At 46.7% G+C, this 144,179-nt stretch overlaps 6 protein-coding genes across 6 annotated transcripts in view; all 6 read left to right on the forward strand.

Moving 5' to 3' along the window:
• Positions 1 to 10,712, forward strand: part of LOC119179220 (uncharacterized) — a 13,662-nt gene extending 2,950 nt beyond the window's left edge. The window contains exon 2 of the mRNA XM_037430289.1: positions 10,118 to 10,712. Coding sequence (XP_037286186.1) covers positions 10,118 to 10,712 — 595 coding nt within the window. The remainder of the gene's footprint in view (positions 1 to 10,117) is intronic.
• A 17,693-nt stretch (positions 10,713 to 28,405) lies between these two features.
• LOC119179865 (BTB/POZ domain-containing protein 6) lies at positions 28,406 to 42,517 on the forward strand. Its single transcript, XM_037430988.2, has 4 exons — positions 28,406 to 28,594; positions 33,706 to 33,809; positions 40,381 to 40,604; positions 41,351 to 42,517. Exons 1-4 carry the CDS (start codon positions 28,588 to 28,590, stop codon positions 42,090 to 42,092), a joined length of 1,077 nt encoding a protein of 358 aa, XP_037286885.2. The 5' UTR covers positions 28,406 to 28,587; the 3' UTR covers positions 42,093 to 42,517.
• A 13,880-nt stretch (positions 42,518 to 56,397) lies between these two features.
• LOC119179219 (BTB/POZ domain-containing protein 6) lies at positions 56,398 to 60,355 on the forward strand. Its single transcript, XM_075869995.1, has 4 exons — positions 56,398 to 56,434; positions 57,128 to 57,234; positions 57,651 to 57,874; positions 59,725 to 60,355. The coding sequence occupies exons 1-4, from the start codon at positions 56,398 to 56,400 to the stop codon at positions 60,353 to 60,355; spliced, it is 999 nt and encodes a 332-aa protein (XP_075726110.1).
• Positions 60,356 to 60,818: 463 nt separating this feature from the next.
• LOC142767764 (BTB/POZ domain-containing protein 6-like) lies at positions 60,819 to 84,219 on the forward strand. Its single transcript, XM_075869996.1, has 4 exons — positions 60,819 to 60,936; positions 80,991 to 81,097; positions 81,516 to 81,739; positions 83,589 to 84,219. The coding sequence occupies exons 1-4, from the start codon at positions 60,819 to 60,821 to the stop codon at positions 84,217 to 84,219; spliced, it is 1,080 nt and encodes a 359-aa protein (XP_075726111.1).
• Positions 84,220 to 84,682: 463 nt separating this feature from the next.
• LOC142767765 (BTB/POZ domain-containing protein 6-like) lies at positions 84,683 to 108,089 on the forward strand. The gene is made up of 4 exons (XM_075869997.1): positions 84,683 to 84,800; positions 104,861 to 104,967; positions 105,386 to 105,609; positions 107,459 to 108,089. The coding sequence occupies exons 1-4, from the start codon at positions 84,683 to 84,685 to the stop codon at positions 108,087 to 108,089; spliced, it is 1,080 nt and encodes a 359-aa protein (XP_075726112.1).
• Positions 108,090 to 131,743: 23,654 nt separating this feature from the next.
• Positions 131,744 to 134,862, forward strand: LOC142767465 (uncharacterized). The gene is made up of 4 exons (XM_075869184.1): positions 131,744 to 132,059; positions 133,836 to 134,009; positions 134,065 to 134,157; positions 134,229 to 134,862. The coding sequence occupies exons 1-4, from the start codon at positions 131,776 to 131,778 to the stop codon at positions 134,521 to 134,523; spliced, it is 846 nt and encodes a 281-aa protein (XP_075725299.1). The 5' UTR covers positions 131,744 to 131,775; the 3' UTR covers positions 134,524 to 134,862.
• Positions 134,863 to 144,179: the final 9,317 nt, after the last annotated feature.

Consider the following 144,179-nt stretch of genomic DNA (forward strand, 5'->3'; position numbering starts at 1 on the left):
TTGCTTTAGAAGATTTTTAAAAATTTAATATTGTTCCTGTGTGTATTTTACAAGTGTAGGTTAAACTTGATGTATGAATCCTTTCTGAATATTCTTTTTCTGTTTCACTGACCCAAATACAAGAGAATGCCGGATTTGAAAAACAAGCAAAATAGTATGGTGCCACTCGCCATGCATACTATAGCAATAAACCCTTGACTAAGTGGCAACTCTGCTTAATTCAATTGTGAATGGTGACTTTGGTCCTTGGCGTACCATCAACAGTGTGATTAATATGATCTACGAGAACATCTGTAGATCTCTATAAAAATGCATGTTATTTGAATGGAAATGTGTCTATTATTTGTCATTTTCAGTATTTCTTCTGATTCAGTGTCTTTACTTATTGTGTGAACAATATGTGTTGAGTGTTCATGTGTTTTTGTGAACTTTTTTATGCCAAGTGTGCTATTGAAAATATTTAGCATCTCTTTGTGATTATTTGTAGTTGTGAATATTTTTCTAGCATCTATTTGGCTGTTTTAGCAGTCATGCTCTTTGTCGCACACGCTGATAAGTACATAATGGGGCAAGGCCCTCTCCAAGCTATTTCAGCTTTTTCCATCTGCTTTCACTTTGAGAAAAAAAATGAAAGTGATTGATATGCATGGCTTTTGTGGAGTACGAACGTTGTGCTGCCCCACCAAATAAACTAACTTATTCCCGAGAACGATTGTTGTCTATATTTTTTTCCACACCTTCATTACAAATTCACTTTTATTTCTTGGGCGTGATTAGAATAGGTCTTTCCTTCTGTGCACTACCACACATTTTCTTGCACTTTTTCAGGAGAATATCAGCTGAGAGCGCGTAAGGTGCTTAAGTTTGTAGTAATATTGTTTTATTTAGTGAGAGTACGACTTCACTAAAGTTACTATTGAGTACAAACGCTAGCATATTGGTGTAGAAATGTGAGCCGCTTATATGCCACTCTGCGACTTATTAAATTAGTGATCATGAAAACATTAGTCTCTTTCATCTAAAGGCAATCGATGTCAGTGCACGTTAAACTTTCCGGAGTCCTCCACTACGGCGTTCTTCATAAGCAGAAAGTGGTTTCATAAATCAATTATCTAAAGGCAATAAAATTGCGAGAGCGCAATACAAAACTGGCTGTTTACAGCGTATATTGCATCCCGCTGAAGACGCGCTCATGTTTAGCGATACTTCATGCGCCAGAACGACGGCCAGAGCAAGAATATGCTCAGGCAAAAGAAGAAAAGCAACGAAAATGGCTATGAACAGGGGTTGCACAAGAGTAGTTTGTGCTTGAAGCGCTGGCAAACTAACCTTCGCGCTGCGTTGGCCGAGAGCAGCAACGCGTCGCTTCCATTGCATATGGTGGTGGTGCCATCTACCAGGTGAGACATAAAGTGCGTCAGTGCACGGCCTCCAGTCAGCCCACTACCCCTTTTTAGAACACTTTAGCAGTATGCAACGTTTGTGGCGATCTGAAGTCGGTGTTGCCAGACTCAAAAAGAGGCGGCAGATCCGGAAAAAGCTGCAGGTTCGGAAAACGATGGAAATTCTGAAAAATCTGCTGATTCGGACGTCGCCGGAGATCCTGGAAAAGCTGCAGATTCGGGAAATGCAGGAGATTCGGAAAACACTGCAGATTCGGAAAAAGCTGCCACTTTGGAAAACGTTGCAGGTGTCCCTTCTTCTGTGAATGCGGGTAAGTCCACATTCTTTTCATGCGAAGAAATTTGAAGCCAGCGGAACTGTGCCTGGTAGCGTGTCAAACTTGCCACGCTCGTTAAATGACAAGGGATTAAATGAATGCCACAAAAATACCAATGCGCGCGTGCGTCACACCCATTTCGTACAAAAGACTGTGTTGCGCTAAAACCACGTACAACAATAGACCTCTACCGGGGAACGTCACAGCGTGACGTCACCGGTGCACGTGCAAGGCTGTGGTTGGCAAAACACTCCCGCCGGTGGTTCAAGAGGGGTACAGTCACTCGGGGCTTTGGCCAAGTTTTTTTTTTCTTTTTGAAAGCCTAATCTTCATCTCACAGTGGCAACATTAGATGTGGTATGTGTCGGAGAACATCTAGGTATGTGGTAAAGTGCGTGATGAAATATTTACCACGCTGGCTGGCTGTTTATCACGGACAAGTGAACACACGTGGCAGCCTGTGCGATGAACAGTGGCATCATCCACGAAAATGTGCAGTGTTGACTGTGCGTTGTAGTGTGTGTTGAAAGGCATCGAAAATATTGGTTCACCATTACTGACAGTAAAACTGTGAATATTGTGCATGGTGTGTGCAGTGTGAATAATGCGATGCGTCCTGTTTGCGAAAACGCTGGTATTCGTTGTGAGCCAGTTGCAGTAACCTGTTATCGGTGGAACTTGACGATCTGTCATTTTAGTCAAGGTAAAAATGCATCTGACGCGATTATCTGCGAGTGGGTACAGTTCAACGTGTGCGCGGCGTGCAGAAAAATAGAAGTGCATGATCTGCGGGGACTACGCATGTTGCAGCATTGCCGAATCTGCATATACGCTTCACCACGGCTATAATTGGTATTATTGGATACCTGATACATGCTAATGGAAACAGCGGATATTTTTGTTTCTTCTCTACTGTGTTCTTTTACAGCTCGATCCTTAGTGAGTGACAATTAGCATTAGAAGTTCGTGTATAAGGCCTAAAGAAGCAAATGCAGCAAGGTAACTGTGCCAGATAATATTGTTGCAAATGTTGTATATTATTAAGTTGTCGGGTTTTACAATACATAAATAATTTTCACTGGGTTATTGAGCAACGCAGCGGCAGCATTTCACTTTAATTTTCACGAGGATATGTTAACTTGAGACTTACACACGGCAAGAAGTGTTTCTCTTTTTTTTTTTTTCATTCATATTCAATCAGAGTGTTGCGCAATGAGCGAGAATCTTATCCATGACGTCGCGCACAGCAGCTCAAAACCATGGTGCCACCAATGTTGTACCTCATTTAAAACTGCAGTGCACATGCCACGATGCAAATTGAATGAGTTTACATTCATGCCATGCAAATACTTCTAGAAGTGCTAGTCACTGTGTACATTCAAAACGTTCGCTTTCGAAAAAGAACAACTTTTTTTATGGCTGCCATCAACGTGGGTGAAGCCCACTTCGTGTTATAGTCGTGTCTTTCAGTACTCTAAACAAAGTTTCTCCATCCATCCAACTACGACGAGCGAATTTCCACACTATGAGCAGTGACCCTTTCGTGACCCCCTTCTTTCAAAAGAACCATGTAGAAGATTATGTCGAAGGAATGCAGACACGCAGCTCTGCTATGCAGAAAGATGCCGCCAGCGGAAGTTTCGTGCCAACCAGCACCTGCTCCGAGAAAGGGTATGGTGGGCGGGGTGCCAGTGGTGACGTCACACTGTTTACAAACAGGGGGAGGTCTATGTATCTGACCGTCGATTATCTGTGCTATGCACATCGTGGCCCGCCAAGGTTCGCACCTATTCTCTTTTAGATGCGGAGCATCTAATACTCGAGGCTTGTAGTGCGGCGCCGTCCGCAAGCTTCCTCCTCCTTCTTCCACCATCTGTGCATTCCTTCCTCCTCTGCACACCACGCGCGCTTCACTCCTCCACCATCTGTGCACCCTTCCTCCTCTACACACCGCGTGCGCTTCTCCTCTTCACGAACATTCGCTAGCTGTACAATGTAGCGCGCATGCGCCGTCACGCTTCTAGAACATCGGCAGCTGACGCGCGCGCATGCGCCGTCGCGCTTCGAGAACATCGGCAGCTGACGCGCTCGCATGCGCCGTTGCGCTTCTCCCCCTTCTCGAACATTCGACAGCTGACAGTGCATGCGCCGTCGTGCTGTATATATACTCAAGGTCGGTGCTCGCTCGCTCAGTTGCCGCTCGTCGGTTGGTTTGTACGGCGCGTCGACGTCCGAGGTCGCAATGATCGACGTCCCTTCGACCAGCGCCGGCCAAAGTGGCATCTAAAAGCCATCGTGCTCAAAGTTCGTCGCAATAAATAAACACCGCCCTTTCGCATACGTGTCGTACGTGTTCACTCATTTAACACCCCTCCTACAACCACGTTAACCAATTTAGCCAGCGACCCAAGTAAGTCGCAAGTTAACACCCCATTTCACAACCACGTTAACCAATTTAGCCATCGACCCAAGTAAGTCGCACTTTAACACCCCGTTAACCAATAATATGCTCCGCATCCTCCTCAGTGTTCCCTCGAGGGAAGCTGCGGGCAATTTTTTTAGTCAGTAAGAACGTCGGCTAATCCTTTTTTTTTCTTACAGTGAAAGCTGTTATGACACCGGGTCACACGCAGTTGCATCCCACGTACCTGGGAATCGACGTTTTGCGAAGCATACGGAGGAAAGGTGACCATGTTGCAATTTTTATATTGAGCAACACGTCATAAAATGACGCTAAATATAAGTACAAATCTTGCACGCGCAGTCATATCTTGAAGAGTTGCAGATGTTTATATAACCACTTGTTTGCACTTGCGCAACGATGTCAACTGGAACATGCGTATTGGACACACCAGAAGCTGACATGAAGCGCTGATGCTCGCGAAGATGCTGGCCCTTGACACTGCTACATAAATCAACATCCCTATTGACGTTTAACGAAGATTAGCGTCTATTTGAAAAGTGGCCCCGCCGCGGTGGTCTAGTGGTTAAGGTACTCGGCTGCTGACCCGCAGGGCGCGGGTTCGAATCCCGGCTGCGGCGGCTGCATTTCCGATGGAGGCGGAAATGTTGTAGGCCCGTGTGCTCAGATTTGGGTGCACGTTAAAGAACCCCAGGTGGTCTAAATTTCCGGAGCCCTCCACTACGGCGTCTCTCATAACCACAGAGTGGTTTTCGGACGTTAAACCCCGCATATCAATCAATATTTGAAAAGTGGTTCCGAGACCTGGCGTAGCTCTGTGGTAGAATGCTTGGCTGTCATGCAGAATGCTTGGGCTCGATTCCTGCTGGGACCCTGAATTAAATTTATTATTTGCATTCGTCGAGGAGCCAATGCTGCCTATGTGAGGTTTTTTCTTAACACTTACATTTATTCTGCGGCTTCATTGGGTCGATGCTGCCGATATCGGGTACTGCTTAACACTCACGCGTTAAAATATCCCGTGTGTCTTCTCGTCGTTCCTAGGTAGATGCTATAGGTGTCAATTGCCTATGGTGCCTGACAACGGCACTATAATCACCTGTAGTGCCTGACAACGGCACTACAGGTGTCCATCACCTATGGCACATACCCGCATACCAGCGGCACATACCCGGCCGTGGTATTAGTGACTGTCTGGCGGGAAGTGTTTGACGACGTACGCGACGAGATTGTGATAACAGCACGCAAGTACGGTAAGCTATTACGTTACCGCTCCTCCTTTCTGGCTTGTCGTGGTATTACCGCTCCTAATCGTTCCAGTGAAGGCACCGTAAGAACATCAAAAAGGAAAAGGTCACTGTGGGGTTGTCACACTTCATAGTTATTATTCCATTGAAGACGCCCTAATACCACAAAATGTTTTTTTTATTTATATCGCCGTGTGGTTGTCCAGCTTCATTATTGCTTGTAAGCCTGTTAAATTCCGGTACTTAGTACAAGAGTTGCGACGAAAAAATGCATTAAATTACCGTTTACCGGCATACCGGCACTACGGTTATGGCTCGCAGTGGTACTAACAGGAGTGAGTGTACTGCTCAGATAGCCGACACTTGCGACACGCTGTATGAGCACTCTGGCCCATCTTACTATCAGACGTGTTGAGGTTGATCGCGATTGTTGTTGCTCTGATACGAAGTGAACATCACAGACTATTTGACTTTGCCTCTTCCCGCTCTGTCTATCAGATTTCGCTGTCCAAGCACCTGCCTACCTCCCCGATATACAGATATTGGTAGACTGCGCGAACTCCCTGGCACGAAGACCACCTTCAATGCGCACAAGATAATCTTGGCTCTAAATAGTGTAGGGTTCAAGGCCATGTCCTACGAAGATACGATAGTCATCACTGACTTGCACCTGGATGGCGTCGAAAGTCTCTTGAGGTAAACTCTGTCGGCATGTTCCACTATTTGAGTGTTTCACTCACCCTGCATGGTCTGTGACCAGTGATTAGGGCACTCTGTGATCCCGACTTGACATATGTTAATTTTTTTACTTTGTACAGTCAAATCTCGATATAACGAGCCCAGATATAATGAGGTACATGAAGAAGAGCTCTGTCATAAATACAGTGCTGCAAGTATATGTTTATAACAAACTTTCGGATATGATGAAGCATTTTCACAGCAGGTATGAATTTGTTATAATGAGGTTTGAGTGTACTTATGGGTAAACTGGCTCAACTTTTAATAAACACTTATGAACCTTTATAGTAACACGGGTAATTGGTATAGTAGGTATTGAATCATGTTTAGACTGAATACGGCGTGCACACAGACACGGACACAAAAGGGAAAAAAAAAGAAAAAAAAACGCATACACCGTGGGCCTACTCGCAACTACAGTTTATTGGAAGGAAAGGCAAGTAGTGCATACATGTCGCTTCTGTTACATGACGTGGCTAGGGAAACAATATAAAAGAAAAGATACTCTTGCGGCCAAAAAAGAAGGCTTTCCTGGCGTTAGCATTTTGCACGACTACGTTTATGTGTTGGTGTCTGTGGGCGCGTATTACCCAGTCTAAATCTGACCCTTCAGTCTAGTATATGGCGAATCGATTTTTTTTAATATATGAAAGAGCGGGACAAACCGTCAAGATCATGCAACACGCACAAGAATCTCCATCAGGGAACGAGGGGGGTGTCAAAATTTATCGGGGCGTCCTTTCATTGGTCGAGTCGGAAGAAAACAAGCTTCACCGCCAATGCAGCAATGGAAATGAAGCGATTACGTGTTTCTCACAATGGCCTATACGTCTGGTCTCCGTATTTCCGGTGGTCAAATTACAAATTTCATGGAGAGCAACATATGTCATCCTCGGCCCACTGTCCTCGGAAACTTCCATGGCCATAAACCTGCACACATAAAGACGAACATGTGCCACTGAGTATATATATGTACGTGGAAGTGGGGCAGGTCTTGCGCCGCCATATTGCTACGTACCAGTGGCGTAGCGATCAACACGACGAAGAGGACGACACCATTTTCTCTGAATTAACAAGCGGGAACTCTGGCGCTGCGATCGTTGAGCCTCCAAGTCAACAATAACTAGGGCGCCGATACTCTGGCCGCTAGTGCACGCCAATGGCCTTGCGCTCGGTGAACATTGAACATGCGTTCGATTACAAAGTAATATAATTAGATTATCTGCTCACTAAAGCGAGTGCATCGTAATGTTAGTTCTCCACAGTGTTACTAAACATGTTTTCAGATCGAACGTTGCTAAGTTTGTCCACCTTGGCAGAACAGTGGCCAGGGTGCTGGGCTGCTGACCAGAAAGTTGTGGGTTCGACGCAGGCCGAGGCGGTCGGATTTCGATGGCGGCAAAACGGTCGAGGTCGGTGCACGTAACAAAACACCAGATGCCTAGTATTCTTGCTTGCGGGCTTCGAAGGCATTATTTCATTTACATCTATTGTGGTCTGGGAGGGGATGTTTTGACATAAAGTTTTCAATACAAATAACCTTTATGAAACGTCCTGCAACTTTCTGGAACGGGAAAAGGGTGTCCCGCCTAGATGACGGCCAGATGTTTTCGAGTACTGGTGGCTTCCTCGGCCCGCTCAAGAGTGAAGATGCTCAAACCTCGATATAACAAAACCGGATATAACAAAATACCTGTTATAACGACGTAAATGAAAAAAGTCTTTCAATTACTATACTGTTTGTATTAAACCTTTAAAATGAATTTTTGGATGTAACGAGATTATTTTTGTGTAAGGTGCAACTTTGTTATAATGCGGTTCGAGTGTAGTTTGTATATTTGGGCACAGCTAGAAGAACAAGCAGGGGCGTATGAAGGTGCCGGAAGCAACCTTGAACGCTGTGCTGGGCAGCCGCATTAAAAGAGTTGACTTCGAAAAAAAAAACAAGTCATTCAACTTCGCTGTTGAAGTAAGCAATCCCTCAGCGCAGGTACTTCTACACTGTAAGCAAAAACTATCCGAGTTTGGGGTTTTTGCGGCTCATGACCTCTGAAAACTCTCTTGCGTTTAAAATTACTACCTCGTGTAGGAGTAAAAGATGGTACATGACATAGTTTTACCACCACCTCTCAGGCAAGTAGTAAAAGGATGTCAAAATCTAGTTTTACCACTTAGGGAGTTTTCAGTCACGTGATTTTTAACCTGCGTTTCAGAGTTTATTACGACGTGACTGCAAGGTGCAGCTGCTTCGGTGGCTTTTGCCCCATTGTGACGCTCTCCTGATGGTACGCGAGGACCACAGTTTTTTTTTTTTGGCATCGCCGTGCCTCGGGATTGACATCGAGTCAACACACTTTCACTGGAACTGGGGGCAGCATAAGCACAACAAGCGTGAACAGCATTCTGTGAACGAAAAAGAAAAAAAGACGGGGGGGGGGGGGTCTCAAAAGAAGAAAAAAAAGAAAGAAAACCTGCTCAGGAAACTTGTCCTGCATATTTTCGCAAATTGTTGGCTTTTGCTCGGCGTTGGCCTTGGAGACAGACGGTGCAACAAGAAGCTGGGTATCTGTGTGTCTGGTTGGGCTGATGGATCTCACGTGTTTCCTACATCGTCAAACGACCGTGCGCTTCCGAACGCCTCCGAACCTGCACGTCGCGGATATCTCACTTCCGAGCCGAATCGCGAAGATCTGCCAGTGGTAAAAAAATCAATCTGGTGTCATCGTCCGTGCTTGCCTACTGGAGAAGCAATAACCAAAATGCTTCACTCTGTCGTCGGCACCGAGCCGCAGCCGCCAGTGACCAGTGGGAGTGTGTCGCCGGGGCAGGTGAAAGAAGCATCGCATATGTTTTGTTCCACAGTAGGCGATGTCTGCATGAGTAAAGTGCTGCCCGAATTGCCCTCCTCATGCACCAACTGCTCTCAAACATGTAGCGCAAAGCCTATACGAGGCAGACGGGACCAACAAGCGGCTGCCGGTGAGCACGAAGAAAACCCGGACGGTGGTATTTACACCGCCCCGTCCCCGTAAGATAGTGGCCACGTGTTCATTTGTGTCTGAAACGACGACGAAATTCGCACAGGATATGTGTTCTGTGATCGCCAGCTGTGTTTCATCGGATAGCCGTGCTCCTCAAAAAGGCCTAGTGCGCCGTCGGTAAGAAGCTTGTGTGCAGGCGTGCACCGCTCCTCTACGCCCGTTGTGATGAATACGTGCTGCTACTGTGTTTGTGCACCGTCGCTCAATGAAAATCATTGAGCTACCATGGTTTGTGCGTACTTAGGTATATTTTATGGACTTGTGCATCAGCAGTGCTAACACGCGTGGGGCCATGAGCCCGGTGTGCCAAGTAATTATTGGATACTCAAAAAGGTGAGATTGGGTAGATTTACAATAAAAGGTCGGTGTGACATTTAGTGTCCTGCAGCCCACCTTAAGTTTACGCTTGCACCTTCAACTGTTCTTGTTTATCGATGCAAAAAAAGAGCTCTCCTACTGGTCCTACAGGGCCGGTCAAAAAGTCGTGCCTATATATATACCGGACTGTCAAAGTGTAGTTGAGCAACGCGTGCAGTCTGTTCTAGTGGTGTATTATTCTGCATTTGTTGTGTGTGCGTGTTTGTCTGTATGTGAATCTATGTGTCACCAATTCTGCCGTTCAATAAATTCAATCAGTTCTGCTATTCAATAAATTTGTCGTCTCTGGGCGAATGCACCCGTCAATTTTTATTTTTTTACCACCAGAAATAACTCCCAGTAATAACCTCAAAAACCTTGTGAAGGTAGTAAAAATTTACTCCCTCTATACTCGCTGAGAACCTCACTGGGGTAAATATTTACTACTCTCCCTACGTTCAAAAACTCAGTTAGCACGAGAGTAAATTTTTACCTCGGTAGTAGGTGGTAAAAAAAACCCAGGAAAGGTAGCGCGCTAGAGGACAAATGGTTTACCCAGTTTTTGAGGTTATTTTAGGTCATTTTCGTTTAGTGTGTACGGCACAGGTCTGAAAGTGTCCAACGTGCTTCAGGCCACCCGCACCCGCGTCGCCGCCGCCAAGTACGTCGTTCCCGAGCTGGTGGAGAAATGCCTGGCCTACGTGAACAGTTTCACGCAGATGGACAAAGTCTCTCCTGTCCTGGACCACGCTCTCACCAAGGGCGAAGAAGGCCTGCTGGACGGCGTGAGCACCCTCATCCGTCGGGAGACTCTCGGCGTGATTAGCTCGTCGAAGTTTCCCTTTTCCACCGAGCTCACCGTGAGATTCATCCTGGCCCACGCGATTAATGTGCCCGGGGTATCGGTGGTGAACACCGTATACGATTGGGCGCAGCCCGAGTCGCGGTCGGGCGTCACTGCGAACGGTCAAGGGACGGACGTTCGCGCCATTATGCTGCCACTATTTCCCGAGCTGCGCTTCCTTGCACTTACGTCGGATGAGTTTATCCGAGGTCCCATACAGTGGCAAATCCTCACCGATTCCGAAGCTCTGGCCATATTAGGCAACATCGTTTTTGAAGGCTCGATATTGATGCCAAAGGGCATCTGCCAGATCCTGGAGGCTCGTGAGAACGCTTCGAAATAAAAGCTAAAAACTGGCTATTAAAAAAAAAGGGCTACTTGTCAAGACGTGGTAGTAAAATTATTGACCTTTCAACTTTTTATTGAAAGGCAGAAAATTTAGGCGGCGTAGACAAATAGCTGACTTGTTGATCTTCGAGGGGAAATGCAGTGTGGAGAAAATGGGAAGAGATGTGCGAAAAAAAAAATAAAGCCAGATAGTTGAAATAGTCATTAAAACCAATGCCATTCTGCGTTTTGTGACTCTTGGTCGGATACTTGCGCTGATAGAATCGTTCATAGTGTGTATGCATTGAAGGTGCAACTGATGTTATCCAAACAACTAAACAGAAATTTCATCGCTCAACCCTGTAGCGCGAGGCAGGCTAGAGGTCATGACACATTCGAACGATCAAGTTACCTGTCCTTACTGCGACAACTGTATAGCTCAACCAAAACTGTCGCACATATTTTGAGTGTCGAGCGTACCCGCCAATGATCGTGCGCTCTATGCACATGCTTTCACTCACATAGCAAAGGCATAGGAGCATTATCTGCTCACCAGAGCTAGTGAATTGTACTTTTTGAGACTCGAACTGTCACCAAAAATGTTTGTCACAAGCGCTGATTCATCGTTACTAAGTGTTCACCGCAAGATTCGCTACCTTGTTACGATGGTTACTAATGCTAGTTAACTGCAGTTAACCAACCAATATGTCGACATTTGGTTATGTTTGGGGTATGGTGTAGCGAGATAAAGTACCGGCACAATACCGCATGTGAAATAGCACAGAGGCCACCGGCTTATGCAGGCTTGCGTCATGCTATGCGCGATTTTTTAAAGCCTGTCCGCGCTTAGTTGAAAGGACAAATGAAAGGACATTAGATACTATTAGCAAAGAGGAAACCGGGCGGGGCAGTCGCTGCGAATTATCCAAGGCTAGATCCGCCGGCTACCTATACAGCATCCTAATCCTAATTCGTTTTGCTTACTGTGCCGTTAGCGCTGGATTGTCAGGTTGAGTCTGTTACCTAAGCCTGATCTGTTATCAAGTCTGTTACCAAAGTCTGTTACCAAAGCAAAACATCGAAACACAGTGACATTCTGTTCTTCACTGATGACTAATTGTAAACCGCTCCCTGTATTTATACTGGTATACACATACAAAATTGCACGTTCAAGTATCAAAATGAACGCACCTGATCCTTCATTTAACAAGGGATGTCTTACGAGTGCTTACGCGACGAGATGTTTGCGCTTTTAACGTGACAGCCACTGCAACCAGGATAAGATAAAGAAACTTTATTTGCTCCTAACGCGGAGCATTTCAAATGGTCGAGCCCCTATTCCAGGGCTCCGCTATGTCCTAGCCACCATCTCTACCCGTTGGCCAGCCAACGCCGATCATCACTGGCCGAGCTGGACAGCAGTGCCTCCCATTGTTCCTCTGTGTTCATACTGCAACAAGGCTTGAAGACAATTTGTCACCATTGCAGCACTGAGTTTATGGTTCTCGCCTTCTTATCTGAAAGAGACTGGTCCGATCCTGGCAGCGGAAGTTGCGTCCTGATTTGGGCGAAATGCCAGAGGTCCATGCATTATGCGATGTCCAATGCGCGTCACAGAACCCAACGCCGCCGAAATTTCCGGCGGAGCCTTGCACACGACGTACCTCAGCGGTATCCTGTATACGGCTCGTAATGCCCCATAGATGATTTAGACAGCTATTCACGGTCCTTCGTTTATTTAGCACATGAGCAGTGAGCACATTGACAGAAAAAGATGAGTGACGTTAATTCTTACAGAATTTGATAAGATTATTTTAATTGCATCCAGCGCCCCCCCCCTTTTTTTCGCAGTCAATTATTTATTTATTTATTTATTTATTTATTTATTTATTTATTTATTTATTTATTTATTTATTTATGACATACTGCAGGCCCCACAAGGGGCCCAAGCAGGAGGGGCATAATCACTCAAGTATAAACAAACCGACAATACAAGGTAAAATACTGCAAAAAAGAAAAAGAAACATACTGTCTCAATTTTCTATAAGTTCAATCCCATCAATACTACAGACAACAGATATGGGCAGATCATTCCAGTCAGATATGGTGCGTGGATAGAAGGAAAATTTGAAGACGTTTGTTCTGGCGCTGTAGGGGGTCAGGGATGCAGCGTGTCGATGTCGTGTACGCCGAGAAGTCAATGGCTGAATAAACTGATCAGGGCTAATGCCGAGTTTGTTGCTCTTAAGCTGGTAAAGAAATTTAAGCCTTTCTATTTTACGTCGTGCCTGCAACGTTTGGATCCCGTGCTCTTTCATGAGAGTAGTAGGCGAGTCTGATAAACGATATTTTGAGTAGATAAAGCGAACCGCTTTGCGCTGTATCATTTCAAGAGCCTGAATATTTTTTTTGCTTGTGCGGGTCCCTAACTGAGCATGCGTATTCGAGTTTCGGTCTAATAATCGATGTGTATGCAAGAAGTTTAACACTTGGAGGAGCTAATTTAAGTTTGTGTCTGAGAAGGCAGAGCTTGCGAAAAGAGGACGCACAGACGTTGGAAACGTGCTGATTCCAACTTAGGTTGTCTATAATGGTGACACCAAGGTACTTGTAACAACTGACTTCACAAAGCGGTCGTTCAGGAAGCTCATAGGAAAACGACTAGCTGCTCTTCTTTTTAGTAATTTTCATGAAGACCGATTTTTCGGCATTTAACTTCATATTCCACTTTGTGCACCATGCCTGTATGCTAAGAAGGTTAGAATTTAATTGAATTTGATCCTCGTGGCAAGTTATTTCGTTAAAAAGAATACAATCATCCGCAAATAGTCTAATTTGTACTGGGCTGGTAATCGCATCAACAATATCATTAATATATATAAGAAACAAAAGAGGGCCTAGTACAACACCTTGCGGAACGCCAGATGTGACGGGTAAAGATTTGGAACATTGATCATCAATACTAACATATTGCGTGCGGTCAGATAGATAAGAAGAAATCCAGTTTGTTATAAAGGCCGGAAGTCCAATTGCCTGTAGTTTGAGCATGAGTTGCGAATGTGGAACAAGGTCAAAGGCATTTCGAAAATCCAGGAAAATTACGTCGACCTGGCCAGTCTTATCAAGGACGCCGGCAAAACTGTGAACAATAGAGGTTAATTGAGTGACAGTAGAAAATCCTTTTCTAAAACCATGTTGGAAGCAGGATAATAAACCGTTATCATTGAGAAACTTGGAAATGTAGTTAGCTATAATATGTTCTAAAATTTTACAGCAAGATGATGTTAATGAAATGGGACGATAATTACCAGGAACCATGACATCGCCTTTTTTAAACACGGGAACAATGCGTCCGACTTTCCAATCAAAGGGTAGGATACCAGAAGATAATGATAAGTTGAAAATTGCCACAAGAAAGGGTGATAATGCTTCAGCGTAACGGGAAAGAAAAACGTTCGGTATCCCGTCAGGACCAGGTGAAGACTTAGTTTTTAGGTTAAGCATCATAAAAATCACACCAGATATAGACACAATATCAGCACTGATTCTGCAATTGGAAACAATTTGAGGCATAGGCTCATGTACTGTCGAAAATACACCGTGGAAATAAGCGTTGAAATGCTCAGCAATGTCTGTCTTATCAACGAGGAGCGCATTATCGTGACGTAATTTTTCAATAGGTTTTCTTTTGTTCGACAAGAAGTTCCAAAATTTCTGCGGAGCAGATCGAATGAAATTCGGCAACTCGTGCTCAAAATAACTTCGTTTAGCGCTTGCTACGGCTTGATTAAGGGCTAATTGAGTGGTTTGAATGATGTCACGAGAGGACACTCCTCGCTTCAGGTGTTTTAATTTTCTTTTCAAGTGTAAAATATCCCGTGAAATCCAAGGGGTTAGCTTACGCGTCTTTTTTACCTTGTCTGGAACAAAATGTTCGATACAGTGAAGACACATGTTCTTGAAAGTATCCCACATTTGGGCAGTGTTAGAACCGTGGAAGTTGCTTAGGCGGAGTTCTAAATAATCTAACACAGATTCATCATGGGCACGGGAAAAATTTGACGCGAATACATTTAGCTCGAGGCACAGTGCACACTTTTTCCACAGAGCATGAAAAAGACACCATATGGTGGCCAGAAAGACCATTTTCAATGCAGACATAATAATTTTGTATTGATTGACTTACGAAAACAAGGTCAAGTACAGAAGCACAGGTCATGCCGACACGTGTTGGTTGCTTCACCACCTGGCGCAAATCATGGCACATCATTATATCTAGTAGATACGAGGTTTGCGGGGATTGTCCAACACTGGCAAAAGCGGAGTCCCAATTTACGTTAGGCATGTTAAAATCGCCCACAAGAAATATTCTGTCATGCTTGTATGACGCCATGTGTTCGTGTAAGTCATGCAGAAACCGAGGAGGCGAGTCAGGTGCACGATACACAGCAAAGATAAGAAATGAACGCCCACAGAAGGATACCCTCAAAGAAAGGCTTTCGTGGTCGTCGACCTGATTAAGAAGCGTCGCATCAAGAGCACATTTTACGAGCACAGCGACACCGCCTCCGCTACGATTTCTATCTCGACGGTACACCCGATAGGAGGAGGGGAAAACGACATCATCGGTGATATCGTCACACAACCAGGTTTCCGTGATAACAACTATGTGCGGACTATTGCCAAGAAGAATGGACTCCAGTTGCTCGGATTTATTAACGATGCTGCGTGCGTTAATATTTAGGAGGCGCAGTTGTTTCGAATCGGGGCGTTCAGGTCATGTTTTTTGTTTACTGGACTGGGAACTGGCAATTTTAATCCTCGAGTTTTTGCAGTCATCCCATACATACCTATTCCGATCCACCATAAGTTTGTCATGTACAAGATTAACCTTCTTGCCTTGTCTCTTTTCTTCTTTGGCGCTGTTCCAGAGCAGTTTACGTTTACGAAGTGTTTCCTTAGAATAGTCATTTTGAACAGAAATATCTGTACCCTTTAGCTTACGGGCATTCGATATAGTTTGCTGCTTTTCGTTGTAATCCTGAAAATATACGATAACTGGGCGACTGCCACCGGGCTTGCCTAATCTGTGAATTGTACCTACTGATTTGCATTTGACCTCAAGTTTATGTTCAAAAACCTCAGTGAGTACAGCTTCTTTCAGCATGTCCTCGGTTTCTTCGGGTGGCTCAGCTATGCCGAAAACAACTAGGTTGGACCGCCTGCTCCTGTCTTCAAGATCAGTAAATTTAGCTTCAAGCGTGGCCACTGTCACCTTCAGAGCATCAATACAGGCAGTACGTTGTTCCAGTACAGCGAAACGCGAGTTCCAATCGGAAATAATTTTTTCCATGTTTTCTTGTTGCGCCTTTATCGCAGCAATGTCCGAAGAAATTTTGTTCTGACCATCCAGTAGCTCCTTCAGCATTTTCTCGACAGGCCCAGGGTTTACCTCAACATCCCCACACAGAAGTAATGAGCATACGCAGTAAACGTCATACGCAATACAAAGGCACTGATGGGGGCACGGCAAGACCAGAAGACCAGGGCAATCGCTCCTTATTGTACAGTAGTGAGTACCCACCTGCACAATGCGGAAGAATGGCGTTTTAGGCCACATTTTCGCTCCGGGTCCGCCGTGCCCACTGAAGCTGAAGTTCTGGATGCCAACTTTTATAGGGGACGCAGACGAGGTCACATGATGCGAAGGGGGCGGAGCAAGCTCGATGACAGGGTAGCAATTACTGGCGATGCAAGGGCCCATCTTGGGTGAATCCATACGGCACGTGTAGGCTGTTGATACGTCGGTTGCGCAGTGCGTTCCGGCCAGACCGAACAGGAAAACCTGCACAATGCGGAAGAATGGCGTTTTAGGCCACATGTTCGCTCCGGGTCCGCCGTGCCCACTGAAGCTGAAGTTCTGGATGCCAACTTTTATAGGGGACGCAGACGAGGTCACATGATGCGAAGGGGGCGGAGCAAGCTCGATGACAGGGTAGCAATTACTGGCGATGCAAGGGCCCATCTTGGGTGAATCCATACGGCACGTGTAGGCTGTTGATACGTCGGTTGCGCAGTGCGTTCCGGCCAGACCAAACAGGAAAACCTGCACAATGCGGAAGAATGGCGTTTTAGGCCACATGTTCGCTCCGGGTCCGCCGTGCCCAATTGACCTCCCGTTTGCGCTTGCTACCGCAGTTTCGGGAACACTGCATGAGAAATGTGCGAATACCGAATTTAGAACTTCGAAGTGGATTCAAACAATAAAAACTATGTGGGAATCAATGGTGTTGTTTCTCCAACACCAAATACAAATAGCACATGTATTGAGTTTAGCGTAAGTTTTTTATACGAACAAGTTAGTTGTGCAGCAAATTATCACAAACAAATATATTCAGCCCAAAATGAACGAACACAGGAAATGGTAAATAAGACAGGAAAATGGCTATAGCTAGCGGCAGCTTTTCTTGACAGCACTATGTAAGCTACAGAACAGGAGCGCATGCCTGCTATTGTGTAAAAAAAAAGTGATGTTCAATAATAAACGCCCTTAGGCTTTGCTGCTTTAATAAATATGACTCGTAGAAGTCGGATTTATTGGCACTAAAACCGGGTTTAAGCCGCCAAAAATAGGCAAGTGAAACAATGTTTTAGGCCCCCGAAATCGTAAATACAGGCACAATAAACTATGGCAGAATTCAAATTTTCCAAGAAGCACGAGTGGGATCTGTGTTTTCGACAAGAAAGCAAAGTGAAGTGTTTAAGTTTATCATGGTACAAATGCGCCAATCGTTTATCATAGTCACGCATTTTTGTTTTTGTTTTTTTTACCGCCAAGTTGGCAGAATACGGTCTCTCCTTTTCTAGTCCACCATAGTGAGCTAAGTGCCCACCGTCGAATAAACACGGCATGGCTGAGAAGAGAGACAGGAGAAAATAGCCAGAGAGCTATAATAGTACACAATAGTCTTTTTGCCTCGTATAAACTTGGTCTAACCACACAGTGTCCATTTCTCTTCTGTCTGTGAACACCTCAAAGGGCCCTTCACCAGGTTTGTGAATTTCGAGCAGGCAGCAAGAATTCATGCGCTGGGTGCTCATGATCTCATCTGCCAAGATTTGCAACACTACGCGCTCCGGAAAGAGGAGAAACGTCCAATTGAACGCCGCTTGACCTTGATCTCACGGGCACGCACACCAACAAGGTGGAGGTATACAACAAGGAATGGTACTACGTACGTCAAAGTAGTACGTGACACGTCGAGAATCATTCGAGGCGATGTGTGTAATTTGTGCAATATGTTGCCTGAATAGAAGTATGGAGGTTGACATAATATTAAAACGCACCAACAGAATCTGCGGGCGTTGTTTAAAGACGATTTCTTGGAGACCTTCGACAAAAAAAATTTGGTCTGTCTGTCTGTACATTTGTCTGTTTGTCCGCCCTTACCGATACCTCAAACGGCGTCAAACGGCCAACCCCATCCGCAGCGCCCACCAATATTGCTCAAGGTTCAGCGTTCATACTTCTGCGATTGTCAAATTAAAAGTAATTATTGCGCATATCTGAGGCTCCATACCAACACGTCGATGTTTTGTATGTGTGCCTTTATCTTAGAGAAGGCACACACAAGTAATTCTGAGGACAGTAGTGTATATCACGCTGCGCTGACAGTGCAACGCGATGCTCAAAAAGGTAAGTGCTTCCAACGCTTTGCTAAGGTGGTGGCACCTGCCCGTTGCTTTGCGTTCTACACCTTATCGCCTCCGAGACAAGCGTGCATCCTTCTCCACGGGCGCGCATGCCTTCCTTCGTTTTCGAACTGCCAGATGGCGCTCGTGTCTAACGTGCTTCGATGCACTCGTTCGTCTCCGCTACACGCTCGAGGCACTAGCGCAGCGCCTCCAGTATACGTTTCACCAACTCTCTTGCGCAGAACATCAAATAAACGTTTTGTTCACTCTCTCCAGCCGCAAGACCACCATATTTTGACGGCACATGCAGTGTAACATGCTGATTCGGGGCCATTTTTTTTTTCTTCGTATCGATCTAGATGTGAGACTAAGCCGCCTCCGTTTCGTTTGCGTTGGTGTACTCTCCGTTCTCGCATCGTGCTGATGCCAGCATTCACCAACGCTTGGCATGTTTTCGGTGCATTTCCCCATAGAGCAGTTACAGCGGTGCGAAGCTCTGTATCGTGGTAGGAATGCGTGATCTATGGCAGCCTCTCCAAACTTGTGCGGCGCGCATAGAGGAATCTGTCTCACAGAAACAGGCAGTACGATACAGAGAACGTCTAAACGACTCAGCACCGCTTGCATGCGTGAAGACTTGGGCATGCCATGCGAACGTAACCTAGCGTGCACATGACGTGTTGATGCATCTGCGTCATGTGGTCTCCTGGCTCCGAGTTGCTCCGACGTCGAAAAGGCCAGGGCCGGCTTGCGAAGTCTACATCGGGCGAGTAGAAAAGGTTTCAAGCTCTCCTCCTGGCATCATGATATCACGGCTTGTATTGAACCAATTAAAATATGCAAGGGATACAAAGCTTTTCATTGGGCATTCAACAACTTCCAGTGTCCAAGCGGAATTTCTCATGTGACCTATAGTGAAGCGCCGTTGAAGAAGTACATAACTAACAAAATAAAGACCATGCGGACATCTTTCTTTCTTTTTTTATGTATACACTCTACTTTCTCCTGATGACACTACATAGTATCTCATTCGTTCTTAATCGTCCTGCGGTTGCACAGAAGCACCTCCTGTTCACTACGCATGCGAGCAGACGCCGTGTAGATGCGGAGCAGATGACGTGACGTGGACAAATACATGTGTAGAGGCTAAACAGACTTCCTATCGGCTAAGAGGCCTTGTAGCCTTGACAACGCTGAAAGGAACTCATGAGATGCAGTATAGACTGCACCCCGCATATTTCGAAAGCTAAACTTCGCCCGGTAACATAAATACCAGCCTCCAACTATACACGAAAGGAAAATTTATAGTTAAATAACGTGCATATAGGCACCAATCTTGAAAATAGGCATTTATAGGCTCTATAAAAGCTCTTCTTAACCTCTAACTCATTCTCATATATCAAAGTGGTGGCTCAATAGGAAAACAAGAAACTAAACAGGCATTTGCCTATATAATCCGGTCTCAGACTCACAGCTGCGAGAATTCATACGTAAGATATGGTTATTGCTGCTTTTGCAAGAATATCTTCGTATTTTTAATCGTTTTTAGAAAGAACCACTCTCCAACACGCCCGTTTTTAGACATGACCTATAGTGGGTCAGTAAGCGGCTGCAAACGCACCTAGCTTTCTAGGCACATTCGCCATCCATATTAAAATACTAAAATTTACGCTGGGCCAATCAAATGTTTCTTTTTATCAGAATTCACGCGGGTCTTCAAACAATTGTAAAGCATTGAATTCAAAAAGTTTGTTTTCAAGGCCTTAAACGTGGTAAGATTTTTAATAACCCTTAAAAACCCTTCAATTTCTCGTTTTCTTTTTAAGTAAAATTTTTTGCACATTTCTGAGCACGTTGCTTGGGATGCGTAATTGTGGCAGGTTGGATCAGTTTAATGTGCCCGTCACAAAAGAAACCAATACCGCGCATTTTTTTTTTTGAAACTCGCAAAAGGCTGGAACAGGAGAATAAGAAACAAAAAAAAAAGATTGTTACATTTAGAAGGAGGTCAAAATGTTAACAACAAGAATAAGAAGCTAAAAGCGGCTCTGAAGGAATAAACATGTTCAGCAGCATGATGTGCAGAAAAGGCAGAGACGACTAGCGACATAACATGCATCATCAGGTCAAACACGCTTGGGAATACTGTCTAGACCAAGCTGCGTGAGGCAGTGGACATTCATGTAAAAATTTGGTAAAAGTGATTGATAGATAGATAGATATTTATTTATTCATTTTATTTTATTTATTTATTCCGATTACCCTCAGGGAAAATAAAGGCGTTATCGAGGGGGTGGGTAATGCAACAAAAATGCAGTAAAAGTAAAACATAAAAATACAAGTCAGTGAGAATACGTGTTTAACAACAAAAAGTTATTTAGGGCGCATAACAATCTGTCAGTGCAGTTTTGAATGATGATGCGTCTTCAATGCAGGCGATGCAGGAGGGAAGGCGGTTCCACTCGGCACTGGTTTTTGGCAGAAAGGAGTCGGAAAAAACATTAGTGCGACAGAGAGGAGTGAAAACTTTACGCTCATGATCAAGACGTGACGATATGTATGACAGTGGTGATATGAGCTCCTGTCTAATTGAATTGTTCGAGTGAAGAATTTTTCGGAAAAGGCATAGAGGAGAAATTTTTCTTCTAAGCTGTAAATCAAGTAGTCCGAGATCAGACTTAATTAATGAAACGCTAGCTGAGCGGGAGCAGTTTGACATAATGAAACGTGCAGATCGATTTTGAATAGACTCAATAATGATTGTTAATGTTTTTAGAACGGGGTCCCAAACAGAAGACGTATACTCGAGTTTTGGTCTAATGAGTGTTTTGTAAAGTAGCAATTCTAAATGGCGTGGGGAATCGGAAAAATTTCTGCGTATGAAAACGAGTAATTTATTGGCATTGTTAATGATGTAATGAATGTGTGTATGCCAAGGAAGGTTATTCGTTATGTGAATGCCGAGATACTTATACGAGGTTATGTATTCAAGGTTGATGTTATTGATAGCATAGCTGAGAGGAATGGATGCATCAGAGCAATGTGAAACAGTCATAATCTTGCATTTCATCGGATTTATAACATTAGCCATTGTGAGCACTACTTTGTAATCTAGATCGGACTGAAGAACGAGGTTATCATGCAGACTATATAGTTATTTCGCGGTATACAACACAGTGATCAGCGAAAAGTTTCTTTGAACTATTAATAACGGTAGGTAAGTCATTAATATATATTATAAAAAGCAAGGAACCCAAAACAGAGTCTTGAGGAACGCCACACTTTACGTCACAGTCGGACGATACCGCATCATTAGCGATTACAAATTGAGTACGGTTTGTTGGAAAACATTCTATCCACTTCAAGATGTTAGGGTCAATATTAAGAGTACTGAGTTTAAGAAGTAGTAAGCGGTGTGACACCTTGTTAAAAGCCTTAGCAAAATCTAAAAAAAATACAGTCAATAATCTCTCCTTTATCTAAGGAGGATGAAATGTTATGCATAAACGATACAAGTTGTGTGTGCAGGAATAGTTCTTGTGAAACCCATGCTGAAATGAAGTGAAAAATGCCTTGGATTCAAGAAATGAAATGAGGTTAGTAAATAAGACATGTTCGAGGATTTTGAAAGGAATGCTAGTGAGCGAGATGTGTCTGTAAGTGAGAGGGGAATGCGGGTCACCTGATTTAAACCGAGGCACCACCTTCGCCATCTTCCAATCTGCAGGCACAGACGAACACTCAATAGACTGGGTGAAAAGGTACATAAGAAATACAAAGGAGTACACAGCAGTATTTTTCAAGAACTTGGAATTAATTTCATCAGCGCCACAGGAAGATGATAGTTTCAAGCCATGAATTAATTTCAAAATACCCGCAAAATCAACTACTAGTGGATCCATGTGGAAAAAATCGTTTTTGTACAAGTGCGGCTCCATGTCAATATAGCTATCAGAAAACGATTTTGCAAAGGTGTTATTTAGTACCACGCAACATTCTTCATTGCTCATAACGCAGCCATCAGAAGCTGTAAAAGATATGCTAGTTTTCTTTTTTATTTGAATAGTGCTCCGAAATTTTGATGGATAAGTAGAAAGAAGTGATGGTAGATAATTATCAAAAAGTACGGCTTTTGCCTCTTTTAACACGATGCGATATGCACGCAGTGCGTGAAAATAAGCGTTCCAACGGATAGATGTTTGAATGCGTTTCGCAAGGCGAAAGAGGCGTTTTTTCATGTTTGATAATCTTTTTAGTGTCGTCGAGAACCACGGGGAACGTTTCTTTTCGGGAAGCCTGCGCAGTGGAATATATTTAGCAAGAAGTGACGTGGCTTAATTTTTAAACAAATTCCAATTATCTTCTATGGTACGGCTGAAAAATTCTGGCATGTACTGTTCAATTAACAGTGCAAGCTCATTATTAATTGCTGTGTAATCGCCTCGCGCATAATTTCTGATCAATTTTGGAGTGCTTTTCTGGCATGTGACGTGGCCCTTTACAAAAAAGAGTAAAAGGCAGTGATCGCTTATTCCGGGTAAACAAGTTATTGAGTGTTCTAAGTTTGGGTTGTTGACGAGTACGAGGTCGAGAGTATTTGACGAAGTAGCAGTAGTTCTAGTAGGTCCAGAAACAAGTTGCGTAAGATTAAAATTTAAGCACAAGTTAATAAAAGAGTCGCTTTCAGTAGACGAACCAACAACACGGGGATATTGCGAAGCCCAATTTATTTTAGGGGAATCAAAATCACACAGGTGCCCCGCCGCGGTGGTCTAGTGGCTAAGGTACTCGGCTGCTGACCCGCAGGGCGCGGGTTCGAATCCCGGCTGCGGCGGCTGCATTTCCGATGGAGGCGGAAATGTTGTAGGCCCGTGTGCTCAGATTTGGGTGCACGTTAAAGAACCCCAGGTGGTCTAAATTTCCGGAGCCCTCCACTACGGCGTCTCTCATAATCATATAGTGGTTTTGGGACGTTAAACCCCACATATCAATCAAAATCACACAGGAGAAGTAAAGGAGAGTGGGGAAATTCTGAGACAAGAAAATTAAGAACGTCATGAAGTTCATCGCACAAAGCAGTTGGTGCATTTGGCGGACGATAACAGGCACAGAGCAATATGTTTAGTTGATTTAAGACAGCACGTACGCATACTAATTCTAAGGATGTGGTAAATGCGATCCTAGTAGACACTATATTATCGGCGACGGCAATCAGTACGCCACCATTGATAACTGGAATACTGAAAGTATACTTACTCCTGAACTCCAAGGATTCAAAAGTTTTCTAGATAGAAAATGTAATTGCAACCATGTTTTCGGTGTCTGATCAAGAGACGTTATTCTTTTCGATTGATTCTTATTAATTAAAGCATCCATGATTTCGTGAAATTTGTTGTAGAATACAGCGCAAGACGGCTGGGAAGAAATAGAGGAGACGGGTCATAGCGCTGGTACATTGTATATACTATACTGGACACTCTCCCTGATATATATTGCACAGTATATATTACATATACTATGTAACAATGCTATTTGAGCTATGTACACATACATATTACTATGTTCACACAATTCACAATAGTTTACATACATAACATTCACATACATGATATCCTGTATGTGAATCAATTCGCCGAAGCCTTAACACTATCTGAAATACGTTAATTAGGTTTCTGACGCACAATGCGTGGTCATTGAAAATTCGCAGAAATAGCCTTGAAAGGGCTTGAAAACCCTTGAAATTTTGTCATGGCAACAAGCGTGAAACCTGTGCCACGCGTTTTGTTTTACGAAATTGCGCTTATTTCGAAAGCTCTCTCAAGCTGAATATACCGGAACCGTAGAATTGACTCGTAAACAGTTTCAAATGACATTGCTTCCTAATGCATCCGTGAACTTATGAACAGTGCTTCCACCTTTTAGGCTACCACCTTGTACTACTTTTTTATTTATACCGAAGGCGGACTGACGCTAACGGATAGTAATAACAAACTAACACTTCTGAGCCACTCAGCTGGTTGAACAGGAGGACCAGTGCAAATCGTAGACAGGCCATCGCACCCATACAAGTAAGTTTGTGTGTTAAACACGTAGTAGTATAACACACCTTGCCGAGTTCACTAGGTCTGAGAAGAGCCGGCACGGTGGCCCCGCCGCGTTGGTCTAGTGACTAAGGTACTCGGCTGCTGACTCACAGGTCTCGGGGTTCGAATACCGGCTGCGGCAGCTGCATTACCGGTGGATGCGGAAATGTTGTAGGCCCGTGTGCTCAGATTTGGGTGCACGTTAAAGAACCCCAGGTGGTCGAAATTTCCGGAGCCCTCCACTAAGGCGTCTCTCATAACCATATGGTGGTTTTGGGACGTTAAACCCCACATATCAATCAATCAATTAATCAATCAATCAATCAATCAGCACCGGCACGGTAAAAACGGAATGGTGAAGCGTAAAGCCCGCGCACTCGTCGCGACGGCTGCTGCTGCGAACCAACTTTTCCCATAAGCGCGTGTGCGCCCGTTGGCGGCGCTGTGCTTGAAAATTTTCTCTTGCCTTTCTTTCAAACGGCAGCTTCGCGTATCAGCCACTTAGGACAAGTTGATGCATGCTGCTCCAATTTGGGCAAGGTACTTCTTGCTTGAGAGCATGTACGCTGCCTCAGCGCATGCAGCTGTGAAGCTGCCGTGAGCCTTTACGTTCGGGAAGTCCGGAACAATAATCTGGTGCGCGGCGCGTGGCCAAGACTGATTTCAAATCCAAATTTTTTTTCCAAATTTCTTGAAGCTGTGCCGAGAACAGCTTTTTTTTTTTTGTCCGATTAGCATGCTTCCCCATACTGACGCAATCTGTGTGTTCAAGCGTACCGTATTTAGGTACTAGTCGATCTGAGAGGCATGTCTGCTTGAAGGAGAAATCTATCTATCTATCTATCTATCTATATATATATATATATATATATATATATATATATATATATATATATATATATATATATATATATATATATATATATATATATATATATATATATATATATATATATATATATATATATACATATATATATATAGATAGATAGATAGATAGATAGATAGATAGATAGATAGATAATGTGGGGTTTGACGTCCCGAAACCACCACATGAGCGACGCCGTATAGTGAAGGGCTCCGCAATTTCGACCACCTGGGCTTCTTTAACGTGCACCCAAATCTAAGCACACGTGCCTACAACATTTCCGCCTCCATCGGAAACGCAGCTGCCGCAGCCGGGATTCAATTCCGCGACCTACGGGTCAGCGGCAGAGTAGACAGTGTACTAGTACACTGTACCTTATAGCCACCAGACCACCACGGCGGCCAAATGTTTAAAAACGCATGAAGAAGACACGGAAATACAGACAGACACACATGCATGGATAAGCACTGTGTATGTTACATACGGCGCGTGAAACATGAGATATGATAATCGCGTTCTTATCGACTGCAAAGAGCGCACATCATATAGCTTATACAAATCTTATGCATCGAAGTTGCGAAAACAACGAAATTTTCGCCCCATAGAGAAGCGACAGCCAGTGTTAACGTGATGGCGTTAAAGAGCTCATTTCGCAGAAATTCTAGCATCGGCGTGACAATCGCTGGTTGTGACAACAAAATCATCTTGTCCGTGACCTGGAAAATCGAGGAAGATGCAAATAGAATAAATGATAAAAACTTTCACTCTGAGTGGAAATCTAAGACAGTCTTAGTGGCAATCATATGTTCAACCACAGAGCCGCGCTATTGCTTGGAACTGGTTTTGAAAAAAAAAAAACACTGTATACGACTGTCATGTAGTGAAATCAGTCTCCTTAACGCATTTAGCATTACGTGACAGAAACATGGAATAGGGCCAGGCGTCAGAATGTGAAACTTGAGCAACGAGAGGGTGCACTAAAGGCCCGCCTAGTCCAAAAAGTGCTCAGACGTAGTCAATGATCATTAGATGTAAAGGCATCAACAGACTTCTAAGTAGGTTGCCTTACGCGTAGGGGTCCCTTCTCTGGTTCGCAATATATTTTCGTTGTGTGCTCCACTGGCAAGTGAGAGAAAAATATTGAGTTTCAGAGAAGGCAACGTCATTGTGCGAAGTTCGGAGAAGTGGGAGGCACAACTTGCCAGCTCGGACCCACGGTTGCAGTCAGCGCTTGTGAGTCACAAGTCGGTGGGACCCTTGATTAGGGGCCCCGACCAACATACTACCGAGTACCCTTCTACCTTCCCTCAAAATAATGTTTTGCTCCTCTACTTCTTCTGGTTCGCAAAAAGAAATATGGCGCAGTGGACCTGTCACCGTTCGGAAAACGATGGAAACCAGAAGGATGCACACGGACACAATTCGCTTCAACTATTTACTTCCGATCAAACATGGAAATGAAAAACACACAAAAAAGGTACTGACAACAATGTAACATCTCTAGCAGCTGCTTACAATTCGGCATCACTAATAAAGAATTCAAGTCATAACCCAATTTCGCTGCACGTTAAAAAAAACAATAAAGTCCTACTATACTTTCGTTGGTGGCAGTTGAGGTCCGGGATAGCCCTCGGGGCGTAGCCTGGCAAGCCACTTTTCAAGTCAAGTCAAGTCAAATTTATTTCCAACAACATCAAGTCGGAGGTCCTTAGGCGAAAACATGTCGGAGACATCTTGAGAGAGCCCAAGAACCCTTCAAGAGCTGTAGGCATTTTACAAAAATATCGCGTAATTCACTGTACATGCATAAGCAAAATAAAAGCTTAGTTCTTTTTCCTTTTAGTGAACAAAATAAACACACAATTTCACATGGGTCACAAATCTTGTACGCACATGCGCAAAATCAACAATTTTTACACAAAAGAAGAACACATGAAAAAACATGATAACATAAGATAGCTTACACCAGCGACTTGACACCAGGGACCGGAGCGTAGCCAATGTGGGTGCTGTCCAGACGGAGTAAGTGTGCGACTTGCTTTCGCCCGGGCCAAGGTTCGACTGCCTCGAGCTCTAGGTCAGCTTCGCCGAAGTATCGCGGCCCTCTCCCGAGATTCCTTCGGAGTCAATTTGCAGAAGAGGAGCCTTTCTTCCTGCCGCGCCGGTGTTTACGCTGAACTTTGCCCGGCGCCGGGACCGTGGCGCCCGCGTAGGGGGCGACTTCGTGTCTTCTGCTGTACGATACGGAAGGCCCCGCTTACGGGGACGACTCCGAATTCGCACTGTCCGGCGACGTCTTCTATTGGCGCAAATTCACTTGCAGTTTGATCAATGAACGAGGTCCACTTGAATGGGCGCACTCATGACAAGACCGCACTGGCAGCAGATATTCTACGATAGAGCTTGAAACGGCCGCAGCATTCACACAGAGTCGTTCTTATATTTACGGCATAGTAGATGCGTACACACCGAGAACCGACGCCAGGCTTGCACTTGAGAGGACGATGCGCACACGGTCTGATTACGCTATCGCGTAAACTCATGAAGGTGAAGCAGGAGCAAAGAAAAAAAAATAGCAGAATTATCGCCCTTTCCCTCTTTGAGCACGCGCATTTCCAAATAATACGCCGGAGATAAGCGACCTCAAAGTCTGAAACGGCCCCTGGAAAAGCAAAGCAGTCTCAGAGGCATGTGGTGCACATGTGCTCGGAGGGCATCAGAGAAGCTTCCTGTTTAGTTGATCCTTCACCTGAGAGCGCTGCGGACGTTAGAGATGAGAAGGCATCACCAATGTGACTGGAGGACTTGTCATGTTTATTCCCTTCTTCCTCTATGAACTCAAAAGCGAATTACATTAGAGATCGTTATCAGGGACATCTACTCCCGTATTCACAAACGCTCCTCGACTCGACTTCCACCCTTCACTTGAAAGAGTTGAGCACTGCGCCACCGCTCGGCTGAAAAAGACGCTGCGCAACTCAAGAACTGCAACAGATTATCGCTGATATGCAGTGACTTGCCGTGCCTAGAGACGGCGCTCCCATCGGCTTTCTCAAGTGAAGGCGAAGCGTCGAGTGAAGGGACGTTCTAGAATACGGGGGTTAGTGTCCATTGTTATCATCTTTTGCAATCCTCTCCCGCCCCCTCACCTCCCGTTCAATTGCACTGTTTCCAAAGTGCGGCCTGCGGATACGGCGCTTGCTTCACTGGACGGCAGTCGTTTGCTTAGCTGCTGTGACAAAGGGATGACCGGTAAGTGCACGAGTGTTGTTTTTCGTTTAGCAATATACCTCGTCAGCTGCTGCCCGCACTGACCTAACCAGGGGGAAGGAGTTAGTTTGCGCACCTGTATATGATACGCACACATACAAGCTTACATATGCGCATACGCAAAGCATGCTCGAACCCAACCCGAAAAATATTTCTGGCCACGCCCTTGGTAGCTCGCACGAACGATATTGGTACGAGCAACAAAGTTATGTGCATTTAAGACGTGACCAGAATTTCTGGAGGAATTGCGCTCAAGCATGCTTTGTTTATGAGCACATAGCGTTTGTAGTGAGCCTTGCGTACGTGTATACTGGTGGCAGCAAACTTTGAAATTCGGGGAACTTGAACCCCCGTCTACTGGCTATGCTAAGAGTCTTTGAGCCGTGGCTTATTTTTTATATTTCGTCTTGACTAAACATTGAAATATGTCATACCAGTGCGGATCAATGGTGTATGACTGCCTTTGTCATTTGGCAGGAGCAGGGTACCCGTATTCAGTGCAGCGCCGGTCCGGTTTCTGTTGTTATTGCTTCCTGATCAGCACGAAGTTTAGAAATATTGCCAATTATATATATATGTTACTCCCCAAATTAAGGTTATGTCATGCGAAATACTCGACTGATGCGTAAGTTATACCTAGAACTATTTGCGAATAGGCCGACCTGCAGATGCGGAACCAACTTGTCTAGGTATGACAGTACAACTGTGTTTGACGCGTAATTTATTTAAAAGCAGCGGAAAGTTGTGCCGTTGATGACTTAGCAATGCCGACGGCTCGATTTCTGATCTGGCTGTACGAGGCTATAGCTTACACGACGTGTCGATAGTTATGCCCTGAATAGGCATTGGATTGGGAGACACCGTTGTGACATGAACAGCCCTGCTGTCGGGTGTTATCGAACGATAGCGTAGCGCTATAGGGCGCAGCCACAAAGACCTTATTTAGCCATGTGCTTTGCGGCGGTGGGCAGGTCGCCTGGTTCGACGCTATACGAAAGAGAGGAGCTGTGCTGCTTTATTCATCTCCGGCGCTTCTAATTAAGTAAGTAAGTAATTAAGTAAGGAGTGCGTTACCAAGATGGCAAAGGCCTTATCACAAGGAGCAGCTGCTGAGCGTGCGATAACAATGCAATCTTAGCAATAGTGTTACGTAGCTGTCGTTAGAGAAAGTATTGATAGATGGCACAACCATCCCACGCGATGTTTCGGCCCACTGCTATCCTCTTTCCTGTGCTGCTTGCCTCCTCACTTCGAGCGTACGAAGCAACACCGATATTACGTTTCGTGCGGCCTTCCTGCCGGCGTGACTCACACGCCGCGACTTTCATCGCTATATTCCGCCCTCAGCCCAGCCAACCCAATAACAGAAGTCCAGTGTTCCGTTTCCCAGTAAACCAGACCTAAGAAAACATACTGCTAAAGGTGAACTAGTCAGGGTATCAGTGAGAAGGTGCCAAATACGCCGAGGTTCGACTACAGAGAAAACGCTGCAGAACAAAAGCAAGATTTCAAAGAGACTCGTTTTAATGTCAAAGAATCTCTTAAAGTAATATAACAGCTATTGTGTTTTTACATACCAAAACCACGGTCTGATTATGCAGGACGCCATGACCGAATTAGGGCTCAGGAAGGTTTCACCGCCTGTGGTTAAATAATTACAGGCCGATCAGCTTGTTCACCGTAGTGTGCAAGCTATATACAAAGGTAATTGCTAACAGAATTAAGAAAACATTAGAATTCAATCAACCAAAGAAACAAGCAGGATTTCAAACAGGGTACTCAACAATCGACCACATTCATACTATCAATCAGTTAATATAGAAATGCTCAGAATGTAATCAACCGCCCCAAAAAGCCTTCATAGATTACGAGACGGCGTTTGATTCAATAGAAATATCAGCAGTCATGCAGACACTGCGGAATCAGGGCGTCAATGAAGTATATTTATTTATTTATTTATTTATTTATTTATTTATTTATTTATTTATTTATTTATTTATTTATTTATTTATTTATTTATTTATTTATTTACAGTACCTCAAAGGCCCCAATGAAGGGTTTTACAAGAGGGGTGGGCTATTACAATCGGTTAAAGGAGTAGATGCTCGATCGCTGCTTTGAAGGTGATGATACTGGAGTGGTGCGCAACGTGAGGAGGAAGGCCATTCCAATCTTGTGCGGTCTTGACAAAGAAGGATGAAAGGAGCGCAGTGGTGTGAGCTCTTGGCGAATAAACAGCTTTCCTGTGATTGATGCGGTCTGAATGACGATGGGCTGGCTTGATGGTTGGAGTACGAGGCGATCCATGATAAAACTTGAAAAACAGGCACAGACGAGCTATACAGCGGCGTGACGAAAGGGTAGCGAGGTTAGCACGAAATTTAAGTTCGGTTACGCTTGACTGATATGAATAATCTGAAAAGATGAATCTTGCTGCTCGGCTTTGCATTGTTTCAAGTGTTTTAGTATCGTTACTCTGATGAGGGTCCCAAACAGCGCATGCGTATTCAAGTTTTGGTCTGATTAGTGTCTGATAAGCGAGTAGTTTGACAGGGGTAGGAGCTAGATGAAGGTTTCGACGCAGACAGCCAAGAGCACGGTTTGCTTCGTTAATAATGTGCGTTATGTGAAGCGACCATGTTAAATCAGAAGAAAACTGGACACCTAGATACTTGTATGTAGTTACGCATGAAATTTGAGTGTTGTTAATGAAGTGTGCTGGAGATGGGTAGCACTGTCGGCAATGGAAAGAGACTAGTGACCTTTTGTTTGCGTTAAGGGACATTAACCACGTCGTACACCAGATTTCAATTTTATGAAGATCAGATTGAAGTTCATGAACATCTGATGTGTTGTTAATTGGGCGATAAATAACACAATCATCAACGAAAAGTCTGATGTTAGAAGAAATATTATTCGGCAAGTCGTTAACATATATGAGAAAAAGCAAAGGTCCTAGAACCGTGCCTTGAGGCACGCCTGAAATGACGGGGCGTAAAGACGAAGAAAGGTTATTTGCGTAAACGAACTGCTGGCGGTTAGTTAAAAAGTCGCAAATCCAATCGAAAACTAAGGGGTCAAGGTTGAGACAAGAAAGTTTTAAGAACAAGCGTTTATGAGGAACTTTGTCAAAAGCTTTTTCGAAGTCTAAAAAGAGCGCGTCTACTTGTATATTTACATCAATGCTAGAGCTAATGTCTTTAGTAAACAGAGCTCGTTGAGTGTCACACGAAACACCTTTCTGAAAGCCATGTTGGTTTTTATGAAAGAAATGAAAAGGTGCGGGAAAGTTGACTATGTGGGAATAGATTACGTGTTCCATTATTTTAGAGCATACACTCGTGAGCGAAATAGGACGATAGTTTTTGGGTGAATACGAGTTACCTTTCTTTGGGATTGGAATGACCTTGCCTACCTTCCTGTCTTGGGGCACCACTCCAGATGAGAGGGATTGCTGAAAAATGTTAGATAAAATCACACTTGTTACAATTTTAGTGTTCTTCAATATTTTTGTGTTAATGCCATCTATACCCATTGATGAAGTAAGTTTTAACGAGTCGATTATCTTGGTAATACCATTGGCATGAAATACGATTTTCGACATGATCGGGTGGCATACAGGAAGGGCATGGGGAAGGTTACCGTCAGGTTCTATGGTGAATACAGAGCAGAAGGTTTCATTAATTACATGCGAAGTGTAGTGTTCAGGAATCGAAACATTTTGTTCGTCGCGTAGTGTAATGTTCGATGAAGGGGTAATAGATGATGGGTTAATTGTTTTCCAAAATTGCTTAGGATTTTTTCGGAGCATATCAGGTAAGGTAGAAGAATATAAAGAACGCTTGGCTTTAGCTGCGAGAGAATCAAAAAGCATTTCGGTTGCCTTGTATTTGTCCCACGCGTACTGGCTGTCTGAATATAAACATCCTGAAGAAATCTACAGGGGATCGACTACTACCATATTGCCTCATAAAGAAAACAGAGTACCAATCAAGAAGGGTGTAAGGCAGGGGAATACAATCTCCCCTATGCTATTTACCGCGTGCTTAGCGGAGATTTTCAGAGGCCTAGATTGGGAACAGTTAGGGATAAGAGTTAATGGAGAGTACTTTAGTAACCTGCGCTTCGCCGATGACATTGCATTGCTGAGTAACTCAGGGGACGAAACGCACCTTACGATTACGGAGTAGGACCAAGAGAGCAAAAAGGTGGATATTAAAATTAATCTGCAGAAAACGAAAGTAATGTACAACAACCTCGGAAGAGAGCAGTGCTTCGAGATAAGTAATAGTGCATGTCAAGTTGTAAAAGAATATGTCTACTTAGGGCAGGTAATAACCATGGAGCCGAACCACGAGATTGAAGTAACTAGAAAAATAAATGATGGGTTGTAGCACATTTGGCAAGCACTCTCAAATCTTGACAGGTAGATTGCCACTATCCCTCAACGGGAAGGTATATAAGAGCTGCATCTCGCCGGTACTTAGCTACGGAGCAGAAACCTGGAGTCTTACAAAGAGGGTTCAGCTTAAATTGAGGACGACGCAGCGAGCAATGGAAAGAAAAATTGTAGGTGTAACCTTACGAGACAAGAAGAGAGCAGAGGGGATTAGAGAACAAACGGTGGTAACGGATATAATAGTTGAAATCAAGAAGATAAAATGGACATAGGCCGGGCATGTAACGCGTAGACAGGACAACCACGGGTCATGAAGGGTAACTAACTGGATTCCCAGAGAAGGCAAGAGAGTCAGGGGCAGACAGAAGGTTAGGTGGGCAGATGAGATTAAGAAATTTGCGCGTATAAATTGGTAGCAGGAAGCACAGGACCGGGTTAACTGGTGGAGCATGGGAGAGGCCTTTGTCCGGCAGTGGACGTAGTCAGGCTGATGATGATAATGATGATGAAATCAAGGTACACGTGCCTCTGCAGAATTATCACATTCATACAAAGTGCGGCTGCCACGCCGTGGCCGGGACTGGAACCGGCGAGCTTTGGGTCGACAGTAGAGCACCAGAAGCACTACAGCGGGTGGCTTTTAGCAGAACATTCATCCGTAATGCATTCGTTTCCCATTCGTTTTCTTTTCCAGGATACTGCTATTCATGTAACAAGAGAAGGGGAAGCTGCAGTTACTGCTGTCACTGTCCAGCCCGCCACCAGGAATTTGGGACACAAGTTGAAATGAGTACCGAGGTAACTTATGCGATTGCACCCACCATTGATTAAACCGAGACGTAAACAGAAAGCGTTGAGTTAAACGTACTGAAAGGATACTTTGAAATCATGTTTGCGTTAGGGCCACTTTATTGTGAAATCGTTCGTATACCGTCATTGACGTGACGCACCCTTTATAGAAGCCACTTAACGCAGCCGGCTGCGTTAAACACTAGCAGGAGTAATACCAGTAAATGCTGCTTTTCTTTAAGTGTGCAGCGAGCCTCTGAGGCCATGGCTGCACCTGATGCGTGCCGGGTTCTTTCAGGGTGCCCAAGTGATACACTGCAAATCATTTCACACCCTTAAGGGTGGATTTTTCAAAAAATAATCCATCTTACACCTATTATTTTTGCCAAACATACCCGCATGGGTATAATTTCTGCAATTCCACCTTTTGTAGACCCGCAGGTCATGGGTTCGATTCCCAGCTGCAGCGGCTGCATTTCCGATGGAGGCGGAAATGTTGTAGGCCCGTGTACTCAGATTTGGGTGCACGTTAAAGAACCCCAGGTGGTCAAAATTTACGGAGCCCTCCACTACGGCGTCTCTCATAATCAAATGGTGGTTTTGAGACGTGAAACCCCACAAATCCACCTTTTGTACACCCATTTGTCATTTTTAGGTGTACTATAGGTGTATGTTTGCAAATTACACCCAAGGGTGTTTCCTTGAATGTTACACCTGGCTGCTCACGTTTTACTCTTCAGTGTATTGGGAGTTGATTGATTTGTGGGGTTTAACGTCCCAAAACCACTACATGATTATGAGAGACGCCGTGGTGGAGGGCTACGGAAATTTCGACCACCTGGGGTTCTTTAACGTGCACCCAAATCTGAGCACACGGGCCTACAACATTTCCGCCTCCATCGGAAATGCAGCCGTTACAGCCGGGATTTGATCCCGCGACCTGCGGGTTAGCAGCCGAGTACCTCAGCCACTAGACCACCGTGGCGGGGCATTGTGTATTGGGAGTATGCAAGTGTTGAAATACATGCGGCCTAGCTATCCACTGAAACCAACGCAATTGATTTGTTGCCATACGTAGAGGTGTCTATTTTTCTTTAGGAACTTGTCTTTTCCTTAAAATCTAGACAGTTAATACGAGCCTTTGCAAATGTCACATTACGCTGTCTGATTACAATTGTTCTCGTTGCTGAGTAATCACAATTGTTGCAGAAAGGACTCAAACCCACTGTTTCCCTGCAGTGGCGAAGAACTGAATGTGATAGAAGTAAACTGAACCTAGTAAAGCTATCAGCGTACTCTTTTGATTCTACCTCGCGTGTTAAGGTGTCACCGTGAAAGCACTCGTTTTGCAGAAATGCCGGCATTGATGTCATTGGTTATGAATGAAAAATATAGTATTGTCCATGCCCCCCCCCCCCCCCCCCCAAAGAATGTGTAAACATGCAAAGAAAATAAATAAGGAATATTTTTGGTTCGAACCAGAACAGAAGCTAGGTCTTCTGCGTGGCCACTAGGTGGTCTACCAGAGAAGCATGTCACCGTTTTTGACTGCTTCTCAAAAAAAAAAGAAAAAGAAAAAGAAGCCATATATAAAACTGTTGTAGTGGTAGGAGTCCCCTGACGGAATGTAATACTTTGCGTGGCTAAGTGTAGAAACGCACTATGCGTCAGTCATGTGAATTACGTAGCTAGTGGGTGTTTTCAGGGCCCACCTATTACAAAGCACTCATACATATTTCATCAATATCAGCCACAAAAGCATCGACAAACGAAGCAGCCCCGTATGTTTGCGTATTGCGTTATGGACGTGTGGGGCCTTTGCTTATGTGCAAAAGGATTTCTGGCGCAGTAGGCACTTATCCACTGTACTTGCGGTTGGCATTCTAGGATAATTTGTAACGACCAACGGTACCCCGTCAGTCATTTGGCTCCTATAAAGACATGGTAGAGGCATGCACTGAGAGGCTATCAATTAAGAACGCATGGAACCCGATTACCTTCTACTACAGAAGACGCGTTTCAAGCGTAATAAATCTATTAAAGCTTGACAGAGGCTTTCGCTCCATTAGACATTAAAGTAACAGCAACAGTCATCCGAAGGCGTAGCCAGACTTTTCTCTTTTTTTTCGGGGGGGGGGGGGGGCACCATCCAGATTTGAAGAGGATGCCAGGCAGGTATATTTGATCTAGTGTAATTTTGTGCTCTGTAAATGAGAAAAACAAGCCGAGGGGTCTGGTGTGCCACCCCTCGACTACCCGTTAATAGATCAACAGCCACCAGGCCGGGGTTGTCCTTGCCGACGCAGCCAAATATGGCAGGGTGGACAGGTTTCCAATATCAGTTGTTAACGCGCTTGGAAAGCTAGCGAGTGCTGCGCCTAAGTTGGCACAAAACACGGGCAGGTGGCGGAAGAGATTGGGACAGCAATGACCACACATATTTCCAGGGTATCAGGTCTACCTACAGCGACTCAGTTGGACTAATATCAGAACAATCATGGACCATTGCGCATAAATCCTTTCATGGCACCGCGACCAACCGAACGGCAGCACACCACATTTCGTGGTTCCCGGTACATGTAGACGAAGTTTCTAATGAGGAGGGGTGTAATACCTATGAGTAGGCTCACTATCTGGAGAGAACAGTAAATGTATATGAACGCCCCTTTGAGTAGGTCCGTACGCGGACTTGCTGGCCTCCCTCCATCATCGGCCTGCTACATGAATGGACGAGACCCTGTCGGCTTCTCTTTTTTCTTCTTTTGCTATCCTCTTTATGTCCCATTTCCCCTTTCTCTATTAGGCTGCACAAACTAGCGTCAAAATTTTAACCAACAGCTACTGCTACTTGTGTGCGTGCGTGTATATATGTACACCCGTATTCACAGCCTGGATCCGTGTCTACTTACTATACTATCTGGCCTACCCCGATGTGAGACGACTCTTCGCCGCATGTGACTTGGAGTGTATTTCACTAACTTCTTTGATTGCAGCATCGGATGGGCAGACAGTGCTACATTTAAACACTGCGGCACAGACGAAACCATTGAACATGTTTTATGTCAGTGTCCTCGATGCAGCGGTCCGAGGCACCCCCTCGCAACAGTGCTTGCGCGACTCGAAGACAAGCCATATTTTGAGAGGGAGTAAATCTTCCAATGCTGGAAAGACCGATCTTCACGCCTGAAAGCGACGAAAGCGCTATTGAAGTTTTTGCAAGCGACGACCCACCTCGTTAAATGCTTACGACACTCCTGTGTGCTTGTGTTCGTGTTTCTACTTCCATGCCTTCTCTCAATCCTCCCTTCTCTACTTTTCTGTCGCCCGTTGCCCCTTCCCCAGTGCAGCGTAGAAAACCAGATACTCGCTTCCCGTCAACCTCTCTGCCTTTCCTCATCACGTCTCTCTCTCTCTCTCTCTCTCTGTACATATGTAAATTCAAGAAAAAAACATTTGAGGGCTTCGGGAGGACGTTTTAGCCTTCTAACCAGACATCTCGCCCCTGGCTACTCCAGTGATGGTTGCATCTGACCAGCATGCCGACACCTAGCTTTCTCTCTCTCTCTGTACATATGTAAATTCAAGAAAAAAACATTTGAGGGCTTCGGGAGGACGTTTTAGCCTTCTAACCAGACATCTCGCTCCTGGCTACTCCAGTGATGGTTGCATCTGACCAGCATGCCGACACCTAGCTTTCTCTCTCTCTCTGTACATATGTAAATTCAAGAAAAAAACATTTGAGGGCTTCGGGAGGACGTTTTAGCCTTCTAACCAGACATCTCGCCCCTGGCTACTCCAGTGATGGTTGCATCTGACCAGCATGCCGACACCTAGCTTTCTCTCTCTCTCTGTACATATGTAAATTCAAGAAAAAAACATTTGAGGGCTTCGGGAGGACGTTTTAGCCTTCTAACCAGACATCTCGCCCCTGGCTACTCCAGTGATGGTTGCATCTGACCAGCATGCCGACACCTAGCTTTCTCTCTCTCTCTGTACATATGTAAATTCAAGAAAAAAACATTTGAGGGCTTCGGGAGGACGTTTTAGCCTTCTAACCAGACATCTCGCCCCTGGCTACTCCAGTGATGGTTGCATCTGACCAGCATGCCGACACCTAGCTTTCTCTCTCTCTCTGTACATATGTAAATTCAAGAAAAAAACATTTGAGGGCTTCGGGAGGACGTTTTAGCCTTCTAACCAGACATCTCGCCCCTGGCTACTCCAGTGATGGTTGCATCTGACCAGCATGCCGACACCTAGCTTTCTCTCTCTCTCTGTACATATGTAAATTCAAGAAAAAAACATTTGAGGGCTTCGGGAGGACGTTTTAGCCTTCTAACCAGACATCTCGCCCCTGGCTACTCCAGTGATGGTTGCATCTGACCAGCATGCCGACACCTAGCTTTCTCTCTCTCTCTGTACATATGTAAATTCAAGAAAAAAACATTTGAGGGCTTCGGGAGGACGTTTTAGCCTTCTAACCAGACATCTCGCCCCTGGCTACTCCAGTGATGGTTGCATCTGACCAGCATGCCGACACCTAGCTTTCTCTCTCTCTCTGTACATATGTAAATTCAAGAAAAAAACATTTGAGGGCTTCGGGAGGACGTTTTAGCCTTCTAACCAGACATCTCGCCCCTGGCTACTCCAGTGATGGTTGCATCTGACCAGCATGCCGACACCTAGCTTTCTCTCTCTCTCTGTACATATGTAAATTCAAGAAAAAAACATTTGAGGGCTTCGGGAGGACGTTTTAGCCTTCTAACCAGACATCTCGCCCCTGGCTACTCCAGTGATGGTTGCATCTGACCAGCATGCCGACACCTAGCTTTCTCTCTCTCTCTGTACATATGTAAATTCAAGAAAAAAACATTTGAGGGCTTCAGGAGGACGTTTTAGCCTTCTAACCAGACATCTCGCCCCTGGCTACTCCAGTGATGGTTGCATCTGACCAGCATGCCGACACCTAGCTTTCTCTCTCTCTCTGTACATATGTAAATTCAAGAAAAAAACATTTGAGGGCTTCGGGAGGACGTTTTAGCCTTCTAACCAGACATCTCGCCCCTGGCTACTCCAGTGATGGTTGCATCTGACCAGCATGCCGACACCTAGCTTTCTCTCTCTCTCTGTACATATGTAAATTCAAGAAAAAAACATTTGAGGGCTTCGGGAGGACGTTTTAGCCTTCTAACCAGACATCTCGCCCCTGGCTACTCCAGTGATGGTTGCATCTGACCAGCATGCCGACACCTAGCTTTCTCTCTCTCTCTGTACATATGTAAATTCAAGAAAAAAACATTTGAGGGCTTCGGGAGGACGTTTTAGCCTTCTAACCAGACATCTCGCCCCTGGCTACTCCAGTGATGGTTGCATCTGACCAGCATGCCGACACCTAGCTTTCTCTCTCTCTCTGTACATATGTAAATTCAAGAAAAAAACATTTGAGGGCTTCGGGAGGACGTTTTAGCCTTCTAACCAGACATCTCGCCCCTGGCTACTCCAGTGATGGTTGCATCTGACCAGCATGCCGACACCTAGCTTCACTGCAAGTGAGTACAGTCAACGAGGCAAATCACTGAGAGAGGCAGATATCAAAATTGCGGCACCACTCACATAGCGCCAGCGCCTGGCAACCTATTGCAATGGGTTATTTAGTTGACGTGATAAAAACACCATTGTTACTCGCAAATTGTGATCAATACAAACTTTGGCCAGAAAAAAAACAGGACCGTCGTCACTAAAGCCTTGTGATTGTATGAAATAGAGGCAATGCGTCGCTGAGAATTTTCGAAGCATATGCCGCAGTTCAAATCTCTCTATTAAGAAGTAGGGCATCAACATTAAACCATGCAGTCTTACGGCAAAATTGGTTATCCGATTATGTGATTAATTGGCTATTCGATTGCGAAAACCGGATAACCGGATTGACCACCGGGTATTCGGTTGGTTTTAACAATACTGTCATATTCGGATAATCGATTAATCAGGTATTCATTTTGTAATGCTAGGATAAGTATTCGTCTTTCTTGGATTCTCGTGTTTGTAGGAAACGTAGCAACCATTTTTACAAGTTCGATATGTCCTTTTATTGACCTTCTCCCATTGTTCATTTGTCTTAATGCGGGGACATTACGTGAGTCACTAGTAATAATGCCTTTTGAAAGGTAGCTAGTGGTTACCCATTCACAAACTTTCTGTTATGAATATCCGCATGGTGTGAAAGTGCATGCACAGTTAAACGAGAAGTCTTTGCATGAGCCATTAGTGATTACATCAGTAATCAATTAACGAGCTGCGCAAGTTGTGTCAGTGAGCATCTAATAGTCCTTAAATTTCGAAAAAGCTCTTAGCGAGACTAAATATTCGTTTCCGAATATTCAAATAACAGGGTGTACGTTCATTCGAACCGGATAAGCAGAATTTCCGTTTCTTTAAATCCGGATAACTGGATAACCGGCTTTAAAGGCCAGATTCGCTTTTCTACGGTTTAACCAAAAAGCCGGTTTAACGGATACTTGCAAGCCCTATTAAGAAGTTGCACCACGGTAGTGTTCATTCTGCATGTTCTCATGTTTTCTAGGTGTTTTCTCTCTCCGGGTGTCTGAATTCTGGCGACCTTGCCGACGTGGAGATCGTGGTGGACTGCTCCCACTTCCCGGGCACGAAGGCAACCTTCAAGGCCCACAAAATGATTCTGGCTGTACAGAACGAAGTGTTCAAGGCCATGTTTTACGGTGACTTTGCCAAGGAGGACCGCGTAGTCATCACTGACTTGCATCCGCAAGGCATCAGAGGCCTCTTGAGGTAAACTCTGCTGTGTTCGTGCTCTTTTCCCAGTGACTGACTGAACAAATCCAGATTTTGCACTTTCGTGGATTTTTCGCCCATCCCTGTTTCTCCTATACATCAAGTCAGCACTTCCACTCGCGTAGAACTTACGAATCTCTGATATAATTGTATCATTTGATCTGCCTGATATAGAGCCAACCATACCGTTTTGCTGCACACTCTATAAAGCTTCAGCTCGGTCCTTCTGCATGCTGTTCTTTACTTTTGATGCCATAAGACTCTATACTTCTACTACTAATATTATTATCTGGGGTTTAGCGTCTGAAATGCGCGGTTTTATTATGAAAGATGGCGTCAGTGGAGGGCTTCAACATTTTCAATTTCATCAAAAATGCAGCCGCTGCTGCCGGGATTCAATACCGCGACCATTGGGTGAGCAGACGGGCGCCATAATCACTAAACCACCTTGGTAGGGCCTATTCCAAAGTACAAAACCATCGCATTCACCACAGGCTGCATAATAATGTGTGGGAGACATTTGGCTTGCGTTACTTCAATTCATGTATTCATTATCCCCATCAACATATAGTGCTGAATTCTTGCTCGTTCCCTCCGTATGCTGGGATGGCGCTGTTGAAATACGTTCTACACTGAGGTGGCGGTCTTTTCTATGCCCAGCACGCTGAGCTTCACGCATATTATATCAAGGTTGAGGCACATTGTTGAAGCTCGCTGCTTATTCAAAGTATCTGGCAATGCAGGTACTTCTACACCGGACGCCTAGAAGTGGCTAACGGGCATCAGGCCGCATGCACCCGCACCGCGGCAGCCAAGTACCTCGTTCCGAAACTGGAGGAGAAATGCCTGTCGTACGTGAAAGGCCACATGAAGCTGGATGACGTGTGTCCTATCCTGGACTACGTTCTCATAATGGGCGAAGAAAACCTGCTTGACCACGCCAGCGCACTCATCAGTCGGGACACTCTCGGCGTGATTGGATCGTCGGCGTTTCCCCACTCCACAGAGCTCACCGTAAAATTCGTCCTCCGCCACGCGGCCAATGTCCCCGAAATATCGGTGGTAAAAGCGGTGTACACGTGGGCGTGTAGTACCAGGACTCGCGGTGTACCAGGACTCACGACGAACGATAAAGAGCTGGACATTCGCCCGCTTATGTTGCCGCTGTTTCCCGAGCTGCGATTCCTGGCGCTGACGCCGACAGAGTTCGTCGAAGGCCCCTTGGCGTGGAAAATCTTCACCGCGGACGAAGCCTTAGCTATATTGAGCAACATCGTCAAAGCAGGCTCGATGGTCATGCCGAAAGGATTTTGCCAGATCCGGCAGGCGCGCGCACCCACTCCTAAAACGTCCATGCGCACGCCCGTACGAGGCCAGGTTTCCGGCTCACGAGGGGCTAGTTCCTTAAATGTCCACCACGTGCCGCATGAAGTGCATGAAGTTGAATCCTTAATTCGGCCCGCTCGCTTATATGTCCTACGGTGATGACATTGGACGTTGCCGACCTGTACTCTTGGGCACTGCGCCGTGCTCCCGACCGGGTTGCAGAAATTGGGTGCCTTTTATCATCTCCTAACCACTACCACCACCACCGCCCACCCCTCATGGTGGGAACCAAAAAATAGCGCCCCGTGAGCCGGCCGGTGTAGAGTATGCGAATATGTTCCGGACCGGCCATGAACGGTTTTTCAGACTGAGGACTTCTGTCTTTCTTTGGCTGTTTGTGTAAACAAAAAGTCTACTCGTCAACAAAGGTGGTAGTGTAATGATCGATAGATTCACGGCTCGTCTGTGCTAGAGAATGGTACTAATCAAGATGTACACTCTTGTTAAAAATGTTCGTGTGAGCGTACTAAGCGTACAACTTGTTAAATGTTCATCGCATGTGTCATTAAATGATTGCCACGTAAGAGTTCCTATTTACTGCCTGTCAAGCGACTATAAACTGCGTTTTCAGCCACAGCCGGGTAATTGCTTCTTTTCGCTGTCCTGCTTTGACGTATTTGCGCTCTAGCCATGGAAAGGATCCACCACGCACACACAAAAAGTGAAACCATGTACAGAAGAGAAGAGAAAAAGAACACGTAAACACCGACAGAAGGCATGCCCGTGTACTGTTGTGCCCTGTCAGTGCTCGTTAAAGAAAATTCCCGGCGTGGCAAAGCATGACTGCATGCGAAGAAAGGGGGGAGGAGTCACAAGGATGCCATTGGCTGCGAAGCCAAAAATATTGGTCGTCCAAGCACCCACTAACGCAAAACAAAAGTCGGAATCATTCTGCGCTCATGTCTCGTGTGATCAGCCTCAACTATGCGCATTTACTACCCACGCACAATAGGCAGCTATAGCTTACCGGGATTAGCGGGATTGAAGTGCGCATGCGCAGCAACGTACGTGACCTGTACCGCTCATCGTACGCACGCTATTTTTCAGATTTAACGTTACCGTGTTAGCGTGGGGTACCTAGTGTAACTGAACATGGTGGCTCTTTCGGGCTCGTGCTTCGAAGTGATTGTGGCGTTGTTATAGAAAGATAATCGTACGGTGCTTTTAGGGCATGGAACTCGGAACAATTATTATTTATGTACGCGTTCTCTCATCTATGAAGTTATTAGAGACCAGGCTCGGGAAATGGCGCACGTGCCTTCGTAGCGAAGCAGAAGGTGAACAAGACGGCGATGAGCCAGAAGAGGACAAAGAAATGCGTGCCAGTTAATGGTGATGATTATTTGCGCTTTTGACAAACATAGTAACAGGTCCCAGTGCTAGAAAACAAACAAATCGGAAAGTCGCAATCACACGAGATCAACATTAAGCAGCTTTCGTGCAAATGCTTGTCCGTAACTCGCCCAGGCAAATGAAACGATGTAATTTTAGTTCTATCCGAGATTCATAAGTTCCGCGTAAGTGGAAATGCTGACTAGATGTAGCACTGTTTGCCGCGACGACCACCGAAGTGAAATTGGGTACCAACCTGCGCTGCGATTTTTTATTTCCTACTTCAGCCACTCGTTCGCTCCATGCACGCCATGTTATCGTAATTTTAATGAAACTGTGAGCTACGGCTAGATTTGTCCTCCGATAAAATTTTCGGACAAGGCAGTCTAGCTTTCGCCGTCATGTCGACGATAAGAAAGAACATTTACGTGGTGAACGGGTTGGTCTCAACTAATGCTAAAAAAAATTATTTTGTTTTGCGTACCGAAACTTCTGACAACGTAGTGAGGCACACAGCAGAGTGGCTTCGCAAATTTTCGACGATCTGGTGTTCATCATCGCACGGGGCTTGAGCTTCTCGCCTCCATCAATGTTTGACCGCACCGCAGCGGCCGGGAGCGAATCCGCCTCCTTCATGTCCCGAGTAGAACACTGCGACCTACTGTGCCATCGCGGCTTAAGATTTTAACCATAAAAGATGACAGAATCGTATCATTCGAGAGGAATTTTCCGCAACGGTGCTACGCACAATACGGACGTTAGTGCGTTTTTTTTCGGATCGCTTCTTTGTTTGTCGTGGCCTATGCCTCTTAGGTGTAGGAGGCCCCCCTGCCGACTCCACGGCTTGGTTTTCTAGCTGTGCCGATTCGGTTTGCCCCGAAGTGGTTTTGCCAAACGAGACAGCGCGATCGGTGGATCGTTTTAGGCTTTGGCGCACCGACGGTGTGAAACCACAACAAACGGTGCGAGCGTTTGGTCGTCTAATGTGTTTTACCGAGCACGAGTGCGCTCTGTGCTGTGACTGAGGTCGTTCTTACTCGAGTCTGTTGCCGACTTCCGAATAAGGGGTAGAGCATCGAACGCGTTATTCAAAGGTCGCAGTCTCGTTTCCTACCCGCGGCAAGTTATCTTTTCACCCACTTTTATTTCTTATCATTTACATTACCGTTCGCCTAATAACTTCCCCTATACCTTCCTTGGCATTATTGTCGGTTAGATCTCATTATTATTGTTATTATTGTATATATATATATATATATATATATATATATATATTAATGCTCTGAATTCATTGGTTTCCACAAGATCGTTTTCTTTCAAAGCTTGCTCAGGCTTTCACTGGTGGAGACGATCGAAATAGCTATTTCAATGGTTACGTCGGATGATGGATGCCTCATTGACTCTCCACAAAATATTTTTCTTCTTCATTGCCGGCTGCCGTGGTTTCCGGTGGAAGAGGGGGCAACTGTTGCAGCTGGTGGCGTCGCAACAAAAGCCACCTACCTGCTGTCATAGCAGCCCAGGAAGTCGGAACACAACCAAAATTACGGGGGTACGAAACTTATAGCACCGGAGACGCAGAATGGAAAGTTGCTACAATAGTCCATAACCTAATTACAGCAATATGTCATCAGCCCATAGAAGAGGCGGATATCCCGCATCTCATAACAGAAATAACCTACAAAGGTAGCCATGGAAAGAGTGCCTTCGTACTTATATCTATAGTCCCCCTAGACAAAAGAGAGTAACGTTTGACTAGCTCTTTCGCGAGATAGCAAAAGTGGCGAAAGGGAATCTATTAATCATAGTTAGGGACTTTAATGCCAGGCATGCAAGCTGGGGATATAAGATGCAAGACACTAAAGGCAATAATATCGCAAGACAAATAGATAAATTGGGAATGACGCTGTCAACTGACCCTGCAATACCAACAAGAACAGGCAACAGCGTATTCATGGACACAAGTCCAGACTTGACGATAGTACAAAACTGCCACAGCGTGGACTGGTACAACACCCTTGAAAACATGGGCAGCGATCATTACTTACTAATCACCACAATCCGCACCAGCTGAATCCACAAACACATCGGCACAGCTAAAATAACAGACTGGCATGCATATAGACAATCGTTAAAAGCGCACGGGACTGCCATAGACGACTTGTATGAGTGGTGCAACGTAATCCGAAATGAAAAGCAAATGTACACCAAAACTGTAACTAGAACAAATGACACCCATGAAGTAGACGCTCACCTTCTCCACCTGTGGGAAGCAAGAAGAAACCTCACTAAAATATACAAAAGGCAAAAGCGAAATGAGAAACTGAAAGTAAAAATTTAAGAAATAACGCAGCTGGCCGAAGAGTATGCTAATAAACTCGCGACCGCCAACTGGGAACAATTTTGCGATTCGCTAAATGGAATCCTGGGAACAGCAAAGACATGGAATATCCTCTGAGCCATGATTGACCCTCTGAAAACTGAACGCGAAGGACGAAAATTTCTATGAAAGTTATTGCACACATATCCAGGCATACGAGACGACCTCTTTAAAGACATCTATATAAAGTGTTTCGGCGGCCGAGCTATCACAACCCCTTACCAGGCTAAAACACACTGGGCTCCCGAACTACAAACTGGATGCACCTTTCACGCATGCCGAGGTCAGAGCGGCAATCGTCAGCATGAAACGCAACACATCGCCTGGGGCGGATCAAATTACCAATGCCATGATTCGCAACATGAGTGACGAAGCCATAACAGCGCTTCTAAACTTCATTAACAAACACTGGGTAAATGGCACTATACCTCAGCAACGGGAGCATGCTGTAATAATTATGATACCCAAAGCAGGAAAGAAATTCGCAATAGAAAACCTCAGGCCAATCTCTCTTACCTCGTGCTTAGGCAAAGTGTTTGAGAGATTAATAAATACCAGACTTCAACGGCATCTTGAACAAAATAACTTGTTGCCCAACACCATGTTTGGTTTCCGCTCAAACCTCTTGACACAGGACATCCTTCTGCTTTTAAAGGAGGAAGTACTAACAAATGTTCCAAAAGCAAAACATTGTCATGGCCATCAACATAAAAGGCGCTTTCGACAACGTAAGCCATAAGGCCATATTAGATGGGCCAGCAGCGACAAATGGTGGTCGAAAGACTTACAAGTATGTACAGAACTTCCTTACTAAAAGAACCGCTGCCATCAAATTAGGAGAAGACGAATCCAAAGTCTTCCACCCACCGAGCAAAGGCACACCACAAGGCGCTGTAATCTCGCCTACGCTTTTCAACATAGCCATAATTGGTCTAGCCAAAAAAAAAAAAAAAAACTCGAAGATATTCCCGACATCCGACACTGCTTCTATGCGGATGACACCACTATTTGGAAAACCAAGGGTAGCTTGGCAGAAAAAGAGCGGCTCCAACTGGGAGCTAAAACCATCGAAGTGTACACTAAAGAAAGGGGACTTCAGTGCCCAGCAGACAAATCGGAACTGATCCGGTTCTCCAAGAGTAAAAAACAAAGGACAGACCCGAGCCTCCGCCATGCATGAGGTCAAGCTAGACGGCAATATTATTCCAGAGAAAACAACCGTTCGAATCTTAAGGATGTGGTTACAGTCCAATCAGCGATGTCTCCACACACTGAATATGCTTAAACGAACAGCTCAACAAATTGTTCGTATGATAGTTCGAATAACGAACAACCGTGCTGGACTGAAAGAGCAAGACGCGCTTCGTTTGGTAAAGAGCTTAGTCCTCAGCAGGCTAACATACTCGCTACCCTGCCACAGCATGAATGGAGAGGAGAAAGAAAAAGCAGACAAAATAATAAGGATGGCGTATAAAGGCTGCTTCACATGCCGCGATTGCAGCGAAAAAAATCGTTCCGTTCGCTCCAATCGCTGTGTTTGCAACCGTCGCTAATGGCGGTTTCGTCTCACATGAACCGCGAACGGTCTGCGACTGGAGTGGTGAGTTCTTGCCACCGCTCACTGTGACAGACACGAATGTAATGTAATAATATGTGAATTATGATATCATGAAGTTACCGTGAACGGTAACGAAGGGCTTGCTTGTTTCGCCATTTAAGAACACTTTCCAGTCTGAATTCATATTAAAATGCACAGCGTCGGCCATTACCAAAACAAACACGTCGACTCTATTTCGACGGCTTGACTGGACCAGCCCTATTTCAACGGGTCCCGACAAAAAATCGCTCCCGCCGCTGCGATCAGAGCGAAAATTTCCAACATGTTGGAAGATCGTCGCCGACCACTGCGGCGGAAGTGAACTGCCCTTTTTTTTTCGCTGCGAGCGCATTCGCAGCCTGAAAATCGCTACTTTTTTGTGTCGTGTGAAACGGCCTTAAAGCGGCTCTGCGACTACCACTTCAGCTGCGAAGCTATTAGCGCTCGGACTTCACAATACATTTGATGAGTTGGCTGAGGCCACCCAGATTAACCGCCTGCTACAGCCGCCAACCGGCAGAAAAGTTCTTCAGAGGATCGGCCTCGGTGAACAAGTATAGGCACATGGAAAAACTAAGGAATTGTGCTCAGTCAGAGCCTGGTACAAGATATGTCCCCTACCGAAGAACATGGACCCAGTTCTACATGCTGGAAGACGTAAAGCAAGAGCCGCACATAGATAAAAAGGCAAAATATTTGAATACGGCGAGATTTACAGACGCTGCGTCATGTCAGGCAAATGCAAAGAACATGGTGGCCGTGGTCACAAACCGAAAAGGAAACGTTGCAAGTTGTGCCTCCATAGCGCAATCCTCTATCACAGAAGCGGAGGAGACAGCGATCACGCTGGCAATCAAGAAGGGCAGGGAGCGAGAAGCCCCACTGACAATAAGCACGAATTCGAAGGCTGCATGTAGGAATCACGAAAAAGGTAGAATATGTATATGTAGGCCTTCAAATTTTAATCAAAGCTCATTAAGACTTTCCAATTGAATACAGCCAAACTATTATCTGGGCGCCAGGGCACGAGGGCGTCAGGGCACGAGGGCGTCACCGGGAACCACTTTGCGGACGAGGCGGCTCGAGGCTTCACAAATCACCGAGTTTCCTTGCAACCAACGCCCCTAGACCCTAACTTTGGTACAATTCTTCAGTATTACAGGGACAATAAAAAACTGTATCCAGCAGCGCATAAGAGCCTCACAGCAATAGAATCAGTGGCATTACGCAGAATCCAAACAAACAAATGCACAAACGTATGCACAGCCTACATGTATTCTACGCCACAGTATACAGAGATCTATCTATGTCTGTGGTGTGTGGCCTACTGTGGGGCAGGGCCACACCAACTCTGTTTCACATCACGTGGGAGTGTACACACCACAGTGAAGAACACCACAACATGAATAACACAGAGGAACAATGGGGGCTCTGCTGTCCAGCTCGGCCGTTGCTGATCAGCGCTGGCTGGTCCAACGGATAGAGATGATGGCTAGAGCCAGCGGAGCCATGGAATAAGGGCCCGACCATTTGGAATGCTCTACGTTATGCGCAAATAAAGTTTCTCTCTCTCTGTCTCTCTTCATTGTCGGAGTGATTTTTTGCGAGTAATCCATTTGCAACCAATTGCCCGCCTGTTAGACATTGGTGAAAACTGCTTTACCTTCGTGTCCTCAGTTCACGGGAAGAAAACCGCCAGAAAAAAAAAAGCTAGCAAATCATTGAAACCGCCGAAAATCCCGCCTCCTGCCACGCAACAATTTCACTTGCTAAACGTAATCAAAACACTCTTTTAGTTGGAAAACCGCTAATTTGGCAACACTGCTGCTCGCGTCTCGCTTGCTTAGCCACCCTACTTCAGTCGTGCCAGTGAAACTATCACAGCGAAACTATAAATTGCTCAGCGAAACTATGACAGTGAAACTCTAAATTGTTGCAGTACAGCGTTGCCAGATTGTAAAAGTGGTTCGACACGAACCCTCGAACAAAATTTCACAAGATTTCACATGGTGCTTTGTAACTGTTCTATACTTTCCAGAAGCCCTTTCTCCGCGAAAGTTTTGGTTCTTAATGGCACTGCCTCCTGACACCCCGAGGCCCGAAGGCGCTTTAGTACGAACGGCGGCCTTGATTATTTTAGCGAGGGCCCTTTTTGCAAATATTCCGCGCCATGTTTTCTTCTGGTGGTAGTGTTCGATGAAAGGACGCGCCCCCGGTACCAACGCCCTGGCGAGCTATCGATCAACGTGAAGGTGGTGCGCTGTCAGTCACATACTTCCCCCTTTACACAATGTGACAGTGAATGCGTCTTCTGCATTCGGAAGGGGCATCCAGCGGCTTGAGGAGGCTTTGGCGAAGCGACGGAGAAATGGAACCGACGACCCGTCTAACGGGCGCGGAGGCACCCGAGTAACTGTCGTCTAGTCGGAACACAACATCCTCGAGGTCTAGGCTCTGAGATTATCGGACTTTAATAGCCGTAATCTTAAAATATGGAACATCCGCGCCCTGCGAGGCCGGGGACTTCCTACACGCCGGATGTATAAATAAATGTTGTTTCTCTCTCTCTCTCTGCACTCGGATGAAGGGAGTACAAGCAGTCGGCAATCATGTAGCAAACAGGAATAACTGTAGTGACAAGCCATTTTTCAACATTTTCACCACTTTTCATCAGATTTTGACTGGCGTATCTGTTCTGGCATCTCAACACCAGCACCCCACAATTGTGACCAGATTTTTTCAATCTGGTGTCTAATTACACCACCTGGCAATGCAGCTGTAGTATGTCCAGTGGACGAAGCACTTCATCCGATGGGCACTAAAATCGTTTTTAAGCCTCATTATACCGTGAAAAACGTGTTCACCAAGCCAGAAGTTAGAACCCCTGCGAACGATCAAAGCGCGGTCGTTTACAATGTACCGTCTGGAGACTGCGAAGCCACGCACGTGGGCCAAACAGGTGGGAAGCGTCCACGAGGCTCAATGAGCACAAAGTGTCGTCGGCAGAGCCACCCATGCATGCCACGCATTCGAAGAGAGAAGTCGTCGAGCACTGGACAACGGACATGCCTTCGACTTCAGGAATGCGACGACGCTGGCTCCGGAACAAAGCTGGGGACAGAATGAAGCTTCTCGAGTCGTGCTTCGCCCGCCACGACAAGTTGGCGTGCATAGAGTGCTCTATAAGGTTGTAGCGGATGGATGGATGGATGGATGGATGGATGGATGGATGGATGGATGGATGGATTGATTGATTGATTGATTGATTGATTGATATGTGGGGTTTAACGTCCCAAAACCACCTTATGATTATGAGAGACGCCGTAGTGGAGGGCTCCGGAAATTTTGACCACCTGGGGTTCTTTAACGTGCACCCAAATCTGAGCACACGGGCCTACAACATTTCCGCCTCCATCGGAAATGCAGCCGCCGCAGCCGGGATTTGATCCCGCGACCTGCGGGTCAGCAGCCGAGTACCTTAGCCACTAGACCACCGCGGCGGGGCGGATGGATGGGCGGGCGGATGGATGGATGGATGGATGGATGGATGGATGGATGGATGGATGGATGGATGGATGGATGGATGGATGGATGGATGGATGGATGGATGGATGGATGGATGGATGGATGGATGGATGGATGGATGGATGGATGGACGGACGGACGGACGGACGGACGGACGGATGGATGGATATGGCTGTACCCTTTAGATCGGGCGATGGCTAGCGCCACCAAGCCGTATACTTAATGAACCAAAAACTATATTTTGTTTTTTTTTCTTTAAAAAGTGAGTTTGAGGATTCGTAGTTTGCAGTGAAGAGTTTAATTTTCACTCGTGCCTTGACTTTAGCCACCAATCAGATAACCTCCTTCTAGTTAAGTCTACCCGCTTAAAGTCTATTTCGCCCTCCCGGTGTATGCCGGAACAACCACGGCCCCCTACGGGATCCATACAGAGACGTATGAGACAAGCAGTGGACTGGGTCACTCATTTGGTGCGATCACGGTGAAAGGCACACGGGTGACTTTCTCGAAGGAGGGCACCACGTGGCCATGCTGCATTCTGAGCCCACTTGCCAAACTCTCTTGGATCACTATATACGGTGGTGGCTGTTTTGGCGTGATTTTGGCTATCGCGTTTGCGTCATCGTTCGATCTCCGTGGTCTCCTCCAACCCCTCTACAGGACGCCGCTTTTGTTTTACTGCTGAATTTAAAAGGGCTGCCTACGCATTGATTGGTAAGTTGCCAACGATGATTGCTCTCTTCTGTTTGTCGATAGAGTTGTACCTGTGATCATTCGACTCGTGCGGCCGCTTGCGACTACTCCAACGTAACCTCAACGCAGCACACTGCTTTTCGTACACGTATTATTCGGCAGTCATGGAATGACTGCAAAATAGTGGCACAGGTCTTTAGTTTATTAATGAATACCAAATAAAGAAACCCCAGCGCAAGGCCTAGCGTTTCGAGAGCGCCGCGAGGATTTACGGAAACTCTTTTGCATTCACTGTCGGTGCTAAACAAAACATCTCGTTGAAGCACAGAAGAGCATTTCTGAGCGTACTTTCGTAGCCAAACGTGTTAGTTACTGTTAGAATATTTTCTGACTATTTTTTGACGTAAATAACGCACAACATAATTCACAGTCACTGTTTTTTTTTTTTTTTTGCAAAAAACTGAGCCCGGCTTACGCGATCACTACAGTGAAGACCCCTGAGCCGGCTTCTTGCGTGAAATGTCCTTTTCTGAGTGCAGATCATTTGAAATATCTTGTTATATACTGGTGTCAGACGGGCACTTTTAATCGCGATCAGTGTCGATCTGGATTCACCACGATCGAGATTGGGTGCTGCTAGACGCTCACATTTAATCACGATCAGGCGTAATCAGGATCAAGACTATCGTGATCCGCGCATCACGATCTACCGAGAGATCGCGATTTTGCTGCCGTCTGCACCCCATAGCTGAGCTTGTTGGAAGCCAATAATCAAGAAAATCGAGCATAGCTCTATAAAGACGCTTTAAAACAACTAGTATTTTAATAAAAAAACAAAATTTTCCACTGTTTAAATTGACACAATCTCTAAAGTATTGCATATTTTAGGATTCGTAACGACCGCATGGATAGTTACGGGAGAGCCGACGGCAAGCAGAAGGCAAGCAGTCGTCTGTTGCTTTACGCGCTCAATTCTGTCGGAGCTCTGTCGGAACTGTTGGATCACCTAAAAGCAAACTGATTATGAGTGTCGCAAGCCTTTCGAATGCGTCGCAACGTACGTGCACTTCGTGGTCGAATGAAGAGATCTTTAAAGTAACTGGCAGGAGCGCCTGGAGCAGGCTTGAGGTGCCAGAAGTGAAACACTGGTAACTGGCAGGAGCGCCTGGAGCAGGCTTAAGGTGCCAGAAGTGAAACACTGGTAACTGGCAGGAGCGCCTGGAGCAGGCTTAAGGTGCCAGAAGTGAAACACTGGTAACTGGCAGGAGCGCCTGGAGCAGGCTTGAGGTGCCAGAAGTGAAACACTGGTAACTGGCAGGAGCGCCTGGAGCAGGCTTGAGGTGCCAGAAGTGAAACACTGGCGCGTGCAACGAGATTGACGCTTCGCTGCGACAACAGGGCCACGAGAGGGGGCCGTCATAAAAAAAAATGCGAAGGTTAAGAGTCTCACGCATCGATACAGGTAAGTGCTGCGAAAACTTCAACGAGTGATGGATTTAGGAAATTACTATCGCAGTTGCCTGCGAAGTTTCGGACGTTCGAGTGATTCTTGCACGAATAACATTTCTGCTAAAGGAATTTATAGATATATTGTAGGGTGTGCCTATTCTCCCGGCAACCGGGATAATTGATCAGAAAAATTTCTTCCGGCAGTCGCCTCCCAATGGCTCTCATAAGTCACGTGACTAACAACCGGGATAAATTTTTTGTACGATTCTCCCGGCAACCAGTACAACTTAACCTAACCTATTCATTCAACATGACCCAACGTAACCTAACCTAGCCCAGCGCACGCTGGGCCACGTCTGTCCAGTCTGTCTCTCAGCCTAACCTAAACCTAATCTAACGTACGCTAGGCTACGTATGCCCAGTCTGTCCCGCATCTCTTATCTACACGGCAGTTAGTCACGTGACTTATGAGAGCCAATGGGAGGTGACTGCCGGGAGAAATTATTTTGAACAATTATCCCGGTTGTCGGGAGAATAGACATTGCGTATATTGTACGTCAGGTTTTATCAGTGGCATATTTTACGGCGCGCAAATGCCGCCTGGGGCATTTCATCTGACCCAAGCTCGAACCGGATTAGCTTGGGCCGTGTAGCAGTGGTCATAAAGTTGATCGCCATCAATACAACTCATCCGGATCGCCCTGATCGTGAATAAACGTGCCAGTGTGACACCGGTATTAGTGTGGACTGCCTGTATAACCAAATCGTTCATAAAAAAATATGCCGCAAGTTAGTGACTGCACAGATTTTAATGTATGTTCCTCCTAATCTTCTAGCTTCCGCTTGTTTTGGCGCCGTACTCTGAACTTCAGGCAGCAATCAATGAGAATTGGTGAAAATTCTGTCACAAGTACGACTTCGGCTCGCGAGTGGCAAGTTGCGATGTCCCGTCCCAATGATTCAACGTATTTTTTTTTCTTGAGCGAAATTTCTGAATGTTTCAATGTAATTTGACATGTTGCCTCGCCCTGCATACATTGTGAATAAATATGTGTTCTCCGAATTTACGAAACCAAATATAACAAAGCTTGCATAAACGTATGGCGAAACGTCTGTGTATTGTTCACCAAACCCACACACCCCACTCCTGCGTACGATCAAAGCGGAGTCGTTTAGAAGATGCGTATACTGCGACGCCACAAACATCGTCGAAACAAGCAGCACAAATGCACCAATTATTGAACATTTTGCCGCGCGCGATTCGAAGGCTTACGGTTTTTCATTTTATTGTCTAGCATTGTGAGTCATGTGACCACTGCCCAATCAACACTTTTCTGGGTCTGTTTCGTTTCGTCGCGGCTGATAAGGGCAGCGTCGCGGCTGATAAGGGCAGCGTCGCGGCTGATAAGGGCAGCGTCGCGGCTGATAAGGGCAGCGCGGCTGATAAGGGCAGCGTCGCGGCTGATAAGGGCAGCGCTTGAGCAGATAACCACAACAAACCGCTGATACTTCAGAAGGGGGGTATGCCAGATCTAATCACGTAGGATCAATTGTTCCCCTGTCGGTGAACACCTTGGAGGGCACCTGGCTGGATTTGGGCATTTCGAGCTGACAAGCGTAATGGATGCACTGGGATAAGGATCACGCCTGTAAAGATTTGCAACGCTACGTGTCCGGGAAAAACTCGAAATTTCTACTAAATGCCACTTGCCCTTCTCGCGGGCGCGCGCCCCAAGATATATGGATGAGGTGACGTATATCAAGAAACGTTACTACATTTACATCACTCCTTTGCGTTAACATAGGTGCACTGACGTCGCTCACCGTACACTCTTCATCAGAACATGGTTAAATGCTAGCTATGTCTAGAAAAACAGGTGAAAAATATCCCGTCTCGTGATTGTATCCTGCATTCAAAACGGTAGCTCATTAAGATAGTTGCATGTGACATTATTCTAGTCGGCATGTGTACTTTGTATGTTCCGTTGGGTAGCATGACTGAGGAGTACATTGGTTTGGTTTGGGCTAGCTGCTTCATATCATTTTGAAAGGGAAACGCAAAGACAAAGTCAAACAGAAAGACTCTTTGTCTATATGTCTTTCTTTTCCCTGTGTCCTTGCGCTGCCCTGTCAATATGAGTATAATGAATGAAAGCTGAGAAAAGTAAAACACGTGATCGTAATGCCGACTTGTTTATTTTTGTTTTAAATGGCCGTGAGATTCTATACACTTTGATCAGCCCTCTTTTCGCGTCCACCTCGCTGAACCAGTGGCCAGGGCGCTTCGCTGCTGAGCCGAATACCGTTGGTTCGATTCTGGTCGCGGCGGTCGCATCTATATAGACGAAGGCCAAAAGGTAGATGCCCGCGTACGTGCAGTTCACGTTAAAGGGCTCGAGATGGCCAAATTTCCGGAGACCTCCACAACGGCGTCCCTCATAATCATATCGTGGTTCTTTTCACGAAAAACTACTACTACTACTACTACTACTACTACTACCACTACCACTACCACTACTACTACTACCACCACCCCATTTCGCTTGCGTTCCTCTTCTCTCGTTGCTGCATCGTGCCTTCGCCAACCCTGACAATGCTTAGCTTGTGTTTCGTGCGTCGTCTCTGAAGGCCAAACCTCATAACCGCGAAAACGCTCGCGACAGCGACGACCGACGTGACGTAGATTGCCTTCGCGCGAACACTCGCTAGCGCAGGCAAACCTCATTCACTCGACGGCTTCGGCGAGCGAACTTCACTGTTGCTTGCATGAGGCCGTCTACTCGTACCTACAAAACCGCGTAGTGAGCGGTATGGAATTTCAAAATAAGATATATTGTTGCATAATGGAACGGAAAGTGTTTATTATTGCCTTGCAGCACTTTTTTTATGCGCACGTGCAAAGACATTACGTTATTTCTTCTTTGTGCACGCGTGAGTGTGCCTTGGGCGGAGAGGTGAGTGAGAGGAGGCGGCGATTTCACGGCCATGAGGAGAACCATGGAGGTTCTGATGGCAATATTATGAATACAATATAATCAATACAAAATGACAATATTATCGATACCAATGTCGTACTTACGAATAAAACAAAAAAAGCACAAGAACGCATGCGCCGCAGTATAGGCATTCTCAGAATGATCCCGATGACATCAGACGAACCGCCTACAATTAATCACAAGTAATCGGCCTAGCTGCACTAAATAAAGAACCTTCCGGGCATCAAGAGACGCAATAAAATGCTGCATGTTCGTTCCTGTTTGATTCATGGAAAAAAGAACCGCTGGACGTGATTATGGGGAATGGCGTGAGTGGTTCAAAAATCCAATTTTCACGTAGTTACAATGGACAGGCGGTGCTATCTAGCGTGGCCCAGTTGAACAAAAAAAAAAATGCCTGCAAATTTGGAGCCAGTGGCGGGAAATCGATTAATGGCCATTGTTGCTGCTGTGGCTCCCACTGCTTTCGGTATGCTGCTACTAACGCAGTAAAGCCGGGCAACGATATGCACAGCAGCAGTGACGAGAGTTGGTTCGGTCAGTCCGCTTCTTGAGGTTGGTAATTTGAAGTGCGCTAACCTGATACGAACCACTAAAACGCCATTTTATTTCAAGATAGGCCCTTCCTTAGCACAAAAGTAATACTACGAGGTTTCCGGACTGCTATTTCAACAATCAACATCGACCTAATAGTTGCCTTTAGTCTCCCTTTCAAAACATCGATATGGTTATGAGGAACACTATATTGGTGGGGTCGGAAAAGTTTGACAAGCTGTGGCTCGTTAACGTGCGCCTTAATCAAAGTGCTCATGCCTCGAGGATTATGACCTCTACAAAAATGCGGTCGCCGCGGCCTGTGTTCGATCACGCAACCATCGATTAAGCACTCGAGTACCACAACCATTCGACAATCGGCGGGTGGCAAGGTTGCAGGCAGACATTTTTTTTTAATTTTTTGGGGGGGGAGGGGGGGGATCATCTTTATTTCTGGAAGGATTCGGGTAGCCAAATGTGGTCGAGTGTCATTTCGTAGTGTGTACGTCATGCTGAAAAAAAGTTTGGTGGTGGGGAAGGGCGAGCCTGCTTTGCCAGACCCTGGCTGGTGGCTCCAAGAAGAAAATTCGGCTGCAATACATTTTTTCTTGTGTGTTTTCCTTTCCAGATTACCGGAACATTCGTAGCATGTCAAGAAATATTTGCAGTTACTCCTACCCGTGTCCGCCCTTCCATGCCGAGGAAGTTATCAAAGAGGCTGCGACGGGTGCCGAGGTAACGAATGCAGTTTTTCTCATCTCTGAATAAATCTAGAATTTATTAAAAAGTGCAAAATTAATTTTTCTCACACAGTAGTTTGCTACCGTTTGTGCCTTCAAGCTTCGTTTGCGTAATAATATAGGTGATGCACCTTTTATAGCGACCACTGCCGGCCGCTGAGATACGTTACTTAGCACTGTTTTTTTTTCTCCTCACCATCCCTGCATGCGTTCATACAATGACTTTATGCTCGTACACCTCCAACAGAAAACAGTCGAAAAGTTTCCATTCTATTTGACGATCTCTTAACTCAAAGTTTTATTGAAATGCGCTACGTGTGTCATTTACAGTTTTCCAAACCAATCGATCGCACTTGTGATCGCTCTATAACGAATTGGCGTCATCGCAGTGTGCATTTTGCCTCTTTTCAGGTGTTTTCCTTTACCGAATGTCTGGATTCCGGTGACCTCGCCGACGTGGAGATCGTGGTGGATAGTTCCCATTTCCCGGGCACAAAGGCGACCTTCAAGGCTCACAAGATGATCCTGGCTTTGCAGAATGAAGTGTTCAAGGTCATGTTTTATGGTGACTTCGCCAAAGAGGACCGCATAGTGATCACTGGCTTGCACCCGGAAGGCGTCAGAGGCCTCTTGAGGTAAATTCTGTCTCCGCCCTACTCACAGGATGATGGACCCAACCCGTATTTCTCACCTATGTGAACGAGCATTTTGTCGATCACTTTCATTCAGTATCCGCTGAGCTTTGCCTTCACTTTCTTTCATCTTCCCCTGTGCCAAACGTTACCAGCAAATTGTCGCTCGGTTGAGTGTGGTGCAATGGAAACCTCCCTCCCTATGATTCTCTTTGCCGTGAATTTTCCGCTGCGTTTCTTCTTCGCGATATCATACGTGGAACTAATTTGCGGCAACATTTGTGCACTCTTTTGTGCCTGCACATTTTTTAGACATAAAAACCCCCTGAAATCCTGGGGTCACTGCATAAAATTTATTTTCAAATAGAAGCATGGAGTTTCCCAACGCGTTATCCCGATAGTTTCTTCCTACCTCTTACGTTAACTTCCTACATAGTTTTCTTCCTACCTCCTACGTTGAATTTCATGGTTCCACATCACTTGCTGTCCCGATCGATAGTCTTCTGGTGATCAGCCAACTGTAGTTGTCCAGTATTTTGATATCCTTGTCAGTAACACCACGGGCCCAAAAATGCAGGCTGTGTGTTCGCTGAGCTTGTAGTTCGTCTCAAAAACTGGTTTACCAGTGCTGCATATAGGCAGCCCATCAAGTTGCCTGCGAACTTTTAACGAGATAGCGCTAAAGAGCTCGTTTTGCAGAAAGTGCGGTGTTGGCGTCGGCATAGTTGGTTCCGAGCGAAAAATAATCTTTTGAGTGACAAAACAAAGTCAGAAAGATGCACAAAATAATTAAATAAGATTGCTGGAACCGAGTGAGAATCTAACCTGGCTGTTTGCGTTGCAAACAGGTGTTCTACCGCATAGCAACGCTTCTGCTTGGAAATACAGTGATATAATTTTTTTCCGCTTGTAAATGCTGTGCGAAAAACGTTTATGCTTTACAAAGGCGTCCTGTATACATGCTTCACAATGTAACCTTTGATACCGAAGTAATAATGCGTGGTACACACGTACATTGCCATCGGGCGTCAAAACGTGTGATTATAACGACTTCGTGGTTTTGAGGCAGGCCACTTTCTAGAAAAGGGACACACATTACTGCCGGCCTTCCCGTACAACCACTTAATGGGTGCATAGCAAGTTCGAAGACATTTTTCCCTGGTTCAAAGCATGCTACCCATAATACATAGAGTGCGGCTTGTGCGAAACATTCACCGACGGACGCCACTTTGAACTTAATCAATTGCGTTGTAGTTATGCACCATCTAAGCTTGTCGAGTAACATCAAACAATATGAAGTACGCGCTAAGTGGTTTATCTAAGCAGTTGGGACAAAACATCGCTGTCGTGTTCAGGCAAAGATTAAGAGTACGCCATAATTTATTCTCGAAAACCTTTAGATAACTTTGTATGCTCTAATTGCAGCTTGAATCATGCGCTGAAGCATTCCGCTTTGTTGAAAACGGTGTAAAGCCACAGCTGGCCCATTCTCCAGGCACCATCCACATTCTGTATAGCACAAACACAACCCGAAACAGTATAATGTTACCACATAGCATTATTATATATGTAATAATATTTAATAGGTTTATTCATTTGGAAGGGTTTATTTTATTTCAATAGTAATTATTGCCATCAACTTTGAATAAAATCCAGTGCTGAATTCTTATTGCCCCCCTCCCCCCAGTATGCTAGACTAGCATTGTTTCAGAAAAGGCCTTATGTTCTACAACATGTATGACGGTGTTTCATGACACAGCAGACTGAGCTTAACAGACATGACACCACGTTGAGGGAAACTGTTTAAGCCAACTGCTTTATTGAATTGTTTCTCAATGCATGTACTTCTACAGCGGATGTCTGGAAGTGGCTAACGTGCATCAGGCCCTGTGCATGCGCACCGCCGCTGCCAAGTATCTCGTCCCTAAACTGGAAGAGAGATGCGTGTCATTCGTGAAAGGCCACATGAAGCTGGACGACGTGTGTCCTCTCCTGAACTACGTTTTCACCATAGGTGAAGAAGACCTGCTTGACCACGCCAGCACATTCATCATTCAGGACACTCTCAGGGTGATTAGCTCTTCGAAGATCACCTCTTCTACCGAGATCACCGTAAGATTCATCCTCCGCCACGCGACCAATGTTCCAGAGGTATCAATGGTGACAGCAGTGTACAAGTGGTCGCTTGATCAGGCACTGTCACGCGTCACGGAGAACGATCAACAGCCCGTCGTTCGCGCTATTATGCTGCCGTTTTTTCTCGAGCTGCGCTTCCTTGCACTGACGTCCAAAGAGTTTGTCAAAGGTCCTCTGGCGTGGAATATCTTCACCACGACCGAAGCCCTACCCTTATTGAGCAACATCGTCAAAGAAGGCTCGATGACCATGCCACAAGGATTTTTCCAGATCAGGGAGGCTCGTGGGCACGCTCCTAAAAAATGCCTGGTCAACAAAGAGTGTCAGCGTCCAAATGGTCTTGCATGACACATTGAAATTAAAAACTCTAACGATAGAGTCGTTAGATTAACATCCTTTGAAGATAGACTCTGAAGATTGATATAATGTATATGAATATTCGTACACACTTTGAGTAAACATCTTGGGTGAAAATACTATCTGTTACTAAACGTTCAATGTATGTGTCCTCTGTTGTCCAAGTATGTCTTCTTGTTTATTGTTCGTCGAACTACGATAAATTTGATTCGCGCTGCGTCTGTGCGCTTTTCTCGTCCCATCTTGGTGCATTTTTCTCGCGCTATAATGTACGGGATCTATCATACAAGAATTGCTTGCTTGATTTATATGTGCAAGTAAACGTCCCAAAACCACGACATGATTATGAGAGACGCCGTAGCTGAGGGCTCCAGAAATTTCGACCTTCTGGTGTTCTTTAACATGCACCGAAATCCGAGCACACAGGCCTACAGCATTTTCGCCTCCATCAAAAATGCGGCTGTCGCAGCCCCGCAACCTACGGGTCAACAGCCGAGTACCTTGGCCACTTGACCAGCACCTGGGCAGGGCCATCATACGAGAATGCAAGCTGTGCAAGCACGGACACAAGTGTGAGCAAGGACAAATGCTGAGCGTGCACCGAGGCATGAAGAAATCTTAAATATGGGTGTTATGTTTTGCCGCTCATAAGTTGATCGTGCGGATGGGACAGCACCAGAAGCTACGTTATTCAAAGCTTCTTTCCCGGATCTCTCTCGGCAAGGTCGCAAATTGCTTCCTTTAAGCATGGGACGACAGCGCGGGAAGCTACGTTATACAAAGCTTCTTTCTCGACTCTCTCTCGGTATGCCCGTGTAACTATACACCACTTATCCCCTGGAATGCAAACTACGTCCGTCTCCTCCGCTGCTGGGGACAAACACACAATGTGAAACGAACCGGCTCTGCCAACCGGCTTGGAATGTTTGTGGTTTAGAGACAAGTCGCCGCTGCTGGGGGCAAACGCACTATGGGATTAAGCGACCCCGTCCTGCCTCCGCGGCCGGGCGCGAGCTCAGTGGGAGTAGGCGACACGCTCTGTTCTGGCGATCAGCTCAAATTCGCAGCGATGCACGACCCGAGCACAAGGAAAGCGGAGAAAGTCAAAGGCCGCTTGCTACCTGCGGGGGCAATAACGTTCCGCGCGCAATCATTCAATCACCGACTTTGGAGGTTCGTCTCGGCTCGCTGGGTGTGGGAAAGGGCATGAATGTACGGGGTCTACAATGCCGATATCTCCCGAGCGTTAGAATTCCTGAGCGCGTGGGAGGTGGAGAGAGAGAGACATGATGAGAAAGAGTACCAAAACGCCTGTTTAAACTGTAGAAGCGCTGCTGTCGAGAGTAAGGTCAGCCCAGTAGGGAGTGACTTAATCTGAGTTGAAACAGATTGGATGATAGAATGTTGAGGCGGACCAGCAGTGGCCCCCTCCCCTTTTTCTTTGTTACCGCAAGATGCTTAAGACTGGAGGGAATCCGTTTCTCTTCATTCGAGGATGCAATCATTTAACTGATAGATCAGTACGACTCCGTACGAAGCAACTTTTGTCTGGGTCGTAACCACTTGGTGGTCGAACAGTGAGACTAAGTACGTTGTATGTAGTAACAGTGTTCTAGGCTCTAACTTAAGAAAAGTTAAGTAGAAGAGTAAGACGCTGTTGATGCCTGTGTTATCGTGAGTGTGCTTCGGCAAGATGTACATATGACTGTAAATATTTCGCTGTAATATACCTTCAAGTTTTCATCACCTCCAACCTGCCTCCTGCTTCATCGACGCCGATCATCTCCTTGACGGGACTTCAATTCATATCAAGGAGATCAACGAACGAGAAGGAAAACTTAACTATGGGCACACACGCTGAGGGAATACCAAGGTTTTTACGCGAGAGCCAAAGCACCAGGATACGAAGGCAATATGGTCCGCACTGGTGACACAGTGGTTTAGGGGCTGACAAACTCCAGCATAAAGTCCGCGCAGGCTCGTGCTCGTCACTGAGGCGTGCACGCTAGCAAAAGGCTGACCACCGACGCAGCCGTAGAGTTTCTTAACGCTTCCAGTCATGGTGTGTACAAATGTGCACGCCAACTTGAATGGCTCGTCACGTACCGCGTCTTTCATCAAATGGTTCGAAACAGTGTGCATATTCGTGCATTCCTCCTGGGTGGAGAACTTGTGACCACTTAAATTCACTATGCTACGTATTGCTCCAGAGGATCACTTTGCTGGACGCCCTAACATGTTTGACGAGTGTTCGACGTGATGCGTTCTAGGACCAGCGTGAACAGTAGTTTTTTTTTTCCTTCGCTCGACATGAATACAGCAATAAAACTAACTGTGCATGCATTTCGGGCCTAAAAATTGATGGACCCTGAAGCTTCGCCTTTAAGAGTTGAAAGCGATAGCGAAATCCGGTCTTTAGTGCGCCCTTTAACCACTAAGTGCATACTTATTAATATATTTTGTATTATACACGCAAGCGTGACGTATCTATAGTAATGCAATGACTGGACAGTTTGGCCACTTCCCTCTGCTAGAATGGCGCTCTTCTGTAGTCGAGACACGTTTTTCACAATGTCTGACAGATGGCAACACTGACACATACATGCGCGCGCGCGAATGGTACAAACAGGTTTTTGATCTAAAGCGAGAGTCGCATGGCCTCCAAGATACACGCCGTGCGCTTGCCATCTTAGAGGCCACAGCTGCCTGGATCGGGCGCGCGCGGCGGTGTGCGATCCAGGCGGCCATAAAAAGGCCATAAAGGGTCGCACAGTGCCTCACAGGTGGCAGCAGATTGTCTAGCGTTTGCTGTTTGCTTCATCAAGGCCTCTGGAAAGGCATTCATTTATTCATTTTATTACCTTAAAGACCCCACTAGGGGGTGTTACATAAGGGGTGGATGTAGAGAAATTATACAAAAAAATGCTAACCATGTATGTTAATTGCGAGACAGACAATGTGTTACGTTTTGTAAAAATAAACTCGGGCAGGTAATGGCGGCAGTGCTGTGGGAAAGGTCGTTCCATTCAGATGATGCCCGTGGAAAGAAGGAGGCAGAAAATGTCTTGGTGTGGCTGCGTGGACGGGTGACTTGTAGGGCGTGACCGGTGCGATGAGATATGCGGGCTGGAGTGGTGATAAAGTCCGGTCGGTCACGTGAGCTGTAATAGAACTTATGGAACAGAGCTAGGGTTGCAATGCGACGACGAAGTGCAAGAGTTAATACAGATGATTCTTTTTTCAATGATGACACACTGACATTATATGAATATGATGAATGAATAAATCGTACCGCGCGGTTCTGCAGTGCCTCAAGTGAATTTGTTAAGTAAGCCTGAGGCGGGCTCCAAATGGCAGCCGCATACTCAAGCTTTGGCCTGATAATAGATTTGTAGGCTAGAAGTTTCTGGTGTTTGGGAGCGTGGCGTAAATGACGTTTCAGAAATCCAAGTTATTTGTTAGCGCCCACTAGTATGTTAGTGACATGCGCACCCCACGTTAGATCATATGACAATGTTACACCTAGATACTTATAAGATTCGACTCTGTCCAAGTCAACATTACCGAGTGTGTAAGGAAAAGTTAAAGGGTTTTGACGACGTGAGAAAGATAATGATTAACATTTAGTTTATTTAAGTTTCATGAGCCAATGGTCACACCATGCTTGAATAGAGTTAAGATCATGTTGAAGTGCTTGGTGCTCAGATGGATTGGTAATAGTACGATAAATGACGCAATCATCGGCGAATATGCGAATGTGACATGTAACGTGCGAAGGTAAGTCGTTAATGAATATTAGGAAAAGTAGAGAACCTAACACCGAACCTTGGGGAACACCGGACATAACTGGAAGAGGGTTAGAAACACACTCATTAACAAAAACTGATTGGGAGCGATTCCCCAAAATTGCTGCAATCCAATTAAGAATGTTAGGGTTAATGTTTAAGCTAGAAAGTTTAAAAAGAAGGAGCTGATGAGACACACTTTATCGAACGCTTTAGCGAAATCTAAAAAGATGGCATCAGTTTGCTGGTTACAGAAGTTTTTAAAGTGTAAATCATGAAGGAAGTTAGCTAGCTGAGTTTCACAGGATAGACCTTTGCGATAACCGTGCTGTGAAGGATTAAAAAAATCATTTAAGTCTAGAAAGGTAATTATTTGTGAATAAATGACATTTTCGATGATTTTGCATGGTATACTTGTTAACGAGATTGGACGATAATTTAAAGGTGACTACTTACTGCCAGATTTATGGATGGGTACGACCTTTCCCACTTTCCAGTCATCGGGCAAGTGACCTGTTGAAAGGAATTGAGAAAACAAAATACACAAGAAAGCAGCCGAAATGTTCTTAGTATTAAGTAAAAACTTCAAATTAATTTCGTCAAAACCAGCTGATGATGTTAACTTGAGACGTTCTATGCAAGATATTATGCCATCAATGGAAAATACAATGTCAGGCATTGGTAGTTCGCTGGTAATACACCGAGATCTTAGTACAATCGGAGGCATGGCATGGTCATTAGTAAATACACTTGCGAAGGCGGTGTTAAATACGTCCGCACATTCCGTGTTACTTATAAAATTTGTTTGCATTAGCTAGTGTTATCGTGTGTGTTTGTTTTGGGTTAATCACCCGCCAAAATTTCTTAGGATTTCGTGTTAGCATACAAGAAAGGTCATTGTGAAAAAACTTGTGCTTAGCGTTTTGTATTGCCGTGAGGTATTCGGTTTCCGCGGAGGAGTACTTATCCCACAGAAGTGGGTTGTTGCTCTGTTTAGCAGCTCGGAAATATTTTTTTTTCTTATTTTCTAGTCGCTTCAGTGATTTGTTGAACCATGGTTTGTTTTTGTTAACACGGAAACTATACATACCGGAATATACTTCTCAATTAGCTCTAGCACTTTGCTCTTGAAAAGCAACCAGTTTTCTTGCACTGGATGATTACTATTGTGTCTCAAATACCGGGAAAAAGCGGGTTAGCTCGCTGTTGATAGCTTCATAATTGGCCTTATCATAAAGTCGAATTGTTTTTTTGTAAGTTTCACATACTAGCGGTGCAAAGTTAAAGGTTGCATGAACAACCCTGTGGTCGCTTATTTCCCTTAAGTGTGTAATGGATGTCATAGAGTCGGGGTTGTTTGTTAGTATCAAATCTAGGGTGTTTGACGAGCTCTGTGCGACACGCGTTGGTTCAGTTATAAACTGCGAGAGGTTGAAGTTCAGACACACATCAACAAAGTTAGTTTCTTCTGGGCTAAAAGTTGTGTAGTTATGCCAGTCAATGCGAGGATAAATGAAATCTCCGAAGAGAACGATGTCAGCGTTTGGATGCACTCTTGTGAGAGTGTTTAGAATGCTGTTCAGTTTGCACGGGAAATCGAGGTTACTTTGGGGCAACCTATAGCAAACGCCTAAAAGTACGGTTCGTGGTACCGCGCGGCAGATGACCCATAATATTTCGATGTCCGAATCGATGTGTAATACTGAAGATGATAGCTGCTGATTCACTGCCACAAGGACCCCACCCCCACGTCCATCTGTGCGATCTTTGCGATAAATATGAAAGTTAGGCAGGTCGGCTAGAACTTCATCGTCACTGATGTTGCTATGTAGCCACGTTTCAGTTAATATGAGCACATTGCTGGTAGATGATAAGACAACATTTGATACAAGCTGACGTTTCGGCAAGAAACTGGGAATATTAGTAAATATTACAGACAATGTAAGGTTTGCCGAGGAACTTTGCTATGATGGTTTTTTTTCTTTTACAGCCCGTTGATTGCTATTTGAATTCTCTGACTGATTGCGAAACTTCATCATAAATATATTTCTTCGAGCCAATAGAAAGTGTTTTGTAAGACAGTTGAAAGCGATCAGATTTAGTTTTGGCAAAGGCAACCAAATGCTTACGAGCGTTTCTGACCGAACGGGAGAAGTCCTGTGCGATACTGTAATTAGTCCCTTTTAATTTTCGAGCATTAGAAAGAACAGCTTCTTTCGTTTTGTATATAGAAGCTAAACTTAACGATGATGGGGCGACCGCGCTCGAGAGGGTGACGGCCTAGGCGATGAACCCTTTCAATTTCTTTTGGATTTATTGTAAGGCCAAGGTGGTCACGACAGTGCTGTATGACCAATTCTTCGGTTTGGGTGTAACTTTCTGAATTACTAGGCTCGGGCAGGCCATAAAATACCAAGTTGTTTCCCCGGGATCGATTTTCGGCATCGTCAAGACGTGTCTCGAGTTCGAATACTTGGCGAGCTGTCTGGGCTGTGTTGGTCTTTATGTTGTCTATTTCTGTGCGAAGCAAAATAAGGCTCTGACAATGTTTTTCAACATCATTTATCCGCTGACTCAACTGGGCGATAGTTTGATTCGTGGTTAGAAGTTGGTCTTTCAGGTCACTTCTGAAATTAGTTTGGACTGACCAGCTGATATTTTATGCAATTCGTCGAGTATAGCGGTTGTCTTAGGACCCGGATTTGACTCGACGTCGCCCGATAACATGAGCAAGGAACGAATGACGTCAGCACACTCGACAACAACTAAAAAGCAGCACCGTGGGCTCGGCAGCTGTAGCAAAAAGTAATTGCTTGATTTCTTTGAGAACAGAGTCTACTGTTTACTAACCTGCATGGCAAAGGTAAGCGGGTTACTGCTCTGTGCTGTAGCACAGCTAACGAGCCCACGAAGCGCCGCGGTAGATCGCAGCTCTTTTGTAGGCGACAAACAGGTTGATGTTCCAGGCGATGCGGTCTCCAACGGTGAGACCGTGAGATGCGGTCTCCCACGAAAGGCATGATATGCTTTCGGCTAGATGGATATAGTTGTCCATTTTCAAAGCTATTTAAATGTTCCCATGTGTTTTTATCGGCGATGACTGCACTATAGATCCCCTATCCCGGTGTGATGATTAAGGAAGTTCGTCACTATGTTTGTTGATAGCGGACGAGAAAGGATTATCATGAACTTTTTATTTCATGGCATGGGTGGAACGGCTGACGGCGCACGGATACGCTACCGTGTGCAGCGCCGTTGAGTCGGACGACGCGGCCAACCCAGCAGTCAGGGTCGCAACTCCGGAGGTCCAGGATCAGGCCACGGCTCACGAGGACCACACCCGGTAAGCCTCGCCCACGAACCTGCTCCCGGCCACTGCACACAGGCAGGAGCCGTTCAGCAGGTCTCGGCCTTGGACCTTGAACAGACACACCGGAGCTCGACCTGGCCGACACGTACGGGTCTCACGTCCGGCTCAGGAACGCTGCCAGGAACTCATCCTCTCGAGCAGCGCACCGCTTCCTCTGCCTTCGTGGCCTACACCCTCGAGCTCTTTTTCGCACGTTTCTCGGTACGGCTCGGCACCGCTGGCGATCCTCGATTCAGCCAGCAACTCCCCTGGCCCCCCGATCCTCGGCCACCCTGGACCTCGCCCGGCTCCGTGGTCCTCCGTGCACACGCCCGCGTCTCGCCCGGCAGAACGTCTCGCTCGTCCCTTGCCGATGTGCGACACTCTGGTGACACCGGCGCTTGATGGCATGGGTGCGACTACTGAGCAGTCAACCCGCATCGGAGACGCGATGCTCCATGCGGGGAATGGCCAGCCCGTCCAGCGAAGAGCGTGCGCCGAGACGCGATGCTCGACGCGAGTCTACAGGGTAACGAGATTGCACATGCAGCGGCCCGCGTGCTTACTTCCCGGGAAACTCCCCGTTCCCCTGATAGACCTGAACGTCCCACACCTTTAACACGGTTTCAAAAAATCAAAGAATACTACATTGAGCAACGCCGCTTGTACCCCGCCCCAGCGAAGGGACTCTCGCTGGGGCGGGGAGGAGCGCGTCCTGCGGCGCCTAAAGACAAACACGCTGCTCTGTCCAGCCATACTCAAATATTACGACCTAAAAATAAGCGGGCAGTGCCAGTACTATGGGGAAGTGGCCAACACTTAACATATGGTCTAGGCCTGTCAAATGAACCCAAAAAACCCCCTTTCCCAACCCCACCAAAGAGGACTGAGAGACGACCCTACTCAATAGCTCCACACTAGAGGAACAGTGAACTCTTGTCCAGCGGGCTCGGGTAACGACCTCGACTAGTGACGTCCCGGACTAGGGATGTCAACCAGCCCGGTGGGGATAAGGGCTATCTGGCACAGCCAGCATCAATAAAGGTTTTTTCCTCCTCCTTCCTTCTATACCCGGCGACGCGAGACGACACTGCTTAGGGGCTTTACAGTCGTCGGAACGGCAAGGCGCATTGTGATGGTCCGTAGCAAGCAGTTCGACCACGGAGCATAGAAGCGTCGCTGACAACAAGTGATGGTGCTCATTCAAATACGCTGACGTGTTTCACATTCTCATTCTGTAATATGGGCAATGGTCGTATAAAAAGAAACTAACAAAAATAAGACACACGGTGCGGGTATACGAGAAAAGAACGACAACAGGACAGAGCGCTGGCTACCAATGTTCTGCACGCTTTTCAATTGAACAGACGGCGCCATCTTCAGTGTTACAATATTGGGCTGGCAATCAGCGTACCCGACGGCAGCGGCGAAACACAACCGCGCGTGACCCGAAAGATTTTGCACCAATAGCACAGTGGGGCTTGAGCCCGGGTCCGCTGAGTGCCAGCCCATATTCTACCACTGAGATACGCCGGTGCTCGTGACTTGTTGTCAAACTTGCCTTAGGCAGGCATGACCTATGGCACTAATGGCACAGTCGGGCGCGAACCCTGGTACACTGGGTGCCAGCCCGGTACTCTATCACCGAGATACACCGGTGCTTGTGACTTGTTGTCAAACTTGCCTTAGCCAGGCTTGATGTCAGGAAAGCAACCACGACAATACGACTTGTAAAGTGTTTTAAAACAGCGAAAGAACAACCAGTCGTCGCGCGATGCGAATAGCGCAACGAGTGGGCCGTCCAATGCTCCAAACCATCACAAAAGCTTGTTCTTGTTCCCCTATTGCCTGTGGCGCATACCCACTTCAGCCATCATTCCTCATCATCGTCAGTCACTGCATGGACAAGTGGCAAAATTTCTAGCAAGTGTTTAGCGGATACTACGCTTCTCAGGAGAATAACGAAAAATAGTATGGCGAATGCCAACCTACTACCCAAAAATTCATTATTAATGCCCTAGTGGGTACTAAGCAAGTGTGCTTGCAGTTGTTACCCTATGACTGCTTCGAAAAGGCTCTGAAAAGCCATTCTTTTAGCTTTCGATGTGACTGTGCTGTGCCTACACCGCGCAGGCCTGTTTTTTTTTTTTTTTGACAAGGATGTTTGAACAAAGGACCAATTGGGAAATGATACATAAGAAATAAAATAAATAGAACTAATAAAAAACTAGCAAGCTAATATGGTCTGAAATAAAGTGAACTTATGCCTCAGCTTAACATTCTATTCCTTTTGTTGCCTTTGGAAAATCCCATACGGCCTCGCAAACGCTCCTGTGATTTCTTGTTGTGTTTCTTGATGCATATGCCAATATGTCAACCAATGTGTCAACCAAGTCGCTGCATTTATTTTCTTCTGACAACTTTTCTTTACACTAATGTTTTATGCCTTCTTTGATCTGAAATTGTTAAATGATCCGATTCTGTTAGTTTCATTCTGTACTTTATCGCGATGTATGTGTTTATTGTGTACCTATTCGAATTTTTATGTTGACGCCCTTCCTGCTAAAATCCCTGATGGGATTGGCAGTATGTCGAAATAAATAAATAATAAATATCCTTTCTCAGAGGCTCCAATGGAAAGTACCACCGGAAGGGATACATTTAAGCCAACCTATAGACGGAGAGGTGCTTCTAACAGTCCCTTTCATTTATTTGTAGATAAATTGCATGTTAAGAGGAAATGATGACGGGATTAACTCTCGCTGCAGTGGATGCATATACTATAGGGTAGACTGTGCCAAATCAGACCTGTGTAGATAAAAATTTAGGGGAGTGTCTCTTCATCGTATTCTCGTAATTGATATATCCGCCATTCTAGAGGAGCACCACCGATTTTTCCAAGGGTACTTATGATGGCAAAAAGCAGATTGTGCCACGCGAGAGATATATATTTATAGTTAATCATGCATTATGTTCGGCTTCTTTTCCGTTGCTTTTTCGATTTACAGATTAGTAATTATTTTAGCGGGTGCGGCGATGGCGTAGTGGTTAGAGCATCCTCCTCGCATGCAAGAGGTCCGTGGCTCAAATCCCGGTGCCGTGCAGTTCCCAACCGGAAAAAAAAATCCGCATGTTGATGGAACTGCATTAAGAGGCCTGGGGTGCGGCCTCACCGGTAACCACCGCCGGGAACGCACTCCCTCACCAGAGAAGGATTGGCCACCCTGGTGCAGTATCTGGCCACTACCTCCCACATGCATACGTCAAATAACTCACGGCCCTCAGTCCCCAGCAGCTGCGAAGCAACTGACCATGGCGACGGTCAGATCTGCAACGCAGCAGAGGGTGCTAAGAATCTCTGGACTACAGGTCGCCATTGGAACCTGAACTTGGCAACGTTTAACACTAGAACCTTATCTAGTGAGGGAAGTCTAGCTGTACTATTCGAGGAGCTAGAGGGTGTTAAATGGGATATAATAGGGCTCAGTGTGGTTAGGAGGACAGATGAGGCCTATACTGTGCTACAGAATGGGCACGTCCTTTGCTATCGGGGAGGCCTCTACTGTGCTACAGAATGGGCACGTCCTTTGCTATCGGGGCTTGGCAGACAGAAGAGAACTGGGAGTGGGGCTCCTAATTCACAGAAACATAGCTGGCAACATAGAGGAATACTATAGCATTAATGAAAGGGTGGTAGGTATTGTAATTAAACTGAAAAAAAAAAGATACAAGATGAAGGTATTACAGGTTTACGCGCCTACATCCAGCCATGATGACGCTTCAGTTGAAAGCTTCTATGAAGACGTGGAATCGGCAATGAGTAAGGTAAAAACACAGTATACTATAGTGATGGGCGACTTTAATGCAAAGGTAGGGAAGAAGCAGGCTGGAGACCAGGCAGTAGGAGATGATGGCATCGGCACTAGGAACGCCAGAGGAGAGCTACTAGTAGAATTCGCAGAACGTAATAATTTGCGGATTTTGAATACCTTCTACCGAAAATGAGAAAACCGCAAGTGGACATGGAGGAGCCCTAATGGCGAAAATAAGAACGAAATAGACTTTATAATGACTGCACACCCAGGAATCGTGCAGGATGTGGAAGTGGTTGGCAAGGTACGATGCAGTGACCATAGAATGGTACGGTCTCGAATTCGCCAAGACTTGAAGAAGGAACGACAGAAACTGATACGCAAGAAGCCAATCAATGAGCTAGCACTGAGAGGGAAAGTACAGGAATTCAGAGTGTCGCTGCAGAACAGGTACTCGGCTCTTAGGGAGGAAACCAACCTTAGCGTAGATACAATGAATGATAATCTGACGAGTATCATTACGGAGTGTGCAGTGAAAGTTAGAGGCAGGGTAGTTCGAACAGGACACTGGCAAGCTTTCCCAGGAAACGAAGAACCTAATTAAGAAGCGTCAAATCATGAAAGTGTCAAGTACAACAGACAAAATAGAACTGGCAGAGCTTTCGAAGTTGATTAATACACGTAAAGTATGCGATGTAAGAAGGTATAACATGGAGAGAATTGAACACGCTCTGAAAAACGGAGGAAGCGTCAAAGCAGTGAAGAGGAAACTTGGGATAGGCAAAAGTCGGATGTATGCACTAAGGGACAAAGAAGGCAAAATAACTACCAATATGGATAGGATAGTTAAAACAGCGGAGGAGTTTTACAGAGATCTGTACAGTAGCCGAGACAACCACGACCTTACTACTATAAGATCTAGCAGTAACCCAGATGACACCCCACCAGTAATGATAGAAGAAGTCAGAAAAGCTTTGGAGAGCATGCAAAGAGGCAAAGCTGCTGGTGAGGATCAGGTAACATCATATCTGCTGAAAGATGGAGGACAGATTGTGTTAGAAAAACTAGCCACCCTGTTTACGAGGTGTCTCCTGACGGGAAGGGTACCAGAGTCTTGGAAGAACGCTAACATCTTCTTAATACATAAGAAAGGAGATGACAAGGACTTGAAGAATTACAGGCCGATCAGCTTGCTCTCTGTAGTATAATTGCTCTGTAGTAGATAATTGCTAACAGAGTAAATAAAATATTAGAATTAAATCAGCCAAAGGAACAAGCAGGATTTCGAACAGGCTACTCAACAATTGAACACATTCATACTATCAATCAGGTTATAGAGAAATGCTCAGAGTATAAGCAACCACTATACATAGCCTTCATAGATTACGAGAAAGCGTTTGATTCAGTAGAAATATCAGCCGTCATGCAGACACTGGGGAATCCGGGCGTATAGATGAAGTATATATAAACATTCTGGAAGAAATCTACAGGGTATCAACTGCTACCATAGTGCTTCATAAAGAAAACAATAGAATACCAATCAAGAAGGGTGTAAGGCAGGGGGACACAATCTCCCCAATGCTATTTACCGCGTGCTTACAGCAGGTTTTCAGAAGCCTAGAATGGGAACAGTTAGAGATAAGAGTTAATGGAGAATACCTTAGTAACCTGCGCTTCGCTGATTACATTGCATTGCTGAGTAACTCAGGGGACGAATTGCAACTCATGATTACGGAGTTAGACAAGGAGAGCAGAAAGGTGGGTCTTAAAATTAATCTGCAGAAAACGAAAGTAATGTACAACAGCCTCGGAAAGGAGCAGCGCTTCAAGATAGGTAATAGTGCACTTGAAGTTGTACCAGACTATGTCTACTTAGGGCAGGTAATAACCGCAGAGCCTAACCACGAGACTGAAGTAACTAGAAGAATAAGAATGGGGTGGAGCACATTCGGCAAGCACTCTCAAATTATGACAGGTAGATTGCCACTATCCCTCAAGAGGAAAGTATATAACAGCTGTATCTTGCCGGTACTTAGCTAGGGAGCAGAAACCTGGAGACTTACAAAGAGGGTTCAGCTTAAATTGAGGACGACGCAGCGAGCAATGGAAAGAAAAATGGTAGGTGTGACCTTAAGAGACAAGAAGAGAGCAGAGTGGATTAGGGGACAAACGGGGTTTAAGGATAATATAGTTGAAATAAAGAAGAGTAAATGGACATGGGCCGGGCATGTAGCGCGTAGACAGGATAACCGCTGGTCATTAAGGGTAACTAACTGGATTCCCAGAGAAGGGAAGCGGGTTAGGGGGAGACAGAAGGTTAGGTGGGCAGATGAGAATAAGAAGTTTGGAGGTATAAATTGGCAGCAGCAAGCACAAGACCAGGTTAACTGGCGGAACATGGGAGAGGCCTTTGTCCTGCATGGACGTAGTCAGGCTGATGATGATGATGATGATGATGATAATGATGATGATGATGATGATGAATTATTTTAGCACTTTTGATCGCTATCGAGCCAATTGGGGATGAATTTTTTTTTTTGTTGCGTTGTGCTCATTCCTTAACTGCGTGAGGAAACCACCTGTTTTAGCTTAATAAAAGATGCCGCTTTATTTAAAACTGCCGTCACTAATTTTATTTGTACGTAGCCTCAGTTCAACCCTGTAGCAAGTGATGATTGCAATTTTTCAGTTGTTGTATTTTGCTTTGTATGCTGTACATGTATGTATGTACCCACTCCCCTCTGTAATGCCCTCGGGCCTTGAGGGTAACTGAATGAATAAATAAATAAATAAATAAATCGAGCTGGGGATAGTGACGTAGAGTGGCCGTGCTACGCCCCTGTTAGCGCGGCTCTTGTATTACGCTCGTGTTACAATCGTGGCTCGCGACAGCTGTGGATCGTTGTTGAACAGCCCGGTCACGTCCAACTTTCATTTAGTTTTAGGTATAAAAGCTTCATTAAGTTAGCGCTAGCTGCAACACCTTGCCGATTCGATTATTTATATTTTTAGCGTTTTACCCGTCAGACCGATTTGGACGTCTGCAGCCGGTGCTGACTGACCAACTCTGCATGTAAAATTAATTCGCTGCATCTGTGGGTAATACAACTAGAGGAAATTTTGCAAGGCCATGGACAGATAAAAGAAGGCGATTGTTCACTTCTTCCTCACCGAACACTCATCTTTCTATAGCAAAAACCGCTGTACCCGCGGCTGATCACATGGGCTGTACATAGTACAATTGAACGCAGAACGTACTTCTTACCACATTTCTCGCGACAAACAGGCATCATGGCAGTAACGAAGAAGCATGGCGACAACAATCGATGTCAACCTAACCGGATCTGCCCGGAATCTGCTAAGCATTCGCAGTGTCGGCTTCTCCTCAGTGCAAATGAACCGCCTATCACCACGTGATGACGCTCGACGAATAGCGTGCACTGAACACGTCAAAGGCTGAGTGTGTGGCACCCGGGCAACTCTGCTACCCGAATGTAGCATATACAGAAACTCTAGACAGGTGTGGACCAAGGGACATCTGATGTCACAAACGTGCAAATACCCTCCACCTCCCCCCCCCCCCACCCCCACCCCAACCAAAAAAAAACTCCAATGCAGGTCTCCACGATTGCATAGATATATGTACTGGCGCTGAGTGGATAATTTAATGTTGAATTTCAATGGTAGAGTCGGAGCAGCCAATGGACAGTGCGAGCGAGTCCTCGAGTGAGTGACTCTGGCGTAGAGCAACGCTTCCAAATCCGTGATTGGAACACAATCTGCGCTGACGCGGCAAGGAAGGGGAGCAAGGTAGAAGCGGAAGTTCTTGAGTTGCCCATAATACCCTATGCGTAGTTGTTCAAATCTGCTAAGAATTCCACTGTCGAATTTTGTTGAATTACTTCTCGTCCTGCAGTTTCAGTGTCGCCGTCTTTATCCGATGAACCCGTCGTTCAGGGGTGAACTCGGAGCTGTGCTATCGAGCTGGATTATTTGCCCAGTCGATCATGCCGTCCATCATTACTGCCAAAACACGCGACAGCGGCGGCACCCCCAAGTTGAGTGCCACCAGTTAATGGTGCCGCCCTTGATAGTGCCATAGATCCACTGAAATGGGTCTACGTTGAACTAACAGAACTAACATACTACCTATGTACCCAACGAACGCATGTTGCTCTTGACACCGTTACGCAACTGTAAACAACTGGCTAGATAAAAGGTATGCGGCGGCTCAACATACACATGTGGGAACATTTGTACATAACTTTAGCGTCATTTTGTCACGTTTCGCTCGGCCGTAAAATCACGCCGGTCACTTTGCCTCCGCATGCTTCGCATGACATCAATTCCCGTGGTATGTGGGATTTGCTTTTTTTTTTCTATTTATCACATAAGCGTCATTCCCGATTTTTCGGTCACAGATTTTACGCTGATTTTCCACTCACAACCAAGGACACAAATTCTGATATCGACCCTGAAGCCGGAACGGCTGCGAAACTAGCTCATTGAAGCTATCGAATTACAATGCACTTTCCAAAGCACATTACGTATGCTGCCAGCCGAGAAAAGCTGGACGAGCATGGAGGGGAGAGTGCGAGACACGACCGAGAAGAAGCATTTACGGCACGAAATGATCACATCACCACAAGCTCGCAAGCGCGCTGAAATGGGAAAAGAGCGGGAGGTGGTCGGAAAACGAATGCGGTACTTTTCCCGCAACAGTAAACACAGCGATATTTCTGAAGGTTTGGCTAGGGTGCAGTCAGGCGTTTCGAGCTGCTGCAGCGCTTTTGATTGGCTACTAGAGCAAGACACGTGACTACACGTGCAGCGCCATTTTCTAAAGCGTTAGCGTGGCTACATTGAAGAATGACCATACTCTCTTAGAGATCACAGCATGTGGTTTCGAGTTTTGTGGAGGAGCGTGTGAGCAGCGCGAGTTGTGTGATTGGCGGAATTTTTTTCAGTTGCTCGTTCGAAGTGAGCAAGCAGTTGTAAGGTACGTTGTCCGCTCTACCCTCTTCGACGGACTCCGCATTTCTTTTGTTGGCTCAAAGCAGGATTTTACACGCTTCGATACTTCGGAGATCGTTTGGTTGCTCCTACGCAATGTCGGGTAAGTGGCAGCAGAAGTGCATTTCAGTTGAGTTCGTTTAGGTCAGCTTTCGTCGGTAGCAGGCGGCACCACGCGTGTCGTTCTTTGAAAGCGTCCGCGAGTGACTGTATCTATACGTGTCTGTTTGTGAGCCTCTGTCATTTGGCAGAGATTCTCTCCGTGTATTTCGTTCCGAATGGTTGTATAATGTATTACTGCGATGTCCTTGAGTTGCGTAGCTCTCGCCGGTTGGTGCCCCGTCCTCGGACTCCTCTAACAGTCTTCCCAGCTTTCTCTTCTCTCTTACCTTTTTTGCCGCGCCTTCTGCGCCGAGTGCTCTCGTTCCTTTATGTCTCCACCTTTTCTATTAATTGCTTCGCCGACGCCCTCAAGGCACTGCACAAATCAAGTGCCTTTTTCGTTTCCGTCTAACCACCACAGCCACCATTTGGAAGCCGGTGAGGGAATACCGTATGAGTGACACAAATGTATTAATGATCGTGAACTGCTATAAGACAGGACACGTTGACACGGACTCGGTGGTGCATCTTCATGTACAGATGCATCAAGTGTGAATAGTCCGTGTTTATGTAGTACATGACGTTTCTTTTTCAATATCAGTGTGTATTACACCTCAATCAGATCGAAGCCACGGTTATGGCTTTGCGCTCCTTCCCTCGTTATTATTTTGCTCGAAAGAGCCACAACTGCGACTCCTAATCGAACATAAACTGACTTGCCCAACAACGTGTACTTCTAGATTGCATACTCTTACCGCGCTGGAGTTTTACGTCCCAAAACCAGGATGTGATTATGGGAGATGGCGTAGTGGAGGGCTGCGGAAATTCGGACTGACTTTTATTCTTTAACCTGCGCTTTCATCGCACAGTACACGCGCCTCTGCCATTTCGCCTCCATTGATATGCGTACGCCGCGGCTGGGTTTGAACCCGTGACCTTCGGGTCAGCACCGTAGCCGCTGATCCGACCTCGGCAACCGCTTCTATCGCATTCATTTCGTTCCTTGTAAAAGAGTATTTGCGCCAAAACAAAATTATGGATTACATGTGCAAGTATGCACATTACTGGTACGTCCAATAAAAGCAGTGCTATTACAGAGGTAATAACGGTTACGCGAACTATTAATGTAAGGCGTGCGCGGCCGTTGCTCGCGTTTAAGTTCTGAACACCCCCAACTACGCCGCATCCTTTTCCGACAACAAGCTTCAGCACGCATGCAAGCCTACCGCATGACCACGGTATGCGTACAGCGCGCCCATAACCAGGCTTCTCCGGCCTCCGCCCGAATCGCCTACTTGTGTCGCGGCGCTGGCAGGGGCCAAGCGCCACTTTGTCTAGACGCATGGCGCGACATTGTGGCGACACCGTTTATCGCTTCTCCTTGGCGCCGCTTCGGTCGCCCGTACCACGTGTATCGCCCTCTATCTGTGTGCGCTTGCCGCTTGGTCTCTCGAGAGCTTTGGATGCTAACATGACACGCAGCGACCAGGCTGCGACATTGACGGGCGCCAGCTCTGCGCAGAAGGGTGGAGAGAAAAAAACAAAACAAACACGGTGGTGTGTGGGGGATCAAGGAGGCTTTCACGGTGCTATTGACTGCTTTAGTTATAGTAGGGCTTCGTGTGTTCTTTTTTCTTAAATTACGGAGGATGCTTTTCGCATTGTTATCGTCTTTGTAGTTCTTATCACCAGTGCCGAAACAGCTCTTTCTAATACTATAGCACGGGAAGTTCGCCAATTGCGTGCGTATTTATGCTGATTATTAAACCATACCTCGGCGTTCGTCCGGAGCATTGGTTGTTCAATAGCGAATCCTATTACCGTAAGTTTCAAGGCGGACAAGCCAAATTCATTGATGGCTGCAAAACTTGCGGCTCTTGCCCCGCCACGGTGGTCTAGTGGCAAAAGGTACTTGGCTGCTGACGGGCAGATCGCGGGATCGAATTCCGGCTGCGGCGGCTGCATTTCCGATGAAGGTGGAAATGTTGTAGGCCCGTGTGCTTAGGTTTGGGTGCAAGTTAAAGAACCCCAGGTGGTCTAAAGTTCTGGATTCTTCCACTACGGCGTCTCTCGTAATCATATGGTGGTTTTGGGACGTTGAACCCCACATAATAATCAATCATCCTTAGAGTACTATTACTTACTCTCTTCACAACCATACGCATGGGGAGAGGGGGAATCTTATGTCTTGATATACATGTCCACAATCTGTTTGAACTACTGCCCATAGTGACGTCACAGAAAAAAAGCTGATGCCTGTGCCCCCCCCCCCCCCACCCGTCGGGTCTGTGTGAACCCCCCTCCCCCGAAAAAAAATTTCTGGCTACGCACCTGCTTTCACATAACTTTTTACTTTTAACATGGCAATCCTTACATACAATTCCCTTCGCTTCACCGTTTCCTCAATATTTTTTGGCAAAGGACAACTCTCTAATCAAAATAAAACACAATTAGCATCAAAAATTTCTTGTTACCAAAAATTAAAAGTAATTATTATAGATTAATTTGTGGTTTTACAGCAATGTTCTTCTGCAACAGTATTCCAGGAAACGTTAAGCTTTGTAGTAGTCTAGGCTGTTTTAAAAATAAATTGTTTTCGTGTTTAATTTACCTCTAAATAATTTAATTTATGTTGGTAAATTGGCTATATCTTGCTGTAATTATTTTTATATAAATATTATAATAAAATAACCTCTTTTCTTGTGTTTGAACATTTAGCAAATTTCCCGTTTTGTGACATATCAACTAATTTTCTTGCTTTGTTATTATCAATGTGCATGTCAGATTTTCAGTATAATCGCTACTCTGTTTATATGTTCTATCTTTTCTACAATACTGCATGTTAGTAGTTGAACTGGTTCGCTGCATTTTCTTTTATATTAACCTGCTTGTCTTCATAGTTTGAATCCTTGCAACATGTATCGCAGAGTATTTTGCTATCGCGTTTTATTACATTTGCTGTCAAGTGTTATTGCTTATTTGAACATTAATCGTCGTTGCCAAGTTGATATTGATATTTTGTTTGTCTATTTAGTAGAGAAGGTGCCCTTGCAGCCTAGAGCTTTGGGACCTCCTTCTGTAAATTATTTTGCGATGTAAGACTTCCCGATTGAATGAAAAAATTCTTGTATTTTGACGGATAAGGACACGCGGTCTCATGTACACACAAAATGAGATTCTTAGAGCCATTTCAAATCCCTTTGTGGCATTTCTGTTTTCCTTTTTTTTTCAGCGCACTCATAGGTTGAGAATACAACTGTCAGAGAAGCACGAATTCTCAGGAAATTCGCAATGATCTCTCAGTGCCCACCGTTGTGTACTTGCGCATTTTATTTTTCTATGATATGAGTTCTGTGTATGCAAACAACATCGATAACCCTTTTTGCAGTTGCAGCGCCACGAGGATCCTGTCACGTGTGTAGAAGGCAATGCCCGGTGTCGTGCTATCTAAAATGACAATATTATCAATACCAATGCCGTACTTACCAAGAAAATAAAGTAAATGCACAAGAACGCATGCGTCGCAGTATAGGCATTCTCAGAATGATCCCGATGAGATCAGACAGACCGCATACAATTAATCACAAGTAATCGGCCTAGCTGCACTAAATAAAGAACCTTCTGGGCATCAAGAGACACAATAAAATGCTGCATGTTCGTTTCTGTTTGATTCATGAAAAAAATAACCGCTGGACGTGATTATGGGGAATGGCTCAAGTGGTTCAAAAATCTAATCTTCGCGTAGTTACAATGGACAGGTGGTGCTATCTAGCGTGGCCCAGTTGAACAAAACAAAAAACGCCTGCAAATTTCGAGCCAGTGGTGGGAAATTGATCAGTGGCCATTGTTGCTGCTGTGGCTCCCACTGCTTTCGGTATGCTGCTACTAGCACAGTAAAGTCGGACAAAGATATGCACAGCAGCAGTGACGTGAGTTGGTTCGGTCAGTCCGCTTCTTGAGGTGGGTACTTTGAAGTGCGCTAACCTGATACGAACCACTAAAACGTCATTTTATTTCAAAATAGGCCCTTCCTTAGCACAAAAGTAATACTACGAGGTTTCCGGAACGCTACTTCAACAGTCAACATCGACCTAATAGTTGCCTTTAGTCTGCCTTTCAAAACATCGATATGGTTATGAGGAACACTATATTGGAGGGGTCGGAAAAGTTTGACCAGCTGTGGTTCGTTAACGTGCGCCTTAATCAAAGTGCTAATGCCTCGAGAATTATGGCCTCTACAAAAATGCGGTCGCCGCGGCCTGTGTTCGATCACGCAACCATCGATTAAGCACTCGAGTACCACAACCATTCGACAATCAGCGGGTGGCAAGGTTGCAGGCAGACATTTTTTTTTTAATTTTTTTGGGGGGAGGGGGGATCATCTTTATTTCTGGAAGGATTCGGGTAGCCAAATGTGGTCGAGTGTCATTTCGTAGTGTGTAGGTCATGCTGAAAGAAAGTTTGGTGGTGGGGAAGGGCGAGCCCGCTTTGCCAGACCCTGGCTGGTGGCTCCAAAAAGAAAATTCGGCTGCAATACATTTTTTCTTGTGTGTTTTCCTTTCCAGATTACCGGAACATTCGTAGCATGTCAAGAAATATTTGCAGTTACTCCTACCCGTGTCCGCCCTTCCATGCCGAGGAAGTTATCAAAGAGGCTGCGACGGGTGCCGAGGTAACGAATGCAGTTTTTCTCATCTCTGAATAAATCTAGAATTTATTAAAAAGTGCAAAATTAATTTTTCTCACACAGTAGTTTGCTACCGTTTGTGCCTTCAAGCTTCGTTTGCGTAATAATATAGGTGATGCACCTTTTATAGCGACCACTGCCGGCCGCTGAGATACGTTACTTAGCACTGTTTTTTTTTTTCTCCTCACCATCCCTGCATGCGTTCATACAATGACTTTATGCTCGTACACCTCCAACAGAAAACAGTCGAAAAGTTTCCATTCTATTTGACGATCTCTTAACTCAAAGTTTTATTGAAATGCGCTACGTGTGTCATTTACAGTTTTCCAAACCAATCGATCGCACTTGTGATCGCTCTATAACGAATTGGCGTCATCGCAGTGTGCATTTTGCCTCTTTTCAGGTGTTTTCCTTTACCGAATGTCTGGATTCCGGTGACCTCGCCGACGTGGAGATCGTGGTGGATAGTTCCCATTTCCCGGGCACAAAGGCGACCTTCAAGGCTCACAAGATGATCCTGGCTTTGCAGAATGAAGTGTTCAAGGTCATGTTTTATGGTGACTTCGCCAAAGAGGACCGCATAGTGATCACTGACTTGCACCCGGAAGGCGTCAGAGGCCTCTTGAGGTAAATTCTGTCTCCGCCCTACTCACAGGATGATGGACCCAACCCGTATTTCTCACCTATGTGAACGAGCATTTTGTCGATCACTTTCATTCAGTATCCGCTGAGCTTTGCCTTCACTTTCTTTCATCTTCCCCTGTGCCAAACGTTACCAGCAAATTGTCGCTCGGTTGAGTGTGGTGCAATGGAAACCTCCCTCCCTATGATTTTCTTTGCCGTGAATTTTCCGCTGCGTTTCTTCTTTGCGATATCATACATGGAACTAATTTGCGGCAACATTTGTGCACTCTTTTGTGCCTGCACATTTTTTAGACATAAAAACCCCCTGAAATCCTGGGGTCACTGCATAAAATTTATTTTCAAATAGAAGCATGGAGTTTCCCAACGCGTTATCCCGATAGTTTCTTCCTACCTCTTACGTTAACTTCCTACATAGTTTTCTTCATACCTCCTACGTTGAATTTCATGGTTCCACATCACTTGCTGTCCCGATCGATAGTCTTCTGGTGATCAGCCAACTGTAGTTGTCCAGTATTTTGATATCCTTGTCAGTAACACCACGGGCCCAAAAATGAAGGCTGTGTGTTCGCTGAGCTTGTAGTTCGTCTCAAAAACTGGTTGACCAGTGCTGCATATAGGCAGCCCATCAAGTTGCCTGCGAACTTTTAACGAGATAGCGCTAAAGAGCTCGTTTTGCAGAAAGTGCGGTGTTGGCGTCGGCATAGTTGGTTCCGAGCGAAAAATAATCTTTTGAGTGACAAAACAAAGTCAGAAAGATGCAAAAAATAATTAAATAAGATTGCTGGAACCGAGTGAGAATCTAACCTGGCTGTTTGCGTTGCAAACAGGTGTTCTACCGCATAGCAACGCTTCTGCTTGGAAATACAGTGATATAATTTTTTTCCGCTTGTAAATGCTGTGCGAAAAACGTTTATGCTTTACAAAGGCGTCCTGTATACATGCTTCACAATGTAACCTTTGATACCGAAGTAATAATGCGTGGTACACACGTACATTGCCATCGGGCGTCAAAACGTGTGATTATAACGACTTCGTGGTTTTGAGGCAGGCCACTTTCTAGAAAAGGGACACACATTACTGCCGGCCTTCCCGTACAACCACTTAATGGGTGCATAGCAAGTTCGAAGACATTTTTCCCTGGTTCAAAGCATGCTACCCATAATACATAGAGTGCGGCTTGTGCGAAACATTCACCGACGGACGCCACTTTGAACTTAATCAATTGCGTTGTAGTTATGCACCATCTAAGCTTGTCGAGTAACATCAAACACTATGAAGTACGCGCTAAGTGGTTTATCTAAGCAGTTGGGACAAAACATCGCTGTCGTGTTCAGGCAAAGATTAAGAGTACGCCATAATTTATTCTCGAAAACCTTTAGATAACTTTGTATGCTCTAATTGCAGCTTGAATCATGCGCTGAAGCATTCCGTTTTGTTGAAAACGGTGTAAAGCCACAGCTGGCCGATTCTCCAGGCACCATCCACATCCTGTATAGCACAAACACAACCCGAAACAGTATAATGTTACCACATAGCATTATTATATATGTAATAATATTTAATAAGTTTATTCATTTGGAAGGGTTTATTTTATTTCAATAGTAATTATTGCCATCAACTTTGAATAAAATCCAGTGCTGAATTCTTGTTGCCCCCCTCCCCCCAGTATGCTAGACTAGCATTGTTTCAGAAAAGGCCTTATGTTCTACAACATGTATGACGGTGTTTCATGACACAGCAGACTGAGCTTAACAGACATGACACCACGTTGAGGGAAACTGTTTAAGCCAACTGCTTTATTGATTGTTTCGCAATGCATGTACTTCTACAGCGGACGTCTGGAAGTGGCTAACGTGCATCAGGCCCTGTGCATGCGGACCGCCGCTGCCAAGTATCTCGTCCCTAAACTGGAAGAGAGATGCGTGTCATTCGTGAAAGGCCACATGAAGCTGGACGACGTGTGTCCTCTCCTGAACTACGTTTTCACCATAGGTGAAGAAGACCTGCTTGACCACGCCAGCACATTCATCATTCAGGACACTCTCAGGGTGATTAGCTCTTCGAAGATCACCTCTTCTACCGAGCTCACCGTAAGATTCATCCTCCGCCACGCGACCAATGTTCCAGAGGTATCAATGGTGACAGCAGTGTACAAGTGGTCGCTTGATCAGGCACTGTCACGCGTCACGGAGAACGATCAACAGCCCGACGTTCGCGCTATTATGCTGCCGTTTTTTCTCGAGCTGCGCTTCCTTGCACTGACGTCCAAAGAGTTTGTCAAACGTCCTCTGGCGTGGAATATCTTCACCACGACCGAAGCCCTACCCTTATTGAGCAACATCGTCAAAGAAGGCTCGATGACCATGCCACAAGGATTTTGCCAGATCAGGGAGGCTCGTGGGCACGCTCCTAAAAAATGCCTGGTCAACAAAGAGTGTCAGCGTCCAAATGGTCTTGCATGACACATTGAAATTAAAAACTCTAACGATAGAGTCGTTAGATTAACATCCTTTGAAGATAGACTCTGAAGATTGATATAATGTATATGAATATTCGTACACACTTTGAGTAAACATCTTAAGTGAAAATACTATCTGTTACTAAACGTTCAATGTATGTGTCCCCTGTTGTCCAAGTATGTCTTCTTGTTTATTGTTCGTCGAACTACGATAAATTTGATTCGCGCTGCGTCTGTGCGCTTTTCTCGTCCCATCTTGGTGCATTTTTCTCGCGCTATAATGTACGGGATCTATCATACAAGAATTGCTTGCTTGATTTATATGTGCAAGTAAACGTCCCAAAACCACGACATGATTATGAGAGACGCCGTAGCTGAGGGCTCCAGAAATTTCGACCTTCTGGTGTTCTTTAACATGCACCGAAATCCGAGCACACAGGCCTACAGCATTTTCGCCTCCATCAAAAATGCGGCTGTCGCAGCCCCGCAACCTACGGGTCAACAGCCGAGTACCTTGGCCACTTGACCAGCACCTGGGCAGGGCCATCATACGAGAATGCAAGCTGTGCAAGCACGGACACAAGTGTGAGCAAGGACAAATGCTGAGCGTGCACCGAGGCATGAAGAAATCGTAAATATGGGTGTTATGTTTTGCCGCTCATAAGTTGATCGTGCGGATGGGACAGCACCAGAAGCTACGTTATTCAAAGCTTCTTTCCCGGATCTCTCTCGGCAAGGTCGCAAATTGCTTCCTTTAAGCATGGGACGACAGCGCGGGAAGCTACGTTATACAAAGCTTCTTTCTCGACTCTCTCTCGGTATGCCCGTGTAACTATACACCACTTATCCCCTGGAATGCAAACTACGTCCGTCTCCTCCGCTGCTGGGGACAAACACACAATGTGAAACGAACCGGCTCTGCCAACCGGCTTGGAATGTTTGTGGTTTAGAGACAAGTCGCCGCTGCTGGGGGCAAACGCACTATGGGATTAAGCGACCCCGTCCTGCCTCCGCGGCCGGGCGCGAGCTCAGTGGGAGTAGGCGACACGCTCTGTTCTGGCGATCAGCTCAAATTCGCAGCGATGCACGACCCGAGCACAAGGAAAGCGGAGAAAGTCAAAGGCCGCTTGCTACCTGCGGGGGCAATAACGTTCCGCGCGCAATCATTCAATCACCGACTTTGGAGGTTCGTCTCGGCTCGCTGGGTGTGGGAAAGGGCATGAATGTACGGGGTCTACAATGCCGATATCTCCCGAGCGTTAGAATTCCTGAGCGCGTGGGAGGTGGAGAGAGAGAGACATGATGAGAAAGAGTACCAAAACGCCTGTTTAAACTGTAGAAGCGCTGCTGTCGAGAGTAAGGTCAGCCCAGTAGGGAGTGACTTAATCTGAGTTGAAACAGATTGGATGATAGAATGTTGAGGCGGACCAGCAGTGGCCCCCTCCCCTTTTTCTTTGTTACCGCAAGATGCTTAAGACTGGAGGGAATCCGTTTCTCTTCATTCGAGGATGCAATCATTTAACTGATAGATCAGTACGACTCCGTACGAAGCAACTTTTGTCTGGGTCGTAACCACTTGGTGGTCGAACAGTGAGACTAAGTACGTTGTATGTAGTAACAGTGTTCTAGGCTCTAACTTAAGAAAAGTTAAGTAGAAGAGTAAGACGCTGTTGATGCCTGTGTTATCGTGAGTGTGCTTCGGCAAGATGTACATATGACTGTAAATATTTCGCTGTAATATACCTTCAAGTTTTCATTACCTCCAACCTGCCTCCTGCTTCATCGACGCCGATCATCTCCTTGACGGGACTTCAATTCATATCAAGGAGATCAACGAACGAGAAGGAAAACTTAACTATGGGCACACACGCTGAGGGAATACCAAGGTTTTTACGCGAGAGCCAAAGCACCAGGATACGAAGGCAATATGGTCCGCACTGGTGACACAGTGGTTTAGGGGCTGACAAACTCCAGCATAAAGTCCGCGCAGGCTCGTGCTCGTCACTGAGGCGTGCACGCTAGCAAAAGGCTGACCACCGACGCAGCCGTAGAGTTTCTTAACGCTTCCAGTCACGGTGTGTACAAATGTACACGCCAACTTGAATGGCTCGTCACGTACCGCGTCTTCCATCAAATGGTTCGAAACAGTGTGCATATTCGTGCATTCCTCCTGGGTGGAGAACTTGTGACCACTTAAATTCACTATGCTACGTATTGCTCCAGAGGATCACTTTGCTGGACGCCCTAACATGTTTGACGAGTGTTCGACGTGATGCGTTCTAGGACCAGCGTGAACAGTAGTTTTTTTTTTCCTTCGCTCGACACGAATACAGCAATAAAACTAACTGTGCATGCATTTCGGGCCTAAAAATTGATGGACCCTGAAGCTTCGCCTTTAAGAGTTGAAAGCGATAGCGATATCCGGTCTTTAGTGCGCCCTTTAACCACTAAGTGCATACTTATTAATATATTTTGTATTATACACGCAAGCGTGTCGTATCTATAGTAATGCAATGACTGGACAGTTTGGCCACTTCCCTCTGCTAAAATGGCGCTCTTCTGTAGTCGAGACACGTTTTTCACAATGTCTGACAGATGGCAACACTGACACATACATGCGCGCGCGCGAATGGTACAAACAGGTTTTTGATCTAAAGCGAGAGTCGCATGGCCTCCAAGATACACGCCGTGCGCTTGCCATCTTAGAGGCCACAGCTGCCTGGATCGGGCGCGCGCGGCGGTGTGCGATCCAGGCGGCCATAAAAAGGCCATAAAGGGTCGCACAGTGCCTCACAGATGGCAGCAGATTGTCTAGCGTTTGCTGTTTGCTTCATCAAGGCCTCTGGAAAGGCATTCATTTATTCATTTTATTACCTTAAAGACCCCACTAGGGGGTGTTACATAAGGGGTGGATGTAGAGAAATTATACAAAAAAATGCTAACCATGTATGTTAATTGCGAGACAGACAATGTGTTACGTTTTGTAAAAATAAACTCGGGCAGGTAATGGCGGCAGTGCTGTGGGAAAGGTCGTTCCATTCAGATGATGCCCGTGGAAAGAAGGAGGCAGAAAATGTCTTGGTGTGGCTGCGTGGACGGGTGACTTGTAGGGCGTGACCGGTGCGATGAGATATGCGGGCTGGAGTGGTGATAAAGTCCGGTCGGTCACGTGAGCTGTAATAGAACTTATGGAACAGAGCTAGGGTGGCAATGCGACGACGAAGTGCAAGAGTTAATACAGATGATTCTTTTTTCAATGATGACACACTGACATTATATGAATATGATGAATGAATAAATCGTACCGCGCGGTTCTGCAGTGCCTCAAGTGAATTTGTTAAGTAAGCCTGAGGCGGGCTCCAAATGGCAGCCGCATACTCAAGCTTTGGCCTGATAATAGATTTGTAGGCTAGAAGTTTCTGGTGTTTGGGAGCGTGGCGTAAATGACGTTTCAGAAATCCAAGTTATTTGTTAGCGCCCACTAGTATGTTAGTGACATGCGCACCCCACGTTAGATCATATGACAATGTTACACCTAGATACTTATAAGATTCGACTCTGTCCAAGTCAACATTACCGAGTGTGTAAGGAAAAGTTAAAGGGTTTTGACGACGTGAGAAAGATAATGATTAACATTTAGTTGATTTAAGTTTCATGAGCCAATGGTCACACCATGCTTGAATAGAGTTAAGATCATGTTGAAGTGCTTGGTGCTCAGATGGATTGGTAATAGTACGATAAATGACGCAATCATCGGCGAATATGCGAATGTGACATGTAACGTGCGAAGGTAAGTCGTTAATGAATATTAGGAAAAGTAGAGAACCTAACACCGAACCTTGGGGAACACCGGACATAACTGGAAGAGGGTTAGAAACACACTCATTAACAAAAACTGATTGGGAGCGATTCCTCAAAATTGCTGCAATCCAATTAAGAATGTTAGGGTTAATGTTTAAGCTAGAAAGTTTAAAAAGAAGGAGCTGATGAGACATACTTTATCGAACGCTTTAGCGAAATCTAAAAAGATGGCATCAGTTTGCTGGTTACAGAAGTTTTTAAAGTGTAAATCATGAAGGAAGTTAGCTAGCTGAGTTTCACAGGATAGACCTTTGCGATAACCGTGATGTGAAGGATTAAAAAAATCATTTAAGTCTAGAAAGGTAATTATTTGTGAATAAATGACATTTTCGATGATTTTGCATGGTATACTTGTTAACGAGATTGGACGATAATTTAAAGGTGACTACTTACTGCCAGATTTATGGATGGGAACGACCTTTCCCACTTTCCAGTCATCGGGCAAGTGACCTGTTGAAAGGAATTGAGAAAACAAAATACACAAGAAAGCAGCCGAAATGTTCTTAGTATTAAGTAAAAACTTCAAATTAATTTCGTCAAAACCAGCTGATGATGTTAACTTGAGACGTTCTATGCAAGATATTATGCCATCAATGGAAAATACAATGTCAGGCATTGGTAGTTCGCTGGTAATACACCGAGATCTTAGTACAATCGGAGGCATGGCATGGTCATTAGTAAATACACTTGCGAAGGCGGTGTTAAATACGTCCGCACATTCCGTGTTACTTATAAAATTTGTTTTCATTAGCTAGTGTTATCGTGTGTTTTTGTTTTGGGTCAATCACCCGCCAAAATTGCTTAGGATTTCGTGTTAGCATACAAGAAAGGTCATTGTGAAAAAACTTGTGCTTAGCGTTTTGTATTGCCGTGAGGTATTCGGTTTCCGCGGAGGAGTACTTATCCCACAGAAGTGGGTTGTTGCTCTGTTTAGCAGCTCGGAAATATTTTTTTTTCTTATTTTCTAGTCGCTTCAGTGATTTGTTGAACCATGGTTTGTTTTTGTTAACACGGAAACTATACATACCGGAATATACTTCTCAATTAGCTCTAGCACTTTGCTCTTGAAAAGCAACCAGTTTTCTTGCACTGGATGATTACTATTGTGTCTCAAATACCGGGAAAAAGCGGGTTAGCTCGCTGTTGATAGCTTCATAATTGGCCTTATCATAAAGTCGAATTGTTTTTTTGTAAGTTTCACATACTAGCGGTGCAAAGTTAAAGGTTGCATGAACAACCCTGTGGTCGCTTATTTCCCTTAAGTGTGTAATGGATGTCATAGAGTCGGGGTTGTTTGTTAGTATCAAATCTAGGGTGTTTGACGAGCTCTGTGCGACACGCGTTGGTTCAGTTATAAACTGCGAGAGGTTGAAGTTCAGACACACATCAACAAAGTTAGTTTCTTCTGGGCTAAAAGTTGTGTAGTTATGCCAGTCAATGCGAGGATAAATGAAATCTCCGAAGAGAACGATGTCAGCGTTTGGATGCACTCTTGTGAGAGTGTTTAGAATGCTGTTCAGTTTGCACGGGAAATCGAGGTTACTTTGGGGCAACCTATAGCAAACGCCTAAAAGTACGGTTCGTGGTACCGCGCGGCAGATGACCCATAATATTTCGATGTCCGAATCGATGTGTAATACTGAAGATGATAGCTGCTGATTCACTGCCACAAGGACCCCACCCCCACGTCCATCTGTGCGATCTTTGCGATAAATATGAAAGTTAGGCAGGTCGGCTAGAACTTCATCGTCACTGATGTTGCTATGTAGCCACGTTTCAGTTAATATGAGCACATTGCTGGTAGATGATAAGACAACATTTGATACAAGCTGACGTTTCGGCAAGAAACTGGGAATATTAGTAAATATTACAGACAATGTAAGGTTTGCCGAGGAACTTTGCTATGATGGTTTTTTTTCTTTTACAGCCCGTTGATTGCTATTTGAATTCTCTGACTGATTGCGAGACTTCATCATAAATATATTTCTTCGAGCCAATAGAAAGTGTTTTGTAAGACAGTTGAAAGCGATCAGATTTAGTTTTGGCAAAAGCAACCAAATGCTTACGAGCGTTTCTGACCGAACGGGAGAAGTCCTGTGCGATACTGTAATTAGTCCTTTTTAATTTTCGAGCATTAGAAAGAACAGCTTCTTTCGTTTTGTATATAGAAGCTAAACTTAACGATGATGGGGCGACCGCGCTCGAGAGGGTGACGGCCTAGGCGATGAACCCTTTCAATTTCTTTTGGATTTATTGTAAGGCCAAGGTGGTCACGACAGTGCTGTATGACCAATTCTTCGGTTTGGGTGTAACTTTCTGAATTACTAGGCTCGGGCAGGCCATAAAATACCAAGTTGTTTCCCCGGGATCGATTTTCGGCATCGTCAAGACGTGTCTCGAGTTCGAATACTTGGCGAGCTGTCTGGGCTGTGTTGGTCTTTATGTTGTCTATTTCTGTGCGAAGCAAAATAAGGCTCTGACAATGTTTTTCAACATCATTTATCCGCTGACTCAACTGGGCGATAGTTTGATTCGTGGTTAGAAGTTGGTCTTTCAGGTCACTTCTGAAATTAGTTTGGACTGACCAGCTGATATTTTATGCAATTCGTCGAGTATAGCGGTTGTCTTAGGACCCGGATTTGACTCGACGTCGCCCGATAACATGAGCAAGGAACGAATGACGTCAGCACACTCGACAACAACTAAAAAGCAGCACCGTGGGCTCGGCAGCTGTAGCAAAAAGTAATTGCTTGATTTCTTTGAGAACAGAGTCTACTGTTTACTAACCTGCATGGCAAAGGTAAGCGGGTTACTGCTCTGTGCTGTAGCACAGCTAACGAGCCCACGAAGCGCCGCGGTAGATCGCAGCTCTTTTGTAGGCGACAAACAGGTTGATGTTCCAGGCGATGCGGTCTCCAACGGTGAGACCGTGAGATGCGGTCTCCCACGAAAGGCATGATATGCTTTCGGCTAGATGGATATAGTTGTCCATTTTCAAAGCTATTTAAATGTTCCCATGTGTTTTTATCGGCGATGACTGCACTATAGATCCCCTATCCCGGTGTGATGATTAAGGAAGTTCGTCACTATGTTTGTTGATAGCGGACGAGAAAGGATTATCATGAACTTTTTATTTCATGGCATGGGTGGAACGGCTGACGGCGCACGGATACGCTACCGTGTGCAGCGCCGTTGAGTCGGACGACGCGGCCAACCCAGCAGTCAGGGTCGCAACTCCGGAGGTCCAGGATCAGGCCACGGCTCACGAGGACCACACCCGGTAAGCCTCGCCCACGAACCTGCTCCCGGCCACTGCACACAGGCAGGAGCCGTTCAGCAGGTCTCGGCCTTGGACCTTGAACAGACACACCGGAGCTCGACCTGGCCGACACGTACGGGTCTCACGTCCGGCTCAGGAACGCTGCCAGGAACTCATCCTCTCGAGCAGCGCACCGCTTCCTCTGCCTTCGTGGCCTACACCCTCGAGCTCTTTTTCGCACGTTTCTCGGTACGGCTCGGCACCGCTGGCGATCCTCGATTCAGCCAGCAACTCCCCTGGCCCCCCGATCCTCGGCCACCCTGGACCTCGCCCGGCTCCGTGGTCCTCCGTGCACACGCCCGCGTCTCGCCCGGCAGAACGTCTCGCTCGTCCCTTGCCGATGTGCGACACTCTGGTGACACCGGCGCTTGATGGCATGGGTGCGACTACTGAGCAGTCAACCCGCATCGGAGACGCGATGCTCCATGCGGGGAATGGCCAGCCCGTCCAGCGAAGAGCGTGCGCCGAGACGCGATGCTCGACGCGAGTCTACAGGGTAACGAGATTGCACATGCAGCGGCCCGCGTGCTTACTTCCCGGGAAACTCCCCGTTCCCCTGATAGACCTGAACGTCCCACACCTTTAACACGGTTTCAAAAAATCAAAGAATACTACATTGAGCAACGCCGCTTGTACCCCGCCCCAGCGAAGGGACTCTCGCTGGGGCGGGGAGGAGCGCGTCCTGCGGCGCCTAAAGACAAACACGCTGCTCTGTCCAGCCATACTCAAATATTACGACCTAAAAATAAGCGGGCAGTGCCAGTACTATGGGGAAGTGGCCAACACTTAACATATGGTCTAGGCCTGTCAAATGAACCCAAAAAACCCCCTTTCCCAACCCCACCAAAGAGGACTGAGAGACGACCCTACTCAATAGCTCCACACTAGAGGAACAGTGAACTCTTGTCCAGCGGGCTCGGGTAACGACCTCGACTAGTGACGTCCCGGACTAGGGATGTCAACCAGCCCGGTGGGGATAAGGGCTATCTGGCACAGCCAGCATCAATAAAGGTTTTTTCCTCCTCCTTCCTTCTATACCCGGCGACGCGAGACGACACTGCTTAGGGGCTTTACAGTCGTCGGAACGGCAAGGCGCATTGTGATGGTCCGTAGCAAGCAGTTCGACCACGGAGCATAGAAGCGTCGCTGACAACAAGTGATGGTGCTCATTCAAATACGCTGACGTGTTTCACATTCTCATTCTGTAATATGGGCAATGGTCGTATAAAAAGAAACTAACAAAAATAAGACACACGGTGCGGGTATACGAGAAAAGAACGACAACAGGACAGAGCGCTGGCTACCAATGTTCTGCACGCTTTTCAATTGAACAGACGGTGCCATCTTCAGTGTTACAATATTGGGCTGGCAATCAGCGTACCCGACGGCAGCGGCGAAACACAACCGCGCGTGACCCGAAAGATTTTGCACCAATAGCACAGTGGGGCTTGAGCCCGGGTCCGCTGAGTGCCAGCCCATATTCTACCACTGAGATACGCCGGTGCTCGTGACTTGTTGTCAAACTTGCCTTAGGCAGGCATGACCTATGGCACTAATGGCACAGTCGGGCGCGAACCCTGGTACACTGGGTGCCAGCCCGGTACTCTATCACCGAGATACACCGGTGCTTGTGACTTGTTGTCAAACTTGCCTTAGCCAGGCTTGATGTCAGGAAAGCAACCACGACAATACGACTTGTAAAGTGTTTTAAAACAGCGAAAGAACAACCAGTCGTCGCGCGATGCGAATAGCGCAACGAGTGGGCCGTCCAATGCTCCAAACCATCACAAAAGCTTGTTCTTGTTCCCCTATTGCCTGTGGCGCATACCCACTTCAGCCATCATTCCTCATCATCGTCAGTCACTGCATGGACAAGTGGCAAAATTTCTAGCAAGTGTTTAGCGGATACTACGCTTCTCAGGAGAATAACGAAAAATAGTATGGCGAATGCCAACCTACTACCCAAAAATTCATTATTAATGCCCTAGTGGGTACTAAGCAAGTGTGCTTGCAGTTGTTACCCTATGACTGCTTCGAAAAGGCTCTGAAAAGCCATTCTTTTAGCTTTCGATGTGACTGTGCTGTGCCTACACCGCGCAGGCCTGTTTTTTTTTTTTTTTTTGACAAGGATGTTTGAACAAAGGACCAATTGGGAAATGATACATAAGAAATAAAATAAATAGAACTAATAAAAAACTAGCAAGCTAATATGGTCTGAAATAAAGTGAACTTATGCCTCAGCTTAACATTCTATTCCTTTTGTTGCCTTTGGAAAATCCCATACGGCCTCGCAAACGCTCCTGTGATTTCTTGTTGTGTTTCTTGATGCATATGCCAATATGTCAACCAATGTGTCAACCAAGTCGCTGCATTTATTTTCTTCTGACAACTTTTCTTTACACTAATGTTTTATGCCTTCTTTGATCTGAAATTGTTAAATGATCCGATTCTGTTAGTTTCATTCTGTACTTTATCGCGATGTATGTGTTTATTGTGTACCTATTCGAATTTTTATGTTGACGCCCTTCCTGCTAAAATCCCTGATGGGATTGGCAGTATGTCGAAATAAATAAATAATAAATATCCTTTCTCAGAGGCTCCAATGGAAAGTACCACCGGAAGGGATACATTTAAGCCAACCTATAGACGGAGAGGTGCTTCTAACAGTCCCTTTCATTTATTTGTAGATAAATTGCATGTTAAGAGGAAATGATGACGGGATTAACTCTCGCTGCAGTGGATGCATATACTATAGGGTAGACTGTGCCAAATCAGACCTGTGTAGATAAAAATTTAGGGGAGTGTCTCTTCATCGTATTCTCGTAATTGATATATCCGCCATTCTAGAGGAGCACCACCGATTTTTCCAAGGGTACTTATGATGGCAAAAAGCAGATTGTGCCACGCGAGAGATATATATTTATAGTTAATCATGCATTATGTTCGGCTTCTTTTCCGTTGCTTTTTCGATTTACAGATTAGTAATTATTTTAGCGGGTGCGGCGATGGCGTAGTGGTTAGAGCATCCTCCTCGCATGCAAGAGGTCCGTGGCTCAAATCCCGGTGCCGTGCAGTTCCCAACCGGAAAAAAAAATCCGCATGTTGATGGAACTGCATTAAGAGGCCTGGGGTGCGGCCTCACCGGTAACCACCGCCGGGAACGCACTCCCTCACCAGAGAAGGATTGGCCACCCTGGTGCAGTATCTGGCCACTACCTCCCACATGCATACGTCAAATAACTCACGGCCCTCAGTCCCCAGCAGCTGCGAAGCAACTGACCATGGCGACGGTCAGATCTGCAACGCAGCAGAGGGTGCTAAGAATCTCTGGACTACAGGTCGCCATTGGAACCTGAACTTGGCAACGTTTAACACTAGAACCTTATCTAGTGAGGGAAGTCTAGCTGTACTATTCGAGGAGCTAGAGGGTGTTAAATGGGATATAATAGGGCTCAGTGTGGTTAGGAGGACAGATGAGGCCTATACTGTGCTACAGAATGGGCACGTCCTTTGCTATCGGGGAGGCCTCTACTGTGCTACAGAATGGGCACGTCCTTTGCTATCGGGGCTTGGCAGACAGAAGAGAACTGGGAGTGGGGCTCCTAATTCACAGAAACATAGCTGGCAACATAGAGGAATACTATAGCATTAATGAAAGGGTGGTAGGTATTGTAATTAAACTGAAAAAAAAAAGATACAAGATGAAGGTATTACAGGTTTACGCGCCTACATCCAGCCATGATGACGCTTCAGTTGAAAGCTTCTATGAAGACGTGGAATCGGCAATGAGTAAGGTAAAAACACAGTATACTATAGTGATGGGCGACTTTAATGCAAAGGTAGGGAAGAAGCAGGCTGGAGACCAGGCAGTAGGAGATGATGGCATCGGCACTAGGAACGCCAGAGGAGAGCTACTAGTAGAATTCGCAGAACGTAATAATTTGCGGATTTTGAATACCTTCTACCGAAAATGAGAAAACCGCAAGTGGACATGGAGGAGCCCTAATGGCGAAAATAAGAACGAAATAGACTTTATAATGACTGCACACCCAGGAATCGTGCAGGATGTGGAAGTGGTTGGCAAGGTACGATGCAGTGACCATAGAATGGTACGGTCTCGAATTCGCCAAGACTTGAAGAAGGAACGACAGAAACTGATACGCAAGAAGCCAATCAATGAGCTAGCACTGAGAGGGAAAGTACAGGAATTCAGAGTGTCGCTGCAGAACAGGTACTCGGCTCTTAGGGAGGAAACCAACCTTAGCGTAGATACAATGAATGATAATCTGACGAGTATCATTACGGAGTGTGCAGTGAAAGTTAGAGGCAGGGTAGTTCGAACAGGACACTGGCAAGCTTTCCCAGGAAACGAAGAACCTAATTAAGAAGCGTCAAATCATGAAAGTGTCAAGTACAACAGACAAAATAGAACTGGCAGAGCTTTCGAAGTTGATTAATACACGTAAAGTATGCGATGTAAGAAGGTATAACATGGAGAGAATTGAACACGCTCTGAAAAACGGAGGAAGCGTCAAAGCAGTGAAGAGGAAACTTGGGATAGGCAAAAGTCGGATGTATGCACTAAGGGACAAAGAAGGCAAAATAACTACCAATACGGATAGGATAGTTAAAACAGCGGAGGAGTTTTACAGAGATCTGTACAGTAGCCGAGACAACCACGACCTTACTACTATAAGATCTAGCAGTAACCCAGATGACACCCCACCAGTAATGATAGAAGAAGTCAGAAAAGCTTTGGAGAGCATGCAAAGAGGCAAAGCTGCTGGTGAGGATCAGGTAACATCATATCTGCTGAAAGATGGAGGACAGATTGTGTTAGAAAAACTAGCCACCCTGTTTACGAGGTGTCTCCTGACGGGAAGGGTACCAGAGTCTTGGAAGAACGCTAACATCTTCTTAATACATAAGAAAGGAGATGACAAGGACTTGAAGAATTACAGGCCGATCAGCTTGCTCTCTGTAGTATAATTGCTCTGTAGTAGATAATTGCTAACAGAGTAAATAAAATATTAGAATTAAATCAGCCAAAGGAACAAGCAGGATTTCGAACAGGCTACTCAACAATTGAACACATTCATACTATCAATCAGGTTATAGAGAAATGCTCAGAGTATAAGCAACCACTATACATAGCCTTCATAGATTACGAGAAAGCGTTTGATTCAGTAGAAATATCAGCCGTCATGCAGACACTGGGGAATCCGGGCGTATAGATGAAGTATATATAAACATTCTGGAAGAAATCTACAGGGTATCAACTGCTACCATAGTGCTTCATAAAGAAAACAATAGAATACCAATCAAGAAGGGTGTAAGGCAGGGGGACACAATCTCCCCAATGCTATTTACCGCGTGCTTACAGCAGGTTTTCAGAAGCCTAGAATGGGAACAGTTAGAGATAAGAGTTAATGGAGAATACCTTAGTAACCTGCGCTTCGCTGATTACATTGCATTGCTGAGTAACTCAGGGGACGAATTGCAACTCATGATTACGGAGTTAGACAAGGAGAGCAGAAAGGTGGGTCTTAAAATTAATCTGCAGAAAACGAAAGTAATGTACAACAGCCTCGGAAAGGAGCAGCGCTTCAAGATAGGTAATAGTGCACTTGAAGTTGTACCAGACTATGTCTACTTAGGGCAGGTAATAACCGCAGAGCCTAACCACGAGACTGAAGTAACTAGAAGAATAAGAATGGGGTGGAGCACATTCGGCAAGCACTCTCAAATTATGACAGGTAGATTGCCACTATCCCTCAAGAGGAAAGTATATAACAGCTGTATCTTGCCGGTACTTAGCTAGGGAGCAGAAACCTGGAGACTTACAAAGAGGGTTCAGCTTAAATTGAGGACGACGCAGCGAGCAATGGAAAGAAAAATGGTAGGTGTGACCTTAAGAGACAAGAAGAGAGCAGAGTGGATTAGGGGACAAACGGGGTTTAAGGATAATATAGTTGAAATAAAGAAGAGTAAATGGACATGGGCCGGGCATGTAGCGCGTAGACAGGATAACCGCTGGTCATTAAGGGTAACTAACTGGATTCCCAGAGAAGGGAAGCGGGTTAGGGGGAGACAGAAGGTTAGGTGGGCAGATGAGAATAAGAAGTTTGGAGGTATAAATTGGCAGCAGCAAGCACAAGACCAGGTTAACTGGCGGAACATGGGAGAGGCCTTTGTCCTGCATGGACGTAGTCAGGCTGATGATGATGATGATGATGATGATGATAATGATGATGATGATGATGATGAATTATTTTAGCACTTTTGATCGCTATCGAGCCAATTGGGGATGAATTTTTTTTTTGTTGCGTTGTGCTCATTCCTTAACTGCGTGAGGAAACCACCTGTTTTAGCTTAATAAAAGATGCCGCTTTATTTAAAACTGCCGTCACTAATTTTATTTGTACGTAGCCTCAGTTCAACCCTGTAGCAAGTGATGATTGCAATTTTTCAGTTGTTGTATTTTGCTTTGTATGCTGTACATGTATGTATGTACCCACTCCCCTCTGTAATGCCCTCGGGCCTTGAGGGTAACTGAATGAATAAATAAATAAATAAATAAATCGAGCTGGGGATAGTGACGTAGAGTGGCCGTGCTACGCCCCTGTTAGCGCGGCTCTTGTATTACGCTCGTGTTACAATCGTGGCTCGCGACAGCTGTGGATCGTTGTTGAACAGCCCGGTCACGTCCAACTTTCATTTAGTTTTAGGTATAAAAGCTTCATTAAGTTAGCGCTAGCTGCAACACCTTGCCGATTCGATTATTTATATTTTTAGCGTTTTACCCGTCAGACCGATTTGGACGTCTGCAGCCGGTGCTGACTGACCAACTCTGCATGTAAAATTAATTCGCTGCATCTGTGGGTAATACAACTAGAGGAAATTTTGCAAGGCCATGGACAGATAAAAGAAGGCGATTGTTCACTTCTTCCTCACCGAACACTCATCTTTCTATAGCAAAAACCGCTGTACCCGCGGCTGATCACATGGGCTGTACATAGTACAATTGAACGCAGAACGTACTTCTTACCACATTTCTCGCGACAAACAGGCATCATGGCAGTAACGAAGAAGCATGGCGACAACAATCGATGTCAACCTAACCGGATCTGCCCGGAATCTGCTAAGCATTCGCAGTGTCGGCTTCTCCTCAGTGCAAATGAACCGCCTATCACCACGTGATGACGCTCGACGAATAGCGTGCACTGAACACGTCAAAGGCTGAGTGTGTGGCACCCGGGCAACTCTGCTACCCGAATGTAGCATATACAGAAACTCTAGACAGGTGTGGACCAAGGGACATCTGATGTCACAAACGTGCAAATACCCTCCACCTCCCCCCCCCCCCCACCCCCACCCCAACCAAAAAAAAACTCCAATGCAGGTCTCCACGATTGCATAGATATATGTACTGGCGCTGAGTGGATAATTTAATGTTGAATTTCAATGGTAGAGTCGGAGCAGCCAATGGACAGTGCGAGCGAGTCCTCGAGTGAGTGACTCTGGCGTAGAGCAACGCTTCCAAATCCGTGATTGGAACACAATCTGCGCTGACGCGGCAAGGAAGGGGAGCAAGGTAGAAGCGGAAGTTCTTGAGTTGCCCATAATACCCTATGCGTAGTTGTTCAAATCTGCTAAGAATTCCACTGTCGAATTTTGTTGAATTACTTCTCGTCCTGCAGTTTCAGTGTCGCCGTCTTTATCCGATGAACCCGTCGTTCAGGGGTGAACTCGGAGCTGTGCTATCGAGCTGGATTATTTGCCCAGTCGATCATGCCGTCCATCATTACTGCCAAAACACGCGACAGCGGCGGCACCCCCAAGTTGAGTGCCACCAGTTAATGGTGCCGCCCTTGATAGTGCCATAGATCCACTGAAATGGGTCTACGTTGAACTAACAGAACTAACATACTACCTATGTACCCAACGAACGCATGTTGCTCTTGACACCGTTACGCAACTGTAAACAACTGGCTAGATAAAAGGTATGCGGCGGCTCAACATACACATGTGGGAACATTTGTACATAACTTTAGCGTCATTTTGTCACGTTTCGCTCGGCCGTAAAATCACGCCGGTCACTTTGCCTCCGCATGCTTCGCATGACATCAATTCCCGTGGTATGTGGGATTTGCTTTTTTTTTTCTATTTATCACATAAGCGTCATTCCCGATTTTTCGGTCACAGATTTTACGCTGATTTTCCACTCACAACCAAGGACACAAATTCTGATATCGACCCTGAAGCCGGAACGGCTGCGAAACTAGCTCATTGAAGCTATCGAATTACAATGCACTTTCCAAAGCACATTACGTATGCTGCCAGCCGAGAAAAGCTGGACGAGCATGGAGGGGAGAGTGCGAGACACGACCGAGAAGAAGCATTTACGGCACGAAATGATCACATCACCACAAGCTCGCAAGCGCGCTGAAATGGGAAAAGAGCGGGAGGTGGTCGGAAAATGAATGCGGTACTTTTCCCGCAACAGTAAACACAGCGATATTTCTGAAGGTTTGGCTAGGGTGCAGTCAGGCGTTTCGAGCTGCTGCAGCGCTTTTGATTGGCTACTAGAGCAAGACACGTGACTACACGTGCAGCGCCATTTTCTAAAGCGTTAGCGTGGCTACATTGAAGAATGACCATACTCTCTTAGAGATCACAGCATGTGGTTTCGAGTTTTGTGGAGGAGCGTGTGAGCAGCGCGAGTTGTGTGATTGGCGGAATTTTTTTCAGTTGCTCGTTCGAAGTGAGCAAGCAGTTGTAAGGTACGTTGTCCGCTCTACCCTCTTCGACGGACTCCGCATTTCTTTTGTTGGCTCAAAGCAGGATTTTACACGCTTCGATACTTCGGAGATCGTTTGGTTGCTCCTACGCAATGTCGGGTAAGTGGCAGCAGAAGTGCATTTCAGTTGAGTTCGTTTAGGTCAGCTTTCGTCGGTAGCAGGCGGCACCACGCGTGTCGTTCTTTGAAAGCGTCCGCGAGTGACTGTATCTATACGTGTCTGTTTGTGAGCCTCTGTCATTTGGCAGAGATTCTCTCCGTGTATTTCGTTCCGAATGGTTGTATAATGTATTACTGCGATGTCCTTGAGTTGCGTAGCTCTCGCCGGTTGGTGCCCCGTCCTCGGACTCCTCTAACAGTCTTCCCAGCTTTCTCTTCTCTCTTACCTTTTTTGCCGCGCCTTCTGCGCCGAGTGCTCTCGTTCCTTTATGTCTCCACCTTTTCTATTAATTGCTTCGCCGACGCCCTCAAGGCACTGCACAAATCAAGTGCCTTTTTCGTTTCCGTCTAACCACCACAGCCACCATTTGGAAGCCGGTGAGGGAATACCGTATGAGTGACACAAATGTATTAATGATCGTGAACTGCTATAAGACAGGACACGTTGACACGGACTCGGTGGTGCATCTTCATGTACAGATGCATCAAGTGTGAATAGTCCGTGTTTATGTAGTACATGACGTTTCTTTTTCAATATCAGTGTGTATTACACCTCAATCAGATCGAAGCCACGGTTATGGCTTTGCGCTCCTTCCCTCGTTATTATTTTGCTCGAAAGAGCCACAACTGCGACTCCTAATCGAACATAAACTGACTTGCCCAACAACGTGTACTTCTAGATTGCATACTCTTACCGCGCTGGAGTTTTACGTCCCAAAACCAGGATGTGATTATGGGAGATGGCGTAGTGGAGGGCTGCGGAAATTCGGACTGACTTTTATTCTTTAACCTGCGCTTTCATCGCACAGTACACGCGCCTCTGCCATTTCGCCTCCATTGATATGCGTACGCCGCGGCTGGGTTTGAACCCGTGACCTTCGGGTCAGCACCGTAGCCGCTGATCCGACCTCGGCAACCGCTTCTATCGCATTCATTTCGTTCCTTGAAAAAGAGTATTTGCGCCAAAACAAAATTATGGATTACATGTGCAAGTATGCACATTACTGGTACGTCCAATAAAAGCAGTGCTATTACAGAGGTAATAACGGTTACGCGAACTATTAATGTAAGGCGTGCGCGGCCGTTGCTCGCGTTTAAGTTCTGAACACCCCCAACTACGCCGCATCCTTTTCCGACAACAAGCTTCAGCACGCATGCAAGCCTACCGCATGACCACGGTATGCGTACAGCGCGCCCATAACCAGGCTTCTCCGGCCTCCGCCCGAATCGCCTACTTGTGTCGCGGCGCTGGCAGGGGCCAAGCGCCACTTTGTCTAGACGCATGGCGCGACATTGTGGCGACACCGTTTATCGCTTCTCCTTGGCGCCGCTTCGGTCGCCCGTACCACGTGTATCGCCCTCTATCTGTGTGCGCTTGCCGCTTGGTCTCTCGAGAGCTTTGGATGCTAACATGACACGCAGCGACCAGGCTGCGACATTGACGGGCGCCAGCTCTGCGCAGAAGGGTGGAGAGAAAAAAACAAAACAAACACGGTGGTGTGTGGGGGATCAAGGAGGCTTTCACGGTGCTATTGACTGCTTTAGTTATAGTAGGGCTTCGTGTGTTCTTTTTTCTTAAATTACGGAGGATGCTTTTCGCATTGTTATCGTCTTTGTAGTTCTTATCACCAGTGCCGAAACAGCTCTTTCTAATACTATAGCACGGGAAGTTCGCCAATTGCGTGCGTATTTATGCTGATTATTAAACCATACCTCGGCGTTCGTCCGGAGCATTGGTTGTTCAATAGCGAATCCTATTACCGTAAGTTTCAAGGCGGACAAGCCAAATTCATTGATGGCTGCAAAACTTGCGGCTCTTGCCCCGCCACGGTGGTCTAGTGGCAAAAGGTACTTGGCTGCTGACGGGCAGATCGCGGGATCGAATTCCGGCTGCGGCGGCTGCATTTCCGATGAAGGTGGAAATGTTGTAGGCCCGTGTGCTTAGGTTTGGGTGCAAGTTAAAGAACCCCAGGTGGTCTAAAGTTCTGGATTCTTCCACTACGGCGTCTCTCGTAATCATATGGTGGTTTTGGGACGTTGAACCCCACATAATAATCAATCATCCTTAGAGTACTATTACTTACTCTCTTCACAACCATACGCATGGGGAGAGGGGGAATCTTATGTCTTGATATACATGTCCACAATCTGTTTGAACTACTGCCCATAGTGACGTCACAGAAAAAAAGCTGATGCCTGTGCCCCCCCCCCCCCCACCCGTCGGGTCTGTGTGAACCCCCCTCCCCCGAAAAAAAATTTCTGGCTACGCACCTGCTTTCACATAACTTTTTACTTTTAACATGGCAATCCTTACATACAATTCCCTTCGCTTCACCGTTTCCTCAATATTTTTTGGCAAAGGACAACTCTCTAATCAAAATAAAACACAATTAGCATCAAAAATTTCTTGTTACCAAAAATTAAAAGTAATTATTATAGATTAATTTGTGGTTTTACAGCAATGTTCTTCTGCAACAGTATTCCAGGAAACGTTAAGCTTTGTAGTAGTCTAGGCTGTTTTAAAAATAAATTGTTTTCGTGTTTAATTTACCTCTAAATAATTTAATTTATGTTGGTAAATTGGCTATATCTTGCTGTAATTATTTTTATATAAATATTATAATAAAATAACCTCTTTTCTTGTGTTTGAACATTTAGCAAATTTCCCGTTTTGTGACATATCAACTAATTTTCTTGCTTTGTTATTATCAATGTGCATGTCAGATTTTCAGTATAATCGCTACTCTGTTTATATGTTCTATCTTTTCTACAATACTGCATGTTAGTAGTTGAACTGGTTCGCTGCATTTTCTTTTATATTAACCTGCTTGTCTTCATAGTTTGAATCCTTGCAACATGTATCGCAGAGTATTTTGCTATCGCGTTTTATTACATTTGCTGTCAAGTGTTATTGCTTATTTGAACATTAATCGTCGTTGCCAAGTTGATATTGATATTTTGTTTGTCTATTTAGTAGAGAAGGTGCCCTTGCAGCCTAGAGCTTTGGGACCTCCTTCTGTAAATTATTTTGCGATGTAAGACTTCCCGATTGAATGAAAAAATTCTTGTATTTTGACGGATAAGGACACGCGGTCTCATGTACACACAAAATGAGATTCTTAGAGCCATTTCAAATCCCTTTGTGGCATTTCTGTTTTCCTTTTTTTTTCAGCGCACTCATAGGTTGAGAATACAACTGTCAGAGAAGCACGAATTCTCAGGAAATTCGCAATGATCTCTCAGTGCCCACCGTTGTGTACTTGCGCATTTTATTTTTCTATGATATGAGTTCTGTGTATGCAAACAACATCGATAACCCTTTTTGCAGTTGCAGCGCCACGAGGATCCTGTCACGTGTGTAGAAGGCAATGCCCGGTGTCGTGCTATCTAAAATGACAATATTATCAATACCAATGCCGTACTTACCAAGAAAATAAAGTAAATGCACAAGAACGCATGCGTCGCAGTATAGGCATTCTCAGAATGATCCCGATGAGATCAGACAGACCGCATACAATTAATCACAAGTAATCGGCCTAGCTGCACTAAATAAAGAACCTTCTGGGCATCAAGAGACACAATAAAATGCTGCATGTTCGTTTCTGTTTGATTCATGAAAAAAATAACCGCTGGACGTGATTATGGGGAATGGCTCAAGTGGTTCAAAAATCTAATCTTCGCGTAGTTACAATGGACAGGTGGTGCTATCTAGCGTGGCCCAGTTGAACAAAACAAAAAACGCCTGCAAATTTCGAGCCAGTGGTGGGAAATTGATCAGTGGCCATTGTTGCTGCTGTGGCTCCCACTGCTTTCGGTATGCTGCTACTAGCACAGTAAAGTCGGACAAAGATATGCACAGCAGCAGTGACGTGAGTTGGTTCGGTCAGTCCGCTTCTTGAGGTGGGTACTTTGAAGTGCGCTAACCTGATACGAACCACTAAAACGTCATTTTATTTCAAAATAGGCCCTTCCTTAGCACAAAAGTAATACTACGAGGTTTCCGGAACGCTACTTCAACAGTCAACATCGACCTAATAGTTGCCTTTAGTCTGCCTTTCAAAACATCGATATGGTTATGAGGAACACTATATTGGAGGGGTCGGAAAAGTTTGACCAGCTGTGGTTCGTTAACGTGCGCCTTAATCAAAGTGCTAATGCCTCGAGGATTATGGCCTCTACAAAAATGCGGTCGCCGCGGCCTGTGTTCGATCACGCAACCATCGATTAAGCACTCGAGTACCACAACCATTCGACAATCAGCGGGTGGCAAGGTTGCAGGCAGACATTTTTTTTTTTAATTTTTTTGGGGGGAGGGGGGATCATCTTTATTTCTGGAAGGATTCGGGTAGCCAAATGTGGTCGAGTGTCATTTCGTAGTGTGTAGGTCATGCTGAAAGAAAGTTTGGTGGTGGGGAAGGGCGAGCCCGCTTTGCCAGACCCTGGCTGGTGGCTCCAAAAAGAAAATTCGGCTGCAATACATTTTTTCTTGTGTGTTTTCCTTTCCAGATTACCGGAACATTCGTAGCATGTCAAGAAATATTTGCAGTTACTCCTACCCGTGTCCGCCCTTCCATGCCGAGGAAGTTATCAAAGAGGCTGCGACGGGTGCCGAGGTAACGAATGCAGTTTTTCTCATCTCTGAATAAATCTAGAATTTATTAAAAAGTGCAAAATTAATTTTTCTCACACAGTAGTTTGCTACCGTTTGTGCCTTCAAGCTTCGTTTGCGTAATAATATAGGTGATGCACCTTTTATAGCGACCACTGCCGGCCGCTGAGATACGTTACTTAGCACTGTTTTTTTTTTTCTCCTCACCATCCCTGCATGCGTTCATACAATGACTTTATGCTCGTACACCTCCAACAGAAAACAGTCGAAAAGTTTCCATTCTATTTGACGATCTCTTAACTCAAAGTTTTATTGAAATGCGCTACGTGTGTCATTTACAGTTTTCCAAACCAATCGATCGCACTTGTGATCGCTCTATAACGAATTGGCGTCATCGCAGTGTGCATTTTGCCTCTTTTCAGGTGTTTTCCTTTACCGAATGTCTGGATTCCGGTGACCTCGCCGACGTGGAGATCGTGGTGGATAGTTCCCATTTCCCGGGCACAAAGGCGACCTTCAAGGCTCACAAGATGATCCTGGCTTTGCAGAATGAAGTGTTCAAGGTCATGTTTTATGGTGACTTCGCCAAAGAGGACCGCATAGTGATCACTGACTTGCACCCGGAAGGCGTCAGAGGCCTCTTGAGGTAAATTCTGTCTCCGCCCTACTCACAGGATGATGGACCCAACCCGTATTTCTCACCTATGTGAACGAGCATTTTGTCGATCACTTTCATTCAGTATCCGCTGAGCTTTGCCTTCACTTTCTTTCATCTTCCCCTGTGCCAAACGTTACCAGCAAATTGTCGCTCGGTTGAGTGTGGTGCAATGGAAACCTCCCTCCCTATGATTTTCTTTGCCGTGAATTTTCCGCTGCGTTTCTTCTTTGCGATATCATACATGGAACTAATTTGCGGCAACATTTGTGCACTCTTTTGTGCCTGCACATTTTTTAGACATAAAAACCCCCTGAAATCCTGGGGTCACTGCATAAAATTTATTTTCAAATAGAAGCATGGAGTTTCCCAACGCGTTATCCCGATAGTTTCTTCCTACCTCTTACGTTAACTTCCTACATAGTTTTCTTCATACCTCCTACGTTGAATTTCATGGTTCCACATCACTTGCTGTCCCGATCGATAGTCTTCTGGTGATCAGCCAACTGTAGTTGTCCAGTATTTTGATATCCTTGTCAGTAACACCACGGGCCCAAAAATGAAGGCTGTGTGTTCGCTGAGCTTGTAGTTCGTCTCAAAAACTGGTTGACCAGTGCTGCATATAGGCAGCCCATCAAGTTGCCTGCGAACTTTTAACGAGATAGCGCTAAAGAGCTCGTTTTGCAGAAAGTGCGGTGTTGGCGTCGGCATAGTTGGTTCCGAGCGAAAAATAATCTTTTGAGTGACAAAACAAAGTCAGAAAGATGCAAAAAATAATTAAATAAGATTGCTGGAACCGAGTGAGAATCTAACCTGGCTGTTTGCGTTGCAAACAGGTGTTCTACCGCATAGCAACGCTTCTGCTTGGAAATACAGTGATATAATTTTTTTCCGCTTGTAAATGCTGTGCGAAAAACGTTTATGCTTTACAAAGGCGTCCTGTATACATGCTTCACAATGTAACCTTTGATACCGAAGTAATAATGCGTGGTACACACGTACATTGCCATCGGGCGTCAAAACGTGTGATTATAACGACTTCGTGGTTTTGAGGCAGGCCACTTTCTAGAAAAGGGACACACATTACTGCCGGCCTTCCCGTACAACCACTTAATGGGTGCATAGCAAGTTCGAAGACATTTTTCCCTGGTTCAAAGCATGCTACCCATAATACATAGAGTGCGGCTTGTGCGAAACATTCACCGACGGACGCCACTTTGAACTTAATCAATTGCGTTGTAGTTATGCACCATCTAAGCTTGTCGAGTAACATCAAACACTATGAAGTACGCGCTAAGTGGTTTATCTAAGCAGTTGGGACAAAACATCGCTGTCGTGTTCAGGCAAAGATTAAGAGTACGCCATAATTTATTCTCGAAAACCTTTAGATAACTTTGTATGCTCTAATTGCAGCTTGAATCATGCGCTGAAGCATTCCGTTTTGTTGAAAACGGTGTAAAGCCACAGCTGGCCGATTCTCCAGGCACCATCCACATCCTGTATAGCACAAACACAACCCGAAACAGTATAATGTTACCACATAGCATTATTATATATGTAATAATATTTAATAAGTTTATTCATTTGGAAGGGTTTATTTTATTTCAATAGTAATTATTGCCATCAACTTTGAATAAAATCCAGTGCTGAATTCTTGTTGCCCCCCTCCCCCCAGTATGCTAGACTAGCATTGTTTCAGAAAAGGCCTTATGTTCTACAACATGTATGACGGTGTTTCATGACACAGCAGACTGAGCTTAACAGACATGACACCACGTTGAGGGAAACTGTTTAAGCCAACTGCTTTATTGATTGTTTCGCAATGCATGTACTTCTACAGCGGACGTCTGGAAGTGGCTAACGTGCATCAGGCCCTGTGCATGCGGACCGCCGCTGCCAAGTATCTCGTCCCTAAACTGGAAGAGAGATGCGTGTCATTCGTGAAAGGCCACATGAAGCTGGACGACGTGTGTCCTCTCCTGAACTACGTTTTCACCATAGGTGAAGAAGACCTGCTTGACCACGCCAGCACATTCATCATTCAGGACACTCTCAGGGTGATTAGCTCTTCGAAGATCACCTCTTCTACCGAGCTCACCGTAAGATTCATCCTCCGCCACGCGACCAATGTTCCAGAGGTATCAATGGTGACAGCAGTGTACAAGTGGTCGCTTGATCAGGCACTGTCACGCGTCACGGAGAACGATCAACAGCCCGACGTTCGCGCTATTATGCTGCCGTTTTTTCTCGAGCTGCGCTTCCTTGCACTGACGTCCAAAGAGTTTGTCAAACGTCCTCTGGCGTGGAATATCTTCACCACGACCGAAGCCCTACCCTTATTGAGCAACATCGTCAAAGAAGGCTCGATGACCATGCCACAAGGATTTTGCCAGATCAGGGAGGCTCGTGGGCACGCTCCTAAAAAATGCCTGGTCAACAAAGAGTGTCAGCGTCCAAATGGTCTTGCATGACACATTGAAATTAAAAACTCTAACGATAGAGTCGTTAGATTAACATCCTTTGAAGATAGACTCTGAAGATTGATATAATGTATATGAATATTCGTACACACTTTGAGTAAACATCTTAAGTGAAAATACTATCTGTTACTAAACGTTCAATGTATGTGTCCCCTGTTGTCCAAGTATGTCTTCTTGTTTATTGTTCGTCGAACTACGATAAATTTGATTCGCGCTGCGTCTGTGCGCTTTTCTCGTCCCATCTTGGTGCATTTTTCTCGCGCTATAATGTACGGGATCTATCATACAAGAATTGCTTGCTTGATTTATATGTGCAAGTAAACGTCCCAAAACCACGACATGATTATGAGAGACGCCGTAGCTGAGGGCTCCAGAAATTTCGACCTTCTGGTGTTCTTTAACATGCACCGAAATCCGAGCACACAGGCCTACAGCATTTTCGCCTCCATCAAAAATGCGGCTGTCGCAGCCCCGCAACCTACGGGTCAACAGCCGAGTACCTTGGCCACTTGACCAGCACCTGGGCAGGGCCATCATACGAGAATGCAAGCTGTGCAAGCACGGACACAAGTGTGAGCAAGGACAAATGCTGAGCGTGCACCGAGGCATGAAGAAATCGTAAATATGGGTGTTATGTTTTGCCGCTCATAAGTTGATCGTGCGGATGGGACAGCACCAGAAGCTACGTTATTCAAAGCTTCTTTCCCGGATCTCTCTCGGCAAGGTCGCAAATTGCTTCCTTTAAGCATGGGACGACAGCGCGGGAAGCTACGTTATACAAAGCTTCTTTCTCGACTCTCTCTCGGTATGCCCGTGTAACTATACACCACTTATCCCCTGGAATGCAAACTACGTCCGTCTCCTCCGCTGCTGGGGACAAACACACAATGTGAAACGAACCGGCTCTGCCAACCGGCTTGGAATGTTTGTGGTTTAGAGACAAGTCGCCGCTGCTGGGGGCAAACGCACTATGGGATTAAGCGACCCCGTCCTGCCTCCGCGGCCGGGCGCGAGCTCAGTGGGAGTAGGCGACACGCTCTGTTCTGGCGATCAGCTCAAATTCGCAGCGATGCACGACCCGAGCACAAGGAAAGCGGAGAAAGTCAAAGGCCGCTTGCTACCTGCGGGGGCAATAACGTTCCGCGCGCAATCATTCAATCACCGACTTTGGAGGTTCGTCTCGGCTCGCTGGGTGTGGGAAAGGGCATGAATGTACGGGGTCTACAATGCCGATATCTCCCGAGCGTTAGAATTCCTGAGCGCGTGGGAGGTGGAGAGAGAGAGACATGATGAGAAAGAGTACCAAAACGCCTGTTTAAACTGTAGAAGCGCTGCTGTCGAGAGTAAGGTCAGCCCAGTAGGGAGTGACTTAATCTGAGTTGAAACAGATTGGATGATAGAATGTTGAGGCGGACCAGCAGTGGCCCCCTCCCCTTTTTCTTTGTTACCGCAAGATGCTTAAGACTGGAGGGAATCCGTTTCTCTTCATTCGAGGATGCAATCATTTAACTGATAGATCAGTACGACTCCGTACGAAGCAACTTTTGTCTGGGTCGTAACCACTTGGTGGTCGAACAGTGAGACTAAGTACGTTGTATGTAGTAACAGTGTTCTAGGCTCTAACTTAAGAAAAGTTAAGTAGAAGAGTAAGACGCTGTTGATGCCTGTGTTATCGTGAGTGTGCTTCGGCAAGATGTACATATGACTGTAAATATTTCGCTGTAATATACCTTCAAGTTTTCATTACCTCCAACCTGCCTCCTGCTTCATCGACGCCGATCATCTCCTTGACGGGACTTCAATTCATATCAAGGAGATCAACGAACGAGAAGGAAAACTTAACTATGGGCACACACGCTGAGGGAATACCAAGGTTTTTACGCGAGAGCCAAAGCACCAGGATACGAAGGCAATATGGTCCGCACTGGTGACACAGTGGTTTAGGGGCTGACAAACTCCAGCATAAAGTCCGCGCAGGCTCGTGCTCGTCACTGAGGCGTGCACGCTAGCAAAAGGCTGACCACCGACGCAGCCGTAGAGTTTCTTAACGCTTCCAGTCACGGTGTGTACAAATGTACACGCCAACTTGAATGGCTCGTCACGTACCGCGTCTTCCATCAAATGGTTCGAAACAGTGTGCATATTCGTGCATTCCTCCTGGGTGGAGAACTTGTGACCACTTAAATTCACTATGCTACGTATTGCTCCAGAGGATCACTTTGCTGGACGCCCTAACATGTTTGACGAGTGTTCGACGTGATGCGTTCTAGGACCAGCGTGAACAGTAGTTTTTTTTTTCCTTCGCTCGACACGAATACAGCAATAAAACTAACTGTGCATGCATTTCGGGCCTAAAAATTGATGGACCCTGAAGCTTCGCCTTTAAGAGTTGAAAGCGATAGCGATATCCGGTCTTTAGTGCGCCCTTTAACCACTAAGTGCATACTTATTAATATATTTTGTATTATACACGCAAGCGTGTCGTATCTATAGTAATGCAATGACTGGACAGTTTGGCCACTTCCCTCTGCTAAAATGGCGCTCTTCTGTAGTCGAGACACGTTTTTCACAATGTCTGACAGATGGCAACACTGACACATACATGCGCGCGCGCGAATGGTAAAAACAGGTTTTTGATCTAAAGCGAGAGTCGCATGGCCTCCAAGATACACGCCGTGCGCTTGCCATCTTAGAGGCCACAGCTGCCTGGATCGGGCGCGCGCGGCGGTGTGCGATCCAGGCGGCCATAAAAAGGCCATAAAGGGTCGCACAGTGCCTCACAGATGGCAGCAGATTGTCTAGCGTTTGCTGTTTGCTTCATCAAGGCCTCTGGAAAGGCATTCATTTATTCATTTTATTACCTTAAAGACCCCACTAGGGGGTGTTACATAAGGGGTGGATGTAGAGAAATTATACAAAAAAATGCTAACCATGTATGTTAATTGCGAGACAGACAATGTGTTACGTTTTGTAAAAATAAACTCGGGCAGGTAATGGCGGCAGTGCTGTGGGAAAGGTCGTTCCATTCAGATGATGCCCGTGGAAAGAAGGAGGCAGAAAATGTCTTGGTGTGGCTGCGTGGACGGGTGACTTGTAGGGCGTGACCGGTGCGATGAGATATGCGGGCTGGAGTGGTGATAAAGTCCGGTCGGTCACGTGAGCTGTAATAGAACTTATGGAACAGAGCTAGGGTGGCAATGCGACGACGAAGTGCAAGAGTTAATACAGATGATTCTTTTTTCAATGATGACACACTGACATTATATGAATATGATGAATGAATAAATCGTACCGCGCGGTTCTGCAGTGCCTCAAGTGAATTTGTTAAGTAAGCCTGAGGCGGGCTCCAAATGGCAGCCGCATACTCAAGCTTTGGCCTGATAATAGATTTGTAGGCTAGAAGTTTCTGGTGTTTGGGAGCGTGGCGTAAATGACGTTTCAGAAATCCAAGTTATTTGTTAGCGCCCACTAGTATGTTAGTGACATGCGCACCCCACGTTAGATCATATGACAATGTTACACCTAGATACTTATAAGATTCGACTCTGTCCAAGTCAACATTACCGAGTGTGTAAGGAAAAGTTAAAGGGTTTTGACGACGTGAGAAAGATAATGATTAACATTTAGTTGATTTAAGTTTCATGAGCCAATGGTCACACCATGCTTGAATAGAGTTAAGATCATGTTGAAGTGCTTGGTGCTCAGATGGATTGGTAATAGTACGATAAATGACGCAATCATCGGCGAATATGCGAATGTGACATGTAACGTGCGAAGGTAAGTCGTTAATGAATATTAGGAAAAGTAGAGAACCTAACACCGAACCTTGGGGAACACCGGACATAACTGGAAGAGGGTTAGAAACACACTCATTAACAAAAACTGATTGGGAGCGATTCCTCAAAATTGCTGCAATCCAATTAAGAATGTTAGGGTTAATGTTTAAGCTAGAAAGTTTAAAAAGAAGGAGCTGATGAGACATACTTTATCGAACGCTTTAGCGAAATCTAAAAAGATGGCATCAGTTTGCTGGTTACAGAAGTTTTTAAAGTGTAAATCATGAAGGAAGTTAGCTAGCTGAGTTTCACAGGATAGACCTTTGCGATAACCGTGATGTGAAGGATTAAAAAAATCATTTAAGTCTAGAAAGGTAATTATTTGTGAATAAATGACATTTTCGATGATTTTGCATGGTATACTTGTTAACGAGATTGGACGATAATTTAAAGGTGACTACTTACTGCCAGATTTATGGATGGGAACGACCTTTCCCACTTTCCAGTCATCGGGCAAGTGACCTGTTGAAAGGAATTGAGAAAACAAAATACACAAGAAAGCAGCCGAAATGTTCTTAGTATTAAGTAAAAACTTCAAATTAATTTCGTCAAAACCAGCTGATGATGTTAACTTGAGACGTTCTATGCAAGATATTATGCCATCAATGGAAAATACAATGTCAGGCATTGGTAGTTCGCTGGTAATACACCGAGATCTTAGTACAATCGGAGGCATGGCATGGTCATTAGTAAATACACTTGCGAAGGCGGTGTTAAATACGTCCGCACATTCCGTGTTACTTATAAAATTTGTTTTCATTAGCTAGTGTTATCGTGTGTTTTTGTTTTGGGTCAATCACCCGCCAAAATTGCTTAGGATTTCGTGTTAGCATACAAGAAAGGTCATTGTGAAAAAACTTGTGCTTAGCGTTTTGTATTGCCGTGAGGTATTCGGTTTCCGCGGAGGAGTACTTATCCCACAGAAGTGGGTTGTTGCTCTGTTTAGCAGCTCGGAAATATTTTTTTTCTTATTTTCTAGTCGCTTCAGTGATTTGTTGAACCATGGTTTGTTTTTGTTAACACGGAAACTATACATACCGGAATATACTTCTCAATTAGCTCTAGCACTTTGCTCTTGAAAAGCAACCAGTTTTCTTGCACTGGATGATTACTATTGTGTCTCAAATACCGGGAAAAAGCGGGTTAGCTCGCTGTTGATAGCTTCATAATTGGCCTTATCATAAAGTCGAATTGTTTTTTTGTAAGTTTCACATACTAGCGGTGCAAAGTTAAAGGTTGCATGAACAACCCTGTGGTCGCTTATTTCCCTTAAGTGTGTAATGGATGTCATAGAGTCGGGGTTGTTTGTTAGTATCAAATCTAGGGTGTTTGACGAGCTCTGTGCGACACGCGTTGGTTCAGTTATAAACTGCGAGAGGTTGAAGTTCAGACACACATCAACAAAGTTAGTTTCTTCTGGGCTAAAAGTTGTGTAGTTATGCCAGTCAATGCGAGGATAAATGAAATCTCCGAAGAGAACGATGTCAGCGTTTGGATGCACTCTTGTGAGAGTGTTTAGAATGCTGTTCAGTTTGCACGGGAAATCGAGGTTACTTTGGGGCAACCTATAGCAAACGCCTAAAAGTACGGTTCGTGGTACCGCGCGGCAGATGACCCATAATATTTCGATGTCCGAATCGATGTGTAATACTGAAGATGATAGCTGCTGATTCACTGCCACAAGGACCCCACCCCCACGTCCATCTGTGCGATCTTTGCGATAAATATGAAAGTTAGGCAGGTCGGCTAGAACTTCATCGTCACTGATGTTGCTATGTAGCCACGTTTCAGTTAATATGAGCACATTGCTGGTAGATGATAAGACAACATTTGATACAAGCTGACGTTTCGGCAAGAAACTGGGAATATTAGTAAATATTACAGACAATGTAAGGTTTGCCGAGGAACTTTGCTATGATGGTTTTTTTTCTTTTACAGCCCGTTGATTGCTATTTGAATTCTCTGACTGATTGCGAGACTTCATCATAAATATATTTCTTCGAGCCAATAGAAAGTGTTTTGTAAGACAGTTGAAAGCGATCAGATTTAGTTTTGGCAAAAGCAACCAAATGCTTACGAGCGTTTCTGACCGAACGGGAGAAGTCCTGTGCGATACTGTAATTAGTCCCTTTTAATTTTCGAGCATTAGAAAGAACAGCTTCTTTCGTTTTGTATATAGAAGCTAAACTTAACGATGATGGGGCGACCGCGCTCGAGAGGGTGACGGCCTAGGCGATGAACCCTTTCAATTTCTTTTGGATTTATTGTAAGGCCAAGGTGGTCACGACAGTGCTGTATGACCAATTCTTCGGTTTGGGTGTAACTTTCTGAATTACTAGGCTCGGGCAGGCCATAAAATACCAAGTTGTTTCCCCGGGATCGATTTTCGGCATCGTCAAGACGTGTCTCGAGTTCGAATACTTGGCGAGCTGTCTGGGCTGTGTTGGTCTTTATGTTGTCTATTTCTGTGCGAAGCAAAATAAGGCTCTGACAATGTTTTTCAACATCATTTATCCGCTGACTCAACTGGGCGATAGTTTGATTCGTGGTTAGAAGTTGGTCTTTCAGGTCACTTCTGAAATTAGTTTGGACTGACCAGCTGATATTTTATGCAATTCGTCGAGTATAGCGGTTGTCTTAGGACCCGGATTTGACTCGACGTCGCCCGATAACATGAGCAAGGAACGAATGACGTCAGCACACTCGACAACAACTAAAAAGCAGCACCGTGGGCTCGGCAGCTGTGGCAAAAAGTAATTGCTTGATTTCTTTGAGAACAGAGTCTACTGTTTACTAACCTGCATGGCAAAGGTAAGCGGGTTACTGCTCTGTGCTGTAGCACAGCTAACGAGCCCACGACGCGCCGCGGTAGATCGCAGCTCTTTTGTAGGCGACAAACAGGTTGATGTTCCAGGCGATGCGGTCTCCAACGGTGAGACCGTGAGATGCGGTCTCCCACGAAAGGCATGATATGCTTTCGGCTAGATGGATATAGTTGTCCATTTTCAAAGCTGTTTAAATGTTCCCGTGTGTTTTTATCGGCGATGACTGCACTATAGCTCCCCTATCCCGGTGTGATGATTAAGGAAGTTCGTCACTATGTTTGTTGATAGCGGACGAGAAAGGATTAACATGAACTTTTTATTTCATGGCATGGGTGGAACGGCTGACGGCGCACGGATACGCTACCGTGTGCAGCGCCGTTGAGTCGGACGACGCGGCCAACCCAGCAGTCAGGGTCGCAACTCCGGAGGTCCAGGATCAGGCCACGGCTCACGAGGACCACACCCGGTAAGCCTCGCCCACGAACCTGCTCCCGGCCACTGCACCCAGGCAGGAGCCGTTCAGCAGGTCTCGGCCTTGGACCTTGAACAGACACACCGGAGCTCGACCTGGCCGACACGTACGGGTCTCACGTCCGGCTCAGGAACGCTGCCAGGAACTCATCCTCTCGAGCAGCGCACCGCTTCCTCTGCCTTCGTGGCCTACACCCTCGAGCTCTTTTTCGCACGTTTCTCGGTACGGCTCGGCACCGCTGGCGATCCTCGATTCAGCCAGCAACTCCCCTGGCCCCTCGATCCTCGGCCACCCTGGACCTCGCCCGGCTCCGTGGTCCTCCGTGCACACGCCCGCGTCTCGCCCGGCAGAACGTCTCGCTCGTCCCTTGCCGATGTGCGACACTCTGGTGACACCGGCGCTTGATGGCATGGGTGCGACTACTGAGCAGTCAACCCGCATCGGAGACGCGATGCTCCATGCGGGGAATGGCCAGCCCGTCCAGCGAAGAGCGTGCGCCGAGACGCGATGCTCGACGCGAGTCTACAGGGTAACGAGATTGCACATGCAGCGGCCCGCGTGCTTACTTCCCGGGAAACTCCCCGTTCCCCTGATAGACCTGAACGTCCCACACCTTTAACACGGTTTCAAAAAATCAAAGAATACTACATTGAGCAACGCCGCTTGTACCCCGCATCAGCGAAGGGACTCTCGAAAACGGAGGAGCGCGTCCTGTGGCGCCTATATACAGACAAACACGCTGCTCTGTCCAGCCATACTCAAATATTACGACCTAAAAATAAGCGGGCAGTGCCAGTACTGTGGGGAAGTGGCCAACACTTAACATATGGTCTAGGCCTGCCAAATGAACCCAAAATTAACCCCCTTTCCCAACCCCACCAAAGAGGACTGAGAGACGACCCTACTCAATAGCTCCACACTAGAGGAACAGTGAACTCTTGTCCAGCGGGCTCGGGTAACGACCTCGACTAGTGACGTCCCGGACTAGGGATGTCAACCAGCCCGGTGGGGATAAGGGCTATCTGGCACAGCCAGCATCAATAAAGGTTTTTTCCTCCTCCTTCCTTCTATACCCGGCGACGCGAGACGACACCGCTTAGGGGCTTTACAGTCGTCGGAACGGCAAGGCGCATTGTGATTGTCCGTAGCAAGCAGTTCGACCACGGAGCATAGAAGCGTCGCTGACAAGTGATGGTGCTCATTCAAATACGCCGACGTGTTTCTCACTCTCATTCTGTAATATGGGCAATGGTCGTATAAAAAGAAACTAACAAAAATAAGACACACGGTGCGGGTATACGAGAAAAGAACGACAAGAGGACAGAGCGCTGGCTACCAATGTTCTGCACGCTTTTCAATTGAACAGACGGCGCCATCTTCAGTGGTAGAATATTGCGCTGGCACTCAGCGGACCCGACGGCAGAGGCGAAACACAACTGCGCGTGACCCGAAAGACCTTGTACCAATAGCACAGTGGGGCTTGAGCCCGGGTCCGCTGAGTGCCAGCCCATATTCTACAACTGAGATACGCCGGTGCTTGTGACTTGTTGTCAAACTTGCCTTAGCCAGGCTTGATGTCAGGAAAGCAACCACGACAATACGACTTGTAAAGTGTTTTACAACAGCGAAAGAACAACCAGTCGTCGCGCGATGCGAATAGCGCAACGAGTGGGCCGTCCAATGCTCCAAACCATCACAAAAGCTTGTTCTTGTTCCCCTATTGACTGTGGCGCATACACACTTCAGCCATCATTCCTCATCATCGTCAGCCACTGCATGGACAACTGGTAAAATTTCTAGCAAGTGTTTAGCGGATACTATGCTTCTCAGGAGAATAACGAAAAATAGTATGGCGAATGCCAACCTACTACCCAAAAATTCATTATTAATGCCCCAGTGGGTACTAAGAAAGTGTGCTTGCAGTTGTTACCCTATGACTGCTTCGAAAAGGCTCTGAAAAGCCATTCTTTTAGCTTTCGATGTGACTGTGCTGTGCCTACACCGCGCAGGCCTGTTTTTTTTTTTGACAAGGATGTTTGAACAAAGGACCGATTGGGAAATGATAGATAAGAAATAAAATAAATAGAACTAATAAAAAACGAGCAAGCTAATATGGTTTGAAATAAAGTGAACTCATGCCTCAGCTTAACATTCTATTCCTTTTGTTGCCTTTGGAAAATCGTATATGGCCTCGCAAACGCTCCTGTGGTTATATCCTTTCTCAGAGGCTCCAATGGAAAGTACCACCGGAAGGGATAAATTTAAGCCAACCTATAGACGTAGAGGTTCTTCTAACAGTCCCTTTCATTTATTTGTAGATAAATTGCATGTTAAGAGGAAATGATGACGGGATTAACTCTCGTTGCAGTGGATGCATATACTATAGGGTAGACTGTGCCAAATCAGACCTGTGTAGATAAAAATTTAGGGGAGTGTCTCTTCATCGTATTCTCGTAATTGATATATCCGCCAATCTAGAGGAGCACCACCGATTTTTCCAAGGGTACTTATGATGGCAAAAAGCAGATTGTGCCAAGCGAGAGATATATATTTATAGTTAATCACGCATTATGTTCGGCTTCTTTTCCGTTGCTTTTTCGATTTACAGATTAGTAATTATTTTAGCGGGTGCGGCGATGGCGTAGTGGTTAGAGCATCCTCCTCGCATGCAAGAGGTCCGTGGCTCAAATCCCGGTGCCGCGCAGTTCCCAACCGGAAAAAAAATCCGCGTGTTGATGAAACTGCATTAAGAGGCCTGGGGTGCGGCCTCACCGGTAACCACCGCCGGGAACGCACTCCCTCACCAGAGAAGGATTGGCCACCCTGGTGCAGTATCTGGCCACTACCTCCCACATGCATACGTCAAATAACTCACGGCCCTCAGTCCCCAGCAGCTGCGAAGCAACTGACCATGGCGGCGGTCAGATCTGCAACGCAGCAGAGGGTGCTAAGAATCTCTGGACTACAGGCCGCCATTGGAACCTGAACTTGGCAACGTTTAACACTAGAATCTTATCTAGTGAGGGAAGTCTAGCTGTACTATTAGAGGAGCTAGAGGGTGTTAAATGGGATATAATAGGGCTCAGTGAGGTTAGGAGGACAGATGAGGCCTATACTGTGCTACAGAATGGGCACGTCCTTTGCTATCGGGGCTTGGCAGACAGAAGAGAACTGGGAGTGGGGCTCCTAATTCACAGAAACATAGCTGGCAACATAGAGGAATACTATAGCATTAATGAAAGGGTGGTAGGTATTGTAATTAAACTGAAAAAAAGATACAAGATGAAGGTAGTACAGGCTTACGCGCCTACATCCAGCCATGATGACGCTTCAGTTGAAAGCTTCTATGAAGACGTGGAATCGGCACTGAGTAAGGTAAAAACACAGTATACTATAGTGATGGGCGACTTTAATGCAAAGGTAGGGAAGAAGCAGGCTGGAGACCAGGCAGTAGGAGATGATGGCATCGGCACTAGAAACGCCAGAGGAGAGCTACTAGTAGAATTCGCAGAACGCAATAATTTGCGGATTTTGAATACTTTCTACCGAAAATGAGAAAACCGCAGGTGGACATGGAGGAGCCCTAATGGCGAAAATAAGAACGAAATAGACTTTATAATGACTGCACACCCAGGAATCGTGCAGGGTGTGGAAGTGGTTGGCAAGGTACGATGCAGTGACCATAGAATGGTACGGTCTCGAATTCGCCTAGACTTGAAGAAGGAACGACAGAAACTGATACGCAAGAAGCCAATCAATGAGCTAGCACTGAGAGGGAAAGTACAGGAATTCAGAGTGTCGCTGCAGAACAGGTACTCGGCCCTTAGGGAGGAAACCAACCTTAGCGTAGATACAATGAATGATAATCTGACGGGTATCATTACGGAGTGTGCAGTGGAAGTTGGAGGCAGGGTAGTTCGAACAGGACACTGGCAAGCTTTCCCAGGAAACGAAGGCCATAATTAAGAAGCGTCAAATCATGAAAATGTCAAGTACAACAGACAAAATAGAACTGGCAGAGCTTTCGAAGTTGATTAATACACGTAAAGTAAGCGATGTAAGAAGGTATATAACGGAGAGAATTGAACACGCTCTCAAAAACGGAGGAAGCGTCAAAGCAGTGAAGAGGAAACTTGGGATAGGCAAAAGTCGGATGTATGCACTAAGGGAAAAATAAGGCAAAATAACTACCAATATGGATAGGATAGTTTATATAGCGGAGGAGTTTTACAGAGATCTGTACAGTAGCCGAGACAACCACGACCTTAATACTATAAGAACTAGCAGTAACCCAGATGACACCCCACCAGTAATGATAGAAGAAGTCAGAAAAGCTTTGGAGAGCATGCAAAGAGGCAAAGCTGCTGGTGAGGATCAGGTAACATCATATCTGCTGAAAGATGGAGGACAGATTGTGTTAGAAAAACTAGCCACCCTGTTTACGAGGTGTCTCCTGACGGGAAGGGTACCAGAGTCTTGGAAGAACGCTAACATCATCTTAATACATCAGAAAGGAGATGACAAGGACTTGAAGAATTACAGGCCGATCAGCTTGCTCTCTGTAGTATAATTGCTCTGTAGTAGGTAATTGCTAACAGAGTAAAGAAAACATTAGAATTCAATCAGCCAAAGGAACAAGCAGGATTTCGAACAGGCTACTCAATAATTGATCACATTCATACTATCAATTAGGTAATAGAGAAATGCTCAGAGTATAAGCAACCACTATACATAGCCTTCATAGATTACGAGAAAGCGTTTGATTCAGTAGAAATATCAGCCGTCATGCAGACACTGCGGAATCAGGGCGTAGATGAAGTATATATAAACATTCTGGAAGAAATCTACAGGGTATCAACTGCTACCAAAGTGCTTCATAAAGAAAGCAACAAAATACCAATCAAGAAGGGTGTAAGGCAGGGGTACACAATCTCCCCAATGCTATTTATCGCGTGCTTACAGGAGGTTTTCAGAAGCCTAGAATGGGAACAGTTAGAGATAAGAGTTAATGGAGAATACCTTAGTAACCTGCGCTTCGCCGATGACATTGCATTGCTGAGTAACTCAGGGGACGAATTGCAACTCATGATTACGGAGTTAGACAAGGAGAGCAGAAAGGTGGGTCTTAAAATTAATCTGCAGAAAACGAAAGTAATGTACAACAGCCTCGGAAAGGAGCAGCGCTTCGAGATAGGTAATAGTGCACCTGAAGTTGTACCATACTATGTCTACTTAGGGCAGGTAATAACCGCAGAGCCTAACCACGAGATTGAAGTAACTAGAAGAATAAGAATGGGGTGGAGCACATTCGGCAAGCACTCTCAAATTATGACAGGTAGATTGCCACTATCCCTCAAGAGGAAGGTATATAACAGTTGTATCTTGCCGGTACTTAGCTAGGGAGCAGAAACCTGGAGACTTACAAAGAGGGTTCAGCTTAAATTGAGGAAGACGCAGCGAGCAATGGAAAGAAAAATGGTAGGTGTAACCTTAAGAGACAAGAAGAGAGCAGAGTGGATTAGGGGACAAACGGGGGTTAAGGATATTGACACGTGCGGTTCTTTTGGTTTACGAAGGAAGACGCTATCACTTTCTGTTAAGCGCAACGCAGGCCGCGTTTATCTTGTATGCCACTTTGGAACGCGTTACGACGCGTGTATAAAAAGCCGGCGCAGTGCGCCACTGGGGGTCTTTTTTTTTTCCGTCGGCCGACGACTGTTCACGCCGCTGTTGCTGTGAGTTGTGTTTGGCCCTGTTTTGCTGGGCACTAGTTCGCCCAATAAACAGTTCGCCTGACACCGCCCTGACTCCTGCGTGCTTCCTCTCAAGTGCTGCGTGTATCACAACCTCGTGACATCTGGTGGAGGTGCTTCTCTGTCCATGTACCGTACGCCCCCGTCCAGCCGTGAGCCAAGCCCAAGCCGCCAAGAGGACGACGCCGACCCGGTCGTTCGAGTGAGCCGAAGACAACAATGACTACCGCCCGAATACCTGCCGCTCCCCGACAAGGACAAGAAAACAAAGGCTGCTACGAAGCCGGCATCCACGATGACGGAAGCAAGGTCTTCGGCAACCGTGGTCGTCAACCAGCCCAAAGAGCCGCCTACCTTCCGCGGATCGACCTACGAAGACCCGGAAAGCTGGCTTGACATTTACGACCGCGTCGCAGCCCTCAATAAGTGGGACCCGGACGACAAGCTGCGTCATGTGTATTTTTACCTGGAAGACGCCGCAAGGACTTGGTTCGAGAACCGCGAGTCAACGCTTCGAACCTGGGACGACTTCCGCGTTGCTTTCCTGCGCACCTTTGCAAGCGTCGTGCGGAAGGAAAGAGCCACATCACTGCTTGAAACTCGGGTGCAGCTCCCCAACGAAAACGTAACGATCTTCACAGAGGAGATGACGCGACTTTTCCGCCACGCCGACGCCGACATGTCTGAGGACAAGAAGGTTCGCCTGCTTATGCGAGGAGTGAAGCAGGAGCTCTTCGCCGGACTGATCAGAACCCCTCCAAAGACGGTACAAGAGTTCCTCTCCGAGGCTACCACCATCGAGAAGACTCTTGAAATGCGGACCAGCCAATACGATCGGCGCATGTCGCCAGACGTCGCAGAAGTCCAAGGACTCTGCCCCGACGACCTGCGCGAGACCATACGCGCTATTGTTCGTGAAGAACTGCGCCGCATGTTGCCATCGTCTCAGCCCCAAGTCGCCTCTCTCGAAGACGTAGTCCGCGAGGAACTACAGCGCTCACTGAGCGTTCCTGAACGGCCACAGCCCCAACCGGAGGCGATGACCTACGCCGCTACTGCACGACGACCTGTCGCCGCTCCTCGCCAACACCAGGACCCAACGTCTCCGCAGTTTCGTCGCCAGCCACCGCCGCCACCCCCGACGCCTTCCCGCTCGCCAGTAATCCAGCGCTCGCCGAGGAAAACTGACGTTTGGCGCACCCCGAACCACCGCCCACTATGCTACCACTGCGGCGAAGCCGGGCACACCTACCGCTACTGCCAGTACCGTGAGATGGGACTGCGTGGCTTCGACGTGAACGCGCCGCGTCCGCGCCCAGGTGAGCGACCTCGCGACATCGCCGACTACATCGCCGGATCGCAGTGGCAACAACGACGACCATCCCGTTCACCTTCGCCTGGCCGCTACGTCTCCCCGGATCGCCGCCAGTACACCGGCCCTAACCGGGGCCGATCCCCAAGCCCCTACCCGGGAAACTAAAGGCAGCAACCGATGGAGGTGCGGTTGCTGCACGACGCAATGGCGAAGATCCTCCTCCGCCGCCGCCGCCGCTGCCGATGACGACGACCACGACGCACGAACTTTCCCGACGTAGTCGCAGTACGCCGCCTGAGCAGAGTCTTTACGACAAAGCCTCGCCGCCGACGCGACATAGCAGCACCGGACCAAGCCGACGCAGCCGTGATCCGACGCCCCGACCTAACCGGAACGCCAGACGACGAACCACCGACCTCGACGTGATCATCGACGGCCACAGCGTCACCGCCCTAGTCGATACCGGCGCCGACTACTCTATCATCAGTGGTCTCTTCGCCGCTAAGCTCAAGAAGGTAAAGACTGCATGGGAAGGACCGGATATCCGAACAGCAGGGGGCCACCTTATAACACCGACTGGAACCTGCACGGCAAGAGTCACGATTCACAGCCAGACGTATTCTGTGAATTTTGTGGTCCTGCAGCAATGCTCGCGAGACGTCATTTTAGGCATGGATTTCCTGGACCAGCAAGGCGCAGTAATCGACCTAAGATCCAGGTCAATCACGCTGTCCACGGATAATGCAACGGCGCCAGACTGCAACGTCGCTCACAATGCCTTGAATGTGACAGAAGAGCAGGTAACCATCCCGCCACTGTCGAGCGTCATCATTTCCGTCGGCACCAAAGCGTCTACCAACTTACAAGGTGTCATCGAAGGCGACCAGCACCTGCTCCTAAACCGTCAGATGTGCGTCGCAAGAGGCATAGCCAAGCTTCATAACGGCGAAGCCAAGGTAATGGTGACGAACTTCAGCAACGAATATAGGCACTTAAATAGGGGCACGACGGTAGCACATCTAAGCGAATTTGTGAGGGCGAGCAATGCCTTCGCCCTCACTGATTCTCAGGGAGCCGCAACGTCGACAGCAGTGTCCGCGCCCGCCTTCGACGTCAATCAAAGCCTTTCCAGGCAGCAACAAAAGGAGCTCAAAGCCTTACTCCACCAATACAAGGACTGCTTCTCGTCGTCGTCGAGGCTTCGTCAGACCCCTCTCGCGAAACATCGCGTCATAACCGACGAATATGCCCGTCCGCTCCGTCAGAGCCCCTACCGAGTTTCTGCACGGGAACGCGAGGCCATCAAGCAACAAGTCGACGAAATGCTGCGTGACGACATCATTCAGCCGTCTACGAGTCCGTGGGCATCACCCGTGGTGTTGGTGAAGAAGAAGGACGGAACCCTACGTTTTTGCGTCGATTATCGTCGCCTGAACAACATCACGAAGAAAGACGTGTATCCCCTCCCACGGATAGACGATGCTCTGGACAGACTCTACAACGCCAAGTATTTTTCGTCGATGGATCTCAAAACCGGCTACTGGCAAATCGAAGTAGACGAGAGAGACCGAGAGAAGACTGCCTTCATAACACCAGACGGCCTATTCGAGTTTAAGGTCATGCCCTTTGGTCTTTGCTCGGCGCCTGCGACGTTCCAACGGGTTATGGACACAGTACTCGCAGGCTTGAAGTGGCAGACTTGCCTCGTCTACTTGGACGACGTAGTCGTATTTTCTTCCAACTTCGACGAGCACCTCCGGCGCCTTGAAGCTGTTCTTCGGGTAATCAAAGCCTCGGGACTTACCCTGAAGCCAGAAAAATGCCGCTTCGCCTACGAGGAACTATTGTTCCTTGGCCACGTTATCAGCAAGTCGGGAGTGCTCCCTGATCCACAGAAAACAGCTGCGATCGCCGACTTTCCTGCACCCACCGACAAGAAAGCAGTACGCCGATTTCTTGGCCTCTGCGCTTATTACAGGCGCTTCGTGAAGAACTTTTCGCGGATCGCCGAGCCACTGACGTACCTCACGAAGGCCAACGTCGACTTCAAATGGGAAACGCCGCAAGTCGAGGCATTTCAAGAATTAAAGCGACGCCTGCAAACGCCGCCAATACTGGCGCACTTCGACGAAGAAGCTGACACCGAAATTCACACGGACGCAAGCAGCACAGGGCTCGGCGCCGTGATCGTGCAAAGGACCGACGGACTTGAAAGGGTCATCAGTTACGCTAGCCGGTCACTTTCGAAGGCAGAAGCCAATTATTCCACGACAGAAAAGGAATGCCTTGCCATCATCTGGGCTACATCAAAGTTCCGCCCCTACCTGTACGGCAGGCCTTTCAAAGTCGTGAGTGACCACCACGCCTTGTGTTGGCTAGCTAACTTGAAGGATCCATCAGGGCGCCTCGCACGGTGGAGTCTCAGACTACAAGAATTTGACATCACCGTCGTCTACAAGAGCGGACGAAAGCACTCCGACGCCGAATGCTTGTCTCGCGCCCCTGTCGATCCGCCGCCCCAGGATGACCAGGACGACGACTCTTTCCTGGGACCCATAAGTACCGACGACTACGCGGAACGCCAACGAGCTGACCCGGAGCTCAAGATCCTCATGGACTACCTGCAAGGCAAGACCGCCGACGTGCCGAAAGTATTCCGCCGAGGACTGGCTTCGTTTTTCCTGCGAAACAACGTCCTCCTGAAGAAAAACTTCTCGCCGCTCCGCGTCGACCACCTCCTCGTGGTACCTTCAGCGTTACGTCCAGAGGTTCTGGAAGCATTACACGACGACCCGACAGCCGGACATCTTGGTGTTTCCCGCACACTGTCACGAATACAAGAGAAGTACTATTGGCCTCGCCTCGCTGCCGACGTCGCCCACTACGTAAAAACATGCAGAGACTGTCAGCGACGCAAGACGCCGACAACTAGGCCAGCCGGACTTCTGCAACCCGTCGAACCACCTCAACGGCCATTCCAACAAATCGGCATGGACTTACTGGGGCCGTTCCCGACGTCAACTTCTGGCAACAAATGGATTGTCGTAGCGACTGACTACCTCACCCGCTATGCCGAAACAAGGGCCTTGCCCAAGGGCACTGCCGCCGAGGTCGCCATGTTCTTCATTGAGAACATCGTCCTCCGCCACGGAGCCCCCGAGGTCCTCATCACCGACAGAGGTACGGCCTTTACGGCTGACCTAACGCAAGCGATCTTGAGGTACAGTCAGACAAGCCACCGCCGAACCACCACGTACCACCCACAGACGAATGGCCTCACCGAGCGTCTAAATAAGACCATCGCCGACATGCTGGCCATGTACGTGGACGTCGAGCACAAGACGTGGGACGCCATACTCCCGTATGTAACCTTCGCGTACAACACGGCCGTGCAGGAAACGACGCAGTTTGCTCCATACAAGCTCGTCTACGGACGGAGCCCAACAACGACGCTTGACGCCATGCTACCGGTCGGCACCGACGAAGAAGACCTCGACGTCGCCAGCTACCTGGATCGCGCTGAAGAAGCTCGACAGCTAGCCCGCCTGCGTATCAAGAGCCAACAGACGGTCGACAGGCGCCACTACAACCTTCGACGACACCACACCGAATACCAACCAGGTGACCTTGTCTGGGTCTGGACGCTGATACGACGACGGGGATTGTCTGAGAAGCTCCTGCGACGCTACTTTGGACCCTACAAGGTAGTCCGACGTCGTGGTGAACTGGACTATGAGGTCGTGCCCGATGGCTTAACGTCATTCCAACGACGCCGTGCACGACCCGAAGTCGTACACGTGGTGCGACTTAAACCTTATTACGCGCGCTGATTAGCTGTGACGCATTGTTAATGTAATTTATTGCATGTACTCTCTCTTATGTTCTGTCTTTAGCATCGGGACGATGCTTTTTCAGAGGGGGGTAGTGACACGTGCGGTTCTTTTGGTTTACGAAGGAAGACGCTATCACTTTCTGTTAAGCGCAACGCAGGCCGCGTTTATCTTGTATGCCACTCTGGAACGCGTTACGACGCGTGTATAAAAAACTGACACGTGCGGTTCTTTTCGTTTGCGAAGGAAGACGCTATCACTTTCTGTTAAGCGTAACGCAGGCCGCGTTTATCTTGTATGCCACTTTGGAACGCGTTACGACGCGTGTATAAAAAGCCGGCGCAGTGCGCCACTGGGGGTCTTTTTTTTTTTTTTTCCGTCGGCCGACGACTGTTCACGCCGCTGTTGCTGTGAGTTGTGTTTGGCCCTGTTTTGCTGGGCACAAGTTCGCCCAATAAACAGTTCGCCTGACACCGCCCTGACTCCTGCGTGCTTCCTCTCAAGTGCTGCGTGTATCACAACCTCGTGACAATATTATAGTTGAAATAAAGAAGAGGAAATGGACATGGGCCGGGCATGTAGCGCGTAAACAGGATAACCGCTGGTCATTAAGGGTAACCAACTGGATTCCCAGAGAAGGGAAGCGGGTTAGGGGGAGACAGAAGGTTAGGTGGGCAGATGAGATTAAGAAGTTTGCAGGTATAAATTGGCAGCAGCAAGCACAGGACCGCGTTAACTGGTGGAACATGGGAGAGGCCTTTGTCCTGCAGTGGACGTAGTCAGGCTGATGATGATGATGATGATGATGATGAATTATTTTAGCACTTTTGATCGCGATCGAGCCAATTGGGGACGAATTTTTTTTTTTTTTTGTTGCGTTGTGCTCATTTCTTAACTGCGTGAGGAAACCAGCTGTTTTAGCTTAATCAATCGAGCTGGGGATAGTGACGTAGAGTGCCGTGCTACGCCCCTGTTAGCGCGGCTCTTGTATTACGCTGGTGTTACAATCGTGGCTCGCGACAGCTGTGGATCGTTGTTGAACGGCCCGGTCACGTCCAACTTTCCTTTCGTTTTAGGTATAAAAGCTTCATTAAATTAGCGCTAGCTTGCAACACCTTGCCGATTCGATAATTTTTTTTATTTTTAGCGTTTTACCCGTCAGACCGATTTGGACGTCTGCAGCCGGTGCACGCTGACCAACTCTGCGTGTAAAATTAATTCACTGCATCTGTGGGTAATACAACTAGACGAAATTCCGCAAGGCCACGGACAGATAAAAGGAAGGCGAGTGTTTACTTCTTCCTCACCAAACACTCATCTTTCTATAGCAAAAACCGCTGCACCCGCGGCTGATCACATGGCCTGTACATAGTACAATTCAACACAGAATGTACTTCTTACCGCATTTCGCGCGACAAACAGGCATCATGGCAGTACCGAAGAAGCGTGGCGACAACAACCGATGTTAACCGCACCGGATCTGCCCGGAATCTGCTAAGCATCTGCGCAGTGTCGGCTTCTCCTGAGTGCAAATGAACCACCTATCACCACGTGATGACGCTCGACGAATAGCGTGCACCTAACACGTCAAAGGCTGAGTGTGTGGCGCCCGGGCAACTATGCTACCTGAATGTAGCATATACAGTAACTGTAGACAGGAGTGGACCAAGGGACATTTGATGTCACAAACATGCAAATACCCTTCACCTCCCCCAACCCCCACAAAAAAAAAAAGCTCCAATGCAGGCCTCCCCCATTGCATAGATATATATATATATATATATATATATATATATATATATATATATATATATATATATATATATATATATATATATATATACTGGCGCGGGGTGGGTAATTTCATGTTGAATTTCAATGGTAGAGTCGGGGCAGCCAATGGACTGTGCGAGCGAGTCCTCGAGTGAGTGACTCTGGCGTGTAGAAACGCTTCCAAATCCGCCATTGGAACACAATCTGCACTGCCGGGGCAAGGAAGGGGAGCAAGGTGGAAGCGGAAGTTCTTGAGTTGCCTATAATACCCTGCGCGTAGTTATTCAAATCTGCTAAGAATTCCACTGTCGAATTTTGTTGAATTACTTATCGTCCTGCACTTTCAGTCGGTCGCTGTCACTATCCGATGAACCGGTCGTTCAGGGGCGGACTCGGAGCTGTCGCTATCGAGCTGGATGATTTGCCCAGTCGATCATGCCGTCCACCAATACTGCCGAAACACGCGACAGCGGCGGCACGCCCAAGTGGGGTGGCGCCACTTAATGGTCCCGCCCTTGATAGTGTCATACATCCACTGAAATGGGTTTACGTTGCACTATCCAGAACTAACATATTACGTATGTACCCAACGAACCCATGTTGCTCTTGACACTCTTACGCAACTGTAAACAACTGGCTCGATAAAACGTATCCGGCGGTTCAACATACACATGTGGGAAGATTTGTACATATCTTTAGTGTCATTTTGTCACGTTTCGCTCAACCGTAAAATTACACTGGTCACTTTCCCTCCGCATGCTTTGCATGACATCAATTCCCGTGGTACGTGGGATCTGTTTTTTTTTTCTATTTATCACATAAGCATCATTCCCGATTTTTTGGTCGCGGATTATGCTGATTTTCCGCTCACAACCAAGGACACAAACTCCGATATCGACCCTGAAGCCGCAATGGCTACGAAACTAGCTCATTGAAACTATCGAATTACAATGCACTTTCCAAAGCACATTACGTATGCTGCCAGCCAAGAAAAGCTAGACGAGCATGGAGGGAAGAGTTCGAGAGACGACCGAGAAGAAGCCTTTACGGCGCGAAATGATCACAACACCTCCAACACGCAAGCGCGCTGAAATGGGAACAGAGAGGGAGGTGGTCGGAAAACGAATGCGGTACGGTTCCCGTTACAGTAAACATAGCAATACTCCAGAGGGTATGGCCAGGGTGCAGTCAGGCGTTTTGGGCTGCCGCAGCGCTTTTGATTGGCTACCAAGAGCAAGACACGTGACTCTACGTGCACCGCCTTTTTTCAGAGCGATAGCGTGGCAACATTGAAGAATGACCGTACTCTCTTAGAGATCACAGCATGTGGTTTCGAATTTTGTGGAGGAGCGTTTGAGCAGCGCGAGTTGTGTGATCGGCGGAACTTTTTTCAGTTGCTCGTTCGAAGTTAGCAAGCAGTTGTGAGGTACGCTGTCCGCTCTACCCTCCTCGACGGACTCCGCATTTCTTTTGTGGGCTCAAAGCAGGATTTTACACGCTTGGATACTTCGGAGATCGTTTGGTTGCTCCTACGCTATGTCGGGTAAGTGGCTGCAGAAGTGCACTTCAGTTGAGTTGGTTTAGGTCAGCTTTCGTCGGTAGCAAGCGGCACCATGCCTCTCGTTCTTTGAGCGCGTCCGTAAGTGACTGTGTCTATACGTGTGTGTTTGTGAGCCTCTGTCATTTGGCAGAGATTCTCTCGGTGTATTTCGTTCCGAATGGTTGTACAAGGTATTACTGCGATGTAGCTCTCGCCGGTCGGCGCCCCGTCCTCGGACTCCTCCAACAGTCTTCCGAGCTTTCTCTTTTCTCTTACCTTTTCTGCCGCGCCTTCCGTGCCGAGTGCTCTCATTCCTTTATATCTCCACCTTTTCTATTAATTGCTTCGCCGACGCCCTCAAGGCACTGCACAAGTCAAGTGCCTTTTTCGTTTCCGTCTAACCACCACAGCCACCATTTGGAAGCCGGTGCGGGAATACCGCATAAGTGCCACAAATATAATAAGGATCGTGAACTGCTATAGGACAGGACGACACGTCGACACGGACTCGGTGGTGCATCTTCATGTACAGATGCATCAAGTGTAAATAGTCCGTGTTTATGTAGTACATTACGTTTCTTTTTCAATATAAGTGTGTATATACACGTCAATTAGATCGAAGCCACAGTTATGGCTTTGCGCTCCTTCCCTCGTTATTATTTTGCTCGAAAGAGCCACAACTGCGACTTCTATTCGAACATAAACTGTACTAGCCCAACAACGTGTACTTCTAGATTGCATATTCTTACCGTGCTGTAGTTTTACGTCCGAAAACCAGGATGTGATTATGGGAGATGGCGTGGTGGAGGGCTGCGGAAATTCGGACTGACTTTTATTCTTTAACCTGCACTCTCATCGCACAGTACACGCGCCTCTGCCATTTCGCCTCCATTGATATGCGTACGCCGCGGCTGGGTTCGAACCCGCGACATTCGGGTCAGCACCGTAGCCGCTGATCCGACCTCGGCAACCGCTTCTATCGCATTCATTTCGTTCCTTGTAAAAAAGTATTTGCGCCAAAACGAAATTATGGACTACATGTCCAAGTATGCACGCTTCTGGTACGTCAATTACAAGCAGTGCTATTACAGAGGTAATAACGGTTACGCGAACTATTATTATAAAGCCCAAACTCCATAAGCGCCAAAATGCCCGCGACAGCGACGAGCGACGCTATGAGCGACGAAACAGGGCGTTCGCGCGACGTGTCGCGTGCTCGTTTTCGCGCGATCGCTCGGTTCTCCAGATTTGGAAACCGTCGCTCATCGCCCGGAAGTGCTAGGCTCAAGCAGCCAATAGCGAAAAACCGGAAAAGACGAAGACTACATAGGTGCACGTGACCCTGCCCGAGTCAGGTATGCGCAACAAGAAATAACGCAATGTTTATTAAGCATGCGCATATAAAAAATGCTGCAAGGCAATAATAAACACTTTCCGTTCCATTACACAACAATATATCTTATTTTTAAATTGGAAACCGCTCGCTACGCGGTTTTCTTGGTGCGAGTTGACGGCCTCATGCCAGCAACAGTGGAATTCGCTCGCCGAAGCCGTCGCGTGAATGAGGTTTGCCTGCGCTATGCATACCTGCGCTAGCGACTGATCGCGCGACGCCGATCTACGTCGCGTCGCTCGCCGCTGTCGCGTACATTTTCGCGCTTATGGAGTTTGGGCTTAAGGCGTACGCGGCTGTTGCTCGCGTTTAAGTTCTGAACACCCCCAACTACACTGCATCCTTTTCCGACAAGCTTCAGCACGCACGCTAGCCTACTGCACGACCACGGTATGCGTACACCGTGCCCATAACCAGGCTTCTCCGGCCTCAGCCCGAATCGCCTACTTGTGTCGCGGCGCTCCGCTGGCGGGGGCCAAGCGCCACTTTGTCTAGACGCATGGCGCGACATTTGGTCTCTTCGTTTTGGCTGCACCGGCTGAACCAGTTCAAAGGGTGCAGCACCTTCGTCCTCGTTTTGCCGGAGCAGCGCGCGCCCTCTGTCGCACCCTCTGCACTGGCTCCCTCGTTTTGTCTAGGTGTAAGCCTAGTTCCTGACGAGTTCTGTACCGGCGTGCACGCACTCCAAAGCAGGTGCAGAGTAGTGCAGCATGGCGGGCGTCCCCCCAAGGCCAGAGCAGACGACGTTGCAAATAGTTGTTCAGGGCGTTCAAAAGGAAGTTAAGGCACTTCACAATCCCGACGGGTCATTTATGACGGACGCCAACGGTTACGTCTATGAGGCATCAGGTAAGTCAGGCTGCATGCATTGCCAAAAAACGTGGTTAGCGGCCAGGAGTCGTAGTCGGTCAGCAAACAGCCTCGTAGCATTGCTTATGCTATGTCGGTATTTTTAATCTTGGTTTTCGCCCTTGCAGACGGCAAGCGCGTTACGTTGCGGTTCATGGCAGGGAATCGTGAAAATGACCCCCCTCCGGCACAACCGCCGACGCCTTCTCCTGCCTGCGACGGCGACGTTGACAGCGATGGGGCTTTAGCCGCATTTCCAGCAGCAGCCGCGTCGGCTGAAGATGTGGAAGAGCTTTGGAGCGCCCGAAAAACAAGGTTCTTCATCGCCAAATACTCGGAAATGAAGGACTTGGTGGGAAAAACCAGGGCACTTCGGTATGTCATCCTATGTCCAAAATTATTTGCAGCTTTTTATTATTCCGTTTCACTCTAGGCAAGCACCAACAAGATAAGGGCGCATGAAGTTCACAATGGCGATGGTTATTGTTGCCTACATTTTACTGCCAGCAATTTACATTTTACTGCCCCCCCCCACTGAAAAAAAATTTTGGCTATGCGCCTGACTGTGACATATACGTTTACATATACACACAAACAGTATGTATAGTCACGCACATATATACACAACGAAGGCATTCGTAATGTTTCATTAAGTCAAGTGATCTTCAAAAACAGCGACGGTGCTTTTGTGTTGGGCATTGCACAACCGCTGTCTTGCCGAAAAGGTGCAGCACCTCCAAGCTCAAGCCATGTTGCAAGTGTAGTGCTGCCTTGAGAATTTGCACTAGAGGGAATTGCATGTTGTTATTCTGAGGCACATCTCTAGCAAGTCTCGCCCTGCAGTCCTTGTGTCTTCACTGTCTGTCCGTATTTCTCTCGCACTGCCACTTTTCAAGATGGTGCAGCTCATTGTTAAAAGAGATATGCTTCTTGACACGTGCTACCCTATCTTTGAACCTAGACTGCGCCGTCGTGTCAGCAAACAAGGTTGCGCAGCTGCATGTTTTACAATGCAAAGACAGGTTAGAATATGGCTGTCTCCTTAGTGAAGCTTTATGATCCAAAAGAGTGATTTACACAATGTTCAACTTCTCCAACATAATGCTTCCCGCACAAAAAGAACGTTCGCAGTTATCAGAAGTGTGTGAATAGTGAATTTCGGAACCTAATCAAGTAAGAGTCAAATAGTAATGGCACCAAATAGAATACAAATAGTAATTGAATACTGTTTGAATAGTAAGTAGACCATTTTCAAAACAGCCTTAGAACAGAACATTTTATTTGAAACAAATAGTCACAAACTTTCGACAAAGGCCATTACAGTCAGTTTGAATCTACTCAAAATACCACAATTACGAAAACTAAGGTAATCTCGTATGCAGCAGGAACTAGAATATTCGTAACATTTTGTAATTGTAGGTTCAACTACGGCATTGACTAGCGTTATCAACGTGAGACTTTGTCACCTCACTTTAAATAAAATTGGGACACAAAAACAAAACAATTTACAACCAAACATTGCAGATACAACTAAATATGTAACGGAGCAGATCAACCCGTCATCACAACATGGCCTGCGCACTAAAAGCGGATAACAATGGGCGTTGAAATTTACATCTGCAAGAACAATTTACGCAAACGCAAAACTTGTATCTGTTGCTAGTCGTGAAGCTGCAAGCACTCGTAGTTCCCACCTTTGGTTATTACAAGACGAAGACAGGAGCTGATAAATGCGATACAGCTAAAGTGCAGTAAAAATTGAGCAAGAATGGAGCTTTCAGAAGCGCATTCATTCGACAATCAATATAGTGTAGGTAGTCTTGCAAAAGCTTGGGCTGCGTACAGGTCACATTAGGGATTGAAAGAATGACTTGTAGCTGTTTCGTTGTTTTGGGGTTCTCCCGCCAGTGCCGATTATTAAAAGAATATTTGTTACTTAGAATATGTGCAATTCGATTCGACTTAGGAACCGAATACAGTGCTGTTTGATTCATTATCCAAAATTTTCGAATAATCGAACATCCCTAGCAATTATCCCTGAAAGCTACACATATGAAGTACTAAGGAAAGGTTCATGTGCTACTGCAAGACTTGGGTCACGTTACGTCGCTTCCTTCTTTCCTACTAACTGTGCTTTGCTTTTTTGTTTAGCACAAGAAGGCTTCTGTGGAAGAAGTTGGCTGAGGCCATCAATACGGAGTTCTTGTGCAACGTGACTGCCACACAAGTGGAAAACAAATGGAAGTCGCTGGACAGAGCATATAAAAAGTCAAAAAAAGACAACAATTCTTCAGGTCACCACCGTGTGAACTGTGAATATGAAGAGTAAGTTACGATTGTGTCTTCATATCTTCAGTGATTCTCATAGTGTCTATTACAGAGAGCTGGCAGAAGTCTTGGAAAAAGAACATAGTGTAAATCCAAGGCTGCTCTTGGAGCCTGGAAAAACAATCCTGCCTAGTGCAAGTCCAGAGTAAGTAAAAATTACTTAATTTGTGCTGTAGCCTGGAAATGACATGGCACCTGTACAATTACTTTCAACAGCACCAGCATCACTGAAGCACCTCAAGATGCAGCAGTCCCAGTCGAGTGCAACACAGCATCCAAAGTTCGGAGCAGCACAACGCCAAAAAGGAAGCGCCAGAGTAGGTCCCAAGTCACGCCGCTCTTGGAGGCATTAGAAAAAATGCAAGCTTCGAGAGCTAAGCAAGAGGAGGCAGCAGTGAAACAACTGGAGGAAAGAAAAAAATGGGAAGAGGCAAAGGCAAAGCGGCATGATGAGCGCATGCAGCGATTCGATCGGTTGATCGACGTACTCTCAAATAAGGACGGGTTATAATATGGGCAATAAACTTTTATAACACTAGCAGTGTCTACTCCATCTAATTTGTTAAAAAAAAACATTGCTTCTAGACGCGGCACCCCACTTCGCAAAACATTTGCACACTGAATAAATCGCGAAGCAAAGATGAACTTCTAGCACTGTTCCTTTGCAATGAACTCTCGCAGAGACTGACTGTAGCCTGGCAGACTGCAATCAAAATCTCCTTCACTTTCATCATTGCCCACATCTTCTTCTTGGGGAAGCGTTGCAAGTTCCTCAAGGAAGTCCCTTTCATCGTTGCACATGTTGTGTAGCACACACGCAGCCATAACTATATAGCAGCACTGTTGCACACTTTTTGCATCAACAAGGTAGAGCCTCCTAAAACGCTGTTTAAGCAGGCCGAAGGTGTTCTCAATAAGCACTCGTTGTTGACTGTGTCGTTTATTGAAGCTCTTTTTCCACGTAGGAAAAGAACTTCCATTGTCCTTGAATGGGGTCATGAGCCATGGCATCAGTGGATATGCACTGTCACCCAGTATATAATTGTCTTCACATTCCTGAATTGCGCGTGCAAAGAAGGGGCTCTCCCTCAGGACACGGGCGTCGTGAACCGAACCTGGAAACCCAATAAACACGTTCAGCAACTTGTTCCTGTCGTCGCAGATTCCTTGCAGGATTATCGAAGGCCACTTTTTCCGGTTGAAGTAAGACTGCGTAGATTCGCTTGGAGTGAGTATCCCGATGTGTGATCCATCGATACAGCCGATGGTGTTTCTTGGGCCCTTGCCTTTACTTTTGGCGAGGAAGCCGTTCTTTATGCGGGTCACTTCCGCGCTACTAGGCCAGCAAATTATCTCATCGCTAATAGCGTGTAAGAAGTGAACGACCCGTGTCACACAAACATGAACAGACGACTCGGTAACATCGAATTTGTCGCCTATGGCGTACATAGATATTTGTGAGCCTAGGTACACAAGCGCTATGAGGCATGTTTTTTCGGCACTGATTTGTTGGCGGCCTTGCACTGCCCTTGGGTAGAAGGCTGAAGTCTTGAACTTGGCCCTGAAACTATCAAAAGTCTCCCTGGACAGCCTGAAGAGGCGCTTGAATTCATACTCATGGTACCTGCCGATAATGCTTTCGTACCCGGGTACACGGTTGGCATCGTCGCGCACCAACGCGCACGCGACCAAGATGCACGCATCGTCGTACTCATCGTCGCAGTCACTGCAAACGGCACCGCTGACGGAATCGTCGTCGCTGCTCGAGTCCAGCAATTCCATCGCAGTCACAAGAAGTGCCATCACGGCCGTGTATTGATCGGACAAGGCGGCGGAGGCGGCTATTTTAGGCTTACACTACAAGGTGTTCTCCGGCCTGCACTCACGTCAACTCACGCCTTCGTTTTGGCTGTAGCCGTCGCGCGCTAGTGTCGGCTAGTGCCGAGGCGTGGTTGAGGCTGCACCTGCACTTGCTCGACCGGCGCTGCACGCTCACTGCACCGCTTGGCACCGCTTTTTCTGCACCTGCACTTTTCTGAACTAGTGCAAGCCAAATCGAAGATTCCTATTGTGGCGACACCGTTTATCGCTTCTCCTTGGCGCCGCTTCCCTCGCCCATACCACATGTATCGCCCTCTATCTGAGCGCGCTTGCCGCTGGGTCTCTCGAAACCTTTCGATGCTAGCATGACACGCAGCGGCAAGGTTCGTTTTTTGCGTTGCATAAATGGTTGCCAGACTGGAAGGGTGGTTGTTGCCAGACTTCCGCTAAATTTGGCGGAAACTTTTTCTCCTGTAGTTGAGGCTTCTCCGCAAGAGTTTAGTGCTATCCGCGGTGCACTTCTTGGCTGAAAATTTTTCTCCTGTAGTTGTGGCTTCTTCGTAAGAGCTTGGTGCTATCCGCGGTGAATTTCGCGAGTGCATGAGCGACGCTGGCCGTATTAATTAACGGAATGGACCGAGCCTAGCAGAAGTCGAGCGCGGTGCTGCTGCGCAATTAAGATGCCGTTTTAAGTTTGGTGCTATCCGCGGTGAATTTCGCGAGTGCATGAGTGACGCTGGCCGTTTTAATTAATGGAATGGACCGAGCCTAGCAGAAGTCGAGCGCGGTGCTGCTGCGCAATTAAGAGGCCGTTTTAAGTTTGGTGCTATCCGCGGTGAATTTCGCGAGTGCATGAGCGACGCTGGCCGTTTTAATTAACGGAATGGACCGAGCCTAGCAGAAGTCGAGCGCGGCACTGCTGCGCAATTAAGATGCCGTTTTAAGTTTGGTGCTATCCGCGGTGAATTTCGCGAGTGCATGAGTGACGCTGGCCGTTTTAATTAACGGAATGGACCGAGCCTAGCAGAAGTCGAGCGCGGTGCTGCTGCGCAATTAAGAGGCCGTTTTAAGTTTGGTGCTATCCGCGGTGAATTTCGCGAGTGCATGAGTGACGCTGGCCGTTTTAATTAACGGAATGGACCGAGCCTAGCAGAAGTCGAGCGCGGCACTGCTGCGCAATTAAGATGCCGTTTTAAGTTTGGTGCTATCCGCGGTGAATTTCGCGAGTGCATGAGTGACGCTGGCCGTTTTAATTAACGGAATGGACCGAGCCTAGCAGAAGTCGAGCGCGGCACTGCTGCGCAATTAAGAGGCCGTTTTAAGTTTGGTGCTATCCGCGGTGAATTTCGCGAGTGCATGAGTGACGCTGGCCGTTTTAATTAACGGAATGGACCGAGCCTAGCAGAAGTCGAGCGCGGCACTGCTGCGCAATTAAGATGCCGTTTTAAGTTTGGTGCTATCCGCGGTGAATTTCGCGAGTGCATGAGTGACGCTGGCCGTTTTAATTAACGGAATGGACCGAGCCTAGCAGAAGTCGAGCGCGGTGCTGCTGCGCAATTAAGAGGCCGTTTTAAGTTTGGTGCTATCCGCGGTGAATTTCGCGAGTGCATGAGTGACGCTGGCCGTTTTAATTAACGGAATGGACCGAGCCTAGCAGAAGTCGAGCGCGGTGCTGCTGCGCAATTAAGAGGCCGTTTTAAGTTTGGTGCTATCCGCGGTGAATTTCGCGAGTGCATGAGCGACGCTGGCCGTTTTAATTAACGGAATGGACCGAGCCTAGCAGAAGTCGAGCGCGGTGCTGCTGCGCAATTAAGAGGCCGTTTTAAGTTTGGTGCTATCCGCGGTGAATTTCGCGAGTGCATGAGTGACGCTGGCCGTTTTAATTAACGGAATGGACCGAGCCTAGCAGAAGTCGAGCGCGGCACTGCTGCGCAAATAAGATGCCGTTTTAAGTTTGGTGCTATCCGCGGTGAATTTCGCGAGTGCATGAGTGACGCTGGCCGTTTTAATTAACGGAATGGACCGAGCCTAGCAGAAGTCGAGCGCGGTGCTGCTGCGCAATTAAGAGGCCGTTTTAAGTTTGGTGCTATCCGCGGTGAATTTCGCGAGTGCATGAGTGACGCTGGCCGTTTTAATTAACGGAATGGACCGAGCCTAGCAGAAGTCGAGCGCGGCACTGCTGCGCAATTAAGATGCCGTTTTAAGTTGGGTGCTATCCGCGGTGAATTTCGCGAGTGCATGAGTGACGCTGGCCGTTTTAATTAACGGAATGGACCGAGCCTAGCAGAAGTCGAGCGCGGTGCTGCTGCGCAATTAAGAGGCCGTTTTAAGTTTGGTGCTATCCGCGGTGAATTTCGCGAGTGCATGAGTGACGCTGGCCGTTTTAATTAACGGAATGGACCGAGCCTAGCAGAAGTCGAGCGCGGTGCTGCTGCGCAATTAAGATGCCGTTTTAAGTTGGGTGCTATCCGCGGTGAATTTCGCGAGTGCATGAGTGACGCTGGCCGTTTTAATTAACGGAATGGACCGAGCCTAGCAGAAGCCGAGCGCGGTGCTGCTGCGCAATTAAGAGGCCGTTTTAAGTTTGGTGCTATCCGCGGTGAATTTCGCGAGTGCATGAGTGACGCTGGCCGTTTTAATTAACGGAATGGACCGAGCCTAGCAGAAGTCGAGCGCGGTGCTGCTGCGCAATTAAGAGGCCGTTTTAAGTTTGGTGCTATCCGCGGTGAATTTCGCGAGTGCATGAGTGACGCTGGCCGTTTTAATTAACGGAATGGACCGAGCCTAGCAGAAGTCGAGCGCGGTGCTGCTGCGCAATTAAGATGCCGTTTTAAGTTGGGTGCTATCCGCGGTGAATTTCGCGAGTGCATGAGTGACGCTGGCCGTTTTAATTAACGGAATGGACCGAGCCTAGCAGAAGCCGAGCGCGGTGCTGCTGCGCAATTAAGAGGCCGTTTTAAGTTTGGTGCTATCCGCGGTGAATTTCGCGAGTGCATGAGTGACGCTGGCCGTTTTAATTAACGGAATGGACCGAGCCTAGCAGAAGTCGAGCGCGGTGCTGCTGCGCAATTAAGAGGCCGTTTTAAGTTTGGTGCTATCCGCGGTGAATTTCGCGAGTGCATGAGCGACGCTGGCCGTTTTAATTAACGGAATGGACCGAGCCTAGCAGAAGTCGAGCGCGGTGCTGCTGCGCAATTAAGATGCCGTTTTAAGTTTGGTGCTATCCGCGGTGAATTTCGCGAGTGCATGAGTGACGCTGGCCGTTTTAATTAACGGAATGGACCGAGCCTAGCAGAAGTCGAGCGCGGTGCTGCTGCGCAATTAAGAGGCCGTTTTAAGTTTGGTGCTATCCGCGGTGAATTTCGCGAGTGCATGAGCGACGCTGGCCGTTTTAATTAACGGAATGGACCGAGCCTAGCAGAAGTCGAGCGCGGTGCTGCTGCGCAATTAAGATGCCGTTTTAAGTTTGGTGCTATCCGCGGTGAATTTCGCGAGTGCATGAGCGACGCTGGCCGTTTTAATTAACGGAATGGACCGAGCCTAGCAGAAGTCGAGCGCGGTGCGGCTGCGCAATTAAGAGGCCGTTTTAAGTTTGGTGCTATCCGCGGTGAATTTCGCGAGTGCATGAGTGACGCTGGCCGTTTTAATTAACGGAATGGACCGAGCCTAGCAGAAGTCGAGCGCGGTGCTGCTGCGCAATTAAGAGGCCGTTTTAAGTTTGGTGCTATCCGCGGTGAATTTCGCGAGTGCATGAGCGACGCTGGCCGTTTTAATTAACGGAATGGACCGAGCCTAGCAGAAGTCGAGCGCGGCACTGCTGCGCAATTAAGATGCCGTTTTAAGTTTGGTGCTATCCGCGGTGAATTTCGCGAGTGCATGAGTGACGCTGGCCGTTTTAATTAACGGAATGGACCGAGCCTAGCAGAAGTCGAGCGCGGTGCTGCTGCGCAATTAAGAGGCCGTTTTAAGTTTGGTGCTATCCGCGGTGAATTTAGCGAGTGCATGAGCGACGCTGGCCGTTTTAATTAACGGAATGGACCGAGCCTAGCAGAAGTCGAGCGCGGTGCTGCTGCGCAATTAAGAGGCCGTTTTAAGTTTGGTGCTATCCGCGGTGAATTTCGCGAGTGCATGAGTGACGCTGGCCGTTTTAATTAACGAAATGGACCGAGCCTAGCAGAAGTCGAGCGCGGTGCTGCTGCGCAATTAAGAGGCCGTTTTAAGTTTGGTGCTATCCGCGGTGAATTTCGCGAGTGCATGAGTGACGCTGGCCGTTTTAATTAACGGAATGGACCGAGCCTAGCAGAAGTCGAGCGCGGTGCTGCTGCGCAATTAAGATGCCGTTTTAAGTTTGGTGCTATCCGCGGTGAATTTCGCGAGTGCATGAGCGACGCTGGCCGTTTTAATTAACGGAATGGACCGAGCCTAGCAGAAGTCGAGCGCGGTGCTGCTGCGCAATTAAGAGGCCGTTTTAAGTTTGGTGCTATCCGCGGTGAATTTCGCGAGTGCATGAGTGAAGCTGGCCGTTTTAATTAACGGAATGGACCGAGCCTAGCAGAAGTCGAGCGCGGTGCTGCTGCGCAATTAAGAGGCCGTTTTAAGTTTGGTGCTATCCGCGGTGAATTTCGCGAGTGCATGAGCGACGCTGGCCGTTTTAATTAACGGAATGGACCGAGCCTAGCAGAAGTCGAGCGCGGCACTGCTGCGCAATTAAGATGCCGTTTTAAGTTTGGTGCTATCCGCGGTGAATTTCGCGAGTGCATGAGTGACGCTGGCCGTTTTAATTAACGGAATGGACCGAGCCTAGCAGAAGTCGAGCGCGGTGCTGCTGCGCAATTAAGAGGCCGTTTTAAGTTTGGTGCTATCCGCGGTGAATTTCGCGAGTGCATGAGCGACGCTGGCCGTTTTAATTAACGGAATGGACCGAGCCTAGCAGAAGTCGAGCGCGGTGCTGCTGCGCAATTAAGAGGCCGTTTTAAGTTTGGTGCTATCCGCGGTGAATTTCGCGAGTGCATGAGCGACGCTGGCCGTTTTAATTAACGGAATGGACCAAGCCTAGCAGAAGTCGAGCGCGGTGCTGCTGCGCAATTAAGAGGCCGTTTTAAGTTTGGTGCTATCCGCGGTGAATTTCGCGAGTGCATGAGTGACGCTGGCCGTTTTAATTAACGGAATGGACCGAGCCTAGCAGAAGTCGAGCGCGGCACTGCTGCGCAATTAAGATGCCGTTTTAAGTTTGGTGCTATCCGCGGTGAATTTCGCGAGTGCATGAGTGACGCTGGCCGTTTTAATTAACGGAATGGACCGAGCCTAGCAGAAGTCGAGCGCGGTGCTGCTGCGCAATTAAGAGGCCGTTTTAAGTTTGGTGCTATCCGCGGTGAATTTCGCGAGTGCATGAGTGACGCTGGCCGTTTTAATTAACGGAATGGACCGAGCCTAGCAGAAGTCGAGCGCGGCACTGCTGCGCAATTAAGATGCCGTTTTAAGTTGGGTGCTATCCGCGGTGAATTTCGCGAGTGCATGAGTGACGCTGGCCGTTTTAATTAACGGAATGGACCGAGCCTAGCAGAAGCCGAGCGCGGTGCTGCTGCGCAATTAAGAGGCCGTTTTAAGTTTGGTGCTATCCGCGGTGAATTTCGCGAGTGCATGAGTGACGCTGGCCGTTTTAATTAACGGAATGGACCGAGCCTAGCAGAAGTCGAGCGCGGTGCTGCTGCGCAATTAAGAGGCCGTTTTAAGTTTGGTGCTATCCGCGGTGAATTTCGCGAGTGCATGAGCGACGCTGGCCGTTTTAATTAACGGAATGGACCGAGCCTAGCAGAAGTCGAGCGCGGTGCTGCTGCGCAATTAAGATGCCGTTTTAAGTTTGGTGCTATCCGCGGTGAATTTCGCGAGTGCATGAGTGACGCTGGCCGTTTTAATTAACGGAATGGACCGAGCCTAGCAGAAGTCGAGCGCGGTGCTGCTGCGCAATTAAGAGGCCGTTTTAAGTTTGGTGCTATCCGCGGTGAATTTCGCGAGTGCATGAGTGACGCTGGCCGTTTTAATTAACGGAATGGACCGAGCCTAGCAGAAGTCGAGCGCGGCACTGCTGCGCAATTAAGATGCCGTTTTAAGTTGGGTGCTATCCGCGGTGAATTTCGCGAGTGCATGAGTGACGCTGGCCGTTTTAATTAACGGAATGGACCGAGCCTAGCAGAAGTCGAGCGCGGTGCTGCTGCGCAATTAAGAGGCCGTTTTAAGTTTGGTGCTATCCGCGGTGAATTTCGCGAGTGCATGAGTGACGCTGGCCGTTTTAATTAACGGAATGGACCGAGCCTAGCAGAAGCCGAGCGCGGTGCTGCTGCGCAATTAAGAGGCCGTTTTAAGTTTGGTGCTATCCGCGGTGAATTTCGCGAGTGCATGAGCGACGCTGGCCGTTTTAATTAACGGAATGGACCGAGCCTAGCAGAAGTCGAGCGCGGTGCTGCTGCGCAATTAAGAGGCCGTTTTAAGTTTGGTGCTATCCGCGGTGAATTTCGCGAGTGCATGAGTGACGCTGGCCGTTTTAATTAACGGAATGGACCGAGCCTAGCAGAAGTCGAGCGCGGTGCTGCTGCGCAATTAAGAGGCCGTTTTAAGTTTGGTGCTATCCGCGGTGAATTTCGCGAGTGCATGAGCGACGCTGGCCGTTTTAATTAACGGAATGGACCGAGCCTAGCAGAAGCCGAGCGCGGTGCTGCTGCGCAATTAAGAGGCCGTTTTAAGTTTGGTGCTATCCGCGGTGAATTTCGCGAGTGCATGAGCGACGCTGGCCGTTTTAATTAACGGAATGGACCGAGCCTAGCAGAAGTCGAGCGCGGTGCTGCTGCGCAATTAAGAGGCCGTTTTAAGTTTGGTGCTATCCGCGGTGAATTTCGCGAGTGCATGAGTGACGCTGGCCGTTTTAATTAACGGAATGGACCGAGCCTAGCAGAAGTCGAGCGCGGTGCTGCTGCGCAATTAAGAGGCCGTTTTAAGTTTGGTGCTATCCGCGGTGAATTTCGCGAGTGCATGAGTGACGCTGGCCGTTTTAATTAACGGAATGGACCGAGCCTAGCAGAAGTCGAGCGCGGTGCTGCTGCGCAATTAAGAGGCCGTTTTAAGTTTGGTGCTATCCGCGGTGAATTTCGCGAGTGCATGAGCGACGCTGGCCGTTTTAATTAACGGAATGGACCGAGCCTAGCAGAAGTCGAGCGCGGTGCTGCTGCGCAATTAAGATGCCGTTTTAAGTTTGGTGCTATCCGCGGTGAATTTCGCGAGTGCATGAGTGACGCTGGCCGTTTTAATTAACAGAATGGACCGAGCCTAGCAGAAGTCGAGCGCGGTGCTGCTGCGCAATTAAGAGGCCGTTTTAAGTTTGGTGCTATCCGCGGTGAATTTCGCGAGTGCATGAGCGACGCTGGCCGTTTTAATTAACGGAATGGACCGAGCCTAGCAGAAGTCGAGCGCGGTGCTGCTGCGCAATTAAGATGCCGTTTTAAGTTTGGTGCTATCCGCGGTGAATTTCGCGAGTGCATGAGCGACGCTGGCCGTTTTAATTAACGGAATGGACCGAGCCTAGCAGAAGTCGAGCGCGGTGCTGCTGCGCAATTAAGAGGCCGTTTTAAGTTTGGTGCTATCCGCGGTGAATTTCGCGAGTGCATGAGTGACGCTGGCCGTTTTAATTAACGGAATGGACCGAGCCTAGCAGAAGTCGAGCGCGGTGCTGCTGCGCAATTAAGAGGCCGTTTTAAGTTTGGTGCTATCCGCGGTGAATTTCGCGAGTGCATGAGCGACGCTGGCCGTTTTAATTAACGGAATGGACCGAGCCTAGCAGAAGTCGAGCGCGGCACTGCTGCGCAATTAAGATGCCGTTTTAAGTTTGGTGCTATCCGCGGTGAATTTCGCGAGTGCATGAGTGACGCTGGCCGTTTTAATTAACGGAATGGACCGAGCCTAGCAGAAGTCGAGCGCGGTGCTGCTGCGCAATTAAGAGGCCGTTTTAAGTTTGGTGCTATCCGCGGTGAATTTCGCGAGTGCATGAGCGACGCTGGCCGTTTTAATTAACGGAATGGACCGAGCCTAGCAGAAGTCGAGCGTGGTGCTGCTGCGCAATTAAGAGGCCGTTTTAAGTTTGGTGCTATCCGCGGTGAATTTCGCGAGTGCATGAGTGACGCTGGCCGTTTTAATTAACGGAATGGACCGAGCCTAGCAGAAGTCGAGCGCGGTGCTGCTGCGCAATTAAGAGGCCGTTTTAAGTTTGGTGCTATCCGCGGTGAATTTCGCGAGTGCATGAGTGACGCTGGCCGTTTTAATTAACGGAATGGACCGAGCCTAGCAGAAGTCGAGCGC

Source organism: Rhipicephalus microplus, chromosome 7 (assembly GCF_043290135.1).
Source record: "Rhipicephalus microplus isolate Deutch F79 chromosome 7, USDA_Rmic, whole genome shotgun sequence".
In the NCBI taxonomy this organism is placed as follows: Eukaryota; Metazoa; Arthropoda; class Arachnida; order Ixodida; family Ixodidae; genus Rhipicephalus; species Rhipicephalus microplus.

Bases quoted from the DNA above. Each gene is read 5' to 3' on its own strand.
- LOC142767764 (XM_075869996.1), top strand. From the start codon at position 60,819: ATGCGGCTGTCGCAGCCCCGCAACCTACGGGTCAACAGCCGAGTACCT. The intron at 60,937-80,990 runs GTGAGCAAGGAC...TTTCCTTTCCAG, and splicing joins GTGCAAGCACGGACACAAGT to ATTACCGGAACATTCGTAGC. The intron at 81,098-81,515 runs GTAACGAATGCA...GCCTCTTTTCAG, and splicing joins AGGCTGCGACGGGTGCCGAG to GTGTTTTCCTTTACCGAATG.
- LOC119179865 (XM_037430988.2), top strand. The intron at 33,810-40,380 runs GTAACTTATGCG...CATGTTTTCTAG, and splicing joins AAGTTGAAATGAGTACCGAG to GTGTTTTCTCTCTCCGGGTG. The intron at 40,605-41,350 runs GTAAACTCTGCT...CTGGCAATGCAG, and splicing joins GGCATCAGAGGCCTCTTGAG to GTACTTCTACACCGGACGCC.
- LOC142767765 (XM_075869997.1), top strand. From the start codon at position 84,683: ATGCGGCTGTCGCAGCCCCGCAACCTACGGGTCAACAGCCGAGTACCT. The intron at 104,968-105,385 runs GTAACGAATGCA...GCCTCTTTTCAG, and splicing joins AGGCTGCGACGGGTGCCGAG to GTGTTTTCCTTTACCGAATG. The intron at 105,610-107,458 runs GTAAATTCTGTC...GTACTTCTACAG, and splicing joins GGCGTCAGAGGCCTCTTGAG to CGGACGTCTGGAAGTGGCTA.
- LOC142767465 (XM_075869184.1), top strand. From the start codon at position 131,776: ATGTCGGTATTTTTAATCTTGGTTTTCGCCCTTGCAGACGGCAAGCGC. The intron at 132,060-133,835 runs GTATGTCATCCT...TTTTTTGTTTAG, and splicing joins GGAAAAACCAGGGCACTTCG to CACAAGAAGGCTTCTGTGGA. The intron at 134,010-134,064 runs GTAAGTTACGAT...TGTCTATTACAG, and splicing joins GTGAACTGTGAATATGAAGA to AGAGCTGGCAGAAGTCTTGG.
- LOC119179219 (XM_075869995.1), top strand. From the start codon at position 56,398: ATGGCCATTGTTGCTGCTGTGGCTCCCACTGCTTTCG. The intron at 57,235-57,650 runs GTAACGAATGCA...GCCTCTTTTCAG, and splicing joins AGGCTGCGACGGGTGCCGAG to GTGTTTTCCTTTACCGAATG. The intron at 57,875-59,724 runs GTAAATTCTGTC...GTACTTCTACAG, and splicing joins GGCGTCAGAGGCCTCTTGAG to CGGATGTCTGGAAGTGGCTA.